Consider the following 144179-nt stretch of genomic DNA (forward strand, 5'->3'; position numbering starts at 1 on the left):
CATGCTTCGATAGGGTGGGTCCCACCAACTCTATTCAACATTAGGTGGGGCCCACCACTTTACATGATGTTTTGATGGGGTGGGGCCCATTATTTCACACCCATATATAGCTTGGGCCAAGAACACAAAACGAAATAAAAATAATAGATAGATAATTTCGATGACCATGTCAATGAATTAAGATATAAACCTGTAATTAAGGAAGTTACAAGTTAGAAATTGTTCTCTTGCAAATGGTTTCTTGTTATATTGAAAAGGATTTAAGAGTATTTTAGTAAGTGTTGAAGGTGATTGAATAGTTTTGAAGCAGGGTGTTGTTGTTGAGCAGTGTTGGACAAGTGTAGAAGAGGAGTGTTTTGTCTCTTTGATTCCTCATCTTTCCTCCTATCCCTTGCTGCTGATAAGAGATTCGTGCAACCTGTTTGGATTGGAAGAAAAACATTTCTTGTGGAATCTTTTTTCCTAAGGAAAATTTTAATTTCCATAATTTAGAGATAAACTATACGGCTGTGGCTTATTTAGAGGGATATCATTATAAATTAATACCCTCCGAATAAAACTTGAACTGCAGTAGTTAGAGTTACCTTTTTTCCATGTGTAATCAAACAATGGAAAAGCGGAAAATTTTAGAGAAGTTTTTTCTTTTCCAAACTTTTCCGAAAATTCCTACAATCCAAACAGGGTTGGGGATATTCCATGTGCTCACAGAGTCCCCTTGCATTGAGAGGGTTCTTCAAAGACTCAGTAATTTGATGACGAAGATGTTTTTGCTCTATATGATGATAACACAGAGAAAAGTATACATAATTTCAGGAAAAAGATTTCTGAGGTATCGCGTAGCCTGAGCAGCCCTCTAAATAGACCATCTCCCATGGTTGTTTCAGTCATCCAACCCATTCATTCTATAGGTTATAGTTAGGATTATGGTTATGGTTATGGTTAGGATTATAGGTTATGGTTAGGGTTATGATTTGTGGGGTTTAAAATTGATGGCTAGAAATTAGGCTCATATAGATCGAATGGTTAGGATTATGGTATGGAGATGGTTTGTTAGGAACACCCTATCTATGTGAGGTGCTATAGAATGAATGGGTAAGATGAGTCAAACAACATGGAGATGGTGTATTTATAGTGGCTTGCTCAGGCTGAACTATAGCTCAGAAACCTCGCCCCCATATACTTTTAAGCATGGTTTAAAATTTCGGTTTCGGTAACCGTTTCAAACATTCGGGAAACCGAAATTTCGGTCGAAATTTGATACTTGGCCGAAATTTTGTAACGTTTTTTTTTTTAAAATAAAAAATGCATTCTCTTGAAATTTCGGCCGAAATTAATGGAGAAATATTTAATTTCGCCAAATACCGGTTTCGGTCTCGATCCGAAATTTTGGATTTCGGTCGAAATTTTAAACCATGCTTTTAAGTCCAATAAAAGGTTTTGGAATGACAATCAGTTGTCATAATCTAAAACGACTAGTGCAAAAACAAATTAGGGTGGAGTCCTATAATCGTTTTGGATTCGCAATCAATTCTCAAAATCCAAAACAAAGAAGGAATCATGTGCGGTTAACTAAACAAAATCAGTTCGTGAAACAACCAATCTATATACTATATATAAAGCGTGAATCAGGGGTTAAAGTCATCCTCACTTTTTCATTATTTCCGTTCATGTCCCACAGTACAATACCTTTTGCATTGACATTTCTGATTTTGTTTAGGGGTATTCTCGTCATTCATGTTGGGCAATATATACCCTAGCGCAAACGTCCAAAAATAATGCCCTTAACTTTTCCTTTTACCATTAACCCCTTTGCTGATATTTAACATCTATCTCTATGAGAAATTATTTAAGGGTAAAATTTTAATCTACGTACGAAAAGTACATACACTGGTACCTATCTACTGTCTATGACAATTACGGCAAAAAACTACCAAGAAGTGGTAAAGTCATATGACAATTACTAAAGAACTACTTTTTATTACGCATGAAGGACACTTGCAAAATAATGACGGATTCCGGGCACCTGAAGAGGAACAACAATTATGCAAACCTCTATCGATTGGAGGGCTACGATCAACCTAAGGAAATGATTTTATGGGCACAACCGATTGATGTTGTGTTCTATCCATGGTTTAAAATTTTAGTTTCGGTAACCGTTTTGAACCCTACTGAAAATCAAAATTTCGGTCCGAAATTTGGTAATTTGGTTCGAAATTCTGAACCGAAAATTTGAAATTTCGGACCGAACCGAAATTCCGAATTCTGAAATTTTGTAACACTTTTTTTTTAATAAATATTGGCATTTGAAATTTCGGTCTGAAATTTGGTAATTTGGTTTGAAATTCCGGACCGAATTTTTGAAATTTCGGACCAAACCGAAATTCCGAATTCCGAAAATTTGTAACACTTTTTTTAAAGATAAATAATGGCATTTAATCGAAATTTCGAACCGAAATTACCAAAATTTAAAACCATGGTTTCATCACATTGACGGTTTGGATCAACCTATAACCCTCTATAGATCGGAGGGTTCGGATCAACCTATGAAAATTATTTTTGGGGCACAACCTATATAGGCAGTGGCCCATCTAATGGACGGTTTGGATCATCCTGTGGTACGAGCCATACCGTACATTTGTCTCCGCCCTGCTCAATTTTGCAGGAGTATATTTGTCATCCCAGTCACTTTGCCTCTAGAGAACATCCAAAAGTTATCGCTTTCGTTCCCAACTTTTGCTTAAATTCTTTCTACATCCCATTGTATTTTAGGAAAAATTTCCTGTGTATCCAATTTCTGATGGCTATTTTTGTTAATTCCAATGCCAATGACCCTTACATGTCCGTCCAAAAACTCCAAACGAAACCCTATTATCTGCCCATTTGGCATTTGCTGGATTCCCTTCATGCTCTCAACCACCTCCTTCTCGCCGCCTCTCCTCTCAAAGTCTCGTCACAAGTTTTTGTTTTTGCTTCTCTTCTATGTCCTGCTTTGGGTATCGTTTTCTCTTTGAACATAAATATTTTTTATTTTTATTTTTCATTCATTAATGAAGGAGACTGATAAGAACTATATATGGATTCCGAACCGGGCTATTCTCCCTTCGGCAAACGAACCAAAGATGAGTTTTCTTGCTTCTTCTTTTTTCCATTTTCCCCTTTAAATTGATGGATTTTAATTAGGGATCCTGAGTTTTGTTTTGGTTTTTAGGATGACCAAATTTTAGGGGATTTCTTCAAACAAGGATTATTAATTCTTTTTTTGTAAGAGGATTTTGATTGTGCGTTTTTCTCTTCTAAAAGAGGATTTCGATTTTTCGGTTCTTTTTGGCTTTTTCCTATCACAAATTTTAGTTCTGGATGTTCTTTTTTTCAGTTTCCCCGAACAAGATTTAAATAGATCTCTAGAGTCTTTCATCAATTTCTTTGTTATGCCATGCCAGTTGTCACCAAGCAAAACCTAAAAAAACATACTGCAACCCTTCATCTCCTTCCCAAACCCATTTCAAGGTAATGTGAGTTAGTGTTTTATGAAATCCCTCACGGATGCCTATCAGTGTTTTATGAAATCCCTCATTGGAATGTAAACACCTGGACAACGATGATTTCAGGTTATACACCGAATCCACAGGTTGATTTTCACGAAAGCTCATTGTTGGGGCTTTTGAATTATTGGAAACTTTTTGGAAATGGAAAATATTTATAAAAGCTATGACTTCTTTGTATGCATAGAAAAGATAACTCGAACCGATCCTAATTTTTAATTAGAAAGAGTTTCAATGTATGATGATTTCCTCTAGATCAACTATAATCATATCATTTTCCTAAAAATTGTGGGAAGAAAAAAGTTCTCCAAAAAAAAATCCCATTGACAATGTCTTTCTTGTAATCCAAACAGGGCCAAAATTCTCTAAGATTGACCAACCGCTGAACATTATGAATGCGTGCTGATATGCTTGGCCGAACCGATCATATCCGTGAGACAATGGATTTAATGCTAAGTTTTCTTCTCTTATGAAATTCAATATTAATTCGTCTCACATCAAAATTAGTTGAAAGTGTCGATATGAAAACTAAGTGTTTGAACAAAATTTATCATTTTATAGAGTGCTTAAATGATATGTTTATCATTTTCTTTGATTACACCTTTTGCTTTTATAGTAGCATCATAACTTACTAGAAACAATTTTCAATAAGTAAAGGGCGTGTTCGCAACCATAATTTAAATGGCTTCTGCCCATTTTGTAGGTGTTCGAATGCAACACAATAAAATCCAAAAAAGGTAGTTCTGCAATCTGCAAACTAGACCCGCCAAGCCCATTTCTCCAAACTCTACGTTTAACATGTATAAAGGATGACATTCAAGCCATTTTTTCCCAAAAAATGATGAGAATATGAGGCACGACTAGGAGTCACTTACTTCGATTATCATAGATCAATTTCTACTCGATTCTATAGGGGAGGATGACAAGTGTTGCTGTACACACCCAAGATCTTTTTAGCAAAGGTGATTCTTCAAAAAATGGGTGGGAAAAAGACCCCAATACCTTTTTGACGTAATGACAGTAACGTCAATCATTATCTTAAAGTTAGATTTAATGCATTTGATCTTAGCTGTTATCATTTTCGTTCGTTTGAACATATGTTTGAAACCAAAAAAATGTTGGGTTCGTTTTAATCGTTGTCGACTACAATAAGCAGAGACTGTTAGATCATTGACAAGTGAAAGTATTTTTATGTACTTAAGATTCCGGCGGCGTACTCCAGAATCGGACGGCATACTCGATATGTTTGGAACACATCTTTGAACCTAAAAACTCTGACAGTGTATTTGATATTCCGGTGTCATTCTCGATATTCCGTCGGCTTACTCGATACGTTTGGAACACATGTTTGAACCCAGAACATCCGACAGCGTACTTGATATTCCGGAGGCGTACTCGATACATTTGGAACACATGTTTGAACTCAGAAAATTCGACAGCGTACTTGATATTCCGATGGCGTTCTCAGCTAAAAGAGACGTGACAAATAATAAAATATTTAATAACGTCCTCGTTGTATAAACTTGTCTTTTTTGTGACTAATTACTCTCTTTATTTCTTCTACATGAGGACCTATTTTTGTTCTTAAAATATTTCATCACCTAAACTTAGCTTACATTTTACTCTCCTATTTTTTGAATGCACATATTTTAGATGTAGGCTTTAATAACACTGCCTTCTGTTTGTTTTGTTTGGTCTGACAGTAAGCTTTATTTCACTTATCCAGAAAAGATCAAAGAGGAATGCTAGCGTTCAGCGGAAGCTTCTTCCAAAGGCGTTTTAAGTGCAGTTTTCTCGATGAGTTTATTTCATCAATGACATTGTAGAAATTACAAGCTTTGACGACAGACAAGGATGCTTCATGAGTAGAAAAAACTAGCAATAATGGAAATAGGTGATTCTCAAACCAATATAAAGATTCTGTAATAAATCCTCAGTTCTCCCTGAAAAAATGAAATCCTACTAGGGCCCGTTTGGATGCCGAGAAGATTTTGATTTGGATTTCTCACATTTGCAGCCCTTTTCGCATTGTAATTTGGATTTTTCACATTTCCCAAAACGCTCTAACAAGCCCTTTAAATGACAATCTAAATGGCTCGCACGTGCAACGCACAGTGCATTTTTACTAGTTACTCAAAAAGCTTAAGCTGTTAGAGTTGTTGTTATTTAATCATTTATACCTAACACTCTGCTCACGTGTGGCCTCTCTTTTCTAGGTTGGCCTTACACGTGCAAGATGTGTCCCTCTTTTGAGTTGGCTGTATACATGGATTTTAATATCAACAAGTTGTTGGGTATTAAACAACAAATTACTCCAAAAGCTTACGCTGTTAGAGTTGGTGTTATTTAATCGTTTATACTTCTACACATTTTGAATCCAATAATCAGCTTCTCTTTTTCTTTTTCTTTTTTAAAATGAAGTCCAATAATCAGTTTTGGACTTGCGAGTATTTATATGGTGTAAGGCCTTACAGCTATACGGTAGAGGTACAACCTTTGATGTTTGATCAACAACAACTCACTTTTTGAGAAGCTGCTGTTGGATCAAATATCAAGGGTGGTACCTCCACCGTGCAAGGACATTATTATTGTTGTAAGGCCTTACACCATATAATTTCCCTCGACTCAAGTCCAAAATGAACAGGCCTAAGGAGTCACGGGAGGAAAACTAGACAATGAGCACCCTGTTTGAGGGCTAAGGAGTAACGGGAGGATAACTAGACAATAGGCACCTTATTTGAGAAGCTGCTGTTGGATCAGTGGTACCTCCACCGTACAAAGACAATATTATTGTTGCAAGGCCTTACACCGTCCCTGGACTCAAAAGTCCAAAATGAAGAGGGTTAAGGAGTCACGGGAGGATAACTAGACAACAGGTACCCTATTTGAAATGCAACGAAGAGCACAATGTAACTAAACCTTTTGTTGGTCCATAGCTGTTCAATCAAGAGCCTACAAATGGAGGATGGGAAGACATACACAAGCAGTGATTCCACATTCAACGACTGAAGTTAAACTCGACTCCATAATTAGAATCATCCGATCGTCATGTTTTACAACACTCACTAACCACTAATTTCCTTCATTTATATCTTTTCTTTCAGTGTAAAGATTTTACGTAAAGTCCCTGTTTCGCAGCCATGAAAGTTTTTTCCATGGAATACTAGTTTATCGAGCCGTGGGAGTGGCGCAGGGAGCATGGAAGAGGGAGAAAATTGAGAAATCATGAGGAGCTGGTGAGAAGTGGCTGAAAACAGGTAAAAGAAAAAGCCTACTCAAAATAAAGTTTTATTGAATAGAGTTTTATTTTTCCTCTTTTTCAGCCACTCACACCATCTCCTCACTTCTACACTCCCAAATTCTCTTGCTCCCCCACTCTTTCTCCCCTCTCTCACCAGATAGTTTCAAATTTCGGTTTTCGAATGCGTTTCGGTCCTCACAGAAACAGAAATTTCAGCCGAAATCCAACATTTCCGCTGGTAAATTTTGGCCCTTTAACTCGAAATTTTGTAACGTTTCGGGTATACCCGATTTCGGTTTCGGTCGAAATTTAAAACCATGCTAGTGTCACCACTTGGCAAACTTATGTTCCCTTGTGAAAAATTTCATAGTTGCCAACTATGGCAAAAACCTTCAGTTTGAGTTCTTATGTTTCTCATTAAATAAAAAACAAAAGCATCATAGAGGGAGACAGAGAGACTGGTAAAAACAATGCTTCATATTCTCGGGAATAGCCCTGAAAACCGGCGGGGGATACCTGGGAAGGCGCTCAACTAATGTACTACAAACTCATCAGAGCACAAACTTCTCAATTAATAGACACAAAAGAGAAATTTCTTTTTTTTTTAAATCAATGGATTTGAGATGAAATTGATCCTCTCTTACTTGGCACTGGCTAGTTCGGCACGGAGTTGTTTGGCAGCGGCAACCATGTTGGTGAGGGCGGGCTTCACCTCTGGATATTTGCGGGTTTTGAGACCACAGTCTGGGTTAACCCACAGGATGTTGGTCTCGAGCACAGCCAACATTTTGTTAATGCGGTCTGCAATCTCCTCAGTGGATGGAATGCGAGGAGAGTGGATATCATACACTCCAGGGCCAATGCCAGCGCCGTACTTGACCCCCTCGCGGAAGACAGAGAGGAGCTTCTCATCGGAGCGAGAGTTCTCTATTGTGATCACGTCTGCATCCATATCGATGATTGAGTGGATAATGTCATTGAAGTTGGAGTAGCACATGTGCGTGTGGATCTGTGAAAAAGAGAAAGAGATTAGATTAGATTAGTTGGCTTTTATGTTGCATTAGTAGGGAACGGAGCTTCGGAATCTGACTCAAAAAGAAAGATTGGATTCACCAAAATATTTTTTTTTCAATTCTCAAATTATAATTTATTAAAAATTTAAACAGATTAAGTAAATATAATGTTTTAAGTTCATATAAAAAATCTATTAGGATGGATAAAACTAGAAACATGAGATAATTGTAAAGTTGTGGTAGTAGCATTCATGAAAAAAAAAAACAGATAAAAGAGATCTAGAAGTGTCGTAGTGAATCCTGAAGTATTGTAATCAGACACGTGTCCGACACGGATACTTTGCCCATACAGAAGAATCAGTGTATTGGGCTGGCCTTGACTGTATGAAAAAATAGTTCCTACTTCTTACAACATAGAAATAAAGAAATGCGCCATCGCTCAACTGCATTGCGTGTAGAAGAGAGAACCTTCCTATCAGGGTGATTGGGTGTAGAAGAGATGGGATTGGGCCTGTAGCTCAATGGTTGAGGCTTTGTTTCTCAGCCTTGAGGTCACAGTTTCGATCCCAGTTTACCTACCAAAAATAAAGAGTGTAGAAGAGATTCATGCCAAGGCGATTGTGTGTAGAGAACCTCCCTATCAGGTACCTCGGGCTAACGCTCGGGTGTGGCATTCTCAAAGCTTCTCTCTGGGATCCAGTGGTGGAGAGAATGAACAAGAAGCTAGTTTACTTGGAAAAAGTGTTACCTCTAATTAAGGGGAAGAATAACTCTCATTAAGGCGGCCTTGGAGAATACACCAATTTATTATGTGTCTTTGTAGCAAAGATGATAGAGAAACTGCAAAGGGACTTCCTATGGGAAGGTGGGGAGTCCAACAAAAATTTTAAAACACTTGATGTGTTGGAGAAAAATATGTAGATTAAAATCTCAAGGAGCTTTTGGGATTGGAAAGCTTAAGATGAGAAACAAAGCTCTAAGGGGAAGTGGCTATGGCGGTATGGAGAGGAGAAATAGTCATTGTAGAACACAATCATTGGGGAAAAGTATGGTAGAGGGTGGGGGATTGGGAGAGTAGGAACCATGTCGTAGGCCAAGGTTCGAATGCATGGAAGTCAGAGGGTCAATACCTATGTATGAACCCTTAGTTAGATTTAAGTTTGGGAAGGGGGAGGGCACTCATTTTTGGGTGAACTCTGGATAGAGGGGTCTTTGTTGTGCCATGCATTTCTGGACCTATCCGGTCTAGCAACCGATGGAGGGGTGAGAGCTAGACCATTAACATCTATGGTTCTTTCTCTGTTCGCTAATATTTTTAAATGGCGGCAGAAGAAGAGGGAAAGGCTTCTAAGATCTCAAGAATTTGAAGAGCCTCTCCCCTACACCCCCCCGCTTCTGCTTGGATGACGGCATGTGCTATGTCACAAATGTCGTTCTCGAGAATTTCTCGGCAAGGGAAAATCTCGGGATATATGAAATTTTTTTATTTTTTAACAGTAAAAATAAATTATTTAAAAAATATATAAAAATATTAAATTTAAGAAAAAAATATAAAATAAAAATATCGTAAAAATATCGGGATATTTTATGATAAAAACAAAAATATCGCTATATTTTTAAAATCTCGGGATTGGTTCGGGAGTTTGACGTTTTATCACAATGTCGCGATAAAAACGCTATATTTTGAAAATATCGGAGATATTTGTGACATAGGGCACGTGTGAGCGTTTGAAGAGAGTGAAAATTGCACCTAAAAACGGTTGCATGTCGTGTACTATTACATTGTAGTTTCTCCTTCAGTATTTTGAGGGCGATCATTAGAAGTTTTGAAATGGTATGGGTGTTCCACAAATCGGTCATGAAAAAAATCCTGCATTAGAGTAGCAGCCCGTTTGGAAAAATGGGGCGGATCATATGGGAAGTGGTACATTCTCCCTTATATGGCATATATGGATGGAAAGAAAAAAACGCGTCTCTGAAGAAAAGGAGAAGAGGTTCGAAAGGATAATATCGGATATCAAAATCTACCGCATAGTGTGGGGAAGGAATAACTCCATGCTAGAGTCATATTCTATAGGGGAAATCCTAAGAAACTGGAGATTGACATATGAGAGAAGGAGATAAACAGAAAGGTAATGCCGAAATGGAGCCCATCACCATTGGGTTGAATTAAATTTAATTTTGACGATAGAGCCAAAGGGAACCCAGGCCGTGCCGGTAACGATGGCGTGTTTCGTGAATTGGGTTGAATTAAATTTAATTTTGATGGTAGAGCCAAAGAGAACCCAGGCCGTGCCGGAAACGCTGGCGTGTTTCGTGAAAAACAACGGAAGCACAATATTCTCCTTTTCTAGACCACTTGAGATTTGTGGTTCAAACAAAGCTGAAGCTAGACCTCTCTTGGGGATTAAATTGGTTTGTGAAGGATAGACATCATCTCCCCTTGATTATCGAAGGCGATTCATCAAACGTCATATCATGGGCATGTGGCAAAGTGCCAGGACCGTGGAAATCTATCGATTATTATCAATGAAATCGGGACCTGTGCAAAATCCTAAATACAAAGTTATAGCACATGAGAAAGTCCGCAAATGATTGTGCTGATCAGTTTGCAAGGGAATGCATGGAGTGACAAATCATGGAGGTTCAAGATCACTAATATTGACTGCTATGCTCGGGGTATCAAGACAAAGTTAACTGTTGGTTGTACTATTTTCCCAAAGTGGTGATTCCACTCTAAGTTGGTAGGTTCTGTTTGTATGGATGTTCATCTAATGAATAAAATAGTTACCCATTTCTCAAAAAGAAAAAAGAAACACATAGAAATACAGAAATGCCACCAAAGGGAAAATCTGATAGAAGATGAAAAACCTGAGTGGTGTCTTTGACGCCACAGTTTGTGATACGGAAAGAATGGACAGCCCAATCCAAGTAGAATGCCTGTTCAGATTTCCGCAAGGGTAAACCTTCTCTAAGAGCTGCCTCATCAATTTGGATTACCTGCAAGTGATGACAACAAAACAAAGCAAGAACATGAAACAGGGTAAAAGAGGCAGAGGAAGAAATAGGTGTATAGTGTTATTTCAAGAACGAAACTCCAACCATAAATTTTTAAAAGAGAAGCCACCTGAATGCCGGCAGCTTCAAGATCCTCAACTTCGTTCTTGATGGCCAAAGCAATCTGATAGCATGTCTCAAATCTGACATCCGACAAGCGTGGTTGTTAAATGTGTTCCATTAAAGGCAGTTAAAACAGAGAGAAAAGTTGTGGATACCGTCAAACTCACCTTGGTTGGTCATTTCTAACAAAAGACCAGTTGAGGATGGTGACAGGACCCGTCAACATTCCCTTCATGGGGCGAGAGGTCATGCTCTGAGCCATGGAAGACCAGAACACAGTCATGGCCTTGGGACGGCTCACATCACCATAAATGACGGGTGGCTTGACGCAGCGGGAACCGTAGGATTGCACCCAACCGTTGACTGTGAAAGCGATACCTTGCATTTGCTCCCCAAAGTACTCGACCATATCGTTCCTCTGTATTCAAGAATTTCACTTAGAAATGGCGATGCATTTATTCTGTAACACTTAAAAAAACAAATTCCAATGATTCCATTTATTAACTAACAAAACAAACTCACCTCGGGCTCACCATGGACCAGGACATCAATGTCAAGATCTTCTTGGAGCTTCACTACCTTGCTGATCTCTTCCTTAATAGCCTTCACATACTCGTCTTCAGAGATTCTGCAGTGAAGTCAAATAATTATAAATATTTCATTTAGTCCAGAGCAAAGATTGACAACAGTGAAAACTGATGAAGATTGTTGAAGATTGCTCACTTGTTTGCCTTGTATTCACGGCGCACTCTCCTGAGTTCAATGGTCTGAGGGAAGGACCCGATAGTGGTGGTTGGGAGAATAGGAAGGTTCAGCTTCTTTTGCTGCGCATCCAGTCTGGCACTGACATTTGTTGCCCGACGGTCGGAGCCTATCAAAGCAGCAGCCTGAACACCATATTAATAAGAAGCAAGTTCAACAAAGTTTTTTTTTTTTTTTTGATAGGTAAAGCTGGGTTGACACTTGGGCCCTGTTCATTTTGGATTTGTTTTGGATTTTGAGTCCAAAAATTATTTTGCAATTGAGAAACGGGCTCAAGCAACGAGACAGACAATTCAGAAGTTGAAAGGAAAAAATAAAAAGAAGAGAGTGAGATGAAATTTGGAGTACTTACAGCTTCTTGAACAGCTGCATTGGTCACCCTCGAAGAGGATTTCCTAGAAGCCTGAGCAGCAGCATTGGCTTTGAAGAAGGCCTGAAGACAATGATAAATAATTGAGAGGCTGAAAACAATCATTATACTCATGAGTAAGAAGTCTATATATAGCCCTATATTGGAGAAATAGGAACTCCTTGCAAAAATATTCAGAACTCATTGAACAACATGAAACCTCGCCGAGTCGACTCAGTTTGACCGGGGTCCATCTTTAGGGGCCGTATTGATACGTGGATTTTAGAATCCGGGATTTCTTCAAAATTGTAGCTAAGAGACAAGAGAAGAAGCGGACCAGCCGTCATTTTTGACTTGTTTTTTACTTCTCGCCCTTCTTCCAGTCAGCAAGAGAGTAGCAGATCCTCCCATATTTCCAGGTTTTAGAAATCTTAGGATGCAGGAGAGATTTTTAAAACCTGATTTTCTCGCTTAAAATCCAAGAAACGCTCTCAGGACAGCATACAGCAGCTTGATCGTGAACCCTCTTTTACTCTATTTTCAAACTAAAAACCTGGATTCTAAAATCCGCGTATCCAAATGGTCCCTTATAGTAACCAAAAGCTTTTCTTTGACTCAATCACGTCAACCCCAGAACAGAAAGAATACCAACATACTTGTCTGAGTATAAACCCCACTGGGAATAGAAGTATGTGTATAATACTATAATTAATAGTATTATACATATGTAAGAGAAAAAGTACCATTTAAAAAAAATATAAGAGAAAAAGTACCTCATCCTTGTGACCAGCCAATGCCTTTGCCAGGGCATTGACTTCAACAATTTTCTGAGCAGCAAATGCCATCCACGACTTGATTTCATCATCTAGCTTTGTCTCATTAACCATATCAACTGCAGTGTGAAGGAGGGAGCAAGAAGTAGACACCACAAGCTTGTCTGAAGACGAGATAACAAACATCTGTTAACTAACTTCCAAGTGAATTGGAAAATCATAGATGCATGAAAGAAAGAATACCTTTGCCCACGGCGGCCTCAAGAGCATGCAGGGTCCTGAGAGAAGAAGCCAGATCATTAGACCAAATGTTCCTTCCATCAACAACTCCGGCAAAGAGGAATTTGCCCGAAGGGAATCCAGCACTTTTGATTAAGTCGAGAGTCTTTGTTCCTCGCACAAGATCAAATCCGAATGCAGAGACACCCTTTAAAGCAGTGACAATCCTGAAATAGATAGAGATAAACAGGCGGATGGGATTAATAAATTGAGATCCTGATGGGATACTTGCAACTTAGCAAGATCATGACTATCATCAATTAAGGTTAAGCTGGAAACAATGAAAATCTAACTTACTTGTATGCCTCAGCAGAGACGTCAGCGAAGTAGGTCTCAATGAGCACATTCAAACCAGACAGAGATGATTCTAAGTCCGAGTAGGCATGAGTAAATGCTTGCAATTGGTGAGCTTCAAGATCTAATACAAGTGTAGGTTCATCAAACTGAATCCAGGAAGCACCAGCTGCCTTCAATTCAGCCACAACTTCCCTGATGATGTTTTGTTTATCAATAAAGAGAATTGGAGGAGAAACAAAAGATATATCTCGAACGAAGAAATTATCTAAAAGCCTTACTTGTAGACTGGAATAATATTTCCAAGAAGTGAGAGAACAGAAAATGATTTATCTACACCCTTAGCAGGCTTTGACATCAACAAGTATGAGACAGGGCCGATAAGGACCGGAATGGTATCAATTCCAAGCTGTGCATCAGACAAAAACAAAAAAGTAGACAAATGAGATAAGCAAAATCAATAAATCTAAACAAACAAATAAATCTAGACAGATATCGTGAAAGAATCAATAAATGAATTGATATGGATCACATACCGCCTTTGCCTCCTTGTATTCAGTCACTGCCTTGTGAGAAGCATATGAGAATTTCATGTTAGGTTCCAATTCAGGAACAATGAAATGGCTGTAACAGAAAACACAAATATCTGTTACACAAATATCATCCCGCAAGGTGATGGTCAGAGAGACCAATAATGCTAGACAATTTCTAATTCAAATAACTACGTGGGGAGAAGTTGAACTGCTTACTAGTTGGTGTCAAACCACTTGGTCATTTCCATGGCAGGCAAGGAGGCATTCCCTCTTGCCATGGAGAAGTAGGTATCAAACCCAATCTCTCCACCATTCCAACCATATCTAGGTGGAACTGCCCCAAGCATTGCTGTGGTATCGAGAACCTGGTCATAGTACGAAAAGGTGTTGCTAGGAATGAACTTGATCCCATCATTAGCCATTTGCTTCAAGATGGATAGCCTAAGATCTGCAGCAACTTTCTGCAAATCCTCAGCACTACTCTTCCCATCCCAGAAAGATTCCAGTGCAAACTTCAGTTCTCTCTTAGGCCCCATGCGAGGATATCCAACAATGTGTGACGCCATTGTGCTGGTTCGGCAGATGCAACAAAACAAATCCAAATCTCGTAAACAAAGCATAACACTAATGGCATATAAAAGATTGCATGTAAACTCTTCAGAATCTTTTTTATCTGAAACTGGAAGTGAATAAACAAATGGCAGTAAAAAAGGATTTGCATTGATTCATAATTCAAAACCAAATCCGTAATCACAATCATCGACAAGTGTTTCAGATTTTCAGCCCAACTTATCCAGACAAATTTGATGAAATACATCTGATTCAACAGCACAAAAGAGGAAAGGAGACAAGGCATGTTGATATCAAAAGTTGCTATAAATTTGGAAGAAACAAAATAAATGGCATTAAAACCAGATTCCCAATGATTTATAATTAAAAATCAAATCCGTAATCACAATCATTGATGTGTGTTTCAGTTCAATTTATATGGGGGAAATTTGCTCAAATACATCTTATTCAACAGCAGCAAAGAGGAAGAGAGATAAGGTACGTTTATATCAAAATCTGCTATGAATTTGGAAAAGACGGCATTAACACCGGATTCCCAATTATTACATAATCCAAAACCAAATCCGTAATCACAATCATTGATGTGTGTTTAGGTTCAATATATGATGGGAAACTTGCTCAAATACATCTTATTCAACAGCAGCAAAGAGGAAAGAAGATTAGAGATGTTTATACCAAAAGCATGTATGAATTCAGACTTAAAGAATTGTTGTTTCCATCAGCAGAACTAAATTACATCAAAATCACGAATATTAAAATAAAAGAACTCTATCATATCCATCAAAACAAAGGATAAGCAAGATCCCTACACAAACTCAATTTGACGCGTATAAGAAAAGGAAAAGATTTATGAATCAGAAGCGCTTTCAGATCTACATTACAAAATGTGAAGGCTTAATAGATCCACAAACTAATTGACATTAGATATCTAAAAAATTATGACACATTGAGATCTATAAATCATCAAGTCAAATGAAATCAATAGATCTACGAACAGATCTAGCTAGACCAGATGCAACAGAACAGATTCGAACCAGATCTACTGAACTCTTCACAGATCCAAAACCAAATCTACGAACTGCATTTGTCTAAAATCCTAGATCTTCCACTAAAAAATGCGAATCAACAAAGCTTAGTGTTAGGTCTAAAATTGGTAACAGGTTATGGTAGGGCCAGAAGGGCTGATCTGGCAAGCCATAGCTGAAGGGCTAATGGAGTCCTGTGCTGCACAAGGGCACAGACAAGGATACAAAGGGTCAGAAGACCAACCCGGAGTGGTGCTCCGGACGGACGCTTCGACACTCAAGTCAGTATGAGCAGGAGTGCAGAGCAATGTCAGAGCAAAGAGCTTAGGGTTTTTGATCTCAGATCCCTCACCTTAGCACAAGTGAGGGCTATTTATAGTGATCCTGAGCCACCTGTCCAGGACAGGTGGTAGCCAACACTTGTCCCTGCTAGGTATGACGCCTGGACCAATCGGGGACTTCCACCTGCCCCTCCTAGGTATGAAACCTGGTCCATACAGGGGCTACCACCTATCCTGGACAGGTGGCTGGCTCAGTATCACTATAAATAGCCCTCACTTGTGCTAAGGTGAGGGATCTGAGATAAAAAACCCTAAGCTCTTTGCTCTGACATTGCTCTGCACTCCTGCTCATACTGACTTGAGTGTCGAAGCGCCCGTCCGGAGCACCACTCCTGGTTGGTCTTCTGACCCTTTGTATCCTTGTCTGTGCCCTTGTGCAGCACAGGACTCCATTAGCCCTTCAGCTGTGGCTTGCCAGATCAGCCCTTCCGGCCCTACCATAACCTGTTACCAATTTTAGACCTAACAGATTTGGCGCCATCTGTGGGACCCCGGAACAAAAAGCTGTTCGGAACCTCACTCAAGCAATGGTAGGGAAGACCGGAAAGCATGTGCCAACCTCCCGGACGACCCGGGCTACGGCCCCCCGCGAAGGAAGAAGTGAGCGACTGGCCTCGCAGATAGAGGTCGGAGCGGTAGGGGAGCAAAGTCCGACTCGCTCGGACCGCTCAGACCCTACCCCGGCCATGACGCCCAGCGCCTTAGCCGGACAAGATATGGCGCAATCGCTAGGCGACAAAGGATCTGCCCGGCCTGGCCGTGACGCCCAGGAGATCTGCCCGGCCATGACGCCCAGGAGGTTTGGCCGACCAAACCTCAGGGCATAATTCAGGACAAAGTCCTCTGGTCCTGTGAGAACTAGTCCGGCACCGCTGCCACTTTTGTTTGAAGATCCGTCGACATATACCTCTCAGAGCGGCTCTTCAGAACACGGAAGCGGGCTGGTTGGTGGAGCTGCACTCTCAAGCCCGGGAAGCGGAACCGCTTAGGCTTCGATCTGCTGCTCGGGTATAATCGGTTCTGCTTCTAAAGGAGGCGCTGCTTCCGACCCGGGGTCTGAATCTGGCATTGTACATTCAGCTATGAAGTCTGCAAGAACCTGAGCTTTGATCGCTGGCCTGGGCAGATATTTGATGTCAAACTCGCTGAGCTCCACGGCCCACTTCACAAGTCGGCCTGAAGTATCTGGCCGGTGGAGGATCTGCCTGAGGGGCTGTCCCGTCAAGACCTTGATCGTATGCGCCTGGAAATACGGCCTTAACTTTCTGGCCGCCATAACGAGGGCGTATACGAGCTTCTCGACTCGCTGATATCTGGTCTCTGCATCATGGAGGACCTTACTGACATAGTAAATCGGCTTTTGCTGGTGGTACTCCTCTCTGATCAGTACTGCTGCAACTGCCAAAGGTCCCGCTGAGAGATACAGAATCAGCTCTTCTCCTGGCTCTGGCTTGGACAGCAACGGCGGAGAGGACAAGTACTGCTTCAGCTCTTCAAATGCCGCTTGACACTCCGAAGTCCAGGGCGCAGTTTTTATACCTTTGACTGCGTTGAAGAACGGAAGGCATCTTTCCGCGGACTTAGAGATGAACCGCCCCAGGGCAGCCACTAACCCGGTCAGTCGCTGTACTTCTCTGATAGTTCTGGGCGGAGTCAGCTCCATCACCGCCTTGATTTTCTCAGGATTTGCCTCTATCCCTCTCTGGCTCACCATGAAGCCCAGAAACTTGCCTGCTCCGACGCCGAACGTACACTTGGTCGGATTGAGCTTCATGTTGTGCTCCCTCAAGACTTGAAACGCTTCTTTGAGGTCGGCAACATGAATGTAGGCAGCTCTGCTCTTGACCAGCATATCGTCCACATATACTTCCATATTGCGGCCGATCTGCTCTTTGAACAGCCTGTTGACGAGCCGCTGGTAGGTGGCCCCTGCGTTCTTCAGTCCAAAAGGCATAACCTGATAGCAATAAGTCCCCTGATCAGTTACAAAGGATGTCTACGGAATGTCGGACTCATGCATTCTGATCTGATTATATCCTGAGAAGGCGTCCATAAAACTTAGCAGCTCGTGACCTGCAGTAGCGTCGATGAGCTGATCGATCTTTGGGAGCGGGTAGCTGTCCTTCGGGCAGGCCTTATTCAGGTCTGTAAAATCTATGCAGGTCCTCCACTTCCCATTAGACTTCTTCACCATCACCACATTCGCGAGCCAGTCCGGGTACTGGATCTCGCGGATGAAGTCGGCCTTCAGAAGCCTTTCCACCTCTTCTCTGATGGCCCTTCGCCTCTCCGGTGCAAAGTGCCTCCTCTTCTGTTTTACGGGCTTGCAGGTCTGATCAACCCCGAGCTCATGGGTGCTAATTGCAGGGTCGATGCCGGGCATGTCTGAAGGAGCCCAGGCAAAGACATCTGCATTGGCTCTGAGGAACTGAGCAAGATCCTGCTGCGCGGCCTCTGACAGGGCAGAGCCGATCTGGACAACCCTCTGGTCGTCATCGCTGTACAAAGGGATAGATATAAGGTCCTCGGCCGGTTCGTTTACTATGATCTGGGCTTCATCCCTTAGATCAAACAGCTCGATTGGCAGAGACTCGGACGCATTCTTCCCTTTCAGTGCCGCTGCATAGCACTGCCTCGACTGGGGCTGATCCCCTCTGATTTCCCCTATACCTCCTGGTGTAGTGAACTTCATCTTCTGATGATAGGCGGAGGGAATAGCTCGGAGGAGATTCTAGCCGGGGCGTCCCAGGATAGCATTGTAGGCCGACTTGTCCCTTAGCACCAAGAAGTTCACCATGGCGAAGGACTGGCAGGGCGGCTCCCCGATAAGAACTGGAAGCTCGATCTGCCCTTCAACTTTGACAACTTCTCCGGAGAACCCGAACAGATCAGAGTTGGCCGGCTTCAGACGGTCAGTTCCGATCAGCATCTGCTCGAAGGCGTGATAATAGAGGATGTCTGCGGAGCTCCCGTTGTCGACCAAGATCTTCTTCATTTCCCAGTTCGCCACCAGCATGGTGATGACCAGGGCATCATCATGCGGGAGGATCAGGCCGTCGAGATCTGCATCTGAAAAGGATATCTCGTTCTCTAACCTGGCCTTCTTGTTGCAGGTATGGACGGCGTTGACCTGCCGGGCATAAGTCCTGCGGGCTGATGAAGAGGTTCCTCCTGCGGTCGGCCCTCCTGAAATGGTACCAATAACACCATGAGGTTGAGGTACCTGAGGAGGGGGGCTGGCCGGGGCAGGAGCTTGGATGCGGTCGCCCAGAGGTTGAGCGCCCCGGGGGCTTCTGCCTCTGTTCCTTGGTTTGTCCTTGCGCTCTCTTCTGTTGTCATTATTTTTTAAGTACCTTCCGAGGTACCCTCTGCTGATCAGCTGCTCGATCTCCTCCAATGAATGCACGCATTGGTGTCATGGCCGTGGTCCTTGTGGAACCTGCAGTACTGGGACATGTCTCTTTTCCCCGTCGAGGTTTGCCTCTCCGGCCACCGGATGAAATCCTCTTCCCGAATGGCTGCCAGGATATGTGCTCTGGACGCGGTCAGCCGCGTGTAATGCTCTCTCGAGTGGGGGCTTCTCCCCTTTCGGGAAGGGCTTCTCTCCTTCTTCTGAGATTTATCATCCCTACGCTGCTTGGTAGGGTTCTTCTCCTCAGGCCTTCTCTTGCTAGCAGAGTCCAGGGCGGCGAGAGTTTCCTCCACCGAGATGTACTCCTCCGCCCCGGCCATCAGGTCTGCTAGGGACTGCGGATTGCGCCCGGCCACCGCTCGTCTGAAGTCAGTTGATCGGGCACCGGCCAGAAGGGCATTCGTGGCCGCGGAGGGATCCAGGTTGGGAACCTGAAGGGCTTCCCCATTAAAGCGACCAACGAACACTTTCAAGGCCTCATCATCTCCCTGCCTGAGGGCCATCAGCGAAGCCGTCGTCTTCCTGGGTCTTCTGCTGCTCATAAAGTGACGGGCCAGGTCGTCCTCAAAGTCATCGAAATTGTCCACGGACCTGGGTTTGAGCCGCGAGTACCAGTCCCTCGCGGCTCCAGTCAATGTAGTGGGGAATGCCCGGCAAAGGAATCCATCCGACGCCCCGTGGAGGAGCATTGTGGTCCTGAAAGTCTCCAAGTGGTCCACGGGGTCGGTGGTCCCGTCATACTGCGAAATCTGCGGCATCTTCAAGCCCGCGGGGGCTGCCGCGCTGAGCACTCTGTCCGAAAATGGGGGAGCGCTTGTGAAGATCCGAGAGGCAGGCCGGCCCTGCTCTCTGGCGAGCTCTTCAATTCGGTGGTCGATCTGCTGGATCCTTAGTAACATCGGGTCGTCTCTCTTCTCTGCCCGGTGGACGGGCCTCTCTCTTCTTGCCGGCGGGCTCATAGCAGAGCCGGACTCCTTCGCCGGTGCCGCGATCCTTCTCCGTGCGTGGGGTCTCTCCTGCTACCATGCTTTTGTACGGAAGGAGATCGTGACCGGTGATATAGGCGAGGCTCGGGGCGCACATGCTTGCAGACTTAGAGAGCGGCAGTGGTGCACTCCGGCGCGTCCAATTTGGTGTGGAGATCAGTTCCAACCATGGACCCGCCCTAGTGGAAAACCACCTCAAAGACTCTAAGTGTTTGCAGACTTAGAGGGCAGAAGTGGTTCACTCCGGCTCGTCCTAATTGGCTACAGACCAGTTCGGCCAATGACATCCGGACAACCACTCCGGCTCGACAGAAAGACAAGGAAGCAGCACAGAAGTCATAAGTACAAAAAGCAAGGCAGCCGTACAGACAGTTGGACAAAATTGAATTTGTATTCATATTACAAAAGTGCCCTTTTCGCCGAGCTAGCTTACCAAGAATGAGCCTCATGGGCCATTACAAAAAGTACACAACCAAAAAGAAAGATAGGAGCAAGAGGGCTGCCACTCAGGCCTCCTCGTCGACCACCTCCTCGGTGACTGCCTCTGAAGTAGGGACTGCAATCTGGCCGGCCTCAGTGGTTGGGGCGGTGACCTCGGAAGCCAGAATGACTTCCTGTTCCACCTCGATGGGTTGGGAGGAGTGCGGTTCGTCTTCCTCCTCGTCGTCCTCCTCCTCCGGAGGTGCATACGGGACGACCAGTCCGTCCAGGAAAATGTCGGGGTAAGTCTTCTTCACCTGATCGGAGCAGAGAAGGAACCCCGCCTTATAGGCCTGGAGGCCCAGGTGGAAGAACTGTGTGTCCTTCCTCTTCTCAGTTTCCTTCACGGCCTCCCTCACTGCCGCTTTCACGGCCGCCTTGATAGCCGCCTTCTCCCTCTGACCGGCTCTCTCATTCGCATCTAGGAGATCCTGCACGGCCTGGTTTTTTACCCTCTGCAGCTCGTCCTTCAAGCTGTTGAATTCGGCCTCTTTGGTCTGGACGGCTTCGACAAGCCCGTCCTTCTCCTTCTGGAGCTGGCTCTTCTCGGACTCTATCTGTGTGAACGTCTCAGAGAAGAGATAACGCTTCTTGGCCATGTCCCTTGAGTACACCTGGAGTTGATAGAGGGCGGAGGTGATTGCCGCTTCGCAGGTCTCCGGCGCCTCATTCTCGACGTGCTGCCGGTCGCGTGGGAGGACGCCCTGGTACACCACTTCCGAAGCCACCCGGCTATCCCCCAGGCCGGTGTCCGTTTTCTGCACCGCCCAGTTCGGGCGAAAGACGTTGTCGCCTCTCGCCGCCGTGGCGGCAGGGATGCCCAGAACCGGCCTGCCGTGTTGGGGCTCTGTCACCCCTGCAAACCCGGAGCTCTGTCCGGCGAGATTTGCCCGTCTCGACTTGACGGAAAGCTTATGCGTCGCCCGGCTGCTTTTAAGAGGCTCGGCCAGTGCGGCCATTGCCGGAGTTGACTCCGGCACCTTTCTTTTCTTGCCCTTGGTTTGGGGCTGCTCCTGCGTTGGGGACACTTGGGAGGTCTGCCTGATCTTGTCCAGCATGGACATCTGCTTCACCATTTCTGAACGTGAGAACAAAACACAGTTAGAACTATATATAAAAAAAAAGGAACAGTTCAAAAAATAAAAGCTGGCCTAAAGAGTCTACGTACGTGCCGGCGTCGCACGACTGATCCCGAGCGCTACCAGGTCGGCCTCCCCGGAGAACTCCGAGCAGTTTATTTGACCACGCTTCAGCTCTTCTTTGATCAGAGCGAAGGTCATGTGGTCGTAACCCTCAAGGGCTGGCTTCTGACTAAGGAGAAGGGTGTCCGGCGTTCTCCATTCCAACGAGAACGGCCAGTGGGAGCCCGGCTCGGTGTCCCTAGCGTAGAAAAACCTGTTCTTCCATGTGTGAATGGAAGTAGGTATGCCAGTGATCATTTTCACTTCGGGCCGTTGGCTGATGTAGATCCAGCCGCCGTCCTTGTGCCTCTTCAGGTGCGCACACATCCTGAAGACGGGCATAGTGGGGTTCCTACGGAGACGAACTCCCAAAAGATAAAGGAAGCCGACCAGCGTCCTCCAAGAGTTCGGCACGACCTGTGTAACCGCCAGCCCGTAGTACCTCAGCACATCGACAAAAAACGGATGCAAGGGAAGCCTGAGCCCGGCCCGGAAGGCTTCTTCGTATAGGCAGAGATCTGCACTATCGTTGCTGGCCCGATCCCCTTCAACGGCCGCCCTCAAAGTGTACCGATCAGGGATACAGTATTTGTCCCTGACGGCCTGAAGTCTGCCCGGCTCCAGACGGTTCACCTCGCGCAGGGCCCCGATGTTGTACTGCAGATTGGCCTCCATCCGTGCCTCCGCTGTCACCTCGACGGGCGCGCGCGGCGAGCGAGGAACTACCGCCTCAACGTCTTCTTCGTCGCCGCTTTCTACCCGGTGCGGTCCGTCCCCACGGACTGGGATTCCAAGAAATGACCGCTGTGATTGCGCAGTTCAGGAATCCGGCCCCTGCACTCCAGCAGCACCCAGTCGAGGCTTCTCAGCCCACCCAGAGGAGGGGAAGCTCCCGCAGAGAGCACACGCCCCTGCCCCGAGATCAGACTCGTCACTTAGCTCTAAAAAAAAGCAAGAAAATAACACACCGACTAGAAATTCAGTGGTAAAGCAAAAACAAATGAATAGTAACGAGAAATGAGAAGGGATGCAGGTAAATAAGCACGCATTCAAATCTTTACTATCAAATCACTCGCTAAAAACAGAAAGATTACAGGCAAGAAAAACGAAGAAAGTCAGCAAATTATACCTAGAGGAGCTCTAGATCTGTGGCTTCGTGCGAGGGAGAGGAGAGACGTTTGTAGTAAGGGGATTTTATAGATGACTGTGGGTGCGGTATAGACCTAAGTTTGGTAATTTTATGGGAAATGAAATTTCACAATCCCTTGTTTCAATAACTACACTCCTCCCTTTTCTAAGGCTACTTATGTTGGCACTCTCGGTTTTTAGATATTTACACTCAGTTGTCTCTCGGAAGCTAATTAAAAAATGAAAAAGAGAAGTTGAATTTGTACAATTATTAAAGGGAGATGATATCAGCACAACCAACCATGTTTTGATATTTTCACTAACGCATCTTGCCTTTGAGGCCATGTCTGGCTGCCTTTTTTTTTTTTTTTTTTTTTAATGACAAATCAGTGTCTCCAAATGGTAGAAGGAGAGGTATTTGAGTAAAAGCTCAACCCGAATTCCCAAAAATCGACCCGAGTTGCACTCCTATATTTGAGAGGGCACGGTTGAGAAGAGCCTTAGAAGTAGCTAAAAATAAGGAAAAACTCGATCAGGTAGGTTTTGAGTAGAGTATTTTGTTTCCTGAATTTTTGCCACTCCTCGTCACTGGAGAGAGACACTAAGTTTTGAGTAGCGGTTGAAATCAATGAAGAGTTCGAAATCAATGAAGGTATCCTTCTATTCTTTTCCTATAGAATTTCTGGTCATTTTTTACTTAAATGATGCGTTTTGATTGTTTACACGCCTATTTTTGTGTGAAGTTCCATTGTTTGGAGATGGAAGCGGTTTTTGTGTGGACGGATATATTTTAGTATTTGTTTGTAGATAAAAGCGATTGGTAGACCATGGTTTTTTTCGTTAAGATGTTGAGATTTATTGAATTATGATAATTGTAATGTTGAATTGAAATTTATTGAATTATGATAATTGTAAGTAGAATCGATTGATTCAGTCCTTTGGAAGACGGATTGGTGAACAAGTTGATTAGGGTAGGAGGAGAGTTGAGGCGAAGAGATAACCTGAATTCGTGAACAATGTAGTTTTTAAGATCTTCTTTTCTTACCTCGCTCATGCATCGCACGGGTCTGCAACTAGTACGGGTCTGCAACTAGTTCTTAAAGAAAGCGAGTGCCTTGAAACTTGATAGAAAAAAAAGGGAAATACGTTACTGGGTTGTAAAGGCATAGTGTCATTACCATTTTAGCCCCCATCATCATTATTTCAAGTAGGGACTCGTATAGATCAAAACTTTGAAAAGAGAGATAGAAAGGTAAGACCATCCCTGTTGCAAACGCCCAGTCTAAACCTGGCCCCACCCCTATTGCAAAACCCCCTGCCTCATCTGATTCTGAAGAAGAAGAAAAGGAGGAGTCAAACTCTTCTCTTCCTCCTCAACGCCATCAAAACCTCCCCCTCAAAAAGCTATTTCCTCAAATCAGCACAGACCCCTCTAATAAAAATGAGGAAGACCAAATCCACCCTAACCCCCGCCCCCGTTCCAAACTCCCTCGCCTCATCTTCATCAACATCATCTGCTTCTGAAGAAGAGGAATCCAACTCTTCTCTTTCTCCTCTTCTTCAACCCCAACAAAAACCCTCTCTCAAAAAGCCCAATGCCATCCCTCTAATATAAATAAGGAGGATGAAACCCACCCAAATAACACCAAACCTCCCCAGCAATCCAAATCCAAATCTGGCAACCATCGTCTCCAAAAAAAACCGGATAGCCACCGCCAAACTTGCACTGCCGACTCCAACACAAAGCCAACCAAGTCCAACAAGCTCGCTCCATCAAATGCCGCAGCACTGCCGAATCTACAGAAGCGTTCAAAGACAAATAGGAAGGGTTCAGATGAAAGAGTTAACAAGGATGAACTGCCAAGAAGCAGCTCTTTCAAAGGGTGCGGAGCGAGGAAGATGAGATTGCTATATTGAAGGGCATGTTGATTACTACGACTTCAAGAAAGGCCTAAATCCAACATTCGACAAAAAAGGTTTCAGTAACTTCATCAGGGAATCTGTGCACGTCAAATTCACTAGAAACCATAAAAAAAAATTCACCAGAAACCAAATGAACGACAAGCTTCATCGGTTGGAGAAGTACGAGATAAATTCCAAGAAAGAGGCAATGGGGAAAGACCTGAATTTCAGCAATCCCAGCAGGAAAAGAGCCTACGATCTCTTTAAAATGATTTGGGGCACTAATACGGAAGAAGAGGAATCCAACTCTTCTCCTCATCCTCCTCATCCTCCTCTTCAACCCCAACAGAAACCGTCTCTCAAAAAGCCCAATACCATCCCTCCGAAAAGTGCAGACCCCTCGGATAAATATAAGGAGGACGAAACCGACCCTAGTAACACCAAACCTTCCCGGCAATCCAAATCCAAATCTGGCAACTTTGAATCATTGTCTCCAAAAAAACCGGATACCCACAGCTAAACTTGCACTGCCGACTCCAACACAAAGCCATCCAAGTCCAAGAAGCCCGCTCCATCAATCGCCGCAACACTACCGAATCCACAGAAGCGTCCAGCAGAGCCCATCAACAATGAGAAGGATTCAAAGACAGAGGAAGGGTTCAGATAAAAGAGTTAACAATGATGAAGAGACTGCCAAGAAGCAGCTCTTTCAAAGGGTGTGGAGCGAGGAAGATGAGATTGATATATTGAAGGGCATGAAAGGCTCCAATCCAACATTCGACAAAAATGGTTTCAATAACTTCATCAGGGAAGGAAAATGGCATCTCCTATGTTATACTTTTCGTTGAAGCTAATGAGAAGCACGAGGAACTTCAATGGCAATTTGATGAATTCATCACAAAAAGAATTGGATGTAGCAGAGGATGTAAGAGCGCATTAGATAGACAGATGTTGATTAGAAATTTGGGTCTATGGAAGAATATTTCATCTATTTTTTATCAATTTATATTGATCCGTTTTTATTATATCTTATGTTGAACAATAAAATGGATATTTATGAATTCAAGTCAGCTCAAGATCGTGATATAACATATCTTCGTCTTGGAGACTATGAAACACGTTTTTATCCTCAAGAGTTTCAGTTGATGAACATTCTTCGATACTTCAAAACTCGAGGATGCGTTTTCTTGAACTAGGGAAGTTTTGGCAAACTTCAAGATCGTGCGTAGGGCTGGCAACGGGGCGGGTCGGGGCCGGATGTTGGGGTCCCCTACCCCTTCCCCTTTGCGGGGAATTTCCCCCCTCCCCTTCCCCTCCCCTCTGCGGGGATGGTGGGGAATCCCCCTCCCCTCCCCGCGGGGAATATCTAATCCCCTTCCCCTCCCCGAATCCTTCGGGGACAAAATCCCCGCCCCGCTCCAACATCACCCTCTCTTTAGTCATTGATACACTGATGATGGGTGTCCCTAATCAACATGATGCAATTTCAATATATAAAAATGTTATAAACTAACATACTTGTAGACGAAGGAGATATATTTCTTACTCTTCAGAAGATAGCAAAATCCCTTGAAGTACTGACTTGACTCTTAAGTGCCCTCGCAGCAGTCGCACCAACAGGCGTTATAAACCCAAATAGATGCCTGAGCAATGTTCAGAGGCTTGGGAATCACCAAAATGCAAAAAGTGAACTGTGTCCCTAACCTGAGCAATGTTTCTTTCGTGGGAAGGAATTAAGGAAACCCTAAGTCCCTAACCAAAATAAAAATGCAATTTATTATTTTATTTTCGCCACCGATGTTGGCATTACGATTTTTTGATAATGGCATACACTCAGCTTGTCTTTATTATTTCAACATCTGTCAAAAGGTTATTATAGTTCCCAAAATGCTCTCAGAAGCTAATTAAAAGGAAAAGACAAGCTAAGTTTATGTTTGGGGGAATCTTGTAGCCGATCCACAGAGTTTCTAGTAGTTTTCCTAAAAAAAAAACACTTAAAAATATACAAAAAAATGGCATTGATTAACGGTGCGGGGCGGGACGGGGCGGGGAGGGGACAACTACATCCCCTTCCCCTTCCCCTCCCCGTACCGGGGAATTTTTAAATTCTCCTTCCCCTTCTCCTATCAAATCGGGGAATCCCCGCCCCAAACGGGGCGGGGCGGATCCCCTCTTTTTCGGGTGAAATTGCCAGCCCTAATTCGTGCGGATGGTTCATTTCGAGTGCTGAAGAGAATGGGGACAATGCATTCAGGATTAAATTACTCAGTGATTACGGCGTTTCCTCTACTTTCAATGTTTATGATCTTATTCCAAATCATGAAAGTGACTTTCAACTCAGGGATGAGTTGACGTTAAACCGAGGGAGATTGATGCAGGTGCACTAATACGGAAGCTAATGAGGGTGGTTCGGCATGTGAATGCCGGTGGTTGAAAATGTATAAACGTTAAGGAGAATTATGTCACTTTAGAGAAATGTTTAACATTATTTGAGAGCCCCAAGAGAAATAAAGTAGTAGATTAGGACTTCCTTTACTTCCATCTCAGTATTAATTCAAAGAAGTCATATTGTAAAGTGTAGATGATGAAGAAAGGTTTGACTTTTCTTGACAGTGCAAAAGCGAGGAGGTTGGAGGAGCGAGGGAAGGAATTAGAATGGGATGAGATGCACCTTATCCGAAAGCGCTTCATTTTAATTAATGATTAGAGGGAATTAATCTATGATGCGCTTAGTTCGTTGAGGTAATGGTTCAGAGCTTATAAATGCTGCTTTCTGAGGTGCTAGACGTGGGTTAAGAATTTTTGCAGTCGCGCTCGAATTTTAGATTACAAATTACTTTTTACTTAATGTTGGATAGAGCTAGTAATTGGTTGATTTGGTTACTGTACGTGTGTGTTTTTTGTGGGTTGTTGAATTTTTGAAAGTGTTCATCCGTGTTTTACCTCAACTTTGAATTTTTCTCTTTGTTGTCTACCTTGTTCTTTTCTTTATGTGATTTTGGTAAATTGCTTACTTCATAGCGAATTAGTGATGCGAATATTGCAGATAGTTTAAGCTAGTTATACAAGTAAAACGGAATCCAGCACGCAGTGAGTGCACCACGTGGCAAACTCATAGAGTGCAGGATTCCGATTTACTTAACGTTGTATCTAACGTTTCCTATTCCATGGGCGATAACCTATTGTTATTCCGAGATTTTCTCCCCTACCACGTCACTTTGAAGAATACAATAAATTATAAATAGAAAATGATAATATCCCCAATTAACCCCTATTCCAATTGGAAAGTGATATATCCGCCCCTTTTGATTACTTGGGACACCCAGCAGCAGTGTACGTACGTGGCAATCAACCCCATTGAATCCTTCTGACGTGAAGCACATCAACCCCTCCCCAGTCCTTGAAAATGGACGGTTTGGATCATCCTATGGAAATGATTTTTGGGGCATAACCTATTTACATTGTGGCTCATCAAATGGACAGTTTGGATCATACTATGGCGTGGGCTGTACAATCAATTTTGAAAAATAGGATGTGCATATTATAATAGTAGGGGGTGAATTTATCACTGCCTTTTTTTTTTTTTTTTAAGTGACTTATTTTTAGGTCATTGAAATACATAAATGGCCTTTGTTTTGATGAAAATGACCAGACTCCTCAATTTATCTGATTATAACGCATCATATATAATTTTGTTAATGGAATTAATACACGGATTAAGGAGGGTAAATGTACTTACTAATTATGTCACCCCTTGTTTTGATAACGGCACTCTTCTCTGTTTAAAGTATGTTCCTTATTTTTTAACGAGTAGTAGTATTTGCTCACCCATGTTTTAATGATGAAACTTCTCCTTGTTCCGCACTTCTAATCAGTTGGTGGAGGCTATTACAATTTCCAAAAAGCTTGACACCCAATTATAGATTTATTTTGAAAAAGTGAGAATGTAGCGAGACTGCAGATATTATCTTCTTTTCTTCGGCATTAATGTGTCTTTATCGGTTACTAATAATATCCCCATCTTTAAAGAAAAAAAGAAAGAAATAAGGATTGTGAAAGGAAAATGATATTTGCACTACCTTCTTTTGATAACAGCACACCTCTCTTATTTGACACATTTCCTGGTACCTAAAAACTGTCAAAAGCCAATACAACCCACCAAGCAGATGTGGCTAGCAAGGTGTAAGCAGAAAAAGACAGAGAAAAAAATTGATATATTTGCCCCCTTTTTTACCTGGGACAGCCCCTCCAATTGTAAAAGAGTAGTCATAAATCATAATCATAAATACGCTAGAGAGGGCTGTCCCAAGCTTAAAAAAAAGGAGAACATATTCCCAAAAAGTTTCCTATTTTTCGTAATTTTATTTTCCCTAGATCCAAACATACCCTACTACCTTAAGTAGATGGCTATTCACCTAACAGGAGGGCACGGCTATAGTCGGTGAGAGGCAGTAGATTAATAGATTAATGGTGGGGAACATATAATCAACGGGTCATTGTTACATGCCAAAATGGGTAGATTTTTTTTTTGCTAGCTTTCGGAGGTTGCTCAGTAGCTGTTTGGGTATGGATAGGAGCCTGATAAGAGTTTCGGTTTCTAGATCGGCTTTTGGGTGGGAGTTTTAGACTAAGTAGTCAAGGGGGCTTTCATTTGGTATAAATAGCATTTAAGTATACGTTTTTTAAAAAGAGTGAAAAAATTTATACTGGAAATTGTGTTTTTGCACGAGTAGGTCAAGAGGCTCATCTTCCCCCCAAGAAGATTAATCTGTTGCCAACTGATTTGGGTTAGTTACATTCATCCTGTGTGGGTTCTGCTAGGACCCACCATTTTCTAATAATTCCAACAAAGGGATTTGCTAGGGACCATCGCATCAGGCATTTCGCGAACCGGCTGTTGCACAAGAGAGCAGCCACATAGGTTCACTTTTCAACAGATTTTGTCTTGTTCATTTAATTCATTTGAAAAAAGGCCTTCAACTTCCTATGATGCATCACTTCGTTATGATGGGCGGAAGTTCAAAAGGGAAAAACTACCGAGGAAATGACTTTTCTGTGATAACATATAAAGGAATCCAATAAACTCAAAAGAGCAAAGCTACAGCAGAAATTAATTATCTGAGATACATAAAAAAAAAGTACAATCAGCTCAAAAGCAAGCTCTCTCATACACAAGTCAATCGCTGAACTATTCCGCTATTATCGGGTCGCTCCAAGTAGATTTGCGCCGCCAAGCTTAGCACCCTCTAAGTGCTGAGAGTTTTGCAGCAGAAATGTACAATTAGAATGCTTAAGTTAACATATAATTTCGCAGAAATGTACGATTGGAATACTCAAGTTAACATATAATTTCCTTATTTTTCAGGGCTTTTGTTTATGTAGTTGAAAGAAAAGTAGAATAGGTACAAAATCATATTCTCCTGTAGAATTAGGTGGAGATATAGTCATCAGGAAATACAAGCATTAGAGGATAAATAGACTACTGAATAGGAAATGGTGAAATACAGAAGACATTTAAGTAGTTTTTGTTTTTCTAATCCTAACAAATTCTCTCCTTTTACCTTTCTTTTCTTTACGAGGTTTGAGCCAATTAAGATCAGATGCAACAATTAGCATGAAATTTAGAATTTAAGGGACAGAACAAATTGATTTCTTTGCGAACAAATATAATACAATGTGTAGAGATATTTTAGTCTAATTATCTTTTATTGTATATGTACATATATTAATTAAAAAAGAGAGGCGTGGAATACTAGGACTTCACACACACACATAGATTCATGTGGAAGAGGGCGAGTGAACTTTCTTCTCACGATTTCTCATCTCTCTTCATCCTTGCTTTCAAACCCTAGATAGCAACATGATATTTGAGCATACAATCTAGGGTTTGATCCACCACCCATTCTTTTCTTACAAACCTGAAAATAAAAAGGAAATCCGGAAGTGTTGATTGCAACTTGGGATTTCCTTGGTTTAGTGTCAACGGTAGTTCACATGAACCACAAGGTATGTGTTGTACTTGTCCCATTATGGTTTAAATCCTCTTCATGTTGTGAAGGTAGAGAGCTGGAGCTGTTTTTGCATCGTCTCAGCCCTAGGTAGTATCATAGATGGGTGACAGATCAGGTATGTTCTTTTCAACTTGCAATTCAAATTTATGGTGGATTGATGCCTTGTGACAACCACTATTTGTTGTTTTTTGGCCACTGTATGCTGTTTTTGTTGTTGTTTCAAGGCTGGTGGCAAGGGAGTTGAGTGTTTGAAGGCTTTCAATTCAATGGCTATTGCCTAGAAGTTTATTTTTTCTACAAAAAGGAGGGTTTCTATTGTGCCTGGTTTTGGTTTTGTTGGTTTGAGTAAGTGACTGATCTGGTGTTATTTGGTGAGTCATAATGGAGAATTTCTCTTGATTATCTATCTCAATGTTCAAATTAGTTCCATTAAACTTAATGGCAGTAAGTACGGTCAATAGGCCAAATTTGTTTAGGTTTTTGTTACAGCTAAAAAAAAAAGTGAAATACCTCATAGAAGACAACTGATGTCTAATTTTCATAGCGGATATAGGAGGATGGTCAAATTAAAACTTGGCTATGGAATAGCATGGAACAAAAGACTAGTAGCACTTTGGTCTTTCTTGAAACTGCAAGCACATTTGGGATCAAGTTCAGAAGATGTATACCGACTCTAACAATATCACCAGGATCTATCAGCTTTCGTAACATTATTTCAACATGCAGCATGGTGACAAAAATCTAAAGGATAACTATTCTCAAATCATAGGTCTCTGTGACGATTTGAGGGTTTAAATATTAATCATCCTATTTTTTCTCATGTGGAGATGCATCACCAATTAAATAATTTTAAGCAGATCAAATTTTAAGCAGTCTAGTACTTCCATCTTTACCTGATGTTTTTTTTTTTTTTTCAACGAGCTTTAAAGATCGAGTTTTCCCTATCTACTAAGCATGATCGGTCTGCCTTTGCAGATACTGGTGGCGCTGGTCACAATGGTCTAAGTTGAAACCATAGTGGTGGTATATGTGGATGTGGCAGAGGTGGTCGTGGAGGTCATATTGAGTCGGGGGGAGGTCTTGGGGCGACTTTGTGCAAGCACTGAGAAGTACAAGGTAGCTATTGATCAGCACCAAAGAGACGAGTCATTCAGTGTAGGGGATTTGGTGATGGCTACTATTGACGAGAGTGTTTCCCAGTCGGAGCATACGACAAGTTCAAGTAGAAGTTCGGACCCTGCAAAATCATCAACCGGTTGGGCCCTAACGCCTATCTGTTGGACCTCCCCGAAGATGTTGACTTCTCTCTTCAACTTTACCGTCATCCACTAGTTTCACGGAGACACACTAGAGCCCGACGACATCACCACCTTACCATTCCAAGCTAATGCATTGATGGAGGACCAGATAGACAACATCATGGATACCACGATAATGGGCACTCATTGATAATCACATCGACGATATCTTTTTGAAACGGCACATCAACGATATCTTGTTCGTTGGCAAAATCGGATGTCGACAGATTGTACGTGGATTGACGAGGTTGAGTTGCGACGACTACGAGAGGACCTGTTTCAACGAGTTAGTGAAATTTACTAGGCGGAGTCGAGTTGTTTCCACACGGGGAAAATTATATAATCCAGCTCATTAGTTCCCCAACCTTGAGGAGTTTCCATTTTAGGATAGTTTCTATTTTTAGTCCACTTTCTATTTTGACATCTTAGATGTGGGGGCTATCCACATCAGCTAGGGCCCACATCTCACTAGGACTTGTAAACCCCATGCCATGTCCCACTTGCGAGCTACTGAAGCCACTTATGTTAAATGACTTATGTGATCTTATTTCCTATTGGTGGCCACAAAGGACCCACCACTTGAAAGAAATCCCAGCACTTATATGTGGGAGAGTGCTAGAGGGAAGAGGAACTTTTTCTTGGAATTCATGGAGCAAGCAACCCTCGCACCCCCAACCCCAACAAGTGGCTGCAAGGTAGACCTCATCCCTTTCTTTCTTTTTCTCTTCTCCCTCCATCTCCATCTCCTTCTCTATTCTTCTCTTCTCTTCTCTCTTTCCCTATTCCTCATTTCCTTTCCTTCCTCTCCTCCTCCTCCCCTTCTCCTCTTTCTCCTTCCTATTTCTCCTTCTAACCCTCTTTTCCCTTGCCGTCCAGCCCCTTCCCAGCTGCCAGCCTGCAGTCTTGGACTGCCCATACAGCCGACAACCTCCCATCTGCCCCTTTCTCTCTCGAACCCATTTCCCATACTCCTTTCTGTCGGCCACTTTCCTTGCACTTTGTGCAGCCGACAGCAGCCACACCAACTTCTCCTCTTTTGCATCCTCCGGTTAGCAACCCTGCTGGTTTCAGCCCTGACAACCCAATTTACCCCCTCTTCCCTTTTCCTATTACTCTTATTCTCACTTTGGATTGTTCAGCTGTCTGTAATGGTTATACCAGTGACCTTGTTATTTTCGCCCCTATCACAGTCCATTTCACCTCCTTGCTGTTCTTAGCTGCCCCTGCTACTCATACACATTTCATCACTTCTTCCCCATCTTTATATATGACATTGATGGCTGGTGCAAATTCATGGACAGATTGTGGCTGCCGGGATTCAAGGGTGGAGTGCACTGTGTCTGGTGAGAATGGTCTTATTTTATTTCTACTGCCTTTATTGACCATATTTTGCCGGCTTCACCCTTTAGATCAGCCATCCTCTCACCCATATTCTTGTATTGAGATTATCCCATCATAGGTTGGTTTTAGTTTTGATCACTTTCCATTATTTCAGATTGTAGAGAGATCTATCACATTGCTGCCCTTATTTATATGTCTGACTTTCTTTGGCGTGATCGTACTGTTACATGTTCTACTTGGGATGAACTGGTTTATTTGATGAATTAACTCTAATGCTGACAATCGTGCAAAACCCTACTTGTAATAAATCAATTTTTCTGAATGCCTAATCTGCTTTGGAATTGATAGTGCTGATTTTAACTGAATACTAGACACTTTACCCTCCAAAGTTCTCCCTAAAGAATCCGCAAACACTAGGTTTGCACCATGGTTGTAGGCTTTCATGACAGGACAATGTCAAAGACACATAGCATAACTTAAATTATCCAAAGCATAGGTGTCACTAGCATGACTATTCTGGTTTTAAGTTCAACTGACATTCCAGAAACACATCATATAAATTTTGACTTTTCATCATCTATTTCTCTCTCAAAACAAAAACATATAATATGTAATGAAGTAAATTCCATGACATGCAATTCAATATCCATGCTGCTATCAAGCACAATAATTGCTGAAATGTTGTAAGAGTATCACAAACAGCAAATTCACGGATGTTAAAAATTCAAAATATGCAGAACCAACCCATATTGTTTCACTTACTGTATCTCGTAAATCAACATCCCTTAAATAAGCTCTTTGAAGATTTGCACCCTGCAAATTTGCACCACCTAGCTTTGCACCCTGTAGAATAAAGGAAAAAAAAATACAGTAAAAAATTTGATACAGCTAATTTAATTTAAAATTAATATGTTACATTCAAATGAAAGAAAACAGGTCGACTCAAAACAAGTTCAGGTGTGGCTAAAGTGAAAGAAATGGAAAGAGAAAAATGTGGAAGAGAGAAACATGAAAGAAATTTAGGGCTACAATTATTCCCACATACCCCTCCTTGACATTTTATCAAATCTCACATGAGTTAATTACAAGAATCCCCCTCATAACACAGAAAGACTAATCTATACGTTTATATAAGGAATAATAAAGATACCCCTACAGATGAGAAATATAACACTACCACTCTCCCAAACAAGCTGAGGCATAAATATTGCCCAGCCTGCATAGAATATTGTGTGGTGGATGCTTCCCTAGAGCATTTTCAACATGTTAGCCAAGAGATCATATTCATATATGAGGTAGCATGCGTTTCGGTCATGATGAAATGGAAACATGTCGGTGTAGGATGAAAATTTCAGTGGAAATCATGTAAAATCATGGAAATGTATGGAAACATATTCAAATGACGTAAATTTAAGACAAAACTTCAGGAAGTGATAAAATAAGCAAAATGCAAACTAAAGAACAATCACATTAGAAGAAAAAACAATTATAATCGCTTAAGAAAATCGAACACCTAGTGACATGCATTTTCGCGCATGTCTGATAATTCAGTGCATACCAGATTTCACATGTCATTCGTATAAATACTTCTGCATAATACACACACTACATTTCAGATGTAATTCATATAAACATAATTATGTAATTTATATTGGTATAGCACACCACTAATACACCTATGGTTTTGGTTTCTGGTTTTGGTATGTTGTTCGATGCAGATGAAAACGGAAACATTTCGGTCCAGCGGATGATGATATGGATATTAACATAACTGAGGTGCTGGCTTTAAAACAAGGAATTAAGGAGTTCATTAGAAACTTTGTTGTCCATGTAGTAATTGAAGGTGACTCCTTACATGTTAGATGGATGAGAACATGCATAAATCATCATTGGCACCTAGCAAATGAATTGAAGAAGCTTTGGACCCATTATTTGACATTATGTGTCATCTGATCGTATTGGGGGAAAGGCCAATTCAGAGGCAGATTCACTAGCTCGGAGTGGTGTGAATGGCCAAGGAGTGGTGTGTGGGGCCATTTGGATACGAGGATTTTAGAATCCGGGATTTCTTCAAAATTGTAGCTAAGAGACAAGAGAAGAAGCGGACCAGCCGTCGTTTTTTACTCGTTTTTTACTTCTCGCCCTTCTTTCCGTCAGCAAGAGAGTAGCAGATCCTCCCATATTTCCAGGTGTTAGAAATCACAGGATGCAGGAGAGATTTTTAAAACCTGAATTTCTCACTTAAAATCCAAGAAACGCTGGCAGGACAGCATAAAACAGCTTGATCATGAACTCTCTTGTACACTGTTTTCAAACTAAAAACCTGGATTCTAAAATCCGCATATCCAAACGGCCCCTTAGTTTTCTGTGATCAGTTTTCGAATATCATTTTACAGTGATTGCATTTTGTTTTACTTTTGCTATTGGCTTCTTTTTGCCCTTGATTGTATTAATCACTAAGTTTCTATGTTGCATCAGTACGGACATGAGTGTCGGCATGCGACACGGGTATTGAGTGTCGGACGATTGGTGGATTCACCAAAGTATCTTAATCATTTCTCAAATTTTATTTTTTTTACATACTAATATGGTTATAACAAGTAAGATATTGAAAATTTTAATAGGTTAAGTAGATGAAAGAGATCTATAAGTGTCTTAGAGAATCCTGAAGTATTGGAATCTGAGACGTGTCCGACAGGGCATCTTCGCCCATTTCGAAGAACCCATGTAACATAGGTATCCTTGTTTTCTCTCACTTTTAATCTAGTTTGCTATTGCTCAAAACAAAAGTAACAGGCTTCCTCTGTTTCTTCCTTTTTTTGGCAGGTAAGCTGGGATCGAACCTGCAACCTCAAGGTTGAGATACAAAACCTTTGTTTCTTGACATTAACATTTTCATTAACTCATTCAACTCAAGGGAATTGACTTGCCCAAATTCTAGGCAAGTGATTGGACACATCCGAGTTTTTAAACATTGTCATGTAAAAGAAAAAGATTTGACTACCTAATGGTGCATCCTATGCAGAGAAGGAGCAGTAAACCATATATTCATTCATTGTAAGTTGGTAGCTGGAGTGTGGGCTTCAATTCTTAATAGTTTTGGAGTGTTGCCGTCATTCCCGATGTATGTAAGCAAGGCAGTGAGGGGCTGACACACTACTACTTTTGGAAAGGAGGGCAAGTTCCTTTGGCAGATTACCCGCTTGGCTATTATGCTGGTTTTCTGGAATGAGTGTAATGCTAGGATTTTCCGGTGATTTGCATTTAGGTGTGGTAACTTCTAGAATCATAGTCTCTATTATCCGATGGGCCTCTTCTTTGCAGGCTCATCTAGGATATTTCTTGGGAAAAGTTTTAAGGAAAGACAGGAAATTGCTTGGGGTAGAAAAGCTAAAGAGAAGTGCTAATCCAGGTGGATTCCCCCACTCCCTAACTGTGTGAAGCTTAACTTTGAAGGCGGTTCTAGAGGCAATTCGAGCCTAGACGGTATGGAGGCATGCTCATAGATGAATTCAGTTCTATTATCTTGGATTTTTCGGCCTCATTAATGTGGGTGATTCTAGGGAGGCAGAAATCAGGGTGCTATTGGAGAGTTTAAAGCTCTACCATACTCGGTATTGTATGCACCTTTGTATGGAATCGGAATTCGCATATGCTGTTTCCTGGGCCAATTACAGGTGCCCTCGCCCTTGGAGATCAGAGATTTGTTCACCCGCTAGTATATTCTATCTCTCATAGCCTGGGCCTCTTCTTTGCAGGCTCATCTAGGCTATATCTTGGGAAAAGTTTTAAGGAAGGATAGGAAATTGCTTGGGTTAGAAAAGCTAGAGAGAAGTGCTAATCCAGGTGGATTCCCCCACCCCCTAACTATGTGAAGCTTAATTTTGAAGACGGTATGGAGCCATGCTTCTAGATGAATTCAGTTCTATTATCTTGGATTTTTTCGCCTCATTAATGTGGGTGATTCTAGGGAGGCAGAAATCAGGGTGCTATTGGATAGTTTAAAGCTCTACCATACTCGGTATTGTGTGCACCTTTGTATGGAATCAGAATTCGTCGCATGCTGTGTCTCCTGGGCCAATTACAGGTGCCCTCGGCCTTGGAGATCAGAGAATTGTTCACCAGCTAGTATATTCTATCTCTCATAGCTTTTGTAGTGCTAATGACGTGGCTGATGAATTTGTTCACCAACTAGTCTATTCTATCTCTAATATCCTTTGTAGTGCTAATGAGGTGGCTGATGAGCATGCTAGGAGCAGGACCAACAGGACAGCACTCTATTACCTGGATATGGGTGCAAGAATTGGAAACACCATGAATATGGGTAACGATCCTTAAAGAAAGTGTCAAGATATTCTAAGAATTTTGAAAAGTGCACCCATCTTTCTCACAAGGATGGCACTTATTGTTTCTAATTCTGCTCTAATAGCTTAGCCGTTTGAAAGTTGGCCCCTTCTTGTTCTTTCTGTTGCTATCTTGTGGTGAAGGACGACCAACACCCTTCCTGTTACATATGATTTTTCTTTAGTCCTGTAATAAAGTTATCTTTCAAAAAGGAAGAAAAAATTGGCCATGCCCTTGATTTGCATAACAGTGCAAAAAATCAGATGATTTATCAAAAGTGGAGGAAAGAAAATCACATGGCAATGCTTAAATAAAGCAGCGCAAATCAGTCACAACTTCAAGGAGCATTAACAAAGAATAACAGTGCACAAAACAGTGACAACTTCAAGGAGCAATAACAAAGAATAAAAGTGACAAAAGGAGTTGAAACTGGGCCTTAGATGCCAGGAGTAAGGATGAAAGTTGAAGGGCATTGCTATTTTGATTTATGAGGATTTTTAGTGATTTTATCTGAATCCAAAGTTAAGTTTAAATAGGTTTTTACGAGTCCTAGTATATTAAAATAGGTATATGGTATGCTTTTCAAGGATTATTTAGTAGATAAATCTGATTTCGGTTGATTTGGGACTGTAGTTAGGAGTTAGAGAGGTGTCAAACAATAAAAGATAAGTGAAAGGTAAGTATATGTAGGAAAAGGCTAGAGATTTCTTCCAATCAAAGTTAACTACCTAAATTACAGATGAATGATTCCTTGCTTTCCAAGCAAGGTGTTAGCCCGAGGGTTTCCATGTGTGGCCCTACTCATTGTTTTTATGACAGCAAACCCAAATTGATCAAAGTAGGTTGATACTAATGATTTTACCATGATAAGCTTATACAGGAAATTATAGTACTAAAATGGACAACTCAGGATAGATCATGGCAATCAAAGGCAAAGCGAAGATTCATCAACCAAGAAGGACAAAGACAAATCAAGTTGAACCTTCAACATCAAGATGGAGTCATGGAGAGCTAAGTCAAGTTGAAGACCAAAGAACAAGCATGAACAAGGAAGTCTAAGAATGCTCATTCAACCACCGGACTCAAGAGGATTACTCAAGAATAGGTTGAATGGAGATCAACTTCAAAACAAGTTTGCAAGTGTTTTCGAAGAGTGTTCAAAATGATTTTAAAGCAAAAATCCAAACATCCTTTGAAAACCTCAACTAAGACAGTTTGCTTTTCTATCACAAAAGGACCCAAATGTTCTCCAATTGAGCCAAAATTTTGTCCATAACTTTCTCTCATATAATATGTACAAAAAATGGGAACCAGACTCAATCATTAACATGTGTTTTTTTGGCAAACCAAACCTTCCGGCAGAAGTCTAGTTCGATTATCTGGTTGATCAAAAGGGGACCCAAACGTTTTCCAAAAGAGCTAAATTTTGGTCCATGACTTCTCTAATATCAATATCAATGTGTACAAAAAATCAGAGGAAAACTCATTCATTTGATAGGTGAACTTGCAAACTAGACCTTGCGGCAGAAGTCTGGTCAATCATCTGTTTGGCTTCTGGAAGCAACCAGACATCTGGCCAGACGTCCGGGCGACGTCTGGTGTCTGGAAAAATATGACCGTTGGGACTTGCGGCTGATTCTTATTTTGAATTTTCAAAACCCAAAAATGTCCATTTTGCCCTCCAACGTTTATATCTTCTAAGGGGCTATATATAAGTTTATTTCCATCATTTTAACACTTTTGCAAGCTTGAAAAAGATCCCTACTTGAGATTTAAGATTTCCAAGCATTTTTACAATAGTTCTTCTTTGCCCTAAATCTTGCAATCTACCTTGAAGAAGATTTCCTTAAGCCTACTTGCAATCTACTTGAAGAAGAATCACTCAAGCCCACTTGCCATAAACAATCTTAAAGATCTCCCAAGCTCACTTGCAATCTCACCATGTATAGACTGACCCTACTAGGGTCTTTATTGTGATTAATTTTTTTCTTTGTAAATATTGTCCACAAATTTCTCTTGAACGACGGCTGAACAAGTCTAATTAAAATTCGAGCATTTAAGACCGTCGGATTTTGCACTTACTATAAATAGTAAGTCTGAACTTATTATAAATAGTAAGTCCACACTTACTATAAATAGTAAGTGGGTCCCACTTAACAAAAAAAAGTAAATTTGAAACTTTAAATCCTACAATTTAGGATCTTCAGAAATTACAAAGCAATATGAATGTGACACATAGGATAAGATAAGAGAGAAAATTGAATACAACTAGCAATCCTCACAAAAATAGGGAAGTGCTCACGTTTTCCCATATTAGGGAGAAACGTGCGCACAACTCACCTTTAGGAAAAAAAACGAGAGAAAGGGGGAGAAAAAAAGAGAGAAAGAGAGAAAGAAAAGGTAAAGGAGAAGAGGGATTGATCTTCAAACCCTAATCTTGTCTCGAGTAAGTGCCCAAAATCTTTCTATGTGTTTTTGCTTGTGATTCATGGTGTTTGATTTCCTTAAAACTCTTTCGAATTAGGGTTCAAAGCTGTTTTTCCTTCGAATCAAGATTTTCTTATGATCTTTATATGTAAAAGATGATTTTCTTATAAGACAATTTGTGCGCATGATCCATAGTATATATATATATATATATATATATATATATATAGAGGAAAAGGATTGTACGCTCGACCGTACCTAAAGTTAGGTACGGTAGAGTGCCAAATCACATGGGTCCCCCATTTTTGGTGGGCATATATATATATATATATATATATATATATAAATCAGATCATGTGTGTTCTATATTAAGCCCTATGACTGTTTTTCCATAAAATCAACATGCTTATAATGAGTATCATGTAGAAAAGATGTTCTTTTAAAATTATGTATATATATATATATATATATATATATATATATATATATGTATGATATAAATATAATATATATATTTATAGCATGCGCATGATGAAATTTGTGGAAAACCAAAGCTTATATTATATTTATATCACACACACACACACACACACACACACACACACACTAAAGAATTGTTTCCTAGATATATCAAAGCATGTGTGTGATTTGAATTAGGGGTGCAACTCGGGTCGATTTTTTGGAATTAGGGTTGAAATTATACCTTATATTGGGTCGGGTTGATTCCAATTCATTTTTTACCAAAAACTCAACCCGACCCGACCCGAGTTGCACCCCTAATTTGAATATGAAATAGCAATTGTTTTTCTTCCAAACAGTGTGATTTAGTTGATGTAAAAATCATGTCCTTCAAAAATCAGCCATAGCCCATAGGTGATATGCTTGATAAATCATATAATTATTTTTCTTTCGGAGAAAGACCTAGGGTTTGTATAAATTGTTCGTACTTGTCTTTTTGTTAAAAACAGCTCCTAACATGATTGTTGCCCAGGTACATATATACATACATATGTATATACATTATATGATGCAAATAATTAAGAATCTGATCAGTATATGAATTACGCATAGGTATTAATAGTTTAATACCCATGAGTGTATCTTTTGGATGTATGACACTGAAATCTTTGGGAATAGAATTTAAAGAACAAAACCTAAAAAGTTATGACTCTCCACTCCTAGGGTCAGAGTTAAAGTATAATTTAATGGGAAACTTAGTGTGTACATGATTTTTGTTTCAGATTTGGTAGCATATTCGACTCTGACATTAAAGATTTCTCACTCTCTCACACCACAAGTAATTAAGGTAGGTGACGGTACTCTAAACTTACACTCTTGGACAATGATTGATTTAATCATATGCAATGAAGATTCTTAGTGTTTCATGATAATGACTTGTAGACATAACTGTTGTTAAATGATATATATTTCACTTTCCTGTTTTGCCATATTAGTAGCATGCAATCGAATTAATAATGATGCTATGCCCATAAATAATGGCATGCTAATGCTCACAAATGATGGAATGCTATGATTCCTTGTTAAAGGAAAATATTTTGGAAGCAAGAAAATTGCTAATGAATCTCTTAAGGATATTAAAAATGGAGGACATACCAGGAAAAACTGGTAATAAATAAATGAAATAAATTGCATTGGGAAATATGATTTGGTGGATTGGGCGGAGGTATGAGTCGTCCAGGAATAATGAAACTCCGCGCCGGCCATGGGTTTTTAGCGCACCCCCTTGGCAGTAAATGCATCCTCTTAGACCGTGATGTCAAGAGGCGGAGTGGCCAGTAGGCACGTCGTAAAAAATCGCTCATGTCCATTACCTGTAGACAAGGGTTGTGGAACGTATTGGGGGCGGGACAACAAGCTAAGGGAGCTTGATTGTCTTGGATGAGTCGTCTCGTGCATTACAAATAATAATAATAACAAACATAAGTTTCTTACTTGTAAAACGTTGTTTGCCTTACTAGAATAACTGTTTCGCATGGTTTAAATGCCATAGCATGATCCCTGTTAATATTTCATGTTTCAATTTGAAATAATTGTTATCGCATGTTCACTATTGAATTAATTTGTATGCATTTAAATTCAAAAGTTGTTTAAATGTGTGTTTATTACTGAATGAATCTACATAGTTCTTTGAACTAACACCAAAGATCCCCCACAGGTTTTGCTACAATTGATGACATTGAGACAAATGCTAATGAGGAAATCGAGAATAAAATGGGGTGTGCAAGAGCGAGGATAGAGTAATTGGTGTGGCCGTGTGTGGCCTTGGCGGCTATTCATCATATTCTTAGTTTGTTTCTGTTTTTGGTAATTATATAAAATCCTCTTGCTATACTCTCTAGTAAACTTTTAATTGAGTCTTCAAATTTATAAAAAAAATTCACATTTTTCATAGGAGTTACATTTACTTTCTGAATTTTGGTAGTGATTCGGGTTTCTCCAAAAATCCGGGTCGTTACACGTAAGGGTGTTAATTTTGGCTCGGGCTCGGAAGCTCGCTCGAGCTCGGCTCGAATCCTTAACGAGCCGAGCCGAGCCCGATTTAGGCCAGGCTTGGCTCGGCTCGGCTCGTTAAGAATTTAATATATTTAAATATATATATTATATATTAATATATACACTAAAAGGGTTATCCAGGGAGTGAAAGGGGGAAGCAAAATATGTCACTTCATTTTTGGAACCCCATTTGTTACTTGGACCACCCCCCATAGTGTAAAAAAAGTAGTCAAATTACACTAGATAGGGCTGTCCAGCGAAGATGAGTGGTGTGAACTTAATATAACCCGAGCTCGGTAAGGCTCGCGAGCCTGGCCGAGCCTGACCGAGCCGAGCCTGGTTCGAGCCCGAGCCGAGCTTTTGAGCTTAACGAGCGAGCCTGGCCAAGCTCGGCTCGGCTCGGCTCGTTTACACCCCTAGTTACACGTCATTAGAGAAGTTCTCATCAAGCTCATTTGCAAACCATTTGAGGAAGATTTCTTGTATTGAAGTGGTGTGTTAGCTTTAAGAGAAGGCATTCACACATTGTAATTTGAACAACATTGCAAAGGATGAAAGGGCACCAATATTAAATCCCTTGGAATTGGCAAGTGCTTGGAGATACGGAGCCATCTTAGTGGGCGAGTGTTGAAGACACGGAGCCTTCTTCTTTGTATCAAGAATCATACTTATAGTGGATTCCCTCAAGGACACAAAATTGAGAAGAGTGGAGTAGGTCTTGGAGTTTCAAGGCCGAACCACTTAAAATCCTTGTGTGGTATCTCTTCTATTACTCTTCCCCTCTTCTCATTTGCTTTTTGGTTGTTAGTTCTTTTACTTTTATTTTGCTAACCACTATTAATCAAAGATTAATTAACAAGTGTTAGTAAACTTACAAAAAGGGTTTTAAAGGAATAAAACTCTTAATATCCAACCAATTCACCCCCCCTCTTGGTTGCCCAACTAGGATTTCACAAGCTTTAAAATTTAGGTTTCGGCTACCGAAATTTCGGCTGAAATACCTTTTGGCTGAATTTCGGTAAAAAAAAAAAAAATCATTATTGTGCTGAAATTTTGGAAAAAAAATTAAAAATTACATTTTCGAAATTTCGGATTTAGGTGGTTTCGGTGTCGGTCCCAACTGAAATCAGAAATTATGGTATTTCGGCAGAAATTTAAAACCATGTTTCCAAGTTCTTTTAGAACTGTCTTAGAAGTGAAAGTGAGTGGAGAGATAGTGTTTTTGCGCTTAGGGAGGAAAGTTTTTTACTCATTTGATGCAAAACACTATTTTCTGGCAGATTTTGATTACTTGCTAATTTAACTTTAAGCTTTCTCTTTGTTGAATTTCTCAGGTGAAGAAGCAATACCTCTTGTTCTCCCCATCATATAAGCATCTTCTCTTGGTATGTGATTCCTTTGCTTTTGGTTTCAATGATATCCATGTAACTGGTTGAATTTGGTTAAATTATGGCATTAAATATTAGAGCAAATATAAATGGCTTGCTTCTAGTTGCTATAGCTGTGAAGAATTGGGATCTGGAAGGATAAATATCATACATGTTTCGATGCAATTAAAGCCTCAATGAGACAAGTAGATACCTTTAAGAGAGATAGATTCAATAAGATGATTTGCAACTCATGTTTCAAGGATAGGTTGGGAACGTGCGATTGGAGGCTGAAAGCCTGGAGGAATAGTGGATAAACCAAGATGGTGGTAAGCAACCCACGCACCAAAAAAACATGGAGCGGTTTCAAAAATTAAATCACCAAATGGAATTGTTTCAAGGAGGAATAGGTATCTTTCCATAAACACGAAAGAATGATATATTTTAGAGGGATGGAGATTGGGAGAAAGATTTAATAAGGCTCTGCAGAGCAAGATGAAGAAAGTTATCAAGAATTGTTAAAAGCAATTCTTGAAAGCATCAGTGACCGGGTCTACGATGAGTATTCGGTAGGGGAAAGAGTCCAGGTATAATGAATATAATGAAGAGGATGTAAAAAAAAATTGATAAGCCAATTCACTAGGAAGACAGTTAAGAAGAACGTTAGTGTGATGAAGTGGATGAGAAAGCATATTCATTTTTTTCCTACACGGTTTACTTACTCCACATAGAAGCTGTAATGCTATTAAACTCAGCCTAAAAGTGGGGTTACCAAAGAGGTGAGACTTTAAAAAAAGTGCTTTTTAATTTTTTTCAAAAAAAAAATCTATGATAAAGATGTGTTTTTCCCCCTTTTATGCATCAACATTAAAATAAAATAAAAGATGTTACGGAGATTTTACATTCCAGGAATATTAAAGTTGATAAATGGGAATGTGTCAAAATTTGCAGAAGTCTCTACTTCAAATACCTAATTCATCGAAAAGGATTTTCCAGATCACCTTCAATGAATCTGTCAAAATTGGAGTGGCCTTTTTGGTGAGAATTGATGCAAGATGTCAATCAAAGAAGCATAATGATAATCCACATAATTTCGACAAATTGACACAAGTCAAAATCAAAATATCTCCTACCAGGGAGAATAAGTGCAGTGCAACTCATTATAATATCAAGAAGAATCACAGAAAAAGAAGAGCAACAAGGAGAATAAAAGTGGAAGATATGGCTGAAAATTGGAGAGTGTTGCTATTTTGATTTATTAGAATCTTTAGTGATTTTTATTTGAATTTAAGTTTAAATTTAAATAGGTTATGGGAGGCCGAACCATTTTAAAACTTGAATAGTGTTTTGGGGATTATTAAATTTCTAAATCGAACTGGGTTGTTTTGGGAATGTAATAAGGATTCAGAAGTCGGGCAGGAACCTTGCAATCCAAGTTAAGTAAAGAAACATACAGAGTATATAAGAAAGGTCCATATGTTTCTTTTTAAGTGAAGGTTAACTTCCTAGTTAGAGAAGGAAGATTACTTGCTTTCCAAGTATTTTTTTCCTGTGAGCAAATAACAAAGATCTTATTAATCAACAATCAAGAAAGAGATTATGCTGCAGAAGGAGGAGGTATCCCAGCAGAACAATACAATTAAAAACAGCACTCGGAATATCAAAAGAAACACGCAAGTTCGGAATTCCTAGAATCTCTTTCATTGTAAGATTTCCGGTCAATTCCATCTCAAAAATGAAAAGGACTGTGTGCAACACTCTTATCTCTGCTTTGTTCGAATCAGCCTTCCCAATTGGACCGGAGTACGCTTTAATAAATTCACTCAAAGGGTTCCTTTCCAAGTGTATTGAGTACTCTTTGAAAATGATCTGAGGTAGAAAGTGAGTAGAAAAGGTAGGACATTGTGTATAAAAAGAAAACTGTATTGGAGATGAGAAGGTTCTCTTTATATAATGTAAAACACTGTTTTTAGGAAGTGCTTGGTGAATTAAGAATTTTGGTTTTAAGCAGATTGTTTTGTTACCACTTTGAATTATATTCATGTAATTTATTAAACTCAATATACTAACTACGCCATTAAAATTTAATTGATACCACATTGTACAACTATCAACAAAATCAAGTACTAAAGAGTCCGACACACAATCACATATCCAAAATCTGATACGCAGTGATGAATTGTGCGGGACGATATAAGGTGTGCATTTGACGATGAGCACATTTTATTCTGTCATGACTGAAAGATAGATACGTCACCCCACATAAATATCAGGTGACACTTAAATTTTTTGAGAAATTTAATAAGGACCGGTCACAGAACATTTCATGATGGAAAGAGGTTGCTTTCTTCTTTCTTGGTCATTAAGAAACTGGTCTGATTACGACTGACTACCCAGACCAAACATCCAAATCCTAAACTACTGAAGCAAGATTTAGTAACGGATTGAAAATTTTAGAGGATATATTTATTTTTCAATGAGCATTAAAAATTACAAACTATATAATTGTTGAAGAAAGAAAAGAAACTTATCTTCTCAACAATACATCCTGATGTAAGTAATAGTAACTACAAGCCACAAGGATTTGGCAATAGTACTTGAATGTGTGGAAGAAGTATTTTTACCAGATCTAATGACATTTTACACTTGAATGTCTGGATGAAGTACTACTACAGATTTAATGACATGTTCGCAAATCAAGCAGTAAAATTTGGCTGGTGTTAGTTATCACTTAAGTGCAACATAGCTTCTCAGCATGACTAGGTCATGAAGGTTGCCATTCTATTTAAAGTGAAAATTAAGCAAGTATTCCTCAAATTATCAATTTAATTCCTGACCCTTCCCTTAGCTTCTCAGTAAATAATACATGCCAAAGTGACATTACACACCTATTGACATAGTTATAAATTTCAGCTGAAATCCGAAATTCAATCCGAAATATTTTGATTTCAATCTAAACCGACACTGAAAGTACAATGAATCGGTTTTTTACAAGATTTCGGCAAAATTTTGCGAAATTTCGGGTTATTTACAAGATTTCCACCGAAATTGCCGAAATTTCCACTGAAATGTTGAAAATTATCGAAATTTACATGATTTCGGCTGAAACCAGAAATGTCCGAAACCAACACCAAAACCGACATTTAAATCCTTGCCTGTTGACACATTTCCATATTGCTAAATTAAATTTACCTTCAGATTAGCTCCCTCTAGATTAGCTCCCTCTAAGTTCGCATCAGTAAGAACAGCAGCCTGAAACGTTATGATAGTGATCAGATTAGCACATCTTGACATCATCCTTAATCAAAATACGGTACGGAACAATGTAATGTAATAAAACAAAAATTGTATTTTTCTGAATAATAATATACATGGATTGCAAACAAAAAAAAATATTCTACAAAAAATGATGCAGCAAGAAAAGACAGAAGAATCATGCATTTTCATCAAGATGTAAGCAATGCATCATAAGGGAAAGACGAACCTGCAGATGTGCTGAGCGAAGGTCTGCCCTACAAAAGCTACATTCTATCAAACATGCATCTACAAAATTGCAAACAGGTAAGCATGGAATCAAAATCAGTTTGCTACAAAGAAAACATTTGTCGGTATTATGTAAATGAAAGCAACTACATTGTAACAGCTTACACTATTTTTCTGACCAGTTGAATTTCAATAAAAAAAGAAAGATACAGGAAAAACAAGGTGAGGTGGGATGGCGTGGGGTGGGGGGCTGTAAAAAGGATCTTTTGCAAAACCAAGAGCCGAAAACAAAAGAAATGCTCAAATCAGCCTTTTCCCTGGGGTGGGGTATTGTCTCAACGAATAAGTGGTTGTTGGAGTAAAGTTGATATAATTCGAAGAAGCAAGATGATCCCACTGATAACGAGTGGGACCAAATAATGCTGAACCATACCACATAGTTCCAGCAACGACGAAAGATCTTACCATTTCCAAAGGAACCGGAGCTACATCTCTTTTCAATTTCCATTAAAGAGTTCTTATGTGTTTCCACGCCCTTGAGACCTCGAGAGATGGACAAAAACAATTCCCAGGAATACACTCCATCATGATATATTGGCATTGGATTTTGTGTTCTTATTCAAAAAGGTTCATTTAATAATGTATTCATGCCCTGGAAATATTTCCAAGTCCTAGGGTAAATTTGATAAAAACTCAATAGCCATGAGACCAACTGCAATGAAAAGGTAAAACAAAAAACCCAAAAGTTATCACAAACTAGTGATTCCAGGTTCTTGTTTCCAAGAAATGAAATTGTAAGGAATACACTGTCATATGCTGAACCATTTGGTCCAGGAAAATAGAAGTGAATGTGCTGATGGATCATAAGAAAAAATAACTGTTAGAATGACAAATAGAATGTTCAGTTAAACCAGCACACACTGCGTGAATGATGCATTACCTTGTAGATTTGCGCTCTGAAGATTAGCTTCAGTGAGTTCAGCTCCACGAAGATCCGCCCCGGTAAATTCACACCTTCCGTAAGCAAGATAAAAAAAAACATTAACAAAGAAAAGAATTCATCATAGTATAAAGTTCAAAAAGAGAAAGTACAACACAAATCTAAAATGAGAATAGATGAGAAAATACGCATTCTACTTAAAAAACTACAGATGAATCCCTACAACAGTTTATACCATAGTTACAGGAAGCTTCCGAGTTGGGTGGGAAGCTCGCATTGGAAGCTAAATTCTTCTTGATTCCCAAATTTAGGGAAGCACATTTCCTACAAGCTTGCTCTTAATCAAGAGTACGCTTCCTATTTAGCTGATAATTTTTTCCTAAATAAGTGTTTTCCTTTCTGATAATGCCAGTAAAACCATAAGTGTTTTCCTAAATAACTTACAAACATTCATCTAAAGTTTCAAATAAAACGTGCATGTATCTTTTTCCCAAAAGTTAGCATTAAACTTATATGCAACAAACATGTAAAACCATAAATCTCTAAAACTTGTAATTCTTTTTTTTTTTTTTTTGAAAATTACTAAAACTTGTAATTATAATCAGCCACAAAGTCCTCTTTACTGCTTGTAACACTAAACTACATTAACCCTTCCTCCCTAACACTTATCTCTTTCAATATGCTTCTTGTTAGCCTCCAATGAGGCTTATTACATGCTTCCCGTTGACTTTTGATGATGCCTCTCACACGTTTCCTCTTTACTTAGAGTTTCCGCTTCCCACATTTTCTAGATCCTTCACTTCTGGTTTCTGCTTCTCACATTACTTCTCTCATTAGCTTCTTACTCTGGCAACTATGGTTATATACACACCATCTCACACCAGTGAGAAATTTGTAAATACCAGGTAAGACCAATTAAAGTTATGATTTGCTAGGAAAGCTTTGAAAACAAGCATGAGAATCTTGAAAACAGTGTTTCAAAACACACAAAAAAGGCCAAAATGTGGCCAGAGCAAATTCTAGTCAACTCGGCACAGCGTGATCGAGTACTCCTTCTCTAGCAAGATTGTCAGCCTCTCCCTCAAGCGCCTTTAAATCCACTATGAATATGAAAGATAATATACAAAGTGGCCAAGTCCATAAAACAGGTGGGCGTCGAGTTAGAACTGTCTTCACTAGCCTTTGTTTACACAATTTCGTGACTGAGGAATAATCAGAAGAAAAGTTCCATCATTAGTGGCATAGGAACAAGCAGAAGATGAACCATGGATTCTTCTACCACAAAAGGACCTAGTAAAATAAATTGATAGTAGCAGGAATTTAAGAATCAATTACATGTCATTAAAATGATTTCTCTTGCACGAGAAAAAAAACTGAGATACAGACTGGAGGAAATAAAACATGAAAGCTAATTGTTCAGCATTGAGTGACTTACTCACGCAAAATCGCATTGAGAAAAATGGAACCAGCAGCCTTTACATCCTATTTACGGAATGAAAATGATTAATTACAATCCAATACTAATAATTTATTTAAGAATGCACGTGATAAAAAAAGAACAAGAAAACCTTATTACTTATGTATAAAAATATGAGATAACCATATCTTCCAACATATGGCAAAAATTGCAATGAACCCAGTTGAAGGTAAAGAGGAAACAAAGCCAACACTAATTAGCAGGATACAACACAGAACATTATTTGTATTTAAAAAAAGGGATAATATATACTCGAAATTTAGCAGCGTGAAGATTTGCCCGAGAGAAGATGGCATTTTGAAGAGAGGCATAGCTGAAGTCAACAAATGACAGGTCCTGCAGAATTCCAAAAAATAAAATGTATAGGTTAAGGAAATTTCCATACTTTGTAGCAGTCACCAAACATTAATGACATGGATGCATGTGAAGAATTAGGAATTCAGCAGTTTAGATTGATTTTAATATATTCAAACAACATCCATTAAACTGAGCAGTTTGAAAATCAAAAGCATGCCAAAAAGTATTGTACCTTGCATGTTTTCTAAACTTCCCATTGAAGTCATATAGAATATGCAAAGAGCAAATACCAGTATTGCACCAATAGTTAGCCCTCAGGGGTAAGAATTCACATCTAAAATTGAAGTTCGTCTGCTCCCATTGGTGGGGCAATTGGACCCCCTGTAATTTCATAGGTAAACTTATTGGAATAATGGGATTGGCCATATTTCAATTTCCGATCCGACTTCAGAACTCCCAAAGAGTACTAAAACAGGCCACCCGCAATAGAAAGTCCGCAAGATTGATAACAGCATAAATTGGAGATTATAATAAAAAATTAATTCAATATCCAATGTCCATCTTTTAATCATTGTATGCCAATCAAGATTCAAGATTACAATAAAACCATAATTACAATACCATGATTTAAGGTTTGATTTCATCATCATAGATTATATCTGTCCCCAGGCCTGAGAGATTTCTGTCTCTTTGATTTAGCCTAATATGTACTTTAATTCACTAGAAGTGTGATCCCAATGAAGGGAATAACCATGGCGTTTTGGGTGCACATTTAAGGTTTGATTTCATCATCGGAGATTATATCGGTCCCCAAGCCTGAGAGATCTCTCTCTTTGATTAAGCCTAATATGTACTTTAATTCACTAGAAGTGTGATCCCAATGAAGGAAATAACCATGGCAATTTGGGTGCACATTTAGGTTATTTTTTAGCATAAATCGTCACATGGAATCTCGTCAATTGACTTATTAATTTCCTTGGTTATGTATTCCAATTTATTTAATTAATTTGACCACTATAGCTGGTCCCACTGAATGTTTTCTAAACAAATATTTATAAATATATTATACATTTATATAATTATTTAGGAAAAATTACCAAAGATTTTCATTGGTCAAAAATAAGTTTACATAGTTTTTCTATGTGGGCTCAGTTGCTCAAATAGGGTAAGGAGGAGAGAGACAGATAAAAACATCTTTGACAAATTGGGATTAAAATGAAATATCTAGCCTTGATGTGAAAAGTCTCCGAGGGGGGTAGGCGCGTAGTATGTTATGAGGCACTATCTTGCTCCAAGGGCCACTCTAGGGATTTCAAAAATACAATCCCATGAGTTTCCTAATCCAACTAGACCTCACTTCGCTCAATAAATAAAGATGGATAGCTCCTATGCCTACTACACCTAAGAAGAGGTGGAAAGCCCTAAAGTTTTGGAATATACTGTGAGAGCTCCCAAGGGTAGGGTTTTGAACCCTTCGCAAGAACTACTTCCTTCTAGCCCTTTCATCCCCACGAGAGAGAGAGAGAGAGAGAGAGAGAGAGAGAGAGAGAGAGAGACTCAAGAACATCAAGCCCTACGACTTAAATGTTAGTAGTTTAGTTTGTTTAATTTTGTTTTTTCATTGAAATTCTAAAAGAATCTATCAATCCATAGAGTTTTCTTTTTTATCAAGAACATCAAACCCTACGAATTAAAGGTTAGTACTTTAGTACGTTTAATTTTGAATTTAATTGAAATTCTTAACAATCAATTGATCCATAGAGTGTTTTCTTTTTTATTCAAGATCCAGAAATCCAAGGTTGGTAAACTAAACAGCCCTCTATTCACCAACATTTTCAACTTCAACAGATATGCCAACGCAAAACAACACTGAATAAGTTACATTTAGCCAGCATGTAATTCTAAGCCCCACCCTATAAATGGTCTTAAGAAACAACAATGTCCACAACATAATAGACACAGGACAGTGGCTGCAGAAGCAACAATTAGGAACACCAAAATTATAGCATGTCTAGATTTGCGGTGATTAAAATAAAGTTTAATCAACATTCTCCAAGATCTTACCAGTTTAGACAAATCAAGACCAGAAAGATTCACACCCCGAAGTCTAACTCTTTTAGACTGTATGCATTTGATGATATCAGTGCGTGTCAATTCTGCTTTTGACTGATCATCTTCCTTTCTCGCACTTAAAATTGCATTAATATGCTCAACCAATACCTGAAGGTATACAAAAAAACATGCATAAATAATAAATGCAATGACACTCGGTAAATAATAACACCCCTGTAACAAGTTTTATTGACAGGAATCCAGCTTTTATATACAAGTTTTAAATTTCAGTTTCAGTGTCGGTTTTGACCACCACCAAAACTGAAATCATGTAAAAATATAATAATTATTTCATTTTTTTTAAATTTCGACCGAAATGTCTAAATTTCGGTGGAAATTTTGTAAAAATGGCTAAAAACGAAATCTCAACCGAAATTTCGGCAAAATATTGTAAAGAAACGACTTCATGTAAATTTCTTTCGGCTGTGGCCGAAAGCAAAATATTTCAGCCGTTTCGTTTTGTTTGGGCCGAAATTTAAAACCATGTATAAACATATAAGTAAATGGACATTGATTGGAGCACATATTGAGACCTTAGAAACATTAGCAAGACAGATACATGAAACTCGGCATCTGCAAACATGTTCAAAAGTAACTGTAATTGCAATACTCATAGAACCAATAAACTCGAAAAATGATGAATTATTGATTGAGGTGAGATTGTGGGAAACTTGAATAACATGGTTACAGTGATATAATGTTTCTACACAGAAACAATCAAAGTCAATAAACAGTTTATCAGTTTTCAAAAAGGTTGATCGAGAGAGAGAATATAAATGACAACTCCTGCATCCGCTAACACATTTCCTATATAAGCTCCATTAGAATTTTTAATACATGAAGCACAAACAACTAACTTTTGGAACACATCCAAAATTCTTCCGTTTTCCATAGACTTGAACAGAAAAGCAATTTAACATATGTCTACATTCATATATGTGCATGTCGGTAATTGTGGTACACATGGACGCCTGCAGGTCCATGTAGAGGTGTCGGTACTTCATTGCTCAACAGCTCGGTACTTCATAATCTTTAAGGACTAGTTGGATATTACAAGAAAGATTAGCAGAATTAGGTTTGGCAGGTGGCTCATTTGTGTTAAGAGAGCTTTATGGGAGATGGAAGGAGAAGCATGATCAAGGATTTAGTTCTTTACTATCAGAGAACTCCTAGACTGGGATGTAACGTACATTCAACCAAGACATTGATGTTTTCTTTTTATCTTGTGAGGAAAATCCACAAAGTTTAAACAAATTGGGAATAGAAACGGGATCCGTATGCATGTTTAACATTAGAGCAGCACTCTATGTCCTCACGACGACAATTTGGGTCTCCTCTCGCTCCCACTAGTGGGCTGGATGGGACCAACCACAATACAAGGTGGGTGACACATTTCATGTCAGGTTAGTCCCATACCTACCGTCAATGCAAAGGGTAGAGGAAAACCTCTCATACAGACCTTTCTCCCTTAAACATAATGGTAGGCAGTCATTTGACAAATTCTTCTTCGTTGTCCTAGTTGATTTCTAATTAGGATTTTTCTGTCTATACCTAACCAAAGGAATGTCATGGCCCTTTATCAGTCCCAGATTGATGGGCAAGGAAGAGAGGGTATAGATTTCCTCAATATAGAATAAAATGACTTCAACAAGAAGGTACACAAACTTCTAAACTCCCAAATGCCTACAAAAGGACACAAATTCCTCTGAAGCACTCGACGACAATCACTCTTTCGAAACGGGAGACCAGATCAAGTTAGAGCCAAAACTTTCTTAACAGTCTAAAACTAAAGTTTCAGGATTCAAGGCCTTTCTAACTAAATGCGGGCCACCCACGCTCAGTGAAAGTAGAGAATCTGCCATGGTTTTAAATTCCCATCGAAATTGACAGGAAACGAATGATGGGCTTTGATCCTTCCTACCAGCAGAGGAATATCGGTGATATCTTTCTATGAGTCTCCGGAGGAAATCAAAACGAGCAGCTGTGTTATGGAGGGTCGTGGCTAAAATGGGAACCACCAACTCCGTGGAAACTGAAACTGAACTTCGACGGCTTGAGTCTTGGCAAACCTGGACTGGCTAGTAGTGGAGGATCGCTGAGGACTGCTGACAGAGGTTAGGTTTGGGCATACTCGAGACCGATTGGCGTAAAAGGCTATTGAGGCAGAGATGCAGGCGCTCCTTCATGTGATTAGATTGTTGGATCAAGTGCAAAAGGATATGTTTATTATCAAGGGTGACTCCCTCATTGTGATTAGATGGTTGAAGGATGTTGTCAGACACCCCTGGAGATTAGCTGACATTATTGAGATCTGGGATACCCAGAGGGCCACTACAGAGATTCGAAATGTTTGGCGATCTAGTAACATGGACTAACATGCACGCAAATGCCCTAGCGTGACCTGGGGTTTAAGCATAGTTTCTACCTTTCAAGTCTCAGGCTCCACCTTTTGTTTGTTGTCACCCTGATTCCTCTTTTTCTGTACCCACCGAAACACATACTGAAACTAAAATGCATATAGGGAACTGCTTAGAGGGGGGGGATATGGGGTTTGATTTAAGATATTAGGGGGCCAACTTATCACGGCCCTAAATATATTAAAAAATAATTAATACTTAAGTCATTATATAGTAGTGCTATATACTGTATTTTATAATGTTATACGTAATTTATTTTTTTTTATTGAAAAGTCAAAAATTATTAAAGTTTCAGAAAAGCTAACAATGTCAGGGCACATGCAGATTTAGTCATGCACTGCTGTAAATAAAATTTGTGTTGTATTTTCTCATTATTTTCAATGCTATATTTTTTATAGAATATTAAATTATTATTTAAAAAAAAAAATCTTTCTTTGTCATCTAGTGTTTTAGTGGTTATACTATATCAGTATGTGTTACATAATTATATTAGGGCGATGATTTTTTTCCCCCTGTAGGAATGATGCGCCCCCCTTTTAACTTGATTTGCCGTCAAAAATCGTTAAAGTTGCTCACAATCATGTTGAAAGGGGGAGATAGTCCTATTTGCGGGGGGGTGAAAAATTCATCTCCCTTATATTATATGAATTCAATGTGGAATATGTGTATCCATGTGAAATGTGGTATGTATTGAATTATACATGCACGAAAACGCATGTCACTATGTGTTCGATGTTATTAAACCCATAATTTACATAAAATTTACGTTGTATTTCTTACTATTTTCTATCTTTACTACACTTTTTTTTACAAAATATTAAAATATTGTTTTAAAAAAGAAAGCATATCTTTCTTTGTAATTTAGTATACCAATATGTGCTACATAATTATATTATATGAATTGTATGTAGAATAGGTGTATCCGTGTATTTATTATGCAAAAATATGTATATGTATTACATGTGAAATGTACTGAATAATTAGACATGAACGACAACGCATGTCACTAGGTGTTCGACTTTGTTAAACCATTATGGGTGATTTTCTTGGTTTTTCTAGTGTGTATTTGTGCTTCTTCTAGCATTTCCAGCGTTCACTGGGTCTTTGACATTGTTAAACCATTGGGTTGTTTTCTTGAATATGTGAGGGTTTTTTTAGTGTGTATTTCTGCTCATTCTAGCATTTCCAGAAGTAACATCTCAAATGTCCATATTTTTTCTGAATGGTAACATATATTCAAACGAAAAGGAGAGCCAAAGACCGAGGACCGAGATGGTCAGTACAAGCCAAACAAAAGAGAGAAAATGATACAATTGAGGACCAATCACGGGAAGAGAAGGTCAAAAAATTCCAAGGAATTTCTAATGACACCGGTCCTTGCTAACTGGTTGGCGTCGACGGTGGTGGATCTCCAAATTTGCTGAAATTTTGATAGTATGAACCTCGATTTTGTCAGGGATCTCTTCAATTGTGTTTGTACATCTCTATAGGTATCCCAATCCGTTGGTCATTCATTGGATCACATTCCTAGAGTCGCCTTCAACAATGATGTGAAGATTAGGTGTTGAGTGCTTTTCCGGAATGTTTTTTAGAAATAATTAAAACTTAAGCTGTTAAGTTGGAGTTATTTAATCATTTATACTTTAACACCCCCTTCGCGTGTGGCCCCTCTTTTTTCGCGTGCAAGGAGTTGTTTGGTTTTGAACCCAAGACGTTTCGTAACGCAATCACTTAAATACCATGTGAAACAACCAATTCTCCCTTGAAGCAAGAAAGCCCAGCAAATGACGTGATATTTATAATCATCATCTACCTTCATTTTCTTCCGCATGCATATCTCCTCTCCCTCATTTCCCCTCTGTTTCTGCAAGTTCTTTTCACCTTCATATATCATCTTTCATTTCCTGCAAGTTTTCTTCATCTTCGGATCTCATTTTTTGGTAGGTTTTTTTATATGATTTCCTTTTTATAGCTTTCCATTTCTAAAAAACTCATTTCTCCCTAGGTTTTTGGATTTCGGAAATATTAAAAATTTATAAAATTATTTCACTTGGAGTTGTTTAATCTGAAAAATGTCAGTTGGGTTTCTTATACATGCATTTGTAAAAAAAATTGGTTCAGTTGATTCCAAAGGCTAGCTAAACCTGAAACAAGTTAACATTAATAACCACCATTGATTCTATCTCTCTCGATTCATGCAATTTTGCAAATTACCGAGGAGTTTTGGCATCTATTCATTTTTTCTTTTTTCCCTCTATGCGAGAAAGTGTTTATTTATTTATATTTTTTAACATGTTTCAAATAGAAATTATCTTATTTGTGCCCTGTTTGTTTTGGGCTGGTTTGACACCCCGCAAATTTTCTACACTTCACATTTTATGATTAATTCAACATTTACAATTAGAAATTGTTAGAACTTACCAGAGGCAGGGGTGGAGACAGGAACTTACACTTGCGAGCGTCGGACTAACTTACACTTGCCCGCATTGGTCATTGGGGGGCCCATGGCCACCAAACTAGCCAAGGATGCATGTACAGCCATGCACCATAAAAGAGATTTTGCAAGTCATTGGGCTGGGGGGGGGGGGGGGGGGGGGGGGGGGGGGCGCATGGCCCACCTCATGCTATATGTGCCTCCACCCCTGAAAGCACTTTCAAAGAAGCAAACGATGTGCGCTCAGCAAATTTGTTTTTTTATGTTGCCAGGGGGAAAGATGGAAATTTTATTAGTTGGATTTTAGGGTTGGAATATTGTCAAGTACAAAGTTCTTTTTAACAATAGTATCTTCTCTATATAATGCTAATTGGAGCATAATCAATAGTGCACTTTTATTTGTTGTGGCTATTTTTTTGTCTTTTTATATCAATATTTTTAAATCCTATTTTCATATCAATATACATGCAAGACGATCATTCAACTCAACTCAACTCAACTAAGCATGTCCCAAACTAGTTGGGGTCGGCTAATGCAAGAAGATCATTCAAAAAGGAAAAAAAAAACAAAATCCACGCAAGACAATCTTATCAATGCTTATCAATGTTTGGCTTTGTTTATTTAAGTTGTATGAGTTTGCAAATTTGAAAAATATCATCATGTGTGTTGAACAGACTACTCTGCAATAGAAAGAAGCAAACTTCAAGAGCACACGATATTAACTTTTCCAAACTTTGCGGCTCCAGTTATGGCTATGTCAGGAGATCATCTATAAGTAGGCATGCAAAACAATTGGACTATAGGGCAAGTTTCAGTATATAATTTAAACAGAATGCGAAGCACATTTACTTTTCTTTTGTTTGTTCATAGGGTATTTTAGAGCACTCGAACTTGACATTTTCATACGTACTTGACATTTATGTGTTTGTTCATATGGCATTTGTTTGTTCACCTAGATAGTGGTGACCAATGTCTGGATATAGGTTTTTGTTAATTATGTTATGGGTTTCGGAGTTTTAGCTTTCTGGTTTTGGATTCTTGGTTTTTCCTTTTCTTCATTTTTTATTCAAATAGCAACGAATGTGAGGTAGACCTGAGAGTTTTAATGAATGGAAAGGATCTGATTCATGACTGCCTCCCCACTCTCATCCCCTAAATGACAATTGCAATTTTTTAGGAATGTATTTTATTTTTTTACAACAGTTTTAACTCATCCTTTTGTGGAACATTTATTTGAATCGAATGAATTTTTCTGGTATATATTACCATTTACGATATGATAAGTACCCAAAATTGGAAGTAGATATGGTATTTTCTTTTTTAAAGTGTACTTAGATTTCATTTTTGTGGCATATATATATGAGAATAGAGTTCCTAAGGTGTCACCTCATATAGCTTATATGAGGTGGTGCTTAAAAACATAAGGGGCCCACTTTGTTTGGGGTAATCCAAACCACTCATTTGAAAGGCCCTTAGATGGATATGGTGCCTACAAAAAATCAGGTCCATAGGATCATCCTAACACTTCCATTTATGGAGGTAAAAAATGGGCATATTTATGGAGGTTTATACCCATCCATTTCAACCTCCACAAATGGAAGGGTTAGGATGATCCTATGAAGTTGATTTTTTGGGCACACCCTATCTATGTGAGGGCCTATCAAATGAATGCTTTGGATCATCCAAACAAAGTGGGCCCCTTATGTTTTTAAGCGCCACCTCATATAAGCTATATGAGGTGACACCTTAGGAACTCTATTCTCATATATATATATATATATATATGGATTGGATCTTTTTTTTCTTTTTTTGAAAGTGTTATATGGATTGGATCTTTGGTATGCGATTTGGAAGTGTGTGTGTGTGTGTGTGTGTGTGTGTGTAGCACTCAAAATACTAGAGTTATTATATAGAGTGCAATATAATGTCAAAATTAAATTCGAGAATCGGATAAACTGGATTAAACCGAGTGGAAATGAAAGGGCAATTGCCTCCCTAAATTGGTATAACCCAAGTTACAGCTTACAACCTTTGTAGAAAATCTACAATGGCAAACAAATACACATAAGAAAAGGTAAAAAGATTGAAATTGAAGTAATTAGTTAAAGTGTTAAACAGAGAAAAGAATCAAAGACTATGATGTCTCTGCATTATTTGTGGAATAATCAACAGTTTGCATGTCATAATTGTTTTAGTTAATCTTAATTGTGTCATCAGTCACCAATCGAACATGCTTTTAGGTTCATTAAAACTTCAAAATTTGGAAGCATTTGTTTTTCTAATGAATAATGTGTTGCAATCTTTTGGAAGAAAATAGGCAATAAAGACTATTTGAGTAATGGCATCGGTGTCACCCACGTTGAAGTTTCAATACCGCATCTAAAGGTGACAGCTAGGAAAACTTGCACAAGAAGTAGCAAGATGACTGCTATACAATATATAGCGTGGTTGTCATGACATGTGGCCGACCAAGGCGTAGCTTCATACTCTGCCTATACGATAGAGGAAAATAAACCCCTTCCTTAATCAGAAGAGGAGGTAGAAGAAGAGGAACAAATCCGTCCTCTCTCAGAATATAAGGGAGAACAAGAACAACCCCCTCATTCAGAAGAGGATGTGACGGCTGCAAGGAGGACCCGAACATGGGTGACGCCGGTTTAAGATGAGGTCGGCGATGCCGTGGGTGATGACTTAGAGGACGTAGAAGAAGAGCAAACTCCACTTCATTCAGAAGAGGAGGTGACGACTGCAAGGAGGACCCGAACACGGGTGGCGTCAGTTGTAGGTAAGGGCAGCGATAACTTAGAGGATGACAACTTAGAGGACGTAGAAGAAGAACAAACTCCTTCTCATTCAAAAGAGGAGGTGACAAGTGCAATGAGGCCCCGTACAAGGGTGAGGCCGATTTTAGGTGAGGTTGTGGATGACAATTTCAATAAAGTAGAAGCTGAATAGATGTTATATGCTCCAACTCCTATATGGTGAAGTTGAATAGATGTTTTGTGCTCCAACATTTTTGTACACCCTCTGTAGTTTCTTTGTTATTGGGGTTTTGATGTATGCGGCTCAAATGAATTAATGAATGAAAATACGCTCCGAGTTTTTTTGTTTAAATGAAGTGTTATTCGATAATGACTTTAAGAACAATCTGTTATTACTTATACTAAATATAGTATTTATGTTCTACAATTCGTTTGTTTTCGTTCCCAATAAGAACAACGTTTCTTTTAATTTTTAGCTGCTAATGCTCTTGTTTATTAGCAGTTACTTTTTCCATAAGATGAAGATTCAGCTTTTTCATGAAACTCCCGACACAGTAGAGAATGTTCATATTGAAAATGAGATATTAGTAGATACAAATACAATTTCGGAGACTAGCAATGCAATTGAGGATGTTCAAAAAGAAAGGGTAATATCAGTAAATACAATTGTAATCTTTAAGATCTTAAAATGGGTTTTGTTAGATTCACTTTGGCGATGTAGATGGGTGTGTGAGGAATGGCGGTTATTGACATATAACTCTATTTCCATCCGCCATCAATGCTTGAGGAGTAAGACCATATATGGATTTTTCGTTCAAAAGATAATCAATGGTAGATGTAAGACTACATACATCTCAATTGATCATCCATTGATAATTCCTAAGCCTTCCCCCAATTTCTTAACAGAACAAGTAATGATCAAAGTTTTTTATCGTGGATTATGTCGTGTCAATCAGTATAGTCGAGAGCAGCACTACTATGTCATTAAACCTACAATCCAAGAATGGCGAAAAATTTTGAATCTGAAGACAAGGTATTTTACTGAAAAATTGGCATGGCTCATCAATCTTCCAATCATTTACCATACAAGATAGTTCGGTTATCAAGGCCAACAAGAATGATGAATAATTGTTTGTATTGTGAAATATTTGATTCATCATTTTCGCCATGGAAACAATTGAAACACCTACATCTACCTTCTCTGGTGGGGTTACTTCGGGCTCCTACTGTTTTGGTCAATGATGCATTTCTTTAGCTTAGTAGCGACAATTTGTGATGTGAGCAAGGGAAGAGAAATATCATAGAGAGGAGAAGAGAAGAATAAGGGGAAGAGAAGGAGGGAAGGAGAGAAGAACCCTAGAATCCACTAGGAAAGAGGAGGGAAGATAAGAAATTAGAGGGGAGAAATAGGACAAGAAAAATAAGAGAAGAAAAGAAAGGGAAGAAGAAGAGGGTTAAGGGGAGAATCTCTGTTCTCAAATCATTAATTCATCATCAAAATCTCTAAAAATCTAAAAACCCTAATACATGTGGCCTATATATAGGCAATTGAAATAACTTGGAAATAAAATAACATGGAAATAAAAGCAATAAAAACTAAAACATGGAAATAAAAATCCTAGAACTAAATAACACGAAAATAAACTCCTAAAAAGTCCTAATGGGCACATATGCCGCTTATGAGGCCTACAACCTGCATCATTCTCCCCTTATTGAAAAGAACTCGCCTCGAGTTCTAGTCCGCCTGGATCAAATATGTAAATGACCCACTCTCGTAGTAGGAGTAGAAGGTCATCGAAGTCAGATTTGATACAAGCCATCAAAAGTGGCCCATCCAGGTAAGTGCGACGGACTGGAAAAGTGGCAACCCGGCTGAGGCCAATCATAGACTGTAAATGGTCACTCATGATAACTGCATAAAAGATCTCGGCCGAGCCAAAAGTAAAATCCACAGGCATCACCATATCCACATGAACAATGTCTGCCAAAATCTCCTCTGTAAAAAGGTGACCACTTGCAACATCGATACCCTCACGCACCTCACATGTATCTATATGTGTCAAGCCATCACCTGCATCCTCAAGATGATCGTCATGTGCACTGAAATCCTCGGTCTCAGCCTCCACAATCATCTCGATTGGAGCATCGACTGTAGAGTCAGTATTGTCATTGTGCTCATCTACTGTAGAATCAGCATCCTCAGTTACAATGATCATCATGACCTCGGTGTCTGCAATCTCTACAATAGGCTCAGACTCAATATGCCTAGCAACTGGATCATCAGTGTGAGCCTCATCATCAAGAACAATTGGACCATCACTAGTATCAACTCCATCTGGCATATTGTGGGAGGCAGTAACATCGGTCAGGGCATCTTCCTCCCCTTCTAGAGATGTAACCTCATCAATAGGGGAAGGAGACGGGTAGGATGAGCATGAACTCCTGGTAGTCGTGGCCTCCTTAGGAGCCTTAAGCCCAAGATGCTTGTTAATTCGATTCAAGGTTACCTTCATATCAGCCATCATGTCTAAGTGCTGATCCAAAGTAGCTTGAATGTGTCGTTCCTAGTCTCCTCGGGGTTGGACTTGTCTTTGCCTTTGATGATATCGATAATAAGCCTTTCGAGCATATACCTTCGCGAACTCATTACGGACATCTTGCCATCGACTAAAATAAGGCATGCCTAATTCACTGCGCTCTCGCAAGAGCTGTCTCCATTTCACATTGGCATCTCTGCATACTGTATCCTTGACTCGACGAATGGTCAATTGATGATTATAACCATAATACTTATGGGATGCATCAAGAGCCTTGATCCATTGTAGACACGCAACATCTTAATCTCCGTAGGAATAGTAGCTGGCATCGGAACCATAGAAATACGAAACCCATGGTGTAGTCATTGTGGGGCGAATCAATGACGCATGACCCCCAAATGGAATCTGAGTTATGAGAAAGTGACGGTGAAGAGATCGATGTTCTAATCTATTCGATTTGGAGAGCCCTCAGTATTTTGCGGTATGATCTGATGTTCTGATTAGATTTTCAAATCCAATTTGATGTGTGCGATGAATTCTGCCTTGATCCGATGAAGATCAACACTCGATCTAAATCGACGGTTGAGATCAATCCTTGATCTAAAGGAAGAGGCGTGGAGCACACATAATCTAATCAGAGAGCTATAAGTGTTATGTGGTATGATCAGATCGTTTTAATTCGAATTCCTGAGTCAAAAGCTGCTTTCAACGGACCCCACCTCAATTTCCACTTGATCCTAATAGACGGCTGAGATCAATCTATCTAAAGAAGTTTCCCACTTGATCCTAATAGATGGCTGAGATCAATCTATCTAATGAACTTTCCCACTTGATCCTAATAGACGGCTGGATCAATCTTCAATCTGATGTCTGGCTAGCTTCAAGGGTCCAGATAGCCTTTTTGCTTTTTCTTGTCTCCTTGGATGACACGTACATCATATAAAGGTATCTTTTCTTTCCCCAAAAATAGCTTTCACAAAAAGTAACTTTCTTTCTTTGTTTGTGGAAACTTATTGTGCAAGTTGACTAAATCTGCAAATTACTACATAAGTGGTAAGAGTGATATGTTTACCACTTGCCTTGCCCACACGTCTCCTACTTTCCTTCAATAAAGGCAACTGTCCTTTTCTTGAGAAAGTAAATAAGTTGCCTTTCCTTTCTTTTGGCCTCACAAATATTTACTGGAAAGTAAAAAAGGAAAGCCAAGCATAAACCTCTCTGCCTTGATGTGGAAATTTGCTATATAATATATAATATATATTTGCAATCTTTCCTTTCTCTGTGAATTCCAAAATCTTCCCTCGATTCAAGTCTGCAGAAACCTGCTAGATAGGTTATGTAACCTGCTATGCAGATCAATTATCTTTGGAAAATTATTGATCCTAAGATAAACCCTTCTTTGGAAACTTGCTGTATTGCAACTGGATGTTGGAGTCACCGGAAAGAATGGGTCAAGGATTGTATAATGTTCAAGAAATTTGCAAGTGGCGTAGAGGGATTGGTATATTTTGGGGTTGATGTTGATGAGGCGACATTCAAGGCGGTTCTGTGAAGGGACTTGGGCTGAGAAAGAACAAAAAGGACTGTTAGATGTGGGGGTTTGGATTTGGGTTTGGCTTTTTTTTTTATGAGGTAGATGGTGAGGTTGGAGGAGAATGGATTTGGGTTTAGGAAGATGGTGGCGTCTGAGAGATGGGGAGAAATAAAGAGTGAAGATAAAGAAAGAGACAGGGGGAGAGAGGGAGAGATAAGAGGAAGAGAAAACAAAAGAGGAAGAAAGCGAGAGTTGGGATCTTCTTTTTTTTTTGCTTTGATACCAAATTGATGTGAGCAAGGGAAGAGAAATATCATAGAAAGGAGAAGAGAAGAATAAGGGGAAGAGAAGGAGGGAAGGAGAGAAGAACCCTAGAATCCACTAGGAAAGAGGAGGAAAGACAAGAAATTAGAGGGGAGAAATAGGAGAAGAAGAGAAAGGGAAGAAGAAGAGGGATAAGGGGAGAATCTATGTTCTCAATTCATTAATTCATCATCAAAATCTCTAAAAATCTAAAAACCCTAATACATGTGGCCTATATATAGGCAATTGAAATAACTTGGAAATAAAATAACACGGAAATAAAAGCAATAAAAACTAAAACATGGAAATAAAAATCCTAGAACTAAATAACAAGAAAATAAACTCCTAAAAAGTCCTAATGGGCACATATGCCGCTTATGGGGCCTACAACCTGCATCAATTTGATTTCAGCTTTTGATGTTTATGATGAGGAATGGAAACGATTTTGCTCCAACAGGAATCCTATATTAATAATGACAGTCGTATTTTGCTCCAAGCTGTTTAGAGAAAAACGTAATTCTATAGTCATCACTTTATATGGTACGGAAACAATATTATTGAGTCGTGGCAACAAAATTATCTGGTATAATACAATTCATGGCTTCCTCTATGAGGTTTTCTATAAATCTATGATTTATTTCCAACCAACATCAACATCAGAGAAACGTTGGAATAAACTGTGTTCCAAGGAATTAGGCTTCTAGAGGCGAAAAACATGTACATAGCGATGGCGGAAGGGAGCATTCTCAATGTCACCATTTGGTTGAAGGGGGGTGCCAACAGACTGGCAAGAATGAGGGGTCGATGGAGAGTCCCTTTGTTTTTTTTTCTTTTGAATGGTAGGAAGAGTCCTTTTGTCTTCAAATTTCTTCCACGTTGAGGAGTCCACGATGTACCTCTTTTTATTTTGTTTAAGAAGTGTCTTTTAGTAAATTGAAACTTAATCAATTTTCTACCATCCAAATTTCCAGCTCATAATCTGAATTGTAACTGGTCTACTGGTTGCCGATTACTCTCACATTCACTAATAGTGACTTCCTAACTACGAAGCTTGAAAAATCTGAATCTTAAGCAACGTGATTTCTGCTGGTTTTAAATCTGCTTCAAGAAGAAATTAATCTGTGTTCTGAATTGTCAGCAACTTGGCTTAAAATATAAGGCAGCCGAGTGTATCCGAGATAGTCTCAAAGAGGTCTACAGCAAATTTGTTTAGCTGTCCCAAGTCACAATATGAGCTATGCATGCTTTCAACAACTAACATGAATGTGAAATCTGATTTAGCAACTTGGTTTTGGAGACCTGAAATCTAATTTTATCCCCTCAATTTTATACCCATTATTTACAATCGACCATGGCAAATATTCACACAAGACTATGCGTCATCTATATCTGTAATGGATAACATTTCATTTCTAAACCAGAATGCTTGGTTCCTAAATTATAATATTCAATGTTACCTAGAAACATGTGTTCAGGCTAGGAAATAGTGTTTCTTAGTGGTTTGGGCTTGATGGCTGGGATTGTTGGGCAAGGGGAACTGTTGGAACTACGGAAGGATTAGTAGAACTGTTGAGGTATAGCTGTTGAGATGGGGTTATAGAAACTGTCAATAAGGGAGTCGGTGTATGTGTGTGTGTGTGTGTGTGTGTGTGTGTGTGTGTGTGTGTGTGTGTGTGTGTGAGATAAAGAGGAAAGGAAGTTTCACTGTTCACAGACACGTGTCGGCCTCCCCTTCCTCCTTAAAACATATATTCCATTTCAGAAATTCAGAAAAGTATTGGAAAAAGAAAAGAAAATTCTCGAAAAATACGTAGAATGTAAAAAAATTGAAATAAAAAAACCAAAAATTACAAAGTCTCGCACTTCCGATTGCGAGATTTTTGGGTTCCCTGAAATATCAACACGATACGTGAGTGCGAGATTTTCCGTCCCGTCCCCTAAATTCGATATGGAGAGATTTCCTTATATATATACACACACATATAGGGAAATAATAAATTCGCCCCTTTTCTATACATGGGACAGCCAGCTCCAGTGTACGTTGCAATCAGGCTCTTTGAATCCTTCCCACGTGATGTACATCAGCCCCACTGCAGTCTCTCTCTCTCTCTCTCTCTCTCTCTCTCTCTCTCTCTCTCTCTCTCTATATATATATATATATATATATATATATATATATATGTGTGTGTGTGTGTGTGTGTGTGTGTGTGTGTGTGTGTGTGAGGAAATGGTTTGTGTGCAGCTGCACAGATAAGCTATATGTGAATGGCTACACAAACCATTGGGGGGGGGGCACATTTTTTTTTTGGGGGGGGCACATTTTTTGGGGGATCCAAAGCATTCATTTGGAAGGCCCTTCCATGGATAGGGTGTGTACCAAAAATCAGCCCTTTAGGATCATCCTAACCTTGCCATTTGTGGAGGGAAAAAATGGGCAGAAACAGTCTCTGTCCATTTTCCCCTCCAACTTTGATTGGGTTAGGATGATCCTATAGGGCTGATTTTTGGTACACACCCTATCCATGGAAGGGCCTCCAAATGAATGTTTTGGATCCCTCAAAAAATGTGGCACCCACTATGGTTTGTGCAGTCATGCACAGATAGCTACACACAAACCATTTACTCTCTCTCTCTCTCTCTCCATATATATATATATGGAGAGAACATTTCCTACACACTTGTGTAGGTAAGTTACCTACACACTACCTTAAAATACAGTGGGGGCCCACATTGTTTGGGTGATCCAAACCATTCATTTGAATGATCCTCACATAGATAGGGTGTCCACAAAAAATCAGATCCATAGGATCATCCTAACCATTCAAACTATGGAGGCAAAAAATGGACTAATTTGTGAAGGTTTATACACGTCCATTTTACCTCCACAAATCGTAGGGTTGGGATGATCCTATGGATCTGATTTTTTGTGGACACCCTATCTATGTGAGGACCATTCAAATGAATTGTTTGGATCACCCAAACAATGTGGGCCCCACTGTATTTTAAGGTAGTGTGTAGGTAACTTACCTACACAAGTGTGTAGGAAATGTTCTCTCATATATATGAGAAAACGGTTCCTACACATATGTGTAGAGAGTTCTCTACACACTAGCTTAAAATACAGTGGGGGCCCACATTGTTTGGGTGATCCAAGCCATCCATTTTAAAGGCCCTCACATAGATAGGGTGTCTACAAAAAATCAGATCCATAGGATCATCCCAACCCTACGATTTGTGGAGGTAAAATGGATGTCTTTAAACCTTCACAAATTAGTTCATTTTTTGCCTCCACAGTTCGAATGGTTAGGATGATCCTATGGATCTGATTTTTTGTGGACATCCTATCTATGAGAGGGCCTTAAAAATGAATGGTTTGGATCACCCAAATAATGTGGCGCCCACTGTATTTTAAGCTAGTGTGTAGATAACTTATCTACACGTGTGTAGGAACCGTTTTCTCTCTCTCTCTCTCTCTCTCTCTCTCTCTCTCTCTCTCTCTCTCTCTCTCTCTCTATATATATATATATATATATATATATATATATATTTTTATTTTTATTTTTTTATTTTTTTTTAGTTTCATTGTCTTGTGATCTGTTTGGATAATGGACGTGAGTATCGGTCACATTGCAGCATCACCATTTCAGTGAACCTTCAGGAACCCGCTATCGTTGCTGCTGTCATTGTAGTCCAAGGTATGTGTTGTCATTTTTTAATTCTAAGAGATAGCTACACATTTGGATTTTGTTTTATTCTTTTTTCTTCAACTTTTAAAATGAATTTTATTCTGGCTTTATTCACTGAGGTTTCAAGGTGCTTTTTTTTTGTTGTTGTAGGAAAAAGATTAATCTACAACTTGTGTGTACTACTGTTGGTAAGTATGGATATGTATGTGATTGGGCCTTCATTATATTTGACTATCATTTCATGTGATACATATTGAAAGAAAGAGGACAATCACATTTGTATTAGAAATTTGAGATTTTCATTGCCATCATTGCAAAAGAACGAGGTAGCTTTTTCTCATGGGAATGGCTTCTCAGTGTATTTTCCCTCTTTGAAATATTAAGATTCAAGATCCTAGCAAGTTCTGCTTCAAGCTCGTCGGTCATGTACAAAGCACATAATTGCTGCTATTGCTTGAAGAAGTGCAGTTTGTGCAATGAATAGTGCCATTGCTTCCCTTTCGTCGCTAACAATCAACAATTTGCTACACGCCATAGAGACAGTTGAAGTTGGGATTCTTCATGATGTGATTGATGATACACGTGAAAATCTGTGTGGCATAGAAGAGTTTGGGGATAATATTGCAAAGTTAGTTGATGGTGTTTCAAGGATAAGCTATTTAAATCCGGTGTTGCTTGAAATTCATAGTAGTTGGAGTTATAACTTGCATTGGATATGAAAGAGAAAATAGCTATCAGAGGTAATCTAAATAGATATAGAATTGCTCATTTTTAGCAAATTTATATGTTGATAGTAGCTTGAATTGTAGCTGTTGTTTTGTGTGTGATTGGTGGCCATGTGAAAAGTTGGGAATCAACTACAGATTCCTTTATACATTTACATTTTTGGAATACTTTTAACAGATTTATATGTTTTTTATATATGTAAATTATAATTTGCATGGGCTGTTGTTAAACCCATTGTATTGTGTCTGCATGTTTCCATCAAGGTTTAAAATTTCGGTTTCGGAAAGCGTTTCGGTCGTCACCAAAACTGGAATTTTCGGCCAAAATTTTGAAATTTCGAGCGAAATCTAAGAAATCAAATAAAACAATATTTTATTTTATAGAAAATTTCGGGATATTATTAAATAACGGGAAAGTTCCATTTTTTATAGGTGAAATTACTTAAATTCCGGCTGAAATTTCAGGGGAAACGAAATTTCGGTCGAAATTTTATACCGTTTCGTGTATACCCTATTTCGCTTTCGGTATCAACCGAAACCCAAAATTTTGGTCCGAAATTTAAAACCTTCGTTTCCATGTCTCCATAGTCCTGATATTGATATACTGTTAGTTTGTTACTATTTCATATTTGTTGTCTACTTCTAAAACACAGTGTACCATATTATTAAAGCCTGTAGCTCTACCCCACACTCTTCCCCCCACACTACTACTGGAAGCTGGACATGCAAAGAACAATCACAAACTGAAAAAAAATGGAAAATGGAAAAAACCCACATGGTCGTCTTGACTATTGTTTTGTTTGGGACTTAAATGATTTCATTATTTGAGTGCCTATTTCAGTGATTGTACGGTGAAAGTAGTCTGGAATACATATTATGCAAGTCCTTTGACAATTGTAGAATGTCTGGGAAGTCTTAGTGATTGTTGGGGACTTAACCTTTCTATATCTTATCTATTTTACTTTTACATACTTCAAGTAAAGCTACTTAAATCATATAAGAAAACCAAACAAGGAAAAAGCTCTGGTTTCAGATCTTTCCTCCAAGAGGGGCAAAAACCGGCTTCCAAGCCCAAAATACAATCTGCAACTTTTAATATGGGCTACAGACTAAGGCAGTTGAACATATTACACTACATTGAAGAAAATCATTCGCTGCTTACAAGTTGTTAAAAAACACGAGCAGAAAAAATGCAACTAAAATGCAACTACTGATCGAAAACCACAACCCCACACAGAAAAAAAGTGGTGGTTTCATCATATCAAAGAAAAACAATAGATGGATCAAGAACAGCAGGAGCCCGAAGTGACCCACCAAAGAAGGTAGTTGTAGGTGTTTCAATTCTTTCCATGACCAAAATGATGAATCAAATATTTCACAATACAAATATTTATTCATTATTCTTGTTGGACTTGATAACCGAACTATCTTGTACTGTAAAGGATTGGAATATTGAACTACCATGGCAAATTTTACATTAAAATACCATGTCTTCGTATTTGAAATTTTTTGTCATTCTTGGGTTGTAGGTTTACAGACATAGTAATGTTGCGCTCGATTATACTGAATGACACATCATAATAATCCACAAGAAGAAGAAGCTTTGATCATCATTTGTTTTGGTAAGAAACTGAGGGAAGGCTTACGAATTACCAATGGATTATCAATTGAGATGTAGGTAGTCTTACATCTACCTTGATTATATCTTGAACGAAAAATCAATATAAGGTCTTACTTCTCAAGCAATGATAGCGGAAGAAATTAGAGTTCTATGTCAATAATTGTCATTCTTTACACACCCATCTACATTGCCAAAGTGAATCTAACAAAACTCATATTAAGATCTCAAAGATTATATTTATATCAACTGATATCGCCCTTTATTTTTTAACATCCTCCATTATATTGCCAGTCTCAGAAATTGTATCTGTATTTATTAATATCTCATTTTCAATATGAGCAGCCTCTACAATGCTCTGAGCTTCGTTAAGTAATTGAATCTTCATTTAATGAAAAAGTGACGTTTAAATAAACAAGAGCATTAGCAACTAAAAATTAAAACAAACACTATTCTTAATGGGAATGAAAACAAACGAATTGTAGAACATATATTATATATTTAGTATACAAAATAGGAGATTGTTCTTAAAGCCATTATCGAATAACACTTTATTGAAACAAAAAAAAAAGAATATTTTCATTCATTAATTCATTTGAGCCCCATACATCAAAACCCTAATAACAAAGAGGGTGTAAAAAAATGTTGGAACACAAAACATCTATTCAACTTCACCATATCGAAATTGAAACGCAGAACATATGTTCAGCTTCCACTATATCGAAGTTGCCATCCATAACCTCACCTAAAACTGGCCTCACCCTTGTTCGGGGCCTCATTGCACTTGTCACCTCCTCTTCTGAATGAGAAGGGGTTTGCTCTTCTTCTATGTCCTCTAAGTTGACATCACCAACCTCAACTACAACCAGCACCACCCATGCTCGGGTCCTCCTTCCAGCCGTCATCTCTTGTGAATGAAAAGGGGTTTGTTCTTCTTCTATGCCCTCTAAGTTGTCACCCACGGCATCACCGACCTCATCTAAAATTGGTGTCACACATGTCACCTGCTCTTCTGAATAAGAGGGCGGTTCTTGTTCTACCTTATATTCTGAGTGAGGAGGGAACTGTTGATGCAGCATCGTGAAGAAAAGTTGAGAAAAGGGGAGAGAAATAGACGAAAGGGGAGAGAAATAGAAGAATCGGGGAAGAAGAGAAGAGAATAGACGAAGAGAGAAAAGAAGAGACGAAATTAGAGGGAGGAGAAGAAACCTTTTGGGGGAGAAACCAATCAATCTTTATTAATCATCAAAAATTACAAAATAAGCTGTAAAGAGGCCTATATATAGGCAAATAAACAACTTAAAAGATAGAAACCTACTAAAATAAGAATTCCTAAAAATAACATGGAAAACAAAATCCTAGAAACTAATAACATGGAAATAAAAATACTAAAAATTAAATAATGAGGAAATAAATCATAATATCTGCATCATTCTCCCCTGCTTGAAAAGAACTCGCCCTCGAGTTCTAATCCGCCAGGATCAAATACATAGACGACCCACTCAAGTAGCATGAGTTGCAATCCTCGGAACTCTGGAATGTTGTACAACGCTAGTGATGAAAGTTATATGGAACGTGAGCGTAGTAATATAGAAGAAATCATCCATTCTGAATTATAAAGACGCAAACCTCGCATGACAATCAAATAAGCTGGGAAGATGGCAACATACTCTTCTTGGATCGGTGGGATCGGCATAACAGCTAGGGGCAGTATCAATCCATGACTAGCCTCAATAAAGATATCACATGCTGGTATCAAATCCGGCTCAATGGAATCAACAATAAAATCATCAGCTAAAATCGTATCTGGCATAGTGATATCAGGCGGGCAATCCTCCTGATCAATCTGCGTAACAAGCGCCTCTGTGTCAGCACAAATCTCGACAATCTACTCAACCGGCTCAAAAATAGTGCAATCATCAACAATATGCTCTCGAACATCCATCTCAAGTAATGCCTCAAAAGTCAGGTCACTCAGCTCGGACTCAGGCAATGGATCAGTCTCACGTGGATATGTCACAATATCTGCCTCAGAAGAATGAAGCTGGCTCGTTGGATGCTCGGCAATCAGTGCGGCAGAAATCCCGGAATCGTCATGCTCAATGATGTCGACCTCAGGAATCAACGGAGTCTCAGGCTCTGGATCGTCCATCTCAGATTCTAAATCTGAATTTGATGGAATCAAAGGCTCAACATCGATAATCTCATCAATAATAGCATCGAGCTCCGTAAGAATAGCAACAACGTTAGGTGGGACGGTTGAAGTAGTGAAGCGACTCTGCAAATATGACTCGCGCATGCGACGCTCGAAATATCGGTTTTCGGCAGCAATTTCAGCATCTCGTGCACGACATGCTGCGGCTTGTCGTTCACGGCGAGCTGCTTCTTCTCGTCGAGCGGCTTCTTCACGCATCAATCTTTGGTCATACGTTGTTCGCTCATGTTTCAATCTCTATTGATTTTGATATTGGTATGTAAACTCATAACGAACATCCTCCCATCGACGAAATGGAGGCTTACAAAACTCACGACGCTCGTTAACGAAAAAATGCCATTTCGACTTGGCTTCGCGGCACACTGTATCCGTGACTTTGCGAATTGTTATTTGATGATCATAACCACAATACCTATGGTATGCATTAAGTGCCTGCATCCAGTCTAAACACGCATTCTCAACATCTTCATAGGGATAGGTGCAATCATCATAACCACAGAAATATGGAACCTGTGGTGCAGAAGAATATCGAGGATCATATCTATCAAAATATGGAGCATATGGTGGAGCCATTGGGATCGGCGTCAAAAACTGAAATCAACCGTCTGATCTGTATGGCATGTCGAAAGAAGCACAACATCTGTCGCGGATCTAAAATCGGACTCCTGGATAGCTCGAATCAACGGTCAGATAAAATCGGATGGGTGGTCGAAGTTGCACGAAGTAGTGCTTGTGTGCGCTACTGATTGCTGAAAGTGTGCTAGATATGCACTAAAAGTTGTTACGAACAACTTTCGTGTTAACAACGAAGTTCAATTTTAAGCGGAAGTAGCCCAAAGGAAGAGAGAGAAAACAATTGGGGTAGAGAAAGTAGAGAGAGTGAATATGGAAAGAAAAGAAAATATTTTTGTTCTGATTTTTATTTTTTTTTGGTATGGGGTGCCGAAAGGTAATTTGGGGGGGTTATTTACTTTATTTGATAAAGTAAATAATTACACCTAAAGGGGTGTTCTAGGGAAGAATGGGGGGGGTTAATTGGCCTTATCTAAATGGAAAGGGGGTGTGCAAGGAAAAAAAGGGGAATCTGTTCCCAACTAATATATGAGGGGTGGTGGCCCAAGCAAAAAGAGGGGGATGTACTATTCTGATCTCTTTTTTCTCTTTCTCTAGACTCAAGTGAATGCAAAGCACGTGAACAACTAATCAAATGGGTGGAATTAGAAAGTCTCTCTTCGTTTAACTGTAATTGGAGGTTTCCAGGTCAAAACAACTTAAGTTACAAGTTGTAAGTGGTAACTTGCTGTGCAAGTAATAATCCACCGGCTGACTACCCTTTCAATAGTTACCTGTTAGTCTATTATTTCAATAAGGTAACTTGCCTCTTCAAAAATTTCTTCTTCAAATGACTTGTGCAGCCTTAGTAACCTCAAAAAAAAATAGGTAACTTCTTTAGGAAGGAACTGATTTCTTTCTTAGCTTGATAAAGCTTTCCTTTTCCAGGTGGAACACAGAAATAACAACTTTCTAAAATCCTAAAACTTCTTCAAGGATACGGCAATGGTGGAGATGATTTCGCAGGTGGTTTCTTGCGCCTACCAACAACCAAATTCCAGCAACAACCCAACTGGAACAAGAAGAAATTCCGGCAAGAAGATGGAAAAGGCAGCAAGGATGAGTTAGGGTCTGAATCGATTGAGATTTTGGAGCTGGTTCTTGCAGGAAACAAACTACAGGGAAGGAAAATTAGGTTTTGGGTTTGGGTTGAAGAAGCGAAAATTGGGGTTGAAAATCTACTGTTATGAAAGGGATTTTGCTGAGAGTAAAGGTGGCAGTTTGGTGGTGAAGGATATGAAGTGGGTTGAATAGGATGGGGATCTCTGATAGGTTTAAATGATGGTGCAGGTGAGGGTGAAGGTGAGGGTGGTGGAAAAAAATTGCAGCAGATGAGGTCTTTGGAAAGGGTTTTTATGGGTTGGGTTTTATGTAGGCAAGATGTTTGATGAAATTCCTCAAAGGGTTAGGGTTATGGTTTTGAAGGAGTTAGGGTGTTGGATGGTTTTGGGTGGCTGATTTGGCGTAACTTTGATGCAGGTTTGGGGCTGAATTAAGAGAGAGAAAAAAGACCTCGACTTTGATCGCAAGTTACACTTTGATCTTCGGAGTCTTGGATCTTTTGCTTTGATACCAAATTGATGCAGCACCGTGAAAAAAGGTTGAGAAAGGGGGAGAGAAATAGACGAAAGGGGAGAGAAATAGAAGAATCGGGGAAGAAGAGACGAAAATAACCTGAAGAAGAGACGAAATTAGAGGGAGGAAAAGAAACCTTTAGGGGGAGAAGCCAATCAATCTTTATTAATCATCAAAAGTTACAAAATAAGCTGTAAAGAGGCCTATATATAGGCAAATAAACAACTTAAAAGATATAAACCAACTAAAATAAGAATTCCTAAAAATAACATGGAAAATAAAATCCTAGAAACTAATAACATGGAAATAAAAATACTAGAAACTAAATAATGCTGAAATAAATCCTAATATCTGCATCAATTGTTCTTCTATCTCCTCTTGTGAAGGAGGAGGGGGTTGTTCATCTCTACCATATAGACAGAGTATGAAGGTACGCCTTGGTCGGCTACATGTCGAGACAACCACGCTCTATATTGTATAGCAGTCATCGTACAACTTCCTGTGTAACTTTTCCTAGCTGACACCTTAAGACGCGTCATTAAAACTGCAATGTGGATGACACCGATGTCATTAATCAAATAATTTATATCGTCTATTTTCACACAAAATATTTTAACGCATTATTCATTAGAAAAGCAAATGCTTCCAAAACTCTAAGTTTTAGTGAACCTAAAAGCATGTTGGATTGGTGGCTAGTGACACAATTAAGCTAACTAAAACAATTATGGCATGCAAACTAATGATTATTCCACAAATAATGTGGAGATACTATAGTCTTTGAGTATTTTCTCTATTTAACACTTTAACTAATTACTTTTATTTCAATCTTTTTACCTTTTCTTATGTCTATTTGCCATTGTAGATTTACAAAGGTTGAAGCTGTAACTTGGGTTACATCAGTTTACAGAAGTTTAAGAGGCCAGTATAGTAATAGGAAACATTATAATCAGGCATGATACCCATGTCAGTTTGTTCTAGATGCAAAAAAAGTCAAAGCAAATCAAATAAGATAAACTGAGATGGTACAAAATGCTAATATATGAGCTCTACCATGCTAGTATCAATTCCCTACATATATATACAGACACATAGATGGATAAAGAGATAGATAAATTAGCTGGATATAGATACGGATATTAAGAGTTTAGCATAGTGGAAATTTTCAAATAGGACCATGCTATGAGTGCAACAAGTATGGACATTTGCGAGCAGAAATCACGTTGATTCTATCGTAAACTGCTTCCCAAGTATGCATCTAATCTTCAGTTGCCAGCCAATCACATCATTTCCCTAACCCTAAAAGTATTCTCCATATGGATAAAAAAGTTGCTTAATTAAACAATTCACTTTTTGAGGAGCCTTACCGTCAAAACTATAGTCAGAAGCAAAAAACATCCTGATAATATAAATTTTAGAATTTTGAAGAGCTTACAAAAAAAAAAAAAAAGAAGAAGTTTGTGAATCATTCATATATTGAATGTTCTAAAATAAATAGCAGCCCAAACGAACTACTTAAACGACATCAAACCTTACAAGTACGATCAAGTCATGCTTATCACAAATCTCGACCTTACAAATATTTTGTATTCCACAAACTTCAAGGAATAGCCAGAGTCAAGCCATTGGAAACAAGCAAAATGGTTGTTGTCTAGCTAAAAATAAATGTGACTTACAAGCAGTTGATAGTATTCTGCTTCACGCAACAATTCTAAGTATTCTGAGTCTATTAGTGGAGGAACGAAACCATCCCTCAGCCAATTTAAAATATGACGAAAATGTTTCCCATCCCTATCAACAAAGACAAACCCCTGCAAGAATTCAGTATGATCAAGGAATAAAGGTTGATTCATATAATAGACATGTCTATCAGTAAATGACAGTCAAGCAGCTATTAGTGTTTTTAAACTTTGAAACACAAATAGATAAAGTTCTCTAAATAAAGTCATTTCTTGGAAACATAATCGTGCACGGACATGAAGGCAACAGAAGTAGCAAGTTCTATAATCAAAGAGATTATCCAGGTTCCACCTGAACTCTGTGGCGCTTTAGTGGGATTCTAGAGGCATTCATCAGTGAATTCTATGTAAACATTCTTTTGAAGCAAATGAAGGAGAAATTTTAGGTGGCCTTTTGTTGTAAATTTTGGGACCCAATGAAGATAGAATTGGAGAGTTTTGGGCAATGAATCAAACCTCAGTTTCGGTCTAGACTTCGTCCTCGCAGAATTGAAATTACTTCATGAAAGTATATAGAAATCCATGGAAATCTTAAAAAATTATGGAAGTTTATGGAAGCCCATGAAAACAATGGAAATTTAAGAGAAACTTTAGGAAATGCTAGAATGAGGACAAATACATGCCTAGAAACCATCACATAAGGAAGACAGTCATCCAATGGATATTTTCTCCAGGCAAGCTATTGTTTTCTTTCGGTTTTGAATTCCTGGGTCGTGTGTTATTAAATTACCTACATACCTTCTAATCCAAAAATTTGAGATCCATGGTCGTTTTTTTTTAAGCGGCAGAGATCCAGGGTCGTTAGCCTATCAATTTGCATTGTTTCATGTGTTAAGTATGGAATTTTGAAACTTTATGACATAACCTCCAACCTCCATCACAGTAGAAGAAGTCCATAGGGGTAACTTGTCCGGATGCCGTCAGTTTTACATTTGGACAAAAATAGAGTGGATGAATTACATATAAAATGACAGATGAGGCAAAAATTCTGACCCCTGACAATAACCAAGACAAAAGCAGTACCTTCTCAGAATCCTGACAGACTGGATAACGGCCACTAAACATCGCTGCAAACATCGAATCTGGCTCACGCTGAGTTAGAGTGTCTATGGTTGTTGAGAATTTCTTTCCACCTACAAATAACTATACAATGTTACTGAGACCATGAATTAAACAGTGTAATGAACTAAAGTTTGCAATATTGAACCAATAGAAACTGTGTGTTAAAAACTACACATAAACGAGTAGAATAATAAGTATTTTGTAACATATACATAGAAACCTTCTGAGAAGAACAGGAAAAAAAGCTGTGAAACTTAAGATGAATTTTCAAGTTTTAAATGCACTATGCTCCTTCAGCATTATCAAATAGAGAAAATATTTTTTAGCTAGGTAGGAAGAGCATACTTAATTCAAAGGAAACGCATAAGCACACTTACCCTAAATTTGGGAAGTGAGAAGAACTTATCTTCCGAAGTGAGTTTCTCACACAACTAGGAAGTTTTTGGTAACTATGATCATGAATTCATAATAAAGATGATAAGGAGAATAATATTAGACATGCAACTACTCGCAGTCATCAGAGATTAGTATAAAAACAAAAAGTAGAGAAAACCTAAAAGAAATGTAAATCAACCAAACAATCTCTGAAGAGACAACTTCTTTACGAAGTTCACCCGTTACACTACTGCTCTTCGCTAAATGGATACAGAGAATCCACAAAAGGCAAGAAAGACTCCAAAATTCGTCTGCACTTTGACGATTGAATCGAAAAATAGGATTTTTTTAGTTCCATGAACTGATCACTTCTCGAACATTTTGCTCTCACAAGAGAGAGAGAGTGTGTATAATTCATCTAGACCTAAACGAAGATATGATTCGAGAATCAAAAGAGAAAGATAAAACTGGAGATCGGAGAATCAGAAAGTCTATAAATTAGGGTTTTTTAGTTGCAGAAACTGATCACTTTCCCAAACATTTTGGTCTTAAAATAGAGAGAGTGTAATTCATCAAGACCTAAACGAATGAGAAGATTCGAAAATCAAAAGAGAAAGATAAAATTGGAGATCGGAGAATTGGAAAGTCGATACCTATGTCGAGAAGAACGGGAGAAGGAAAACCAGAGGTCATCTCGAAGAACTCGTGACCTGATCGAAATGAAACAAGCAATAAGCAGTAGAGACTAGATAGAGACTGTTGATTTTAACCTCTCGCAAAGGGCTGATATCCGCGCTGCTGCACTATTTTGGTAATGACACGACACACTTTGTTTTACTCGTTTTTTTAATTTCGATCGATTGCACGTTGATTGTTGAACAGCCGCAAAAAGCTAATTAAAAAGTGTAAAAAAAGGTGAGCAGTGAAATTATCAAAAGACATGTTTTTTGAGCCCCACTTCTGCCTACTTTAGGGGAAGTGAAATATTCGACACCCTCTTTTTACATGGGACAGTCCCCACTGTATTTTATATTTAGGGAAAATGACCAAATAGAAGCGGTTTCTACTGAGAATGACATTTCAAAGGGGCTGTTTTCTAAATCACCAAACAGAAGTGATGTTGACTGGTTTTGATGACCATGGGACGGAAATACCCTTAGTTAAAAAACATGGTTTTAACTTTACTCTCTTTCTCTCCCTCTGTTTTTACTCTCTTGATTTTTTTTACTTTTTACTTTCCACTGTTTACTCTCTCTCTCTCTCTCTCTCTCTCTCTCTCTCTCGCTGCAAATACGAGCGTCGGCGGAGAAATTCCGGCAAGTCTCTCCATCTCTCTCTCTCTCTCTCTCTCTCTCTCTCTCTCTCTCTCTCTCTCTCTCAGCGGCAAATCTCACAGGTTGGTAACCCATTTCTCTCACTGTCACTCTCTCCCTTTTAGTCTCTATGTGGTTTTGTCATTTAGGGTTTTGATAAGTCAGTGATTTAGTCGTTTTCTCAGTTAGGGTTATGAAAAATCAGTGGTTTAAACCAATCTCAGTGATTTAATTGATAAATGAGGGATTTGAAGTAACTATTGATGGTTATAATCCCCTAATTTGTTAGAAAGCAGTGGTTTAAACACCTAATTTCTGAGAAATCAGTGGTTTAAACTCCTAATTTCTGAGAAATTATTTGTTGAAACACCTAATTTGTGAGAAATCAGTCGTTTAATTGATAAATAAGGTGTTTGAACTAACTATTGGTGGTTTAAAAACCTAATTTAAGAGAAATTAGTGGTTTAATTGAGAAATGACGCGTTTATTCTCCATAGTGATTTGCTCAACACCCTAATAGGCTTGTAATAAAATGAATGGACATGTCATTGCTCTATAGGGGCTGAATTTGTTACAAATCAGTTGTTTAAACCCTTACTTTTTTATGTTAACAGTGATTTAATTGATAAATTAGGGGTTTATTCTCCGTAGTGATTTGGTCAGCACCCTACTAGGCTATTAAAAAATAGAATAGACATTTCAGTGGTATATTGGGTTTGAGTTTGCGAGCAATCAGGTGTTTAAACCCCTAATTTTTCATGTTAACAGTGGTTTAATAGATAAATTAGGGGTTTAATTCTCCTTAGAGATTTGCTCAACACCCTAATAGGCTTCTAAGAAATTAAATGGATATTTGTTAATTTGTTTCCTCACATTGTGTTTGAACAGGTCCACATCTGATTATTTGGATTCATATTCATCTTTTGCATATAGTAATCATCTCGTGAAATCATGGTAATGCCTCCTGTTATTCTTTTAAGTGTTGTATTTCTGGTAATGTGCTATATATCTAATAATGCTTTATTTTCCAGCCGTCTTATGTTACGTCAAGATGCTGCCCCTCCAAGTTTTACGACTTCTTCCAATCCCTGCAGTTGAGGAATGTACATACTGATATCCTAAGTAGAAGCCCATTTGGAGGCTTGCTTAACCTAGAAGGTGTAAAATTGCACAAGACAATTTTAACCACCCTCGTGCGATCCTGGATACCCAAGTCCAGGGCATTTAGAGTAGGCGGCATCGTAGTCCCCTTTGAGGTTAAGGATGTAGCATTAGCATTAGGTCTAAGCCTTAAAGGGGATAGAATAAGGATAGACTGGCATTCGACGAAAGAGGTCGAAGGTTAGAGGTTTGGCAGTCCAACGGCAAGATTCGCTGAGATTGCAAAGGTTATTAGGGCAGAGTCCATGTCGGACGAGATTTTATCGATCCAGGCGACAGTCAGACATGTCTTGCTACTCTTCTGCTGCTCTGTGCTTTTTGCACATGCCGACGCCACGGATCACAAGACGAAATCCTGCATTTTCCCCTACTTAGAAGCAGAGACCATCAGAAGAATTGGTTGGCCATACCCTGTCTATGACTTCCTCATAGAGTCATTGGATTCATATTCGAAGAAGGGGATGGGATATATCAACGGTTGTGCTATTCTGCTACAGGTAAAGAGTACATATAGTATGTACCATATAAGTGATATGTAAGTTAAATTTTTGTTCTCTAATCATCGTACGTCTTCATTCCAGGTGTGGCTATTCGAGCATACTACCCTGTGGGAACCTTCAGTTCCAGATGCGCGTCCACGCCTATTGAAGTGGACCTCGAGGATCGATACACGGATGAAGGAGCAGACAACCCTCATTACCCTGATCCGTGATAGGAAGCTAAAGAAGAAGGAGGTGAGACGTAAAGCTTCTGTACTCCTCTAGGTCTCACTTATTCTAACCGAAATGAACTATTCGATTTCGGGTTCTGAAGTGCTTACTACCTATTCCTGAAGAAGAGAGTCTCTTATCCATCGTAGCAGATGATGTAGACAATCTCGACGATCCTCTTCTTCCTCGAGAAGAGGGACAGCGGCAGTCCGTCATAGAAGATGATGTCTTAGATGTCGACAATGTGTTGATCGCAAAACGTTCAACTCCGATATCAGTGGTAAGGAACATCACTCTCTTGCTTATATAGGGTCATTGTATTCAAGTTATCTAAATTTCCTTTAATCTTCGTAGGTTTATAAGAGAAAAGGTGTTGGAGACAAGGATCGTCTCCAAGACATTCACATTTCAGAGGAAGAAACGATAGCGTCCCTGAGTCTACTGATACGGTCTTTATAGTTCATTTTCAATAACTATATATTTCATATGTTATTAACTTCACATTTACGTTTTGCAGAGCAACGTAGCTGTTAAGAGAAGAAGATGGACAAAAAAAGAAACTGATAAGGAAAAGAATAAAGTGGATGGAGAAGAGAAGCCTATAAGCAGGGCTGAATTAAATTTCATAGTGGGGAGGTTAAGACAACTTGAAGATGAAGTAGCTGAGTTGGAAGATGAAGTAGCTGAGTTGAAGAGGAAGTTGGCTGAAGGGGACCAGGAGGCTGAAGGGGAGCAGGAGGCCGAAGGCCAGGATGGAGATGAAGGAGGGGGGGAGGGGATGACCGACAGTTGGTCATCATTCCCAGCCAGGATACACCGGAGGTGGTTGAAGGTGAAGGTCCGGATGGAGGGGACGACCAGCAGTTGGTCATGTTTGGAAGCCAAGACCGACGGGAGGGAATAGAGCCGTTAGTAATTTCCATCCACGACACTCCAGTAAAACCTATGGGTCCGAAAGTTTGGAGTATTGGGAGAGTAGTGAAGCTGGGTTTAAGAAGGAAGAAAGCCTCTCAATACACTAGTTCGCCGTTTAGAGGTATTGGGCGTAAGAAGACGAACAATAAACAGACGGTGACAGAGCCGCAAAACCATCGGTTGCTCGGACCGCTTCTTGCACTTCCCAAAAGGTAAATTGGATTGAAGCTCTTCTGTAATATAGTTATCTACCCTTTGTAAATGCTAAACAATTCGGAGTTTTGCAGCCACCGAGTGATACAGATCAACAACGAGTACATGTGTGCGGAAGACTTGGTTATTCTTAACGACCCCGTAGCGTGGTTAACTTCTCCGGTAAGTGTTTTGGTTATTTTTTCTAATACTGACTTCTTTCAGTAGTGATATTCGTCTCTAATATCTATATGTTATCTTACGTAGCTTATGAACGTATACGGCGAGTATCTGAACGTCCGGGATGAACGGAATAGAAAACCTGGAGAAAGAGCCTGTGTTTCCATCAGCACCTACCTCTACGTAAGAATAAATCGTTTTTTATTCCCAAACTTTCATTTTATAATTTTTTAGGAAGCTTTGAATGTGTTTTGGTCACGAACCACTTTGCTTGTATTGCTTCTGTAGGATTGTATAACTGACAAGGGCTACGCCGAGCCCGACTCCGTTGAGAAGTACGTTTGCCGCTTGAATCAATGCCCGCCGGATACCCTAAAAAGAGTCCTCTTCCCGGTGCATGTCCCTCAGCATTGGATTCTTCTGGTCCTTGATATGGTGGACGAAAAGTTCTACATCTACAACTCCTTGAAAGATATTAAGTACTGGACAGAGGTTCGACCATTGGTGAGTTCGAGTCTCACCTTCCTTCGTTAAATTTGTAAGTATATAAAACTGTTACCCTGTAATGATTGTTTCATAGGTTCGATACCTGGAGGGGCTATACTTAGAAAAGTGGAAGGTGGACGTAAGTAAGTTTCTAGTGGAAGAACTTGACAAGAGGCCCATACAGAGAAACAGGTACTAAATTTCATTAGAATCAGGGGTTAGGAAACTTAAATTCATTGTGCCTCTTATTTGCGCTCCACGAGCTTGGTCGATGATGTCTTCTTCTTTTGCAGCAATGATTGTAGGTTGTTTGTGCTGAAGGAGATGGATTGCCTGGCACGTGATGTGCCGCCAAAGTTCAGTCAGGCAGAGATCACGGTCATGAGAAGACAACTACTGGAGGATTTTTTAGATGGCCGGTGTGGCACGACTGTCAACTTGTAGGGGCTGTGGTGGTGATGTTGCAGGTCGACGCTCTCGAGACATATCATTTCGAAATTGTAATGTCTGTAAATTGTAATGTATTATGGTGATTGTCAGACCACTTATTCCATTTCTTCAGTTCCAAATTGTAATGTGTGTAAATTTGTCCATTGTGTAAGGATCAGACAGTCTCTTCCATTTTCCAACTCCAATGCAGGTTCAAATCGAATGTAACTTTCATGACCTTGGCATCTAATAATTGGTTGGATTAGGATTTGATTGTTGCGCATGGTCATGAGTTCACATATGCTGCTTGCAGTGAGATACACTATTCGAAACAAATTCAAATTTTTTTGTTTTCATGGGGATAGGATGGATGGAAAAGGCTCCAAAATAATGGACATAATGGAGGTGGTCAAACAAATCCAACATAGCACAATAGGGTACATATGATATTTATGTTAGAAAAAAAAAATTTAGTACTGGTCGGAAGTCCGACATTTACTCGGAATTCCGCAGCAAAAACAAAAAATTTCTCGGAATTCCGTAGAAAGTATATGTAAATTTATGGTTTTTTCACAATCCTGGTCGGAATTCCGAGAGTTTTTACTCGAAATTCCGCAGTAAACTTCGAATTTTTGGAAAATGTAACACCTATGTTGTCGGAACTCCGAGAATTATGTCTCGGAATTCCGCAGCGAGTCTGATGGTTTTAAAAAACTTTCGGAATTCCGAGACATAGTCTCAGAATTCCGACACTTATGTAACCCCTTTTAAACCCTCGAACGTGCTTTTTTTTCATTTCCCTCTTCTAATCTCCCTTCGTTTTCCGTTCTCTCTGAAAACCGTTTCCAAACCCTAACTCCATTAACCATTCTCCCTTACAATCCGTTCAAATCTAACCCTAATTTATCATCTTCATCCTCCACAACCCTGTTTTTTACCCAAAAACCCATAAAATGCGTCATCCCTGCTAAAACCCCCAATTTCTCTTCCTATTCCTCAATTTCCTCCTCCTTTTGTCAATTTTCTTCCATTCACACTCCTTCTCCTTCCATTTTCTCTTCTTTTTCTTCCACATTCCTCATTTTATTTGTCATCTCTTCCATTATAATCAATTTCTCTTCCATCTTCTTTCATAATCTTCATTTTCAGAAATCTAAGGTTTCCCATCTTCTGTTTTACCCTCAATTACAACTTCTCTTATTCCCTAACTGTTCTCAAGATGCCTCGAACCAAAAATGTCAAAATCATAGGTTCTACCCAACGCCAGGACGATGAAGGACCATCGAGGAAGCGGTCTAAGAAAGCTACGGCTCCGGCTCCCGAACCGGAGCTTATTCCAAATTCCTACTTCTCCTCTGCACAAGCGAAGAAGGCATGGCCGAAAATGGCCAATCGTGGTGTCCGCACCGGACGCTTCATAGAGCCCGTCGTCCTCAAACACTTCGACCTTAAAGCTCGGTTTGACGCTCTTGGATGGACACAATTTCTTCATCTTGATGAGCTTATCTATCCTAGATTGGTACGTCTTTTCTATGCCAATCTCACAATCAGTCCTACGTACTTCGAAATTGAGTCTCGCGTCAAGAAAACAATGATTCGACTCAATTATCATGAACTTGCTGAGATGCTTGAGATTAGTCCCAATGGTTTTGAGCATTACTTTTGGCCTGGAAATGGGATCCATTCACTTAATGATCTTGATCACGACACTGTGTATGGTCGGATTACCCGGAGTTATAGATCCAACATGATAGTGAAAGCCTCCCATCTCATTCCTGAAGCTAAGATGCTTCACAACTTCATGTTCAGCAACTTCACCCCTCGCGGGGGCATGACCGATGTTCTAAGGCCCTTAGAGGCCTACCTCATCTATTCTATTCTTGAGCGTCGCAAGGTTTGCCTACCTTATATCATCTTCCGTTTTATGTTCCAAACACTTAAGCGGTCCAGAGCCTCCTTGCCATATGGCATGCTCCTTACGTGTATCTTCCGCAACTTTGGCATTACTCTGGATAGTGAGGCGACCATCATTCCTACCGCTCCATTTGATGATAAGTCTTTCCGGCGCATGGCTCTAAACAAAGAAGTAGTTGAAGTTGCAGCTGGAGAAGAAGACGAAGAAGGAGAAGAAGAAGGAGAGGAAGAAGAAGAAGAAGAAGATGAAGAAGAAGAGGCGGATCAGGATACCGAGGCACCTGTGGCACCACGGGCATCTCAGGATTTCACCGCTATGCAGGAGGCCCTTCAGCTATCCATGGCTTCTCAGTTTGAGAAGCTCACTACTCACGTTGACAGGGAGATGACCAGTCGCTTCGAAACACTCACTACTCGCGTTGACACGGAGATGGCCAGTCGCTTCCAGGCGCTCACTACTCACGTTGACACAGAGATGGCTAGTCGCTTTCAGACTCTTACTACACACATTGATGAACAGTGGACCACCTATTACCAGTACCTCTCCGGTGGTCAGTGGGGTCAGCAGCCTGCCAGTTCCTCATATCCTCCACCACCACCTCCAGAGCAGTAGATGGCTTCAGTTCTCTGATGATGATGGATACTTTTTTGCTCAGACGCTTTATATATACTGACATATGATGTATTAAGCTTATCTTCTTGGATGATAATTTGGATAATGTAGTTCGTATGATGGCCAAGCACCTGATAGGTAGATTCTATGATCAGTCGCTTTCAGGTTTTGACAATTCTAAGTGCTCATTTGCTTCGTAAAAAAAAAATTTCTCATTAATTATAGCACCCCATTACAGAAAACATACATGTACTCCAAAAAAACATACAATTATTCCAAAAAATGTTTATGTATTCCAAAAAATGCCGGGCCTGCAATTCATACTTACAGAAAAAACGGAGGCAGGCAGGATAGACCAGGCCTGCAATAAAATTTGCACGAATCGATTAACGCCAGCACGGGTTGTATCGAGGACTAGTAAAAAAAACATGTTAGATTGATCATACCTGTTCTCCATTGGTGCGGAAGGCCCGATTGGAGCCTCGTTTTGCTGACGATTTACGATGGGAGGATTCTTGCACGATCTCTTATTATGTCCAAGTTGCCCGCAGGTACCGCACTTATGATGCACTCCTCTTTCCAGTCCTCTCTCCACTCTGACTTTTTTTGGTCGCCCTGGCTGTCGTCTTACTTTTGGCGGCAATACCAAAGGCAAAGTATGGGAAGGATCTGGCCATTGCGATCGATCTAACGTGGGATAAACTATTCCATCATAAGTCTTCAGATATGCATCGGCCAGATACCAATCCTGGCAGTAACAGTATGGATCTTGGTGGTTTAGTCCCATGGCTGCTATCGCATGCCCGCACGGAATTCCCATCGTTTGGAACATACGACACGTACATGTTTGCTTAGCTAAGTCCACCTGGTCAACGTGATACCTGGACGTTACTTGAAATTCGGTCCAACTACACTGCCACGGCGTATAGGCACCTGCTTCTTTACGTGCTTCCGCCAACCAGGATTCCGCTTTTGGTGTCAAACGAGTCGTCCATTTGCTACATGTCGTCTGACGGAACTGAAAGAAGTCGCAAACTTTCCATCTTGTGTGTTCGACAAGTGCTGCAATTGGCAACTCCCTTGCTCCCTTTAAAACGGCATTGAAGCACTCAGCTGCGTTAGTTGTCAACACATTATATCTGCATCCCTCAAAATACGCGCTCGCCCAATTTTCTTTAGGAATGTCCGATATCCATTGGTGTGCTCTTTTACTCTGACTTTTAATACTCTCCATCGCATCCTTAAAAGCACCCTCCCTTAGGGAATATGCAGCTGTTATAAAGAGTTTCCGGAGCTTTTCATTTTTAAAGGTTGAATGGAAGTTGGCACTGAGGTGATGGATGCAATAGCTATGGTGTGACCTGGGCAAAGCTTCAGTTACGGTTCTAGGCAACCCCTTCATCCGGTCCGACCCAATCGTGATGACATGTCGACCCGCTGAAATGAAATTATGACGGAACAAATGCAGAAACCATACCCAGCTTTCATACGTCTCAGCCTCGACTACTGCAAATGCTAGCGGGAATAACCCACCGTTGCCGTCTATCCCAGTTGCGGCTAGTAGAGTCCCCCTGTACTTCCCCCGCAAATGGGTCCCGTCAATTAGGGCGAGGGGCCTAACTGTTCGGTTGAATGCAAGTATGCTAGGGCCAAATGACCAAAATAAACGGGCGAAAGTATCATCCCCTCTTGACCGTAACTCTCGGGATCGGCACAACCGTATTATTGTGCCAGGATTCCTTCTTACCAACTCCTCAGTATACGCAGGCAGGATGCGGTAAGACGCCTCGGCATTTCCGCACTTAATTTCGTGTATAAGCTCCTTCGCCATGTGGGCTTTTCGATAGGACAATGTTATACCCCACTGGACCTTGATGTACTCTCTTATCAAAGTAGCCTTGACATCTTCTGGTCGGGGGAATAAGGCTACACAATTTTCAGCAGCCCATTTTGTAGTGGCCATGGGATGATCGTTCCCTTTCACTGTTCCTGAGCATGTGTGCTGGGGGATAAATGTTTTTACCTTAACATAATCTGTGTAAGTGGTCCCTGTGATACGCCACGGGCAACTACGCTCCTTGCATCTAACGCAGTACTTTGTGGAATTTTTCTCCTGTGGGACAAACACAAAATGATGCTGGATTGCATAGTCTCTGACTTTCTTTTCAAAGACTTTAAGATTTGGGAACATTGCCCCAACCGTGAACTCCTCAAGTCGCACAATCTCATTTACTTCATCAGCCCCTACAACCATTTCATCTGCTTCCATCGGCTGCCTTTCATACGTATTTCCCAAAGCATTGCCTAGATAATTAGTAGGTTCATCCTGCTCATCACCCATGTCCTCACCGTCATTGAAGTCCTCTTCATCATCACCAAAGTCATCATCATCGTTATTACTGCCATCGTTCGGTCTAATCAATTCATTAGCATGAACATCACCTCCAAAATTCCTAGACAACTCCTCCTCGTATTGGCTTGGGTGGGTTGTCTCAAACTCGGTCTAAGTGGTGTCGGTCTCATTAAAATTGGGATCATCAAAATCCTGATTCAAGTCCACTTCGTAGCTGCACATCGGGTAGCAATTAGAGATAAAATAATCGATTCATAAATGAAAGGAAGGAATATGAATAGCACTCAACAATTGCTCTCTACTATAATTTACCGATGTATGTTATGACTACTGCTATGTCTTCTTTTTTTTCCTTCTCGAGCAACGACCGATGGACTCGGTAATGCAGGGACAGAATTAATTTTCGGCCTCGAAGCGTCTGCAAATGAGGTAGGGATCGTTGCGACACCAACATTCCGGTAAGAAATATGATCTTCATAAACTTCACTTAAGTTGGCGTGACATCTGCGCAAAGGTGAGTAACAATAAAGGGAAGGCAATTTCACAAATGGATTGTAAACAATCAACTATTTTACCTATCACTCGTATATCCATCACCACATCTTCCTTCATCAGGAGGATCTCCACACCGATACAGCAGACCGACATCCGTAGGGTGAGGAGAATTGTTTCCTCCAAAATTGTACTCTTAAGTTACATACAAGCTCAGAGAATTAATAACCGTACTATCAAAAAGCATCATCACCAGATCAAGGTCGTTATCATCTCGAATATCGTATAAGATGATCTGATATGGGTCTAAAATATATCGACACTTGATGGATAAAGAAACATTACTTCGATTAGTCCCAATTTTCCTGTGAATTAGAGTGTCAAATTCTCTAAATTTTATTTTCTGACCCACAATTAATGGCAACTTCTTCCCTCTTACGTATTCAAATGATACCGCATCCTTTACAAAGCCGTCGACGTGTAAGATAAAAGAAGCTCTTCGTTCTACTGTTCTCCTGTTTACACAAAATTAAACCATTGTCAAAATAACCAATTCAAAAAAAACCATTCCAATTAACAAGTAAAGCACCCATTTTTGAATTATGCACAACTTCAACCATTGCTAAGTCTCCATAAAACAACATAAACCACTACTAAGACCTACTAAGTCATGACAAGGAAATATGAACCACTACTTACCCCATATAAAGCACTTACAAATACTATAAACCACTGTTAAGCCAATATAAACCACTGTTAAGCCAATATAAACCACTTATAAACACTTTAAACCAATGGTTATCCTAAATAAACAACTTATAAACACTCTAAAACCACTGGTAACTCTATATAAACTACTTATAAACACTCTAAACCACTGATAGGGTTATATAAACCACTGTTTACCCTATATAAACCAGTTGTAAAAACTCTAAACCACTGATAAACCTATATAAACCACTTATAAACAGTATAAACTACTTCTTACCCTGTATAAACCATGTATAAACACTCTAAACCACTGATAAGCCTACATAAACCACTTATAAACAGTCTAAACCACTGATAGGCTTATATAAACCACTGTTTACCTTATATAAACCAGTTGTAAAAACTCTAAACCACTGATAAACCTATATAAACCACTTATAAACACTATAAACTACTTCTTACCTTGTATAAACCATGTATAAACATTCTAAACCACTGATAAGCCTACATAAACCACTTATAAACAGTCTAAACCACTGATAGGCTTATATAAACCACTGTTTACCCTATATAAACCAGTTGTAAAAACTCTAAACCACTGATAAACCTATATAAACCACTTATAAACAGTATAAACTACTTCTTACCCTGTATAAACCATGTATAAACACTCTAAACCACTGATAAGCCTACATAAACCACTTATAAATAGTCTAAACCACTGATAGGCTTATATAAACTACTGTTTACCTTATATAAAGCAGTTGTAAAAATTCTAAACCACTGATAAACCTATATAAACCACTTATAAACAGTATAAACTACTTCTTACCCTGTATAAACCATGTATAAACACTCTAAACCACTGATAAGCCTACACAAACCACTTATAAACAGTCTAAACCACTGATAGACTTATATAAACCACTGTTTACCTTATATAAACCAGTTGTAAAAACTCTAAACCACTGATAAACCTATATAAACCACTTATAAACACTATAAACTACTTCTTACCTTGTATAAACCATGTATAAACATTCTAAACCACTGATAAGCCTACATAAACCACTTATAAACAGTCTAAACCACTGATAGGCTTATATAAACCACTGTTTACCCTATATAAACCAGTTGTAAAAACTCTAAACCACTGATAAACCTGTATAAACCACTTATAAACAGTATAAACTACTTCTTACCCTGTATAAACTATGTATAAACACTCTAAACCACTGATAAGCCTACATAAACCACTTATAAACAGTCTAAACCACTGATAGGCTTATATAAACTACTGATAGGCTTATATAAACCACTGTTTACCTTATATAAAGCAGTTGTAAAAACTCTAAACCACTGATAAACCTATATAAACCACTTATAAACACTATAAACTACTTCTTACCCTGTATAAACCATCTATAAACACTCTAAACCACTGATAAGCCTATATAAATCATTTATAAACAGTCTAAACCACTGATAGGCCTATATAAACCACTGTTTACCTTATATAAACCAGTTGTAAAAACTTAAACCACTGATAAACCTATATAAACCACTTATAAACAGTATAAACTACTTCTTACCCTATAAACCATGTATAAACACTCTAAACCACTAATAAGCCTACATAAACCACTTATATAAACGTTCTACTCCGATAAACCAGTGGTAAGCCTACATAAACCACTTATATAAACCACTGTTTACCCTATATAAACCAGTTGTAAACACTCTAAACCACTGATAAGCCTATATAAACGTTCTACTCCGATAAACCAGTTGATCGCAAAACGTTCTACTCCGATATCAGTGGTAAGCCTACATAAACCACTTATATAAACCACTGTTTACCCTATATAAACCAGTTGTAAACACTCTAAACCACTGATAAGCCTATATAAACCACTTATAAACACTATAAACTACTTCTTACCCTGTATAAATCATTTATAAACATTTTAAACCATTGTTAATCCTTATAAACCAATTATAAACACTCTAAACCACTGGTAACCCTTAATAAACCACTACTTACGATTATAAACCACTATGGAGGAATCTTACCCAAAGAACCTATATAAACCACTTATAAACACCCACTTGAGTACTGGTTTATGGTAGTGAAATACTGGTTTAACTTAAGAAATTAGTGGATTACAGTAAAATAACAACGATTATAAAGTGTTTAAAGTAATTTAAATAAGATTAAATAGTGATTGAAGGCTTTCTGCAATGGAAGACAGTAGTTTAACATGAAAAACTTTCATTCAAGTTTATAAACATGCCTTATAATGGAAAGAGAAGGGAGAGGGGTACATTTCCATTCAATGGAAGCTTTCTGCAATGGAATGGTGGTTTCTAGTGAAGATTTTTAAGATTTCCAAATCTAATAACGTTTTTTCCAATATTTGTTGAAAATGGAAGCGTTGTGCAATGCAATGAAGGGTTAAGAAGGCTTTCACATCTAAAAATGAGGTTTTTAGCATTAGAATGGAGCTTTTGGCATCTAACAATGGAGGTTTTTGGGTTTCAAAAATGGAGGTTTTTGGGTTTTTCATACGTACGTTTTTTTGGTAGGTGGGAGGAAGAAGAAGAAGAGGGAAAAAGGTGGGTTTTGGGATTTGTTTTCTCCTAAATGTAATCATTTCAAATAGGTGATTTGATAGGGAGGGAGAGAGAGAGAGAGAGAGAGAGAGAGAGTCAAGGGCATTTTAGTCATATGCACTCTTGATTGGTGATTTAGAAAACAGCCCTCTTGAAATGTCATAGTCAGAAGAAACCCCTTCTATTTGGTCATTTTCCCTTATATTTATGAAGAGAAAAGTATGGAATGAGGGCTCGTGTTTAGGAAAATTATGGATTACAAGCACCTTTTAAAACAAGAACGAAACATGGGCTAATCTTCAAAATCGGGTGGTCAAAAGACAGTGATACCCTTCTGACATCGACACATAGTCCTCCTTTTTCATTACTGCCTATTAAATTGGCACGCTTCACGATGATTCTTTTGGTTCGTTTGAATGGGTATTTGAACCGAAAGAACCTTGGTTCGTTTCTATCTTGGCCGTTGGAAATAACTAGAGATGGATGGATGCTTGACACGTGTTGGAAAACTTGAACTTTTTGGAACGCTAATGTTATTGAGTACTTTAATGAGCAGCGTTATCTTTTCTCACTTCTCTTTTGGCTTAGAACGGTAACGTTATTGAATACATCTCTTTTGGCTTAGAATCTTTTCCCTTCTCTTTTTGTCATCATTATTTACACCGGCTTACTCCATTATTTACGCTTTTAGCCGGCGTACCTCATTATTTCCGCTGGCTTACCCATGAATTTAGCTGGCGTACACCCTATTTCCGCTGGCATACCCATTATTTCTCTTTTGGCTTAGAATATTTTCCCTTCTCTTTTGGTCCTCATTATTTACACGGCTTACCCCATTATTTCTGCCGGCGTACCCATTATTTTTCTTTTAGCTTAGAGTCTTTTCAATTCTCTGTTGGCCTCCATTATTTACGTCGGCGTACCCATGAATTCCGCCGCGTTCACCCTATTTCCGCCGGCTTACCCCATTATTTACGCTTTCCACCGGCGTACCCCTTTATTTTCCGCCGGCATACACCCTATTTGCGTCGGCGTACCCTTAATATTCTAGCGTCATACTCCTGAATGCAGAGTTCTCAGCCAAAAGAGATGTGAGAAATAATAAAATATTCAATAACGTCGTCGTTCTAAGCCAAAAGAGGCGTATTCAATAACGTTACTATTATAAACCAAAAGAGAAGTGAAAAGATTGAAACGAACCAAAAGCTAAAAGAGACGTATTCAATAACGTTACCGTTCTAAACCAAAAGAGAAGTGAGAAAAGATAATGATTGACTTTGGGTTGTCAGCGTTCCAAAAAGTTTTTCAACACGTGTCAAAGCGTCCATCCGTCTCTAGTTATTTCCAACGGTCAAGATAGAAACGAACTCAAGGTTCTTTCGGTTCAAATACCCATTCAAACGAACCAAAACAAGCCTCGTGAAGCGTGCCAATTTAATAGGCAGTAATGAAAAAGGAAGCTGAATGAATTTTCTGTCGATGTCAGAAGGGAATCAGGGTCTTTTTCCAACCCGATTTTGAAGATTAGCCCGTTTTTTGTTAAAAGATGCCTGCAATCCGGAATTGCTCCAAACATCAGCCCACATTTGGTACTTTTCTCATTTAATGAATTATGAGTCTGTGACTACTCATTTACACCAGAGGGGGGCTGTCCCACGTAACGAAAAGGCGAGAGTTTATCATTTCCCTCTACTTTATGAAGATCCCTTGAGGAACAACAATTATTAGTCCCATTGATCCATTAAGCCTTGTTTAAGGTTATGGTAAGGAAATATAAACCCTTGATTTTTTATAGCCTTTATCTTATCTCATACATGAGATGTTCATACCATGGTTTTAAATTTCGACCGAAATTAGAAATTTCGGATTTTGGTGGAGACCGACACCGAAATGCATCAAAACCAAAACAGTCATTTATTTCGGCCGAAATTTCGGTTTTTCGGAAATTTGACCCAAAAAATACCTTTTTTTAATATTAATTTAATATTTCACCGAAATTTCGACCGAAATTATTCGACCAAAATTACCAAAATTTAATATTGAATAAAATATTAGTTTCGGGTCAAGTACCAGATTTCGAAATTTCACGGTCCGAAACCGGTACCGAAACCGAAATTTTAAACCTTGGTTCCCCTTCTACAATGTTCTTGATTTCACATATATGCTACTAATAAAAATTTGCCTTTTACCGTTGATGATAAAAGAGACCTTATGCCCTCCCTAATAAAATCCAACCCCCCTGTCAAAATGATGGCCACCTTCGATAATCTAGACCGTACATTTTTGAGGGCCCACCACAGGACAACATAATCTTCACCATCAAACAAATCCTAACCCATGATGGACGGGATTGATTATTTGGGTAATCAATTTCTGTGGGCCCATTGCAGCGTCCAATTTGGTGGCACCCCACTAATGAACATTCTCAGCCATCGATCACGCGAGCCACGCATTCAGATTAAATGGGTTCCACCCCCCAAGTGGGTCCCACATTGAAGCTCTGCGTTTACATTATTGGGTTTTTTGCAAAAAAGTCTTCTACTTTGCTTTATTTGCCAAAAGAGTCTTCAAGTTTCACAATTTGCGAATAGAGTCACAAGGTTTGGGTGAATTTTGCAAATCAGGTCATTCCATCAATTTGTGACCAAAATACCATATTTTTTTTTACTCACAAAAGACCAAAATGTCCTTATATGTGAAAATTACTTAGTGATGTGTTTTGATAGGATGGGTCCCACCAGCTCAATTCAAACCCATGCATCGGGTGGGGCCTGTCATTTTGCCTCACATTTTGACGGGTCTTTCACATGAAAATTACCTTGCGAAGGACCAAAATACTCGTGATGGCCAGTGATATGTTTTGATAGGATGGGTCCCACCAACTCAATTCAAACCCATGCATCGGGTGAGGCCTGCCATTTTGCCTCATATTTTGATGGGTAGGTCCCACAATTTCCAACCAAGCCCATGTGCATGGTGGGTCCACAATTTTACATGTCACGTTTTGATGGAGTGGGCCTACTTTTTACACCCTATGCATAAGAAAGCTAGTATATATAGAAATGATATTCCCACACCCTTGATTGAAAACTTATTATTGATTGTCATGGAGAGATTTTATATGATGGGTGGCTGTATAAACCCGTATTTTTCAAAAAGTACTGTACTGCCCACTCCATAGGATGATCCAATCCTTCCAATTCTTGGGCCACAACCTAACTAATTTGTGGCCAAAAAATCATTTTAATATGATGATACTAAACCTCCGATCTATAGAGGGACCACACATTATGGAAGCTTTTATAGGATCATCCTATGAAAATGATTTTTTACGCACAACCTAATCACCTGGTGGCGCAATAAATGGACCAATTGGATCATCCTATGGAGTGGGCCGTACCGTACATTTAGAAAAACACGGGTTTACATGGATATTTCCATCTTTTTACATGGTTAATTAACTTTTGCCTTTCCACGTATCATGACATTTTGGTCTTTTTCAGGGAGTTTAAAAAATTCTGCCGTGGGTATTTTGGTCACAAACTGATGGCTTGACCCAATTTGCAAAAGTCACTAAAACCTGGTGACTCTATTTGCAAAATGTGAAACTAGAAGACTCTTTTGGCAAATAAAGCAAAGTTAGAAGACTTCTTTTGCAAAAACCCCTACATTATTTTTCCTGCTTCATGCATTCATTGACCAAAATATCCAATCTTATCCCAGTTTTCTTCTTATTTTATAACCACAAAGGAGGGGTGCTTTGGTAATTTGGCTCAAGCATCACCATGCACTGAGCTCTCGGGGGTTTAGAACATGTGGCTTAGGAAGTCCACGTGTCGGATTTAGAGAGAGCCACATCTCGAGCTGGGCCATTAAAAGAGGTCCCATTTGGGGTTGGTTATGGCATTGCTGTTTTTTATCCAACGATGAAGAAAAAGTGTCTCTCCCCCATTGCCAACGATGTGCTTCAGAAGTGTGCAGAGTATCTCTCTCTCTCTCTCTCTCTCTCTCTCTCTCTCTCTCCATGAATCTTTATATTTTTTTAAGTAATGGTACAAGTGGCTTTGCTTTAATTTTTTTTTTAAATGATGGGTCCAGAATTGATGAATATATATTCATTTTTGCAGTAAAGTTTTTCTGTGGAAGCAATAATTTTTTTGGAGAGTTTCCTCAACTCCATTTTTGGTCTGTTTTGCATTAATAGGGAAAAACTGTTTTTTAATAAATTTGTTGATAAAATCTACCGGGCAAAACTGATCCCGATCGTGCACAAATAAATGGAAAAGTAAATATATAAACACAGGCCACAAGATGAACAACGAGATTTTACGTGGTTAGGCTAGAAGGCTAGAATGATTAGAACATGATCTTCCACTATGAAAAGATTATAATGGATTGATCCAAAACCTACAAACCCGCAACCCTTTCCCCTACTTCTCAACCAAAACCCTACACAAGAGAAACCTGTGGAGGAACCTGAGAAAGAAAACTCCCTCTCCCTTTCTCTCGTTTTCTCTCTCCACGCCTCCTCTTTGCACCCGCCACACAAAAGAGACTCCAAGATGTTAAATTTAGTAGAAACTGATTTTATCATCATCTTAGATCACTCCCGCTGCAAAGCTTCGCCTCGAATGAGAATTTCTCGTACAATCTTTCTACCACCCATGATTGCTTTAACCGTGATCCAACCACAACACCCACAATCGCTCCAACAGCGGCCCAATGACGATTGCTCCAATCTGAGCTCTGATACTACTCGTCACGAAGTCACGAACCTCTTCTTCACATGCAAACCCGTGCTCCACCCCAACATAATTAGTTTAGAAATTGATGAAATATATATTCATTTTTTTATTAAAAAAAATTGAAACAATACATACATATATGGGATTTTCTAGGCAATTTAGCAGAAAGCCATTTAATGGATCACTTTTGTAGGAACGAACAGCCACCCCGGATGAATTAAATGAATAAGACATACTGCTACAAAGGGAGCCTGTGTGGCTGTTCACTCCTGCAAAAGTGAGCTGCGAAATGGCTTTCTACTACACACGCAGACGCAGAGAGAGAGAGAAGGGAATTTGTGTGTGTGCGTGGGTGTCTAGGCAATTTTACACAGCCATTTCGCGGTCCTCCTCTTCATGAGAGAAGGACCACCTCAAATCTTTTATGATTGAATTAGGCAGATTAGATTGGTTATAATCTTTAAATAATCATGCTAAACTCAAAATTCTGCAGGATCCTTGGCACCACTGTATATGCTCTCGTGGTGGAGTTTGAGCAAGATTTTGAACCTGGAACGAATGATTATGCAAGGAAATTGGTGGAATTTTGCTGCTCCAAGGCGCTTGTTAACTTGTGCCTTTACATAGATGAGAAGATTAGTGATGGGTCTTTTAGTCAATTATCTTTTGATATGATGCTTGCATGGGAGAGCCCCAGCTCCTCAAATGAAGACTTGTATACGGTTTGCATATTGCGTTCTTCTTTATATCAAAATGTGTTACAAATAATGCAGTTCAATTGTTCTTGTATTTGAGCACTACCTTCTACTTATCAAAAGTGTAGTTGCAAGAAAGTTCTCTAGATTTTGATATCACTTGAAGATCTTTCATTTTAAGAAAAATTGCCAATGGGGGACATCAAAATACGAGAATTGCCAATGGGGGACACACTTTTGAAAAATTGTTAGAAAGGGACGAAATGGGGGTTACAAATCTCTCAAAGAGGGTTATCAACCCTCTAAATGGGGTTATCAAACTCTCAAAAGGGGGTTATCAACCCTCTTTAACAGTTTTTCAAAAGTATGTCCCCTGGTGGCAATTCTCTTATTTTGATGTCCCCCATTTGCAATTTTTCCTTCATTTTAACATACATAGGATTTTGTGCTCATTTTCCTTCGATTGGAAAGTTGTGTCGAATGGGAAGACAACCTTTTTTCAAAGAATAAAAATCTTATCACTTATCAGGAAGCAGCACATACATGATTTTATATGTATTTGTATAATACTTTAGTATAAATTTTTTAATGTGATGTGTGGTGAGTTGGTAACTTTGGTATGAGGGCACCATTAGATGGACCCTATCAACAGATGTAGGACAAGCGAGGACAATGTCTCTATTGGATCCATTGGCATGTGAAATATTTGACTAAACGATAACCATTACAAGATATTGAATTTGATAAGCAAAAGGTTAGATTCAAACATTGTTGTGTGGATATCAGTGGCTCATATATATATATATATATATATATATATATATATGCTAGCATCCATCGCAAAAGGCATTTCGCGGCTGGTCTGTCGCATGACAGACCAGCCGTGAAATCCCTATATATATATATATATATATATATATATATATATATATATATAATGAACAATGATACGCGAAAGAGAACAATTTTATATCCAGGAAGGATTAACCCAGAACCATCCCTAGCACATTTGATTTCTCATTGGAACAAATAGTTGCCTTCATCTGCTATCCCATTTTCCCATCACGTCACAATCACAAATTTTCACCGCTTTATAACATATTTGTGTAGGATTAAAGATTCAATTTCCCAAAACACTTAAAAAACCCAAGTTCACATTGATGCCTACAAACTGCTAATCTACCAAGTAACAATGTGTGGATCTACTGGCTAAGAAGCTGTTACTGTGTTACAGATTTCATAACTGCTCGTGGAGATACTATCTTCCACAAAATAGACAAACATCTCTACAAACAGAGTATATAAAAGAAAATCCAACCAGTTCCCACTACTATCATTCATAACAAAGATTTAACGCAGCTTCTCTAGTTCACTAAAAATATAGAATTAGCTGCCTTACTAAGCAACTCTTTAACAAGAACAGCCTCCTTCACTGCTCAAAAAATAAAATATGGCGAGCTTATATCCCAACAGTGACTAATCTCAACTCCCAAGTTTGCAGCTATCCCTTGGGTTTAATGGTTTTTGGTTACCCCCTTCTATTTGTGCAGGAAAGTGTGGCAAAAGAGAGAGAAGATACAAAAATATTTCCAAAGGAGGTGACAGGAGCCCAAGTAGATGATGATACCCTTCTTTTCTATTCTGACATCCTACCACTCCTTGTAAGTCTACTTTATTTTTCCGCTTTTATATTTTCATAAACGATAGTTCCTAGCATTCTTTTCTTAACCTTTTCTATAAGCCATAGAATTATGTACAAAAGCACTTTGGGTCAATTTCATAATTTGTTGTCGTTGTTTTTTAAATTTAAGATAGTCTAATATTTGAATTTCGGCACTGGTAGGTTGATGAAGAACGACATGTCGGAGAAGATGCGTTTGTATGGATGTGTTCACTGGTTCCTTTGGCTGCTGATGTTGTGAACGTACGATTTGCTTTCGAAGCGTTAACAGCGGCTACAGCAAACCGGTTCCATTTTCCTGGTTATGATAAATATATCAAAGAAATAAACAAGTATTGCACCTTTCCTGTATTGATTTATGTACATTTGTGCATCTATTGATGGCAATGACCCATGAACCTTGAAAAATGACTTACAACACTCGTTTTAACCATATATTGTTGTCAGTTGATGTAACATACACACTTGAATTTAACTTAGCATGTGTAAGAAAATATAGAAATGTTAAGATCAATTTGAGAAAGAAAATTTTGTACTAATGAAATTTGAGGATGATAATTGTAAAGGTACATCAATTACTTGCTGAGTCTACAAACACCGACGGGTGTGGAGTTAGCAGATGATGAGTACATATTGCATATGGAGGGGAGTGCAAATGCACAAAGGGTGGTGCGCCATATCGGGGGAACCAGTTGGCCAGGTACATCTTAACATTGATCTGTACACTGCTATTCCTCCAATTTTCATTACTATCTAATTAGGAAGGTTGGTTTGGTTTGCAGGTAGACTAACACTAACCAATTACGCGCTCTACTTTGAGGCTTCTAAAATTGCATCATATGAAAAGGCATTGAGGATTGACCTTTCAAGACAGGGTGTTGATCACAAAGTTAGACCAGCTGCAACCGGGCCTTGGGGTGCTCCTCTATTCGACAGAGCAATTGTCTATGAGTCTTCCCAACTGTAAGAAGCTCAAAAATCAAATAATGAACTTGTATTTTGCTTTTTATTAACAAAAATATATCTTCTCTGTGTTTTCTAGACGACATATATAAGATACCTTGATGTCAAAAAAAATCCTGAATAATCAATTTCCTATTTTGGGTACTCTTCCTATGATAAGTGTGAAACAGCCAATTACTCCAAAAGCATAAGATGTTAAGAGTTGGTGTTATCTAATCATTTATACTTCAACACTCCTCCTCAAGTGTGGCCCCTCTTTTTTGGGTTGGTCGTACATGTAGCACATGTGGACCCTCTTTTAGGTTGGCCGTGTTGAGTTGTTGGGTTTTGAACCTAGGACCTGCCGTGAGGCAATAGCTATGATACCATGTGAAACAACCAATTACTCCAAGAGCTTCATCTGTTAAGAGTTGGTGTTATTTAATCATTTATGCTTCAACAATAAGAACACTTTTACTTACTCATATAGAACACCACTCGTAAATTCTGCAGATCAGAACCTTTGGTGTTGGAGTTCCCAGAGATAACAAGTGCAACGAGACGTGACCTTTGGCTTACGCTGATAAAGGAAGTTATCTTGTTACACCAATTTTTGTATAAGTTCAATATTGAATCTCCATTGAAAGTATGGGAAATGCATGCAAGAACAATTTTGGGAGTAGCAAGGCTTCATGTGGTGAGAGAGTTACTAACAATATCTCTCCCAGTCCTGAGAAACTTCTTACTTTTCTCCTTGTTTGATGAGTTACCCAAGGGGGATTATGTGTTGGAAGAGCTGTCCACTGCTCTGAAGCAAATGAGTACAATTCATCCATGTAGCGCTTCATATATTCTAAAGAGATTGAACATTTCCCACCCAATTCTTGAGAGGACAGAGCATAAAAAAGTGTTGGAAGAGACGTCAGGTGGGCCTTTAGAGAATCTTCCATCTCTTGAAACGACCATTAGTCAAGTTAGGGAGGAAGCAAAGGAAGTTGGGATTGCCAAGGCTACTGTTGAAGTGATAAAAGAGGAAGGGCTCGGCGTTAACCTTCTTATTTTCTTCGTAAGTTTCTTTTAATCCTACTTTAGCTTTGTTATGCACAAGGATTTAAATTTCAGTTACGGTGTTGGTTTCGGCCACCACCAAAATCGAAATATTTTGGTTTCGGTGGGAATTTTTGCCGAGATCATGTAAAATTCAGTAAAAAAAAATCAGTGGAAATTTCGGCAATTTTGGTGGAAATCTTAAAATTTCGGTGGAAATCTTGTAAATAAATTTCGCTGAAATTTCACTTTTGCCGAAATCCGGAAAAAAACTGCTTCAATGTACTTCTGATGTCGGTTTGGACTGAAATTTAAAACTACGGCTATACATTATGAGGAACTACGGCTATACATTATGAGGGCTTGAACATCTTCCAACAAATCTAATGAATCTAACTTCAAATTCTTGGCAATTTTGTTTGAGTTAAACTATTAAAAGAACCCTGAAGTTAGATTCTGCTGATCAGTGAATTCATGCAAAACCCACCAAACCAATAAGTGAATTGGTGAAAATATGTTGTCTGCAAATTGTGGGTTTCTTTATGGTTGTTTTCCAGAGTACTTCAAGAATTTTAGACTCTAAATGTTTGATTTTCCTTTAGATAACCTCTTCAGCCCTTTTCAATTATGGAGGTATATTTCATTGTATGAATGATGTTTTAATGTCAATTTTTATCTGAGGAACTTACTGGCTAAGTCATTTGAGTTGTTTGTTTAGGAGCTTATCAGCCCACTTAAAGATGTATTATCATTCTGGCAAGAAATTATTACATGGGAACGGCCAATAATAACCCTCTTTGTACTTACCATGATGATGGTAATCATATACAAGTAAGTTGACTGTCTTTTTGTACTTCTATTATGATTGCTTCAATCTATATCTAATGGACTCATCTTAGTCTGGAAAATCTTTCTAGATGATTATATATATTTTTATTTTACTCATAAATGGGTACATATATTTGGATTTTTATTGGGGAAATGATAATGCGCCCCTTTTCATCACTTGGGACACCCAGCTGCACTGTACGTGGCAATCAGGTCACTTCATTCCTTCAAATGTGAAGTACATCAGCCCATTTGCAGTCATAGATACACAGTAGTTGGGTGTCCCAAGTAATGAAAAGGGGCGCATTTATCATTTCCCTTTTATTGGTTACCAGTGGTATTGAAATTGTTCAATTAACTCTGTGGTTTGTGGAGTAAACAGGGAGTGGATCGGCTACGCTATAGCTGCATCACTGCTGTGGTGTGTCGGAAAAATGATTTGGGCAAGGTATAAAAGGGTAGGAGAAAAATACAATGAGATTGTGGTGTGTACTTGCTCCGACCAGACAACTATCGAAAGCATTGTGAATGCTCAACATGGATTGAAAAACTTCCAGGAGATGCTTCAAACGGCAAATATTACGATATTGAAAATCCGATCGATATTGGAATCAAGGGCTCCAAAGGTAATCCACATTGTTTTGTTGTCTCTTAAGACTTATCATTATGTGTAGGAGTTTTTTTTGTGTTAAATTTTTTTTGTTGTTTACACAAGGATTTTCGATGAATATCGATCAGTGGAATCCTCTAGCACTAATGTAGAGCAATGTAATAAAAATCAGTAGATTATAAGTAGATAATGAGATGCTGATGTTATTTGAACCCAAGAACTGAATCATTGGACACAAGTCACCAAAATCATAAAACTTCGCGCAATCCACAGTGCACCAACATCATAGATTGCTAATGGAAAAGATGATGGACCAAACATAAACTGTTATGTGAGTGGTTCAGATGTTCTATTTCAGTTGATATGAATCTTCTGCTCGAGTTTGATGCTTCCACCCACAGAATCTTACAAACTCCAAGATTCTTCATATCTGAAACTAGCTTATTCTATACTTACTCTTGTTGATCCCACTTCCAAAATCTTCCGACACCCGGGAATTAAGCATTACTTTTTTCCTTTCAAATGATAATCCATTGTTCATGGATTAGTGGGATGAATAGTAACCGATAGATCAGACATGGATTAGTGGGATGAATAGGAACCGATAGATCAGACATGGATTAGTGGGATGAATAGTAACCGATAGATCAGACCACCACTGAAACACAAATTTGCTTTCTGTAAGGTGAGAAACAGGAATAACCTCATGGCACTCCCATTATGAGGTTAGTCACAAACCTGATTTAAATGTAGAAAACATAAACCTGTACTATTATATGTGGTATCTATGTAACTAGGTGTCAGTTACCAAAATCAATAGGAAACAGACTCCATGTACCAAAAGAGGTCAGAAACAACACCTTAAGCACCTAGAATATGGAAATTCCAGAGAAAGAGAAGCAGTCTAAAGAAAATATGAGTTGCTCCAATTGTCATGTTTCTTCCTTTTGGTATGCAAGTCAGTTGAGTTAGACCATAACCTGTTTACACAAGATGGCGGTATTACCTAGAAACTAAACCAATAGAAAATATATTTTTTAGAAATCCATACCTTCTATTTCAATTTGATTTAAAACACTTTTAACAAACTATTTGATAATCTTCAGCTATTTAGATGAAAACTAGATAAGGGGAACGACAAGCAAGTGGGAATAGGTAATGACTTGGTTTTTTCTCTATTGCAGCACACAAATCATGTGAAGTTTCCTTAAAAGTGAAGGGAAATAGAAACATGCCCTTAATGGTTTTTTTAAGAAACTAAACCAAAAGAAGTTATTTTTTTTAGAAATCCTTGTTCTTTTGATTTGATTTAAAACACTTCTAACAATCTCTTTGATAATCTTCAAACATTTAGATGAAAACTTGATAAAGGGAACTACAAGCAAGTGGGAATATTACAGGTAATGACTTGGTTTTTTTTCCTCCTATTGCAGCACACAAATCAAGTGATGCTAGTCTTGATAGCAGTGGCAATACTGTTACTAGTGGTGCCGTTCAAGTTCATCTTAATGGCTACTACCTCGCATTACTTTCTCATGAATTTGAAGCTCAGAAAATTCAAATCCAATTACAAAGGCAACAGGAGATTGAGAGAGTGGTGGGAATCAATTCCGGTAACTCCAGTCCGCGTTGTTGATAAAACTTCCTGATCTTTCTGTTCCCATACATCTTCATTCTGTCATGTTTGCTTGTTTGTTTGTTGTAAATTCACTACATAAGCTATAAGCTCTTCTTTGTGTTGAAACTTTGTATCTACAGTGATGAAAGCTAATGGAACTACATCAATCTCATTGCTATAGGCTCTTATTTGTTTTGAAACTTTGTATCTACAGTGATAAAACTAATGGAACTACATCAATCTCATTGCATGAAGTAAAAAATTAATACAAATATATTACATAATTTACTTTTTGGTCATGATCCAGATTTTCTTGGATGTTGATTGCATTCTCAAATTCCCTTTTTTTTCAATCTCAGATGATCAATGAGATTTAGGCCCTGTTTGTTTTGGATTCTATTTTTTAATTTTGATTCTGACATTCTCCAAAATTCTTTAGCATAGGAAGAGATTGCGATTGTTTTGTTGGGTATATAATATAACCCATGTATGTTCTAATATAAGCCCAATAAGATAATGGACCGGTGTAGTGGGCCTATTTGGGCTAGAGCCCACTAACCTATTAAAACCCTAGTGTATCTAATATATATAGGGCCTGGAGGCAACAAACTTGGTATTCCAAACTAGATACCTTGGGTGTAATGCTTCAAGCAACCTCTTGCTTGACCTAATTCCTCTTAACAATCTTGAAGCATTATAAAGAAGAAATAATAATTAGAAAGAATGCACCTGGATGGGAGACGCAGAACCAAATCCAAGAAAGTAGAGAACTAAATCCAAGTCGAGCTCCAAGAACCAAATCAAAGCCGAGTCCAAGAGCCGATTCAAACCGACGGCAAGATTAGCCAATGGACCCGAAACGATTACCAAAGTAATCAGCCCCAAACGAGGGTTATGATCCAAACGACCACCAAAGTATTCTATCAATGGGCTTTTGATAAGTTTAAAAGTTTTCAAGAATCGAGATGAATTGCAACTGAACTTGAAAATTAAGAGATTTAGGAGTGATAGAGGAGGAGACTACAAATCACATCCTGAATAGAGTGCCAAACTCAAAATGCTCCTCCACTCCGTATGAGTTATGGCATAAGCATCCTTATAAATATGATACTCTTAAGATTTGGGGCTGTATTGCTTATGTAAGGATACCAGCTCTAGGAGACCTAAAGTGGGAACTAGAACAAGCACTTGTGTTTATTTAGGAGGTGTAGAAGATAGTGTTGCTGCTCGGTTTTTGGATCTATCAACCAATATGGTTATAGAATCTCGAGATGCAGTTTTCTTTGAGACTAAATTTCTCAGAGATCAGGGTTTGACCATATCAGGCGATACAAAGATGGTTACAGAATTGCCGGTTGAGTCTGAACTAGTTACTTCTGACACGTGTCCCAATCTGATTTCTAATTTAGTTCATGTAAGAGTTTCTACAAGAAATAGAGTACCCAAAAATTTTGGTGAGGACTTTGTGACCTACCATTTAGAGAATGATCCATCATCCTATAAGGAAGCGATGAGATCTAGGGACTCTTTATTGTGGGCAGAAGCCATTGATGATGAAATGAGCTCTCTGTTGCAAAATTTAACTTTGCAGCTAGTCGATTTGCCAAAAGGGGCTAAGACTGTGGGCTGTAGGTGGATATTGAAGAAGAAACTTAATCCTGACGGATCCATAGCTCGATATAAAGCACGTTTAGTAGCTAAGGGCTATACTCAAGTGAGTGGGATAGACTACTTTGATGTCTTCTCACCGATCTGTCATTTGGCCACGATAAGAATTCTTCTTGCTTTGGCATCTATTGAGCATTTTATTGTGCATCAAATGGATGTAAAGACAACTTTTCTCAATGGAGAACTGTCAGAGGAAATCTACATGAACCAACCTGAAGGGTTTGTCATGGAAGGTTTCGAGAACAAAGTTTGTAAGTGACACAAATGGTCTTAAACAAGCACCTAAATTGTGGCATAAAAAATTTGACAAGGTAGTAAAGAGCTTGGGTTTTCTAATCAATTACTCGGATAAATGCCTTTACTATCGTTTTGTGTTGAATAAGGTCATGATTATTTGCATATATATAGATGTTTATTCTTGTTCCTAATCTCTCTCTATGGTGAGTAATGTGAAACTTACCTTGGGTAAAGAATTCGATATGAAAGACCTGGGTGTTGTTGACACCATTCTTGGTATGAAAGTAAGTTTTGACAGGCAAGGGATTTCCCTTAGCCAAGCCCATTATCTTGAAAAACTACTTTCTTTATGGGCTTGGAGACAGTGTGAATCAGTTAGCTTATTCTCAACTGATTGGTAGTCTCATGTATGCTATGAGTTGCACTCGGCCAGACATAGCCTTTATAGTTGGCATGTTGAGTCGTTTCACTAGTAATCCTGGCCATGAGTGCTGGGATGCCCTTATGAGGCTGATGAGATACCTTAAGGGTACTCATAATTATGCTCTTTGTTATGGTGGCCATCCTCCTGTATTGGAAGGATATTCTGATGCATCATGGGGCTCAGAATTAAAAGACGGTAAGTCTACCAGTGGTTATGTGTTTACCCTGGGTAGAGCTGCTGTTGCGTGGAAGTTGAAGAGACAGACTTACATTGCTCTGTCCTCTATGGAATCAGAACTTTATGCTTTAGCTTCTGTTGGAGATGAAGCAGAGTGGATAAAGAATCTGATTATGGACATTCCACTAACTCGGTTAATAATTAATTCCTTAAGTGTGTTATGTGATAATGAAGCTACAATTACGATTGTGAAGAACTCACTCTTTAATGGTAAGATGAGACATCTTAGGCTGAAACATGCCATGCTGCATTATCTCATTGAACACGGGATTATTACTCTGATTGCTGTGAGATCGAAGGATAATATGGCCGATGCTCTCGCAAAGGGACTGAACAAAAATCGAATATTCAAAACTGTGGGGGAGATGGGGTTAAAGTCTGTATAGACATGACTTAACCTACGTTCATGTTATTTTGAATTTTCGAATCTCCCTTTTAGCCAAGATAGGCACTTGATATGTTTCGATGATGTTTACAGTTATTGTATGTCATTCCACATTTGATGACATGTCCTTCTTGGGAAAGGTTGTTTCATTTCAAACTTGATGATTCAGCTTAACTCAAATATGGATAAGATGACTGTAACATTCCAAATGGAAACATGAAATGGTTCTTTGCAAAAGAAACTATTAGGTCTTGTTCTTTATTGGAACTTAACAATGATGAATGGTTCTTTGCAAAAGAAGCTGTTTAGGTCTTGTTCTTTATTGAAACTTGACAATGATGCTTATGGTGAGAGTGATACTGATATTTTTTCAGCTATTTTGGAATTGTACTAAGTTCTTCAGGTAGAACTAGATACTTTCGTGAATTATGGAATTGTACTAAGTTCTTCTTCAGGTAGAACTAGATACATTAGTGTTTTACACAAATGATTTGATTCATTTTCGTGAAATCTATATTTGGTAATCACAGGGATTGGCGAAAACGGAGGAGCTTGTCTTGATTTGGACTTTGATGAAGATGACTTACTTGATGAGTAAATCTTCTAAAGTCATAAAGACTATGCTTTCATTTCAGTATGCATAGAGTTCATTTTTTTTGTGGAACTTTATTTTGGATCTCGATGAGAATCATACCCAATGAATGAATTCATCTAAGATCAGTGGGGTTCACTTATATGTGAAACTACCTTTGGGTTGAGTTTAGCTTGTTATATATCTAAAACTCTTGGTTTTTCATAAAATGATTTGTGTTTTCAGTTGGATTACAGATCTTTTATGATATAGACCATATGGTGATATGGATGATTCAATATTTTGTTTTGAACATTACACTATCTATCTATTAGATTGTGCTATATGTAGAACATAGGAGGAGATTGTTGGGTATATAATATAACCCATGTATGTTCTAATATAAGCCCAATAAGATAAGGGACCGGTGTAGTGGGCCTATTTGGGCTAGAGCCCACTAACCTATTAAAACCCTAGTGTATCTAAAATATATAGGGCTGGAGGCAACAAACTCGGTATTCCAAACTAGATACCGTGGGTGTAATGCTTCAAGCAACCTCTTGCTTGACCTAATTCCTCTAACATGTTTATCATATATGATGTGAAATGAAAATTTGGGTCAAGAAGTTTAATGTCCCATTTGCATTTATGGTTAAATTGAAATGACCTTATCCATACTATATATAAAAAAAAGGGTGGCCCAGTGCATGATGCTCACCCCATTGCGGGGGGTCTGGGGAGGGCTAGATTTACGCGGTCTTACCTTTGCGCCAAGGCTTGCCCTCTTTATCAAGTGGTGGGAGAGGAGAAATGAGGATGGGAGAAGAGAATTGAGAGGGCAAGAGTGAGGAGTGAGTGAGAAATGGTTCAAAAACAAAATTAGTGTTTTATTTTTCGTTATTTTTCCGCCTCCTCCCTCATGTCCTCTCTCTTTCTTTCAACACTTCTGAAAATCTAATATTTCGTTGTTGGCTGGTTGCCAAACATTTCCTTATAGTTATTAAATATAAAAACTTCGGTGGTCCTGAAATAACTGTTTGTTAAATATGTAAATTTCGAAAACCTGAGTGGCACTTGAGGCTTATTTAAAACTTATAAATCGAAAGTGTCCTTTAGCTGTTTAAGTACCTTATGCATGTAAATTTCTTTATAGCCACTAAATACATTTTTATTTGAATGGGGTTAAGAATTGCATTAATATGAAGAAAAAAAGTGGGGAATCCTACAACGAAGATGGCCAATACAAGAGAATAGAAAAGACAATAAAATAAAAATATAGTTGAGACCCTCATGAGGGACTTATGGGGAGTCATGTATCTAAGGCATCTTTAGCTTTCACAACTCTTTCTCTAGCTTAGTCTATCAGCGTGGCATAGTCTATCAGCGTCACTGTTTGCCGATCTTCTTACGTAACAGAAGGATATAAATAATCTGCCAATATATTCATAATTTCGTCGGCAAACCACTAGACCTGGCAAAAAGTGACCCGGACCCACGGGTCCACCCAACCAGTCAAAACTGGGCCGGGTGGGGTGGACCCGAGGGTGCCCGTAGAGAAGTGCAAAAGGTTTTATTTTGGCACCTTTTGACTTTTTTCCCCGTAATTGTCATAATTTTTGCTTTTTCTTTGTAGTTTTTTCAGTAATTGTCATATTTTAGTACATCCGGTTTTTTCTTTCTTAATTTTTCTACTTTGCTACCATTTTTCCGTAATTTCTCATTTAAAACTTAGTACCCATGATTATTATTTATTGCTAGCCACCTTTTCACAAATCGTACTTCTACCAATCTTTGCAGTTTACACCACGTCGACAATAAGACAAATCTCTCAAACAGTGAACACAAATGCTTGGCGAAGGTGGCTAGCAAATCCCTATACAAACAAAAAAAAAATATGTCAAAAATCCGGGTGACCTGCCGGTCGACCTGGCCCGTACGGCCGGGTGCAGCCCTAACAAAAGATTTGGGGCTCACAATCGGTTGTCACAATCTCAAACGAACAGGGTATTAGGCCAAGGTGGCAACTGGGCCGTGCCGGCCCACCGCACGCCCGACACGGCACGCTTGCTACAGTGAGGTGGGCAGTGCCGGCACGGCATGAAGACGTGGACCGTGCCGGGCTGAGGGTTTAGGCACGCGGCAAGAAACGGCACGGCACGAAAAGCGGCACGGCACGCCCGTCATGACAAAAAACAGTGTAAAAAGGGCTTTATGTGATTGTTTTCTCGTGCCGCGGGCCGTGCCGTGCCTAACCTCCGGCACATTCGTGGCCGAATCGTGCCATGCCGTGCCTGGCCCGCGGGCCATGTGGGCCATAAAATTTCACGGCCCTTTTGCCACCTTGAGTATTAGGGCATGGGCGAGGCTTTCCTTCAGCCATTTTAAAATGACATGGAGGAAATTGTTAGTATTTTAATACTAAAATTAAAAAGAGTCTTTTGCTTTTTTAGAAAAGATTCCTTTTACTTTTGAAATTCCCACCCAAAATTTGAAGTTTTCAAATTTTGATTCTCTCCTTTGTACTTTTCCCACTAAAATTTTTGAAGCCTTTGGAGTGTGCTCTCTTTTCACTTGTGAAGTTCAATCCAAGATGGGAAAGTGAGAGAGATTCCTCCATCCATATAAGATGGAGTGTTGAGACAAGGGCTTGGGCCTTTCAAGGGCATTCAATTTGTTTGCCATTAGAACTTTTACAAAGAACAAACAAGGATTAATAAACACACGCGCGCCGAGCCGTGTCGGGGCATGGGTTGGGTTGGGGTTTTCCCTAAACGGGATTATCTTTTTAACACCAAGAGTCGTGTCTCTTTGTTTTATCTTAAACTCGTTTTTAAATAATATTTAAAACCCAAAAGCCATGTCCCTACTAATGTGACCGTTAAAAACCCTCTTAATAACATTTTAACAAATGGCTCTATTTTTTAAATAGTGTTTAAATACGCATTAAAGGATATGTTTACGTTTTTAAAAGGACGTGTTTACTGTTTTAAAGGGTGTCTTTAACAGACACGTTTTGCCTTTAAAAACAAACTTTCTCCAACATTTTTATACACAAGTTTTCTGCCTCCTTTCTCTGTTGTTAACAAAACAGTGTATTACGTTTTCTTCTGTCCTTATCTACTTTTTATTTTTTGCTGGGCAATTGGAGTGTTAATCGTCTGGCTCAGATCTATCTGATCGTGCACTTCAGATAGATATCGACGGTGCGTCGGGCTGTTGTATCCTGGGGGTGATTGCGTTTAGATCTGTCGCACCAGAGGCTTTTCCGTAGAGGCGCAAAATCACCTTAAAGAGAGCGACCTAGTCCGTGCCTCATCTCGCCGCATCGAATAGGTTCTACTCATCAGTTTTCTTTTCTATATTTGGCCGAAATACAGGTATGCCATATTTATATTTGGAGCAAAATTTTACAACAGAAATCACCTTCCATCATCACCTAATTGAGGAGGTTAGGCTCAATGAACTTGATGCCTCATAGATGCTGTTAGGCCCGAAATCGGTTAACAGATATGACAGTGACGTAAGAGCCGAGCTTGAGGGCCCAAGGAGCTGAAGTGAAGGGAATGGAGTCCGGATGAACTGTGTGCTGCACAGAAGCGAACGAGGTCAGAATGACCGACCCGGAGTGTACTCCGGACAGGCCCTTCGACACTCAAGTCAGTATGAGCCGGAGTGAAGAGGGAGTTTTTAAGAGTGGAGGGTGAGAATTCAATACCCGATTTATGAGCTTTGGAAGCCTTTTTATAAGGAAAGTTTGGGGTAGGTGGGGAGTTAATGCCTCCAACGCAGGTGTCGACCAGCTATAGGTTCAGGTTCACCTACGCCGAGGGAATTACCAAACTACCCCTGCTGACGAGGGTCCTGCGGTGGGCCCTCCTCTAGCCACGTGTTGGAAGCTAACAGGCTGCTGCGTTGTTGCACCCCATCAGTTGCCCCCCAGTTCTCCAAGTTATTATGGTGACTTGGGGAAATATGGTGGGGTACGCTTCCGATTGGAAGTGGTCGAGGCTTGGCCTGAATACGAAGCAGTCCGGAAATTGGAGGCAGTCCGGAATCTGTGGTAGTCTGGATTCTGGGGCAGTCCGGAAATTGGAGGCAGTCCGGATTCTGGAGACAGTCCGGAATCTGGAGACAGTCCGGATTCTGGAGCAGTCCGGAAATGGGGGCAGTCCGGAAATTGGAGGCAGTCCGGAATCTGTGACAGTCCGGATTCTGGAGACAGTCCGGAATCTGGAGGCAGTCCGGATTCTGGAGCAGTCCGGAAATGGAGGCAGTCTGGATTCCGGGACAGTCCGAATTCTGGGGGCAGTCCGGAAATGGAGGCAGTTCGGATCTTCGTCAGTCCGGCTTGGGCCGGACTGATTTTTGTCATTTAGCGACCCAGTCCGGCTTGGGCCGGACTGCTTTTTGTCGTTTTGCGAAACGCGTCATATCCAGTCCGGCTTGGGCCGGGCTGCTTCTTGTTGTTTAGCGACCCAGTCCAGCTTGGGCCGGACTGCTTTTTGTCGTTTTGCGAAACGCGTCATATCCAGTCCGGCTTGGGCCGGACTGCTTTTTGTCGTTTTGCGAAACACGTCATATCCAGTCCGGCTTGGGCCGGACTGCTTCTTGTCGTTTAGCGACCCAGTCCGGCTTGGGCCGGACTGCTTGGAACTCGTCATATCCAGTCCGGTTTTGGCCGGACTGTTTTTTGTTCTTTAGCGACCCAGTCCGGCTTGGGCCGGACTGCTTGGAACTCGTCTCGAAGTTTGTGCCCGCCATTAATAAAAGACACGTGGCACCACTCGGGTGTCCTCGAGACGTGTGCCTTTCATTTAATGCACACCGCCTCAGAGAAATCTATATAAGAGTGGGTTTTACCTTCTCATTTTCACTTTTTTACTTCTCCTCCTTCTCCCCCTCTTTTTCCTCTGTCAGTTCGGCGAAGCCCAGTTCGGCGAAGGTCAGTTCGGGCCGAGTAGTTTTTGTGAACGGCGGTGGATTCAGGAGCATTCAGTGTGATCCGGTAATTTTTCTTGAGCGTGTCTCATTCATTTCTTTTCCTGCTTTCATGTCTAGTAGCTCTAGTTCTGAGTCCGGTTCGGGGGAGTCGTCTTCTAGTAGTTCAGGGTCTAGATCGTTGATTAGGACCGAGGATAGGCCTACCTGGTCACCGGCCCCGAAAATGGCGAGTGTGACTGTTATAGGTAGTGATGAGGAGGGGGAGGACGAGGCGATATTGGACCTGAACACCGCTCCGCTTCTGACGGATAGCTACGTCCCACAAGGGGGGAGTGTTGGTAGTGACGCCGGCGAGGCGTCCACAACGTTTCACCCAAGCCGGGCCGTTGAGGTCGTGGCACGGGCCCGTATGGATGCCAACCCTACATACAACATACAGGCTCTCAATGAGGAGAACTACCTGGATGAGTCCGCCATGGCAGTGATTAGGGATAAGTACTGCATCCCATCCAGGTTTGGACTGAGGGAGGCGACAGAGGGAGATAGAGCCTGCAACGAAAGCTCTGATGTTTGCATATATGACGAGTCACTGAGGGCCGGACTCCGATTTCCTCTACACCCCTTCTTCACCTCGGTGCTTCAGCATTACGGGCTGGCCCCGGCCCAGGTGGCGCCGAACTCATGGAGGCTGCTCACGGGGTTCGTATACCTCATTCGGGGCCGGCTTTAGAGGGACTTGTCAGTAACGTTATTCCGCGCGTGTGCGCAATTGAAGAAGCACAAGGGTGGGGGTTGGATTTACATTAGCCAGCGTCCGGAGATAAAAATGATCACTGGTATTCCCTCCTCCATACACCTGTGGAGGAACAGGTTCTTTTACGTCGAGGACGCGGAGTCTAGCGAGCCTTGGCCGGTCCCTTTGAAATGGGGAACCCCGGATACAGTCGCGATGAGTCGCAAACCGTTCCTTGAGGGTGAAGATGCGAGAACCCTCGCTCTACTTCGGGAGGTGCTGGACCAGGAGGGGCCTGCTGACTGTTCAGACTTCCAAGGGGAAGAGGTTTTGGTTGGGTTGGGCCTTAGTACTGCGACCCGGGCACGTACGTAGATAGCTTCCTTTAAAATTCGTCTCTCCCCTTCTTCTTTTTTGTCTCTGTCTGGTTTTGTTTTCGTCTATCTTTCAGAGATGCAGCAGCAGTCGTTAGTCGATAAGATGAGGAAGGGGGCCTTCGGGACGGTCCGTCAGGGCCAGAAAAGGAAGGCCCCAGAGACGGCAAGTCCGGCTCCGACCCAGGACGCGCCGCCCCCGCCCAAGGCCAAGAGCTCAGTGAAACTGGTGAGTTCATCCGGCGAGATCTGCTGGCACCCTCCCACCCCCGACGAGGCCCAGTGATAACGTTTTTCGGCCGAACTGGGCCGTCCAAAAGACTGATACCGGCCTTGGAGAGAGCCGGGTGGCTGTAGAGATTCAAACTAAATGTATTCTTGACAAAGACAAACAACAGGTTCTCCACGAGCCGCCAGCTACGGCCGAAGAGGCCGTATTTTCTTCTCTTTATCAGGTAAGATGGCTGTTGAGTATGTTCACTCTTTGTTCGCCTTCTACTTCGTTTGCTTGTGTTAACACTTGCTCGTCTGTATTTTATAGATCGGAGTGTACTTCAATGATCTTCGAGGGAAGAGTAAGAAATTCTCCGATGCTATAACCAAGTCTGAGGAGGAGAATGGGAAGCTGAAAAGGGAGGCGAAGGAGCTGAAGAAGTCCGTCGAAAAATCTGCCGACGAGATCAAGCGGTTGAGAGAGGATTTTGCCGCTCAGCTGGCCGCGCAGAAGGAGGAAGCGACGGAAGCCCTCAACGCTCATAGGGAGAGGGCCCTATCGAGGCAGGCGACTGCCGTTCAGGAGAAGGAGGACGAACTCCTTCTTCTATCCAGTGAGGCCTACAAGATAGGGTTTTTTGACTGCCTTGGGCAGGTCAAGGATTCCAACCCGGGCGTTGACCTGTCGAGGATGGTTATACCTGATCCACCGACGCTCACTGGCGAGGAGCCGGCCGCAGCTGACGCACTCTTGCCCCCGGGGGCAGATTCAGCGCGGGATGGGGCAATGAGGCGCCTTGAGTTCTTTTTCTCCCCTTTTTTGGCGATTTCTTGATTTCTTTTTGTAACGGCCCCTTGAAGGCCCAACTCCCCTTTTGTAACAGCCCGTTGAGGCGTCTTTTTTGTAATGGTCTTCTGAGGCCCCAACATATGAATGGAAAGAACTTTTGTTTGTCTACCTCTTCTATGCTTGTCTGTCTCTAGTTTACACTGCTTTTTCGTATGATGCGTAGCTATCGCTCTAGGTAGGAGTCATGGACTTAGGAGTGGACTCCCGATCTTTGTGGAGACGAGCCGTGGCGAACCAAACGTCGAGTACCCTAGTTTTAGTGAACTGGGTTTCGAAGGAGCTTTGGTTTTTGCATCCGGGCTGGTTCCGGACCAGGAGTGGGCTCCCGGTCTTTGCGGAGACGAGCCGTGGCGAACCAAACGTCGAGTACCCTAGTTTTAGTGAACTGGGTTTCGAAGGAGCTTTGGTTTTTGCATCCGGGCTGGTTCCGGACCAGGAGTGGGCTCCCGGTCTTTGCGGAGACGAGCCGTGGCGAACCAAACGTCGAGTACCCTAGTTTTAGTGAACTGGGTTTCGAAGGAGCTTTGGTTTTTGCATCCGGGCTGGTTCCGGACCAGGAGTGGGCTCCCGGTCTTTGCGGAGACGAGCCGTGGCGAACCAAACGTCGAGTACTCTAGTTTTAGTGAACTGGGTTTCGAATGAGCTTTGGTTTTTGCATCCGGGCTGGTTCCGGACCAGGAGTGGGCTCCCGGTCTTTGCGGAGACGAGCCGTGGCGAACCAAACGTCGAGTACCCTAGTTTTAGTGAACTGGGTTTCGAAGGAGCTTTGGTTTTTGCATCCGGGCTGGTTCCGGACCAGGAGTGGGCTCCCGGTCTTTGCGGAGACGAGACGTGGCGAACCAAACGTCGAGTACCCTAGTTTTAGTGAACTGGGTTTCGAAGGAGCTTTGGTTTTTGCATCCGGGTTGGTTCCGGACCAGGAGTGGGCTCCCGGTCTTTGCGGAGACGAGCCGTGGCGAACCAAACGTCAAGTACCCTAGTTTTAGTGAACTGGGTTTCGCAATCTGACGGACACGAAGGCATTTGTAAAAAAAAGAAAAGGTTCTTTCATTCACATTCAGGAGATGTTTACAAAGTTTTTTGTGTGCCGGCTACTTCACTACTGATGATATTTGCGGAGGTTCTTCGAGTTCCAGGCATGTGGGAGTAGTTGTTCCTCTAGTGTTTCCAGCCTATAACTACCCGGGCGAATCACCTCTTTTACTCGGTAAGGCCCCTCTCAGGTTGGGAAAAGCTTTCCGGCCTTCTTGGGTTGGGAGATAGCAGCTTTCCTTAAGACCAGATCTCTAACTCGAAACTCTCTAGGGCGTATCTTCGAGTCATGATAGCGAGATACTTTCTGCTTGTAGGCGGCGACTCTTATTCGGGATTCTTCTCTGGCCTCCTCTAATAAGTCAAGATTCGCGCGGAGCCCGTCACCGTTGAGCTGTTCGTTGAAGTTGGAAATTCTAACGGACGGGGTGCCTACATCGACAGGTATTACCGCCTCTGTTCCGAAGGACAGGTTGAATGGAGACTCACCCGTGGGTGTGCGCGGGGTGGTGCGATAAGCCCATAGGACGTGATAGAGCTCATCTGCCCATCGACCAACTTTTTCGTCCAGTCTTTTCTTGATCCCTTGCAGTAGGATTCGGTTTGTGACTTCTGTCTGCCCGTTGGTCTGTGGGTGTGCTACGGAGGTGAACCTCTGCTCAATTTTCAGGTCGGAGCAAAACTTTCGAAAGTTTCGGCAGTCGAAACTGTTTGCCGTTGTCTGTTATCAAGGCGCGAGGAATCCCGAATCTGCAGACTACTGATTTCCAGAAGAAGCTCTGCACATTCTGTTTTGTGATCTGGGCTAGAGGTTCAGCCTCCACCCATTTGGTAAAATAATCAATGGCCACCACTACGAAGGTGCGCCTTCCGAAGGCCGGTGGGAAGGGGCCCAAGATATCCATCCCCCAAATCGCGAAGGGTAGCGGGCTGATGATTGGGGCCATAGATACAGCGGGCTGATGAATGGTGGGGGAGAATTTTTGGCATTTCTCGCATCTCTTTACCAGGGTCAGCGCGTCTTGTCTCAACGTCGGCCAGTACAGACCTCTCAGCAGGACTTTGATCGCCAGGGCTTTGCCCCCCAGGTGCTCCCCGCAAATACCTTCGTGTGTCTCTTGCAGGGCGTACGTGGCGTCGCCGGGCCAGAGACACTTTAAGTGTGGGAGAGTATAGGATCTTTTGAACAAGTTCTCGCCATCGAGTGAAAAACGGGCTGCCCTTTGGATCACCTTGCGCACTTCTCTCTTGGCCTCAGGCAGTTTCCCACTACGCAGGTAGTCGACGATCTCGTCCATCCAGCAGGGCTCGTGTTCCACCTGCATTATCTCAGCAGCCTTTCTTTCGATACTGGAGGCCTGTAGGAACTCCATGCATATATTCCCGAGAGTCGTGTACCCGGATGCGGCCAGCTTGGACAGTACATCTGCCTTTGTGTTGTCCGTTCTGGGGATTCTGACGACCTCAAAACTTCTGAACTTGGAGGATAGTTGCCGGACCTGGGAGAGGTATTTAATCATTCGCTCGTCGCGGGCTTCGTATATACCTTGGATCTGGTTGGCGACCAACTGGGAGTCACAGTAAGCTTTCAATCTCTGGGCTCCAGTCTGGACTGCAAGATTCATTCCGGCGAGGAGTGGTTCATACTCAGCCTCATTGTTGGAAGCGCGAAAGCCGAACCTCAAGGCGTAGTCTAGTGCGAAACCGTCCGGCCCGGTTAAAACCAGACCGGCTCCGCACCCAGCCTTGTTTGAGGATCCGTCCACGTGCACTTCCCAAAGTGATTCGGCGATTGAAGGATCATGCTCAACTGGTGGCAGGGGGATGGTTCCTGCTCTGGCTCCATCTTCTCCTGGTTCTCCGGCTGTGATAGCACCTTTCGCTGCTGGGGCTTGGGCGATTTCAGGTTCGGCGATCTGCTGGGGGATGGAGCATTCAGCTACGAAATCTGCCAATACTTGAGCCTTGATCGCGGGCCTGGGCATGTACCGGATGTCAAATTCGCTCAGTTCCACGGCCCATTTAACCAGTCGTCCCGAAGTATCTGGCTTGTGTAGGACTTGTCTAAGCGGCTGGTCAGTTAGGACCTTTATCGTGTGAGCTTGGAAATACGGTCTCAACTTCCTGGCCGCCATTACCAGCGCGTAAGCCAATTTCTCGACCCGCTGGTACCTTATTTCGGCGTCGTGCAAGGCTTTGCTAACGTAGTAGACCGGTTTTTGTTGGCTGCGCTCTTCACGGACTATGACCGCAGCCAGAGCCAGGGGGCTTATAGATAGGTACAAGATTAGCTCCTCACCGGGCTCCGGTTTTGTCAATAGCGGTGGAGAGGACAAATATTGCTTCAGCTCCTCGAAGGAGGTTTGGCATTCCTCTGTCCAGGGCGAGGTTTTGAGTCCTTTGACTGCGTTGAAAAAAGGGAGACACCTCTCTGCAGATTTTGAGACGAAGCGCCCCAGCGCGGCTATCATCCCTGTCAGTCGCTGCACTTCTCTGATGGTTTTCGGCGGAGCGAGCTCCACCACGGCCTTGATTTTTTCTGGATTGGCCTCTATCCCTCTCTGGCTGACCATAAACCCCAGAAACTTTCCCGAGCTGACCCCAAAAGTGCACTTGGTGGGATTGAGCTTCATCTTATTGTCTCTCAGGACTTGAAACGTTTCTTCTAGATCGGAGACATGATCTTGCGAGCTTAGGCTTTTGACCAGCATGTCGTCGACATATACTTCCATGTTGCGGCCAATCTGATTCCGGAAGAGTTTGTTTACGAGCCTCTGATACGTGGCCCCAGCATTTTTCAGGCCAAAGGGCATGACACGGTAGCAGTAGGTCCCCTGGTCCGTTACGAAGGAGGTCTTCGGGATATCTGACTCATACATTTTGATCTGGTTATATCCAGAGAAGGCGTCCATGAAGCTGAGTAATTCGTGACCTGCGGTGGCGTCGATGAGCTGATCGATTTTTGGGAGCGGGTAGCTGTCCTTGGGACAGGCTTTATTCAAATCCGTGAAGTCGACGCAGGTTCTCCATTTCCCATTGGCCTTTTTCACCAGGACTACATTTGCCAGCCAGTCCGGGTATTGGATTTCTCGGATGAAGTCAGCTCTTAGGAGTCTCTCCACCTCTTCTCTGATCGCCATCTGCCTTTCGAGGGCAAAGTGTCTCTTCTTCTGCTTCACCGGCCTGCAGGTCGGGTCGACGCCTAGTCTGTGCGAACTGACCTCCGGGTTGATGCCGGGCATGTCCGTGGGGGCCCATGCAAAGACATCCGCATTGTCCTGGAGGAACTGAGTGAGGCTGTGCCGGGCGCCGTCGTCAAGAGAGGAGCCGATCTGGACTACCTTTTCATCATCGTTCTCACACAGAGGGACGGAGACAAGGTCTTCGGCGGGCTGAGTTCCCTGAGCTTCGTCCCTTAGGTCCAGTAGCTCGATTGGCAACGACTCCGTCGCATTTCTGCCCTTAAGCGCCATTGCATAACATTCCCTAGATTGCGGCTGGTCTCCTCGAACTTCTCCCACGCCATTGGGCGTTATGAACTTCATCTTCGGGTGATAAGCAGACGCGACGGCGCGGATCAGGTTCTGGCCAGGCCGTCCTAAAATAGCGTTATAGACCGAGGTGGCCCTCACTACTAGGAAGTTGACCATGGCGAAGGCTTGGCAGGGCGGCTCTCCGACGAGGACAGGAAGCTCGATTGGTCCCTCGACCTTGACTACTTCTCCTGAAAAGCCGAAGAGATCTGAGTTCGCCGGCTTTAAGCGGTCGTCACCTATCATCATTCTTTCGAAGGTGTGATAGTACAGAATGTCGGCTGAGCTCCCGTTGTCGACCAGGATTTTCTTCAACTCCCAGTTTGCGACGAGCATAGTGAGGACTAGGGCGTCGTCATGTGGTAATATCAGGCCGTCAAGGTCCGCGTCCGAGAAGGAGATCTCATTCTCCGTCTTCGCTTTCTTACTACATGCATGCACGGCATTGACTCGGCGCACATATGCTTTCCGAGCAGCGGAGGAGGTACCTCCAGCTGCCGGACCGCCCATGATTGTGCCAATGACTCCTCTTGGTTGGGAGCGGTGTGCTTCTGACGGTGGACTGGGCAGCGATGGAGATTGTCTTCGGACTGGGGGCGGTTGAGACCGCCGAGGGCTTCGGCCCTGGGGACCCTTCTCCTTGGGGTCACTCCCGCGGGTGTCACTCCGGACATATTTTTTCAAGTAGCCCCTGCTGATTAACTGCTCGATCTCCTCCTTCAGCTGTCGGCAATCGTCTGTATCGTGTCCGTGGTCCCTGTGGAACCGACAGTACTTTGACTTGTCTCTCCTGTTTCCCTTGGAGATCATTGGAGTTGGCCATTTTATGAACTCTTCTCCGCTGATGGCCGCCAGGATATGCCTTCGGGAGGTGTTGAGAGGGGTGAAGTTTTCCTCCCTCCTGTGTGGGGATTTGTCCCTTCTGACAACCTTATCGTCCCTGCGCTGCTTAGCATGGTGCCTATCTTGGTTCCTGTCATCAGAGGTTCTCCTCCGACTCGAATCCAGAGCTGCCAGTGTCTCTTCTACAGATATGTACTCCTCTGCCCCGGACATTAGGTCTGCTAGGGAGTGAGGATTCCGGCGGGCCACTGCTCTGCGGAAATCATTTGATCTAGCGCCCGCGAGAAGCGCGTTCGTAGCGGCCGAGGGGTCCAAATCGGGCACTTGAAGTGCCTCCCTGTTGAAGCGGCTGACGAAGGCTTTGAGAGGTTCATTATCCTCCTGCCGCAAGGTCATCAGGGATGCTGCTGTTTTCCTTGGCCTGCGGCTGCTCATGAAGTGGCGGACCAGGTCTTCCCCGAAGTCATCGAAGTTGTTGATGGAGTTCGGTCGGATCCTTGAGTACCAATCCCTAGCTGCACCTGTGAGGGTCGTCGGGAATGCTCTACAGAGGAAGCCGTCTAACGCACCGTGGAGGAGCATCAATGTCCGGAACGTCTCCAAGTGGTCGACGAGGTCAGTGGTCCCATCATACTGCGGGATAGATGGCATTTTAAACCCCCTGGGTGCTGGGGCGCCCATCACGTCGTCGGTGAACGGCGTTCTGCTCGAGAACGCCCTAGACACAGGCCGGCTTGGATCCTTAGCCAGCTCTTCGATTCTGTGGCCCATCTCTTCTATCCTTCGCATCATCGGGTCATCTTTATGTTCTGGTGACCTGTTCCTCCCCACGGATTGGCCTGCTGCGGAGCCGGAGTGGCTCTCCGGACTCCGACGACGGGACCCCGACTTTGCCTGCGGCGCGCGCTCTTCATGAGCTCGGCGCCTTTGCGCAGAGCGAGACCTAGACCTCCGACAGCGGTGCGGCTCTGTCTGCGCATGCCTGGCTATGGGGTGACGGACTTGTCCGGGGGAGTGGTGAGTCCGGTCTTCACTACGGCGCGACGACTCTCCCCTGTGGATTTCTGGCCTTTCTAGGACAGGTTGTGGAGCTTCCGGAGGAGGTTGGGGGGGCGCCTGGAGCAGCTGCTGGTACTGACCAACGAGAGCGGTCATATGTTGAAAGAGAGCTTGGACTTGCTCCGGAGTCGGCATGGAGTTAAGGTTTACGGAGCGAGGCTGGTTCTGTTCAGCCGTGGCGGAAGCTGCCACTACTAGCGAGGCGAGTCGCTCACTTCGAGTCCTGCCGGGTAGCACGGCTAGGGTGGTCCGTGCGGCTGGCACCCGCGCACTCTTACGTCCTGCCATTTTTGTGAAGTGTTTGGAACAGCCTTTAGTCCAGGGGTCCCACGGATGGCGCCAATCTGTTAGGCCCGAAATCGGTTAACAGATATGACAGTGACGTAAGAGCCGAGCTTGAGGGCCCAAGGAGCTGCAGTGAAGGGAATGGAGTCCGGATGAACTGTGTGCTGCACAGAAGCAAACGAGGTCAGAATGACCGACCCGGAGTGTACTCCGGACAGGCCCTTCGACACTCAAGTCAGTATGAGCCGGAGTGAAGAGGGAGTTTTTAAGAGTGGAGGGTGAGAATTCAATACCCGATTTATGAGCTTTGGAAGCCTTTTTATAAGGAAAGTTTGGGGTAGGTGGGGAGTTAATGCCTCCAACGCAGGTGTCAACCAGCTATAGGTTCAGGTTCACCTACCCCGAGGGAATTACCAAACTACCCCTGCTGACGAGGGTCCTGCGGTGGGCCCTCCTCTAGCCACGTGTTGGAAGCTAACAGGCTGCTGCGTTGTTGCACCCCATCAGATGCCTTTTTAAATTTCTTTGTATCTATTAATTTTAGTTTTGAGCAAGGTTTCAAATTTTGGTTCCGGAATGCATTTCGGTCCCAAAATTTTGAAATTTCGATCGAAATGGGAAGAAATAAAAAAATCTAATATTTTATTCAGTACGAAATTTCGGCTAATTTCGGTTTCAGCTGAAATTTTGGGAAAATATTAAAGAATGAATAAAATCCAGATTTTTTAAGTAAAATTCCTTAGATTTCGGACCAAAATTTCCGGAAATCGAAATTTCGGCCGAAATGATGTAACATTTTGGGTATCACAGATTTCGATTTCAGGGTTGACCGAAACCCGAAATTTCGGATTTCGGTCGAAATTTAAAACCTTGGTTTTGAGTACCATTTTCTTGTTTTCAAATAAAGACCAATCAATTTTGAAATAAAATGGGCATTAAACAAATGTTTCACCCTTTTTTAAGTGGAAAAATAGGCAGAGAACTTGTTTTATGCAGTAACGTAGGATAAAAGAGCCACGGTCGTTCTATATATATACTTCTTAACAAAGACATTGTTAGTCGTTTTGACAACTCAATAATCTTCAATAAAGAGAATAATTATAGAGGAGAGTGTTCCTGCGCAGGGAGCTTCTCTACACTCAAGTGGCTTAAAAAGCATCCCATTGGTTCGTATAGCGGGTCGGTCAACAAAAAGTGACCAATGGGAGGCTTTATAAGCCACTTAAGCGCAGGGAGCTCCTGCGCAGCTACGCAGGAACACTTTTCTCATAATTATAACCAAAACTAGAGTAATATTAATGTTTTCATTTATAAGTGAACAATTCAATGGCCTCGGATGCTAACACTCCGTCCATATTTGCAAATAAAATCATTTTTAGTTAATATTATTTTCAATTAGGACATTGAGGCTTCTTGATTTGCAAGTTATTAAGTATAATATTTGCAAATTATTGTAGCCACGATTTACAAATAATGGTAATTAACTTCAGAAGTATATGCACATAAGATTATGTGCAGATAATTTTTAGAGATAACCGAGCCCCTCAAGTCTCTGTGACCATATAGGAAAAAAATGGTTTGTAGGCAAAAACTTGTGATTCCGTTGTAATTATAGGTCTATGTGATCATATATAAAGAAAAAAAAGGTTTTGTAGGCTAAAGAGCTTTTATATGGTGTGATCCAGTCTTTTTTACATGGAAAATGTAAGAAAAGAGGTTGGTTTTTAAGCTTGTTTCGAACTGGCCTTTATATGGTTCATGTTTGGCAACCATGAATTTTGTTTCCATGGAATTTTAGTGAGGAGTGGGAGCGGGTCTAGGAAGAAGTGAGGAAAGAGAGGCTGAACAAAAGCTGAAAAACAAGAGGAAAGAGACTACTACTCAAAATATGATTTATTTTTTCCTTGTTTTTTAGCCTTTTTCTCACCGTCTACTCACTCGTGCCCTCTCAATTCTATCCTTCTCCCACCCTCCTGATCCTCTCTCCCACATTAATTGGGAAATGATATATTGGCCCCTTTTTCAATTGGAACAGCCCCATCTAGTGTAAAGTGTAATCATAAATACACTAGAGGAGGCTGTCTCCATTAAAAAAAGGGGACAAATATATTACTTCCACATAAGAAATCAAAACTCGTGGCTATCAAGTTTAAAGAAGGAACTTCAGCATTGGAGCAGCTCCTACTTTCTCGTACAAGAATGGGAAAGTAACCAATCCATACATAGCCATGGATGCATCAAATCCTTCGTGAGAGATTTTTGCCCATTGACTACGATCAAATGCTCTTCCAGCAAACCAAAATCATCCCCAGAGTAATAGATTAGTACGATATTATACGAAAGAGTTCTATAGGCTATCATCCAAGAATGATATTGCGGAGAGATAAAACGCGTAGCGCTACATTGACGGTCTTTATCTAAACTAATGGTCATGCCCCTCAAAATTATTCTTTTTTTTTATTATAATGAATTGGGTCCCAAAAAAATCAGTTCCATAAGATGTTACACGATCAATGTTAAATGATCACTGTTTGGGTCTTACATGGAGACGTGCATCTAATCAAGATCATTGAATCTTATAAGCGATCTTGAGATGGACATTCTTTCTGTAAGATTGTTTTCAGAATGTCTTGTAGATTCATCACCCTGATGGACTAATGTGCGAGAAGTAGACGTTGATCCTTCCATTTATTTGTTGGTAGAGAAGTACAGATTGACATCAAGTAAGAGAAGCCCATTTACTTTATTTTGAAGGTTTGGCAAAAATAAGGATTAGAAGAAAAAGATATAAAGAGATGACTGACAAGATCATCAAAAGCAAAACTAAACAAAGAAATAGATTGTGAGGGAAATGATATTTCCACCTCCTTTCCCAGCATTTCCATCTCCTTTTGTTTGCCTTAAAAATGACTTCATATTCAGGAAAAACAAAAGGCCAGTTTTTAAGGGTGAGTTCTACCACCCGGGACCCAACAGAAACCAACCAGACCAGGGCTATTGAAACTTCAGAGAGTTAAGCTTGAGCGGCGCAACTGAGGGAGGCTGCCAAAAGGCAGATTGAATGATATAAGAAAAAGAAAACTTCATCATATTCATAATTCTTCGTCTTCAAACAAATTTTTTTTCTGCTTAGTTAACAAAAGAAAGATAAATCCCACAACAGATAGCAAATGATTTTCTTTTAGAATTAGATGCCAGATTTACAAAATATAGGATTATCCATACCTAGCTATTAGATGCCAATATATCTCAATATAAAAAAGTTGAGATGGTATTTCTGTTTCTCAAGTGAAGTTGGCACTCGCCTTCTTCAAGTCAGGAAGATCTGTAAGCAAATGAGCTATAATCAACAAAAAAGCAGAAAAAAGAGAAAACGGGAAAAGTTTTTTATTACACCAACAAACATCTAATCCCAATTTTTAAGAATTATTGAAATGTGAGTAGTATGTGTGAAGCATGCAAGAACAGGGGAGCACATGCAACAGGACTTGACACAGACTCTTGTTAAGGTTTCAGTCTTCGTATTGGGCCATGTTTGGCAGCCATGAAAAATTTCCCACGGAATATTAGCTTATCAAGTGGGGGAAGAGGAACAATGAGGGTTGGATAGGGAGAGACTTAAATGAGTGAAAAGAGGGTGAGAAGTGGCTGAAAAACACGGAAAAGAAAAACTCTGCTCAAAATAGTTTAATTTTTCCTATTTTTCAGCCAGTTAGCACCATTTCCTCCCCCTTGTGCACTCAATTCTCTCCCTCTCCCACTCTTTCTACGCCTTTTCACCACTGGACAAACTAATATTACCTAAAAAAATTCCATGGTTACCAAACATGGCTTTATCTCGGTATTCACTCTTCTATTTTTTATTTGTAGCTGTCTTGAAAATGTCATTAGAAAGATTTTATGCACAAAAAAATTCAGTTTTTCTCAGGAGAGGGTTTTTTTTATAAAAAATTATATAGAAAAGATATCTTTTTTTTTGCCATTTACTCAACTAAGTCCACATGAAGCGCATATGAGAGTAAGGCAAAGAATAACTCACAGAGCATTCCTTCATCGTCGCTGCTCTCATCACCTTCGCCATTTCCCTGCATGAAAAGACAACAGAACAAACAAACAAACAAACAATTCAAAGAAAAAAAAAACAGAACAAACAAACAAAATTTATCGCCTCCACTAGCATCAGAATTGTAAGAGAAGTGTGTTCCCAGGTCATGAGGTGTGAGATTACCAAAGCATCGTCATCATCATCATCAGAGGCAAGCATGTGGGCTGCAAAAGAATGGAGTTACCCAGAAAAGAAGAATGGAAGAGAAAACAAGTTAGTCAAAGCTAGTAGTATTTACTCTGCATTCCTTTCAATTAAAAAGATACCAAAACTGTAAATGGCAATCAAAACATCTAGCATCTTCTAAATCCGCGGCATAGGCCAATATATTCTGTGGTCTGTTTTAGTGAAAACATTATCAAAGCTAGCAGAATTTACTCTGCATTCCTTCAATTAAAAGATACCCAACAATGATAATGTCAAGCAAAGCATCTAGCATCTTATCAAGCAGCGGCATATGCGAATATATTCAGTGGGTCCGTTCTGGTGACAGCATTCCTACTTTTATTATCACTTCCAGTACCAGTAGGATGAGCAATAATAAAAAACCTGCTGGCATGCTTAACACTTGAAAGCAACCAGAGTTTGATCTCCCAGAATAGAACCCAACTTCAGATTTTATAAACATTTTAGCCGAAGACACAGTATGACAACAAATAACGCTGATATATCGGAATATTTTGCGATTTTTTTTATGAAATGTCCCGAAATTCTGAAAAATCATGTAAGTTAAATTCATGATTTTTTTACAACGAAAATATAAAAAAATATCGCGATAAATTCAAGATATTATTTGCTGTCTTAATTTTATTGTTAAAATTTATATTTTATATATTTTTTTTCATGAAAAATGAAAATATATATATATATATATATATATATATATATATATATATATATATATATATATATATATATATATATAGAGGAAAATGATTGTGCGCTCGACCGCACCAAGCTTAGGTGCGGTCGAGGCCCCAAAACTCATGTGGGCCCACATTGTTAGGATGGTCCAAAGCATTCATTTGCAAGGCCCCATCATAGATAGGGTGTGTACAAAAAATCAGCTCCATAGGATCATCCTAACCCATCCAAAAATGGAGGGCAAAATGGACAGAGACCGTTTGCCACAAATCTGCCCATTTTTGCCCTCAACTTTTGGAGGGGTTAGGATGATCCAATGGAGCTGATTTTTTGTACACACCCTATATATGATGGGGCCTTGCAAATGAATGGTTTTGATCACCACCAAACTTGTGGGACCCATGTGTTTAAGCCCTCGACCGCACCAAAGCTTAGGTGCAGTCAACCGCACACTCGTTTTCCTCACATATATATCTATATATATATATATATATATATATATATATATATATATATTTTAAATATTTTATTCTTCAGTCTTTCCCCATTATAAATCCAAAAAAAATAACAAAAAAAATTAAAATATCCCCAGATATCCCTAAAAATTTCCGAGACATACTTTCGACTGCAATACGGTTACATGTAAACCATAATCAGGCTAACATAACTTGTTCCATCAGACTGAAGCCTTGTTCGTTTAAGATTATGCCAACCAATTGTGAGTGCCAAACCAATTATTGGACTCAAATTTACGTTTAATTTTGAGTCCAATAATTGGTTTGGACTCACACTCAGTTGCCATAATCTCAAAAGAACAGGGCCTGAACATTTTTAGCTAAATCGTTCAGGAGATACTTGATGCATTTAAATCATAGTCGAGAACTGGAATGGCTTCAACTTTAAATTAAAAACAGGGTCTATTTATAATAGAGAAGCAAAACTGGACTTCTATTAAATTAAAAGCTAAGAGCAGCAAAATACAAGGACTAAAACAGTGGCACAGATTGGCAAACACCGAGGAAACTTCTATAAACACCCTCAACCAACAAATAAGCAATATATATAAATAAGCAATATATATAGCCACTCTCAGGGTATGAGAAAACATAACACTCTCCCTGCATAGATCTAGGGCTGTTAATATTATCAATTCAATGAACCAGCCTCCATGGTTTTCGACTACGGCAACAAGCTCAGGAAATGCCCAACGGTACAACTGCAAATGTAACTGTGATCAAATGACAGGTTGACACATTTAGTGATGTTGCGCATTGCACCATCAGAGATTTAGGGAGTAAATATGGTGTATTTAATCCAACTGTCCAACATTAATTGTGACAACATCTAAAAAGTTATACCCAGCAGCCGTAATGACAACGGCTTGCCATGCCAACCAAGTTTACTATTCTTTTATTTAATCACAACTAACCCAAGTCTAAAGACAGTTATGATTCAGATCGGTGATAAGTTCTAAGTGGGCTATCTTCAGTAAGTGGCATGTCAGCAACTTGTAGCATCAATTGAACTACTGCATATTAAAGTGGACAGGAATTGCCCTGGTGTCCAACCACCAAAAGTCGACATCAATGCACCGCACATTCACATCGGCTTACATCTCATAGAAGAGCTCCGTGCTCCTCAAGAACTCTTGATTTCCACCTTGCCAGAACTTGTCTCTTATTTTGGACTTTGGAACACCGATTTCTCAATGCAAGCCATCCATATATTTCCTAGAAACTCTCACAAGATTTTAGGGCTTTGCTTTTTAGTTTCTCCATAGCTCTACTTATTTCGCTAAAGATGTTTGCGGAGGATTCAAACAAGTTTGAAATGCAAGCCATCCATATATTTCCTAGAAACTCTCACAAGATTTTTTAGGGCTTTGCTTTTCTTTTCTTTTTTTTCTCTATAGTTCTGCTTATCTCGTTCAAGATTTTTGAGGATGATTCAAACAAATTTGAAATGCTAGCAATATAACTAAGGTGGATTTCAAGAAGAGTTGTACAATTTTGTCTCCTAAAATGGCCATTGTGTCCTGTAATTGGAAGTGGAACTACGTAGAGTACGTGTACCTATGTATTACCCACAGCATATATCGTTTGTACATGTATTGTCATAACAGCTCATTCCCCACCTTCACATCACTGCCAGCATGGTAACAAGGCCCCACATGAAATAGATTTACGGAAATGATATCCGCAAAGCCATATTTTGATACTTTCGCTAACCCATCTGGTCTTTTACAAGTTTAAAGAACTGTCAAAAGGTTATTACATTTCCCAAAAAGCTCACACGAGCCAATTAAAGAAGAAAAGACAGCTGGATTTGTGCAAATATCAAAATAAGGTTGTGCTGATAACATTTCCCTAAATTTATTCAGTGATTTCTACTTCTTCTTTTTTGAAAGGTTTTATTAAGTGATTTCTATTAAATGAACTTACACTCAAGTGATTCTTCCTCATCCTCATCGCACCATTTGTTCCAATCGACCTTGATGTAAGGAGCAGGTTTTCCGTCAGATTTCATCAATCTCCTCCACCAACCCTTTTGCTCTTTCTGGATTGAGCAGAATATGTTTCTTAATCCAACATTAATTTTGCTTCCCTGAACAAAAGAAGAACAAATCCAAGCATGAGAAGGTGATAATACATAATCCAACAAAATAAAAAGTACAACGAAAAGAAACAAAGGATCCATGGTCTTCAGCAAAAATACCAAAATTTTAATGGAGTCATGTAGTCATTTACTTGGTAACACTGCCGAGGGCAATTTGTAATATCCATAAAGCTTTATTGGTTTGGAAAATAATGCTCACGGAATGATTTTCACTCTTGGGTGCTAGTGAGGAAAGAGTTTTGTAGAATATCAGCTTGAGGCATACATACGAAATGAAAGGAATCATAGAGCGAAGTAGAACTAAGGAGAAGAAGAGGACAAAGTGTACTTTCCCCACTTGGTTATCAAGCTGAATCTTGATGGGTGTTAGTTGGGAATTTGGGGCCTGTGTAGATGGTGGCGTTTTTAGAAATGTAACAGGAGTCTCTACGATTCGAAAGAAGCCAATGTGCATAGTCTTCTTGCTTGTCTTCAATCCTTCCCAGGTGGTTCGAAAAGAAGTTGTGGGTGGAAGGCGGATTGTCTAGCATCGTGTATTCAACGCTTCGTTAGGCCTTAAGACCTTGGTGGGTAGCCCATACAGTGGATAAAAGTTTAGATCACCTTCAGTCATGTACTTACGGAGGCCAGCAATGTAGAGGATTCATTGGCTGAGGAGGGTGTAAATAGGATTGTATTAGCCATGCGGAAATATATGTCCCTTTTAGTTTATCCTTTTTTTCTTGAAATATCTTCTTTCTCCTTAATATGGATGGGCCATCGAGCAAAATCCACAATAATGGCACTCCAAGTTTAGAGAATAATATCAAGGGAATAGACCCAAAACTCCTTTCTAACCAAGGACCATCCTACTGAGGATAACTTGATCCTCCATGAAACCATGGCAAGGGATGAGGAATTGTAATTAAACGCCCACACAATTCTTGTTTCAGTGGCCCTTTCGTGGATTTATTGGTGTTCTTGTGTGTAGATGGGGCTTATCTTTTCTAATGTCACTTGTTAGTAGCATTCTTCTAAATACACATTGAAGTGGATTTCCATTTTGTATGTGAAAAAAATGTCAGGCAATTTGTATCTACACTATACGTAAAGTCCAAAGATCAACAAGCAGACATTTACAAAAGCTCTTACACAGTCAATATGGAAGTGTTTGTTCCAAGCTGGGCATGGAATAGATAAACCCTATGCACCAACTTGAGAGAAAGTGTTGAAGAACTTAAGTGAGATGGATATGGCCCACAACCCACTCATGAATCCTTTATGTCACGTAAGTTCACTTAGAGTTGAGTATCTCTTTATGTTTGATAAAGCCCATCACTTGATGGCCCCAACGACATACTTGTAATATTTTAAGAGAGGAGGCATACTTGTAACGGCATACTTGTGTTATATATATATGTGTGTGTGTGTGTGTGGGGAAACGGTTCGAGAGCTAGAGCTCATATAAGCTTATATGAGCTAGAGTGCTCAAACACATGGGTCCCACATTTTTTAGTGATCCAAACCATTCATTTGCAAGGCTCCATCATATATAGGGTGTGTACCAAAAATCAGATCCATTGGATCATCCTAACCCCTCCAAAAGTGGAAGGCAAAAATGGGTAAATTTGTCGAGAAACAGTGTCTGTCCATTTTTCCCTCCACTTTTGGATGGGTTAGGGTAATCCTATGGACTTGATTTTTGGTACACACCCTATCTATATAAAGGCCTTCCAAATGAATGCTTTGGATCACCCCAAAAAATGTGGGACCCATGTGTTTGTGGAACTCTAGCTCATATAAGCTTCGTGAGCTCAAGCTCACGAACCGTTTTCCCTATATATATATATATATATATATATATAGAGAGAGAGAGAGAGAGAGAGAGAGAGAGAGAATGGTTTGTGAGCAGGAGCTCACAAACACATGTGGCCCCACATTTTTTGAGTGATCCAAAGCATTCATTTGCAAGGCCCTTCCATAGATAGGGTATGTACCAAAAATCAGCCCTATACGATCATTCTAACCCTTCCATTTGTGGAGGGAAAAAATGGGCAGATTTGTGGACAAACAACATCTGTCGATTTCTCCCTCCACAAATGGACACCCCTGATGATCCAATGGAGCTGATTTTTGGTACACCTCATCCATGATGGGGCCGCCTTCCAAGTGAATGCTTAGGGTCACCCCCCCAAAATGTGGACCCCCTATGGTTTGTGAGCTCCCATGAGCAAATGGTTTGTGAGCAGTTGCTCGGATAAGCTTATTTGAGCAGAGCTCACAAACCATGGGGGGTCTACATTTTGGGGGTGACCCTAAGCATTCATTTGAAAGGCCCTTCCATGGATAGGGTGTGTACCAAAAATCAGATCAATAGGATCATCCTAACCCAATCAAAGGTGGAGGGGAAAATGGACAGACATTATGAGTCCATGTTTCAGCCCATTTTTTCCCTCCACAAACAGTGGGGTTAGGATGATCTTATAGTGCTGATTTTTGGTACACACCCTATCCATGGAAGGGCCTTCCAAATGAATGCTTTAGACACCCCACCCCCCTCTCCTCCAAAAAAAAAAAAAAAAGTGGGCCCACTATGGTTTGTGAGCTCCTGATATATATATATACACACACACATACACACATACATACTAGTAAAAAACCCCGTGCGATGCACAGGCCGACAAAGAACTATACGGACCACATCATCGGTTGATCCAAACCGTCCATGTGATGGAACACAACATCCATAGGTTGTGCCCATAAGATCATTTCCATAGGCTGATCCTAGCCCTCCAATCTATAGAGGTTTCCATAATTAAAAAAGCATAAAGGAGGGGGTAGGATTGAAATTATGTGGCTTTAATGGGTGCCTTTGTTAAAAAGCATAAAGGAGGGGGTAGGATTGAAGATATGTGGGTTGAATGGGTGCCTTTGTTAAAAAAAGTAAAAAAAAGTGAGGTGCAATTCTCATAGAATTTTGGTAGAAATTCAAATAATTCTCTCATTTTCTCTTCTGCTATATATATATATGGGAAAAGTGAGCGTACTCGGTCGAGTAGATAAGCTTGTCTACTCGGTCGGCTAAAAACAGTAGGGGCCTACATTTTTTGGGTGATCCAAACCATTCATTTGAAAGGTCCTTACCTAGATAGGATGTCCACAAAAAATCAGCTCCATAGAATCATCCTAACCCATCCAACAGTGGAGGGGGAAATGGGCCTATTTGTGGACAAGCTGTGTCTGTCCATTTTTCCCTCCACATTTGGATGGGTTAGGATGATCCTATGGATCTGATTTTTTGTGGACACCCTATGTAGGTAAGGGCATTTCAAATGAATGGTTTGGATCACCCAAACAATGTGGGCCCCCACTGTTTTTAACCCGACCGAGTAGATAAGCTTATCTACTAGACCGAGGACGCTCACTTTTCCGTATATATATATATATATATATATAAAGTAAAAAACCCTGTGCGATGCACGGGCCGACAAAGAACTGTACGGACCACATCATAGGTTGATCCAAACCGTCCATGTGATGGAACACAACATAAATAGGTTGTGCCCCAAAAATTATTTCCATAGGCTGATCCTAGCCGTCCAATCTATAGAGGTTTCCATAATATGTTGTTCCTCTTAAATCGGATGGTTAAGAACTTAAGATCACCCTATAGATTTTTTATTAAAAAAGCATAAAGGAGGGGGGTAAGATTGAAATTATGTGGCTTTATAGGTTGATCCAAACCGTCCATGTGATGAAACACAACATCAATTGGTTGTGCTCGTAAAATCATTTCCATAGGTTGATCCTAGCCCTCCAATCGATATAGGCTGATCCTAGCCCTCCAATCGATAGAGGTTTCCATAATTGTTGTTCCTCTTCAGGTGCTCGGAATCCGTCAATATTTTGCAAGTGTCCTGCATGAGTAATATAAAGTAGTTCTTTCGTCATTGTCATATGTCTTTACCTCTTCTCGGTAGTTTTTTTCCGTAATTGTCATAGACAGGTACCCGTGTCGGTACTTTTTGTATGTAGATTACGATTTTACCCTCACATAGATAGTATGTACAGATACGTGGGGAGGGCAAAAAACGGTAAAAATCATCCCCATTGACGTGTTAAATGGAGAATAATTCTCCCTTTTCTCTTTTGATATATATATATATATATATATATATATATATATATATATATATATATATATATATGAGGGAAAGGAGTGTGCGTTCGTCCGCACCAAGGTTAGGTGCGGTCGAGGGCCCTAAACTCATGTGGGCCCACTTTGTTAGGATGATCCAAAGCATTCATTTGAAAGGCCCTTACATAGATGGGGTATGTACAAAAAATCAGCTCCATAGGATCATCCTAACCCAGAGAAGCAGGATTCGTACCTGGAGTTGGGGATTCGTGAATCCCCGAATCGCGAATCCGAACCGTGATTCGATTCGAATCCCCGATTCTGGGGAACCCCGATTCCCAATTTTGGGAACCCCGATTCCCACTTTATAGGAACCCCGATTCCCAGGCGATTCCTTGCGAATCCCCAGCGAATCCCAACTCCCCACGACTCTCAGCAATTCCCCGGCGAATCCCCGTCGACTCTCTGGCAAACCCACGATTCCCGCTTCCCACCATCCTAGGAACCTTCGATTCCCGCTTTCGAATCCCAAATCGAATCCCGCATTGGCAACCTTGTCCTAACCCATCCAAAAGTGGAGGGCAAAATGGACAGACACCGTTTGCCACAAATATGCCCATTTTTGCCCTCCACTTTTGGAGGGGTTAGGATGATCCAATGGACCTGATTTTTTGTACACACCCTATCTATGATGGGGCCTTGCAAATGAATGGTTTTGATCAGCATAAAAAATGTGGTACCCATGTGTTTGGGCCCTCAACCGCACCTAAGCTTAGGTGCGGTCGACCGCACAATCTTATTCCTCATATATATATATATATATATATATATATATATATATATATATATATATATATATATGAGGAAAAGGATTGTACGCTCGAGTGTACCAACCTTATGGTACGCTCGAGTGCCCAATCACATGTGGGCCCACATTTTTAGGATGATCCAAAGCATTCATTTGAAAGGCCATTATATAGATGGGGTGTGTACCAAAAATCAGCTCCATAGGATCATCCTAACCCATCCATTTGTGGAGGTCAAAATGGACAGACACTGTTTGTCCACAAATCTGCCCATTTTTGCCCTCCACTTTGGAGGGGTTAGGATGATTCAATGGAGCTGATTTTTGGTATACACCCTATCTATGATAGGGCCTTGCAAATAAATGCTTTGGATCACCACAAAAAAATGTGGGACCCATGTGATTGGGCACTCGAGCGTACCATAAGGTTGGTGCACTCGAGCTTACAATCCTTTTCCTCTATATATATATATATATATATATATATATATATATATATATGGGAAATGTTATCAGCACTATTGTATTTTGATGATCGCACTCCTCACTTTATTAAAAGTACGGTATGGCCCGCACCATAGGATGATCCAAACCGTCCATTAGATGGGCCACAGTCTAAATATGTTGTGCCCCAAAAATCATTTCCATAGGTTGATCCTAACCCTCCGATCTGAACATTAGAGGGTTGAGCCTAACCCCCTATAGATCGGAGGGTTACGATCAACCTATGGAAATAAATTTTTGGGCACAACCTATCTAAGTTGTGGCCCATCTAATGGACGGTTTGGATCATCCTATGGTTTGGGCCATACTGTACTTTTAATAAAGTGAGGAGTGCGATCATAAAAAAAATACAGTAGTGCTGATAACATTTCCCCTATATATATATATATATATATATATAGACACACGCACACATATGAATTTGTGGGATGAGGGGTTCAACCCACATGAATTCTCTCTTCTCTCTCTAGTGTTTCATCTCCTCTTACTCCTTCCTTCCCTGCATCATCTATTTACCAACATGTAAGAGCTGATTGAATTGGAACGATACTTCAACATCTAAGTAGTTCGCCTCACATGACACAGGACAACACTCATGTATGGACATAAGTAGCTCCCCTTGACATGATACAGGACAATGCCCATGATGGGCCACAAGTCACATTAATCCCAACCATGGGATGGTTATAGAGATCTCAAAAATGACCTGTCGCAATTGACTAAAGTTTACCCTTAGAAGAAATTGGTTTTTTTCTAAGTAAAGAAATTTTATCTTTACTAATTTTTATGCTATTTGATGTTTTCCCAATATAGTAAGCATTTACAAACAAAAAATTACATGCATAACAGAGCATTCAATATTATTACACATATATAGAACAACGAATCAGGTTAACCAAGGTCCAATGTCAGACACCTCTTGTCCACATCTAACACAAACTAATTTATCTATGGATAGGTTGAAGTAATCTCTGTTATCATAGCCTGGTTCTATAAACCTCTCGAGCTTCTTTTTTTGTACAAGTTCATTTGTATATGGATCAAAAGTCAATATTTTTTAAGCATAGGATGGATTTCAGTTCCTTAATTTTCTGTTAGGTCCCTTCCAAAATATAAATAACATTATCAGCCAAAAGTGTATTACAAGTAAAGAAAGATGAGAACCTTAAAAGACCCTTCTACCTATGAAACATTTGACATGGAAAAGCAAAAGTAATAAGACTGACATTCTACAACCTTCCAATGGGAGTTAACAAAATATCTCACCTCAGGACTTATTGCTCCATAAAGTTCCAGACTCAAGTTAAAGTTCTTGCCTTGGGGCCCTGTGCCAGAGAAGCTAAATAAGCCTTGAGGCTCACTTTTCACAGACACATCTTTTGCATCAGGTAAAGCAATGGTTAAGTAAATCTTATCCGAACGTTGTGCCCAAAGAACTTCCGGGTGGTGACTGTATACAGAAATAGCAAGTAGTAAATAGGACTTCAACCTAATTCTAACAAAGAGTTTCTACTGTATAAAAAAATTTAAATGCAAAAAGGACGTATATCTACTAAAAATTCAGAAATAGAAAAATAAATCTACATGATATAATCTTCCAACTAAAACCCCAAAACAAACCAAATATTAAAAATCCGTGCAAGAAAAAATGGATTAAAATATCCATCAGTCACTTCAATTGCAAAAGTTGAATGACAAAAATTGGAAGAACATTTTACTGATATCACTCCTTACTTATCATAACATACATAAGCAATAATAATCCTTACGCGCAATCTTAACAAACAATGCCTCCAAAGAATCAAGAAATGGAAACGTTTCGGTTTCAGCTGGAAATTTCGATAGAAATCTTGTAAAATCATGGAAACACATGCAGATGATGAAATTTTAAGATGAAACTATGGGAAATGCTAGAATAAGCACAAATACTTACTTAAAAACCATCACATAAGAAAGAAAACCATCCATAATGGCTTAATCACATCGAACACCTAGTGACACGCGTTGTCGCACATGTTTGGAACAACAAATTCGATACAGAAGTACAATGTAATAGAGTATAAGAAAGTACAGTGACCAATTCCGCCTCCAAAGACCACAACTCTATGTTAATACCACAAAGAGTTACAATGTATTATTGGTATCATCCCGATCTGACATCCCATGCATAGGATACGGTTACTTTGTTGTGAAGTTCAATGATGCTGTCAATCAAATATCATTCTCTACATTAATGAAATAAAATATAAGACATAACGGTTACAAAGCGATTGGTCAGTAGCTATCAGAAGATGGTATGCGTACAAGAAGAGAAGATTGGGAGGGCTCTTCGCAACATCAACATTCAACTTGTATATTTTCTTTTTATCTAGGAAGAGTAGTTTGCAACAAGATTGTGAGGGCTCTCGCAACATCAACATTCAACTTGTATCTTTTCGTTTTTATCTAGGAGTAGTTTGTAACATAGATCTCCTCATCCCTCTATATTTTCCTCTGTATTTTCTCCCTCTAATTCGTTTGAACACATTCAAGACATCAATGTACTTTGCCTCAAAAAAGGTATTCTCTGGTCATTTCCTTGGTGGATTTCTTACCTCTCTACACTAAACATATCATTTAAGTCCTTGTTCACAACACATTCGAACCAACAATTGTTTGATTGTGGTTCGCACATCATTCAAATTCGAGGCAAATTTTTATTACTAGCTTTGTACCCAGTATCCTTAAAAACGAAAACAATAACATTCAAACCCTAATAGATAAAATAATCAACTAAACAAAGGAATTTTAATTCAGGTACGACGTTTATAAATTTGCAAAAAAAAAAAAAAAAAAAACGTAAAAAAATGAAACAAATGCGAAGAGGAGAATCGAACAGTTTGAGCTTAGTACCTCATTTCTTTTCGGTGATCAAAGAACGAGTCGATCGATCGAAGCAGGAAAAAAAAAGGATTCAAACCCTAAAAAGAAAACCCTAGAAAACTTCAAATCTTCAAATGAGTTGAGCGAGATGATGGCAAAATCGAACAGTTAATGAGAAAGAGTGGAGAATCAGGAGAGGAGTAAAGTAAGCTTAGACCTGGCAAAAAGTGACCCGGACCCGCGGGTCCACCCGGCCCGCACGTAAATTTACGGGTCCGGGTCACCTGTTGGTGACCCGTTAGAAATTGACCCGCGGGTCCACCCGGCCCGTCAAAAGTGGGCCGGGTCGGGTGGACCCGCGGGTGCCCGTAAAAAAGTGCAAAAGACGGTTTTTTTACTTTTTTCCGTATTTTTCTCGGTAATTGTCATATTTTATATGTAATTTTTTTACTTTTGACCTTTTTACAGTAATTTTTCATTTCAAACTTAGAAATTCTGAGAATATTTCAAAAATCCGTAATGATTACTTCTCTTTATGCTTTTGTTGCTAGCAACCTTTGCCCAGACAGTACTTCACCCAATCTTTGCAGCAAAGGAGGGGCTACAAGCCGAAAAATAGCCCAGGAGAAGGTGGCTAGCAAATCCCTAAATAAAAAAAAAACTCTTAAAAAATACGTCAAAAATCCGGGTGACCCGCGGGTCGACCCGGCCCGTACGGGCCGAGTGCGGGTCCAATGTCAATGACCCGTAGAATTTTCCGGGTCACTTTGACCCGGCCCGTTTGACCCGGACCCGTACGGGCCGGGTCAAATCCGGCCCGGCCCGCCCGTTTGCCAGGTCTAAGTAAGCTTTGAGAAGCTTGCGTATGAGAAAAGTAAAAGTGGCAAAGGAAGGTATACTAGAGTAGGGGCTAATTTGGTCATTCTATTGTGCTAGGGCTAATTTAGTAATTTCATCAATGTCGGTTGAATGAGACGGATATTATTAGACGCCTACTTATTTTACCAGGGGAAATGATATCAACACTGCTATGTTTTTATAAGATGGGCGACTCATCTTGTCTTGTAGTATTTAAAGGGCTGTTAGTAGAACATTACAGTTCTCCAAAAAACTTTTACAAGTCCTCTAAATGCTAAACGACAAGATGCTTTCGCGCATCTTATATAAAAGAGTGGAGTGGTGAAATCATATCCCTTTATCAACCCTAACCATTCAAATAAGTTAACTCGTAGATAAGTGGTATAAGTAGTCAATAGGGAGGAGACAAGCATTTGTTGTACCTAGGATTTACCTTATAGAATAGTGATGAGTAGTGTTTGGTTGCCAACCTCGTAGAGTAGTGGGGGGAGGGTGTCATTACCAATATAGGAAGGAAAGAGAGAGAAGGAAGAGAGAATGAGAGAAAACATCTTTCAAAAATATATATATAAAGAAGAGAGAAAGCAAAAGTTTCCTAGTCAAATTCCTCCTTTTTTTTTTAGAAATTTGGCTTAGAAAGTACGTGTAACCGAACACCATAAAGCTACTAAAAAGTGCATTTTTTTGCTTGGGAAATCCTTGAGGATTCCGGGCATGCCTTTACCATATGAATAGTTCAGTTCTTCAACCTTTAGATGGATGGATAAAGAAAAGCAATGAATGTGGACCATTCGATCAACATCAATTATCCGATTCGAAAATCATGATCGCTAGATTAATGTGATTTCTATATAAGGCTAATCCCTGGTCGCGCCCTTTGGTCCCCCACTACCCAGAGGTGCGGCTTGGGTTGATTTTTGGGAATTCAGGTTGAGCTTTTACCTTAAAATCGGGTCAGTTTGGGTTGATTTCAATTCAATTTTTAGCAAAAGCCCGACCAGACTCAAGCTGCACCCCTACGGCCACCTACTCTAGTGTATTCATGACTACCTTTTCAGGTTGTAACTTGTGTCGGGTATTACCAACCCCGACCAAAAAATAACCTGGGTTGGGCTTAGAAATCATGGATCTTGGGTAAGGTCGGCTTAGAGCCGAGTAGATTCCTTTCACCTTCTTCATGAAATTTTTCTAAAGGATTCATTTTAACCGACCCAACGAGTTTGGGATAAAGGCTTTGTTGAGTTGAGTTGAGCTGAGTATAATATTAGCAACTAAGAGCAGTGATGGCAGTTGCAGCAGCAAGTAGCAGTTGTAGGAGACCTTATGTAGTTGTTGATGTAGTTAACGAGTGATACTGTGATAGTAGTAACTAGTAATTATGTAGTATTAAGTATACTTAATATAACTGGATGCAGACATAGATGTAGTAGTAGTTGTTGTTCTAATTGTACCAACCATGTAACATTAAGTAACTATGTGTAGATGCAGACAGAGGTGCAATAGTTGTAGTTGTTGTTGTGGTTCTGATTCTGATTCTGCAGGTAATGAGAAGCTTAAAAGATGAAGCCCATTTATTTGAAATCCCACTATAGTAATGCCAACAAAAATAGGAAATGAGAGCAGTAAGTAGATGAAGTAGATGCAGAAATAGGTACTGTCGCAGTATAGTATCAGGTGTCGTAGTAATCACAACAGAAATGTTTATAGTAGTAATTACTAGTACCAGCACTCTAGTAGTAGTTAGCACTTAGTAGCAGCGTTAAAACCTTGGACTCGGATGAGAACTCGGCCAAGTTAGCACTTAGGAGTTGCTACTCAATTATTTGACTTCAAATGATAGTAATGGTCGCTGATTTAATAGTAAGCTGTAGAGTTGTGTAGTACTGTCGGTGGCACTACGCAAACAAAAGGGGGTGGAAATATCATTTCCGTTGCAATTAATGTTAGGCTTTGTTGGGTTTAGTGTTTTGTTTCCAATCCTTACTATTCTAAAAGCTAAACCACTGAAAGTTCGTCAACCAACTTTTGCCATAATTCCCTACCCCTGTTCTCTTCTTTCTTCCTGCTACCAGAACTGATATGGACAATTATAGATAAGCAAGGTAGCCTATCTATAGTTTTTTTTTTCTAATTATTTTATTTAGAAAATGCACAATGAGATACTGCATTGATTAATCTTTTCGTTTGCATCAATAATTCTGGATAATGGCTTTGTTTTTGTGGGAAATGGTGAAACAATTTCAGTTTTTTATCTTTTGTCCCAACATTGGTTCTACTGCTTTCTCTTAATTTAACATGTTGGTTTTTTGGTTGTGAAAATGGTGAGTATCACTTTTTAGCAAGAGTGTATTGTTATTGTTCTATATATTCGTCTATAAGGGTTTTTGATTTGCTCTGCATCTCTTATTCAAAAAACAAGCTTCTTTTACTAGATGACCCATGCCCAGTTTCTATCAAGATCCTACACCTCTTAAGTTGGAGTTAAATAAGATCATTTTAGTGGTGTTTTCATTAATTGTGTATGGCATAATTTGCTTGATATAAAATTTCTCAATATTCTTTCATTAATGCTATAGAGTTCTTTTAATCCATTTATTTTACTCTAAAGCATAGTCATAGCGACATTGTGTAGATCATACTATTTCTTCAGTTATTTATTGTTTTAGAAAGTATTTCTTCAGTTATCGGTGCTGTTTAAATTTCGTGTTTAAACAGCAGACCAATAAATTTCACTTGGAAAAAATATTGGTCAGTTGTTATGTGGAATTACTTTGTCCAATCTGCTTCGGTGGTGGATAATAGGAATTATTGGGTGCTTCATGAGCTATGGTTACTTTCGTAGCTTTACGCCTGCTTCCAATGCCTTGCAATTTGAAAGAAGAAATACTAAAAGAGCAGAAAACATAAAATTGAACTCGGACAAGGTTTAAATTCCCTCGAGTTGGATGGAAGACCACACAACCAGTAGATACATATATTGCTGTATATATTCTGGAAAAAGTTTCTGACTGCAGCCTCTTTCTTATAAAATCATAAATTTATCCCCAACGATCCACTTCAGGGTCTTTTCCCATTTGAACTCCTTTAAAAATGATGCAGAAATACATATGTTAAAATGTCATTACAGAGGATGACTCATATCCTTAGTATGAGCAATCTGTTGATGCTTTTTTCTCTTCTCTCAAACTCTACTAATGTCAGTGGTAGAAAAACTGACCTCATCAAACTCCATGTGTCTGGGCCACTTTATACGACGAAGGAAGAAGCATATGGAATTAGAAGTGAATTTAGTCATGTACAGGCTTTATTTTTTCAAGAACCATGTTCCGTTAGTACTCTGAAATGATTTTTACTGTTAAACTTCTCTAAATTTGCTGTGTTTTACATATGATGCATACAGTTGCATACCAGCTCAAAAAAAAATTTGGGATGTTGTAGTTCTTTACCTTTCCTCTCTTCAATGAAGCCTAGAACACTAGGTTTTGAAGGATAGGGCATTTTACACCTTTAGTTTGGACAATTTCAGCACCTTGAATATTGTTTCGCCTTTTATTACCGTGGTTGTAATGCCATATGTATTGTTTATGTGCTATAAATGAAGTACCCATTTCTCTTCAACTTTTCTTCTCACTATATTCCTTCGTTTAGAAAGTTTTTTTCATCTTTTACTCAGCTTGACTTCCTTACCAATTGCCATACTTGAGTGCTCATTGTTAAGAATTTTTTTGTTAGGTAAGCTGCGACCCCAAGGTTGAGATACAAAGCCTCAACCATTGAGCTGCAGGCCCAACCCTCATTGTTAAGATTTGTTCAAGAACATTACCACAAATCACTTGGGTATCATAAGTGCATATGAAAGATCCATTCTAGCTAACCCTCGGTACGAACAACTCGTATAGCGGATTAGCAATCCGTTGCTTTAGTCCACACAACAAAACATCTGCTATTTTATCTTGTTGGAAAATTGGATTTTGCCCAACCCACATTACTTTTAATGCATACATCTGTTTAAGGGATTCTCATATGTTCTCCTATGAATTGCTCAAGTTTTCTCGTGTATTTTGATTCCAATTGATGCTTTCACTCCTACATCTTCATTTGTGCCAAAACCACTGCTATGAGAATTTCCATTCATGCAGTCCTTAGTTTTATATTTTTCCTTATTGGGAGAAATCAGAATCAAGATCAGTGACTTGAGAAAATCTACACTACTCTAACAAAAGGTTGTAAGTTCCGTTTAAATGTTGGCAACCCTCAAAGATGAGGAAACAAAAATAATATATTTTATCTTTCATATGGGTTTTATGAAGTAATTGACTTGGAATGCACAACATAGAATTACAAGTCATTTTCAGGTTTAAGTTGTTAAAACTAACAAAATCTTGAGGTGAAAACCCAAGCTGGAGTTTAAGTTGTTTAAATGTCCGTAAATAGGTTATTGTAGTCCTTTGCATAAAGCACGTGGAAAGCATCTTTAATTGAACTTTGGGGGTATGATTTATGTTTCTTCTCTTCTTTTTAATAACTTACTACAGGTTATTTGCTTGCAATAACTTTAGAGTAACTTCATTCTTTTTTCCTTTTTTGGTTTCATTGATTGTGGGGATTGCTCTCATTGGTGTGGTTTGGAAAAGGCCATTTACCACGACAAAACCTTGTTTTAAATGTTGAGCTTGTCTTTTTAATTCAACTTAGTTTTATTGGGATGAAATGAGCACTTGAAAACCATCTTTAATGAAGATCTTTTGGTGCAATTTCTGTGGTTTCTCTATTTTTCATAGCTCATTGCAGTCCATTGTATGCTAGTAAATGGAATAAATGTTTAATCAACGTTTTTTACCACAACCTTTGCAATTTCTAAATGTTTTAAGAGCTCACTGGATTCCTTTTCATATAAGCAAGCGGAAAGCATCTCTTATCAAGATTTTCAAGGGAAACTTTTGGGGTTTCTTTCCTTTTTGTATCTGCACATCTTTGCATAAGAGCACCTAGAAAGCATGCTTAGTCAAGTTTCCGAGGTGTAGTTTCTGTTGTTTTTATTACCTCACTGCATTTGTGGGTTTTGGGGGCATGCTAATAATTATCCACCACTCTTCCAGTATTTCCACCCCTGTTGTTTGTTTTATCCTCCCAAAAGCCCAGAAAAAATTAATTCGATTTTCAACAATTTGCCATCCCCATTATTTAGAATCTTTTTGAAGCACTGCGTTAATTTAGCATTTCCCATTTATTCAGTTTCCTTCTTCTTTTTACATCATCTCTCTTTCAGTTTCTGTTTTTTTTTCTTTCATTTTTTGCACCATTTTTTAATAGCCATCCTTTGCCGATATACATGTGCAAGATGGTTGATGGGCAGACAAGCCTCATGTATAGAATCATCCTATTGATACTGTTTAGGCATGAGAAACCTCATGCCATTCTCTTTAGGTCGATGCCCAAGGAAGTTCTGATTAGCACGGATGGATTTCTCATTATTTTTTTGGGTAATTTTTTAACACCATCTTCCTATTGTTTTTTTGTTTTTTTTTTTAAATTCTCTGGGTATTTTTCCCGCTGTCCAGTATTTTTTTTTTTTTAACATTTTCCTCTTTTTTCTTTTCTGGGTTTGTTTTCATGCTTCTCTGCATCTCTATCTTTCCCCGTTTCTCTTTTGGGGTCATAGGCTGTCTTGTCAAACGTCCA

The 144179-nt window shown here is 40.1% G+C and overlaps 7 protein-coding genes, 1 long non-coding RNA gene and 1 pseudogene across 12 annotated transcripts in view; 4 read left to right on the forward strand and 5 right to left on the reverse strand.

The window, feature by feature from the left end:
• Positions 1–7242: 7242 nt before the first annotated feature.
• On the reverse strand, positions 7243–23188 carry LOC143885117 (5-methyltetrahydropteroyltriglutamate--homocysteine methyltransferase 2-like). Its single transcript, XM_077389116.1, has 14 exons — positions 23031–23188; positions 14123–14476; positions 13910–13997; positions 13655–13782; positions 13377–13568; positions 13044–13246; positions 12801–12964; positions 12031–12111; positions 11640–11803; positions 11439–11544; positions 11084–11334; positions 10924–10996; positions 10668–10796; positions 7243–7792 (listed from the first exon to the last, which is right to left on the reverse strand). The coding sequence occupies exons 2-14, from the start codon at positions 14470–14472 to the stop codon at positions 7424–7426; spliced, it is 2298 nt and encodes a 765-aa protein (XP_077245231.1). The 5' UTR covers positions 14473–14476; positions 23031–23188; the 3' UTR covers positions 7243–7423.
• On the forward strand, positions 22929–27638 carry LOC143882866 (uncharacterized; annotated as a pseudogene).
• Positions 27639–29965: 2327 nt separating this feature from the next.
• On the reverse strand, positions 29966–78920 carry FIP2 (potassium channel tetramerization domain-containing protein / pentapeptide repeat-containing protein). 4 transcript variants are annotated; one of them, XM_077389119.1, is made up of 12 exons: positions 78787–78840; positions 78136–78207; positions 77720–77829; positions 76634–76768; positions 52495–52650; positions 50386–50469; positions 50092–50138; positions 48657–48730; positions 47718–47776; positions 47426–47485; positions 34344–34424; positions 29966–30184 (listed from the first exon to the last, which is right to left on the reverse strand). In XM_077389119.1, the coding sequence occupies exons 3-12, from the start codon at positions 77771–77773 to the stop codon at positions 30131–30133; spliced, it is 804 nt and encodes a 267-aa protein (XP_077245234.1). In that variant the 5' UTR covers positions 77774–77829; positions 78136–78207; positions 78787–78840; the 3' UTR covers positions 29966–30130. The 4 variants fall into 4 exon arrangements, with proteins under 4 accessions (XP_077245234.1, XP_077245232.1, XP_077245233.1 ...); XM_077389117.1 differs by lacking the exon at positions 78136–78207 and having other exon boundaries at positions 78787–78920; XM_077389118.1 differs by lacking the exon at positions 78136–78207 and having other exon boundaries at positions 77720–77839; positions 78787–78909.
• Positions 78921–82240: 3320 nt separating this feature from the next.
• Positions 82241–83534, forward strand: LOC143882868 (uncharacterized). The gene is made up of 5 exons (XM_077386259.1): positions 82241–82607; positions 82692–82787; positions 82893–83108; positions 83185–83282; positions 83396–83534. The coding sequence occupies exons 1-5, from the start codon at positions 82494–82496 to the stop codon at positions 83532–83534; spliced, it is 663 nt and encodes a 220-aa protein (XP_077242374.1). The 5' UTR covers positions 82241–82493.
• A 2836-nt stretch (positions 83535–86370) lies between these two features.
• LOC143882869 (uncharacterized) lies at positions 86371–89595 on the reverse strand. Its single transcript, XM_077386260.1, has 4 exons — positions 89591–89595; positions 89121–89406; positions 86493–88549; positions 86371–86407 (listed from the first exon to the last, which is right to left on the reverse strand). The coding sequence occupies exons 1-4, from the start codon at positions 89593–89595 to the stop codon at positions 86371–86373; spliced, it is 2385 nt and encodes a 794-aa protein (XP_077242375.1).
• Positions 89596–96123: 6528 nt separating this feature from the next.
• Positions 96124–104561, forward strand: LOC143885119 (ArgH (DUF639)). The gene is made up of 10 exons (XM_077389121.1): positions 96124–96197; positions 97454–97682; positions 99206–99316; positions 99499–99668; positions 99903–100036; positions 100119–100299; positions 100792–101344; positions 102044–102156; positions 102536–102779; positions 104197–104561. Exons 1-10 carry the CDS (start codon positions 96142–96144, stop codon positions 104410–104412), a joined length of 2007 nt encoding a protein of 668 aa, XP_077245236.1. The 5' UTR covers positions 96124–96141; the 3' UTR covers positions 104413–104561.
• An 11672-nt stretch (positions 104562–116233) lies between these two features.
• On the reverse strand, positions 116234–121843 carry LOC143882870 (uncharacterized). Its single transcript, XM_077386261.1, has 2 exons — positions 117152–121843; positions 116234–116589 (listed from the first exon to the last, which is right to left on the reverse strand). Exons 1-2 carry the CDS (start codon positions 121767–121769, stop codon positions 116234–116236), a joined length of 4974 nt encoding a protein of 1657 aa, XP_077242376.1. The 5' UTR covers positions 121770–121843.
• Positions 121844–124426: 2583 nt separating this feature from the next.
• On the reverse strand, positions 124427–137830 carry LOC143885120 (HSP20-like chaperones superfamily protein). 2 transcript variants are annotated; one of them, XR_013253147.1, is made up of 7 exons: positions 137670–137830; positions 136044–136227; positions 129177–129339; positions 125995–126035; positions 125806–125851; positions 124992–125091; positions 124427–124808 (listed from the first exon to the last, which is right to left on the reverse strand). XR_013253147.1 is itself a non-coding variant. In XM_077389122.1 (6 exons), exons 1-6 carry the CDS (start codon positions 137672–137674, stop codon positions 125051–125053), a joined length of 480 nt encoding a protein of 159 aa, XP_077245237.1. In that variant the 5' UTR covers positions 137675–137830; the 3' UTR covers positions 124834–125050. The 2 variants fall into 2 exon arrangements, 1 of the variants encoding a protein (XP_077245237.1); XM_077389122.1 differs by lacking the exon at positions 124427–124808 and having other exon boundaries at positions 124834–125091.
• Positions 137831–140490: 2660 nt separating this feature from the next.
• The window catches only part of LOC143883553 (uncharacterized), a 28371-nt gene continuing 24682 nt past the window's right edge, over positions 140491–144179 (forward strand). The window contains exons 1-2 of the long non-coding RNA XR_013252421.1: positions 140491–140599; positions 142230–142377. This is a non-coding gene — a long non-coding RNA (uncharacterized LOC143883553). The remainder of the gene's footprint in view (positions 140600–142229; positions 142378–144179) is intronic.

The sequence above is a fragment of the Tasmannia lanceolata genome, unplaced genomic scaffold, assembly GCF_043159265.1.
Source record: "Tasmannia lanceolata isolate RefF3 unplaced genomic scaffold, GAP_Taslan_0.1 ptg000008l, whole genome shotgun sequence".
Classification (NCBI taxonomy): domain Eukaryota; kingdom Viridiplantae; phylum Streptophyta; class Magnoliopsida; order Canellales; family Winteraceae; genus Tasmannia; species Tasmannia lanceolata.

Excerpts from the sequence above, each read along its gene's own strand:
- LOC143885117 (XM_077389116.1), bottom strand. The coding sequence starts at position 14,472 with ATGGCGTCACACATTGTTGGATATCCTCGCATGGGGCCTAAGAGAGAA. Across the intron at positions 11,804-12,030 it reads ATGCAGCTGTTCAAGAAGCT|GCTGCTGCTTTGATAGGCTC; the intron begins GTAAGTACTCCA and ends TATGGTGTTCAG. Across the intron at positions 11,335-11,438 it reads TGGTCCATGGTGAGCCCGAG|AGGAACGATATGGTCGAGTA; the intron begins GTGAGTTTGTTT and ends TCTTGAATACAG.
- FIP2 (XM_077389117.1), bottom strand. The coding sequence starts at position 78,826 with ATGACCTCTGGTTTTCCTTCTCCCGTTCTTCTCGACATAG. Across the intron at positions 76,769-77,719 it reads TCTGTCAGGATTCTGAGAAG|GGGTTTGTCTTTGTTGATAG; the intron begins GTACTGCTTTTG and ends GAATTCTTGCAG. Across the intron at positions 48,731-50,091 it reads CTCAATGCGATTTTGCGTGA|GTGTGAATTTACCGGGGCGG; the intron begins GTAAGTCACTCA and ends TGCTTACGGAAG.
- LOC143882868 (XM_077386259.1), top strand. The coding sequence starts at position 82,494 with ATGCTAAACAATTCGGAGTTTTGCAGCCACCGAGTGATACAGATCAAC. Across the intron at positions 82,788-82,892 it reads CCATCAGCACCTACCTCTAC|GATTGTATAACTGACAAGGG; the intron begins GTAAGAATAAAT and ends TTGCTTCTGTAG. Across the intron at positions 83,109-83,184 it reads GGACAGAGGTTCGACCATTG|GTTCGATACCTGGAGGGGCT; the intron begins GTGAGTTCGAGT and ends ATTGTTTCATAG.
- LOC143882869 (XM_077386260.1), bottom strand. Across the intron at positions 88,550-89,120 it reads TGATGCTTTTTGATAGTACG|ACCGAGTTTGAGACAACCCA; the intron begins GTTATTAATTCT and ends GACACCACTTAG. Across the intron at positions 86,408-86,492 it reads TCCGCACCAATGGAGAACAG|GCCTGGTCTATCCTGCCTGC; the intron begins GTATGATCAATC and ends ATTTTATTGCAG.
- LOC143885119 (XM_077389121.1), top strand. The coding sequence starts at position 96,142 with ATGAAGAAAAAGTGTCTCTCCCCCATTGCCAACGATGTGCTTCAGAAG. Across the intron at positions 99,317-99,498 it reads CTGACATCCTACCACTCCTT|GTTGATGAAGAACGACATGT; the intron begins GTAAGTCTACTT and ends CGGCACTGGTAG. Across the intron at positions 101,345-102,043 it reads TTAACCTTCTTATTTTCTTC|GAGCTTATCAGCCCACTTAA; the intron begins GTAAGTTTCTTT and ends TTGTTTGTTTAG.
- LOC143882870 (XM_077386261.1), bottom strand. The coding sequence starts at position 121,769 with ATGGCAGGACGTAAGAGTGCGCGGGTGCCAGCCGCACGGACCACCCTA. Across the intron at positions 116,590-117,151 it reads CCTGCAAGAGACACACGAAG|ATGAGCTCTATCACGTCCTA; the intron begins GTATTTGCGGGG and ends GTCGATGGGCAG.
- LOC143885120 (XM_077389122.1), bottom strand. Across the intron at positions 129,340-136,043 it reads ATGGAGCAATAAGTCCTGAG|GGAAGCAAAATTAATGTTGG; the intron begins GTGAGATATTTT and ends TCTTTTGTTCAG. Across the intron at positions 125,092-125,805 it reads CGACGATGAAGGAATGCTCT|ATCTTCCTGACTTGAAGAAG; the intron begins GTGAGTTATTCT and ends ATTTGCTTACAG.